This window comes from Hemitrygon akajei, chromosome 25, assembly GCF_048418815.1.
Source record: "Hemitrygon akajei chromosome 25, sHemAka1.3, whole genome shotgun sequence".
Classification (NCBI taxonomy): Eukaryota; Metazoa; Chordata; class Chondrichthyes; order Myliobatiformes; family Dasyatidae; genus Hemitrygon; species Hemitrygon akajei.
The window spans coordinates 7699643-7843821 of NC_133148.1; the positions used below are offsets into that span (position 1 = coordinate 7699643).

A 144179-nucleotide genomic window follows, 5' to 3' on the forward strand; every position below is an offset into this window, starting at 1 on the left:
ATTATGGCCAATCCCGGATCAAATACAACCCCATACACCTGCCCTTTCACCATATCCCTTGATGCCCTGACCAATCAGGAATCTATCAACTTTTGCTTTAAATATACCCACGGACTTGGCCTCCACCACAGTCTGTTGCAGAGAATTCCACAGATTCACCACTCCTTGGTGAAAAAAGTTCTTCCTTTTTTCTGTTCCAAAAGGTCACCCCTCAATTTTGAGCTGTGCCCTCTAGTTCTGGATTACCCCCACCAGAGGAAACATCTTCTCCACATCCACATTATCTAGTCCTTTCAACATTCGGTAGGTTTCAATGAGATTCCCCCGCATTCTTCTAAATTCCAATGAGTACAGTCCCAAAGCTGCCAAACAGTCCTCATATGTTAATTCCTTCATTCCCAGAATCATCCTCGTGAACCTCCTCTGGACTCTCTCCCATGGAAACACATCTTTTCTGAGATAAGGAACCCAAAACTGTTGACAATACTCCAACTGCAGCCTGACTAGTGTCTTATAAAGCTTCAGCATTATCTCCTTGCTTTTATATTCTATTCCCCTTGAAATTAATGCCTTCTTTACCACAAACTCAGCCTGTGAATTAACCTTCTGGGAATCTTGCACGAAGACTCCTCAGTCCCTTTGCATGTCTGATGTATGAATTTTCTCCCCATTTAGATAATAGTCTGCACTATTGTTCCTTTTACCAAAATGTATTAACATACATTTCCCAACACTGTATTCCATCTGCCACTTTCTTTTTGCCCATTCTACCAATTTGTCTAAGTCCTGCTGCATTTGCATTACTTCCTCAGTACTAACTACCCCTCGACCTATCTTCGTATCATCTGCAAACTTTACTACAAAGCCGTAAGTTCCATTATCTAAATAATTGACAAACAATGTGAAAAGTAGCGGTCCCATTACTGACCCCTGAGAAACACCACTACTCACTGGCAATCAATGGCTCTCTTTTATTCCCATTTGCTGGTTCCTACCTGTCAGCCATTTCTCTATCCATGCTGGTATCTCTCCTGTAATACCATAGCATTTTATCATCCTAAACAACCTCATGTGAAGCACCTTATCCAATGCCTTCTGAACATCTAAGTAAATGATATCCACTACCTCTCTTTGTCCACCCTGCTTGTTACTTCCTCAAATATTTCTAACAGATTTGTCAGGCAAGATTTACCTTTACAGAAACCATGCTAACTTTGACTTATTTTACCACTAGTATGCAAGTACCCCAAAATCTCATCTTTAAAATTGTACTCCAACACTTTTGCAACCACTTTTGCTAACTGGCCTATAATTTCCTCTCTTTTGCCTTCCTCCCTTCTTAAAGACTGGAGTGACATTTGCAATTTTCCAGTCCTCTGGGACCATGCCAGGATCAAGTGATTCTTAAAAGATCACAGCCAATGCATCCATTATCTCTGCAGCAACATCTCTCAGGACTCTAGGATGTAGTCCATCTGGTCCAGGTGACTCATCCACCTTAAGACCTATGAGTTTGCCTAGCATTTTTTCCCTTTGTAATAGCAATGGTACTCACTCCTGCTCCCTGACACAACCGCTGGTTCACTGCTAGTGTCTTCCACAGTGAAGACTGATGCAAAGTACCCATTAAATTCATCTGCCATTGCTTTGTCCCCCATTATTATATCACCAGCATCATTTCCCAGTGGTCCAATATCAACTCTCAGCTCCCTTTTACTCTTTACATAACTGAAAAAAAAACTTTTAGTATCCTGCTTTACATTATCAGCTAAACTGCCCTCATATTTGATCTTTTCCCTTCTAAAAGCATTTTAGTTGCCTTTTGTTGTATTTTAAAAGCTTCCCAGTCATCCAACTTCCCACTCACTTCTGCTACTTTATATGCCCTTTCATTGGCTTTTATGCAGTTCTTAACTTCCCTTGTCAGCCATGGTTGCTTACCCTTGCCACTTGAGAACAACTTCTTCTGTGGGACATATCTATCCTGCGCTTTGTGAACTATTCCCAGAAACTTCAGCCACCTCTGCTCTGCCGTCATCCCCACCAGTATCCTCCTCCAATCCACCCGGGCAAGCTCCTCTCTCAGTCCTTTGTAGTTCCCTTTGTTCCATTGTGATACTGATACAGGTGAGTTATGCTTCTCCCTCTCAAATTGCAGTATGAATTAAATCATATTATGACCATTGCCTCCTAAGAGTTCCTTTACATTAAAATGACTAATAAAATCTGGGTTATTACACAACACCCTATCTAAGATTTCCTTTCCCTGAGTAGGCTCAGGCACAAACTGCTCTAAAAAGCCATCTCGTAGGCATCTGACAAATTCCCTCTTGCGATTTAACACCAACCTGATTTTCTCAATCCCCTTGCATATTGAATTCCCCATTATAATTGTGACTTTGCCTTTATTACAAGCTTTTTCCAGCTCTCTTTGCAATCTCAACCCCACATCTTGGCTACTATTTGGAAGCCTATATATGATTCCCATAATGGTTTTTTACCCTTGCAGTTTTTAACTCCACCCACAAAGATTCAACATTCTCTGACCCTATGTCGCCTCTTGCTAAAGATATAGTTCCATCTCTTATCAATAGGGCCACACCACTGTCTATGTCTTCCTGCCTGTCTCTTCAATACAAAGTATTAATATTAAGTACTTTGATATTAAGTACACAACTTCTTTCAGTCACGACTCAATGATGCCCACAATGTTAAAACGACCAATCTCCACAAGATTGTGCACCTTATTCCAATATAGCAACTTCAGTCCTGCATTCTTCTCTCTTTTGAATTTTGTCTCTGTGGTACAATTTAACTCTGCTCTGTCTGCACTTATACCCGGTCATTGCTTGTCCTTCCTTACATTCAATCACAGCACGGAAACAGGCCCTTCCGGCCCTCCATTCATATTACACCCATCATCTACTTGTAAACCTGCTGGCTCATCTTCAGCTCTATCTGACATATAATATAAAACACAAAATAATGGACATAAGTATTTACCCCTTTCAAGTCAGTATTTAGTAGATGCACCTTTGTCAGCAATTACAGCCTTGAGTCTGTATGGACAAGTCTCTATCAGGTTTGCACATCTGAACACTGCAATTTTTCCCCATTCTTCTTTTCAAAACTTCTCAAGCTCTGTCAGATTGCATGGAGATTGTGAGTGAACAGCCCTTTTCAAGACCAGCCACAAATTCTCAATTGGATTGAGGTCTGGACTCTGACTTGGCCTCTCCAGGACATTAACTTTGTTATTTTTAAGCCATTCCTGTGTAGCTTTAGCTTTATTCTTCAGGTTATTGTCTTGCTGGAAAACAAATCTTCTCCCAAGTCACAGTTCTCTTGCAACTACATCAGGATTTTGTCCAGGATTTCCCTGTATTTTGCTGCACTTGTTTTATCCTCTACCTTCACAAGCCTTCCAGGGTCTGCTACATTGAAGCATCCTCACAGCATGATGCAGCCACCACCACACTTCATGGTAGGGATGGTGTGTTTTTGATGATGTGTGATGCCTGGCTTACACCAAACATAGCATTTAATCTAATGGCCAAAAAGCTCAATTTTGGTTTCCATCGGACCATAGAACCTTCTTCCAGCTGACTTCAGTCTCCCACATGTCTTCTGGCAAACTCTAGCTGAGATTTTATATGAGTTTTTTCCAACAGTGGCTTTCTCTTTGCCACTCTCCCATAAAGCTGTGACTGGTGAAGCACCTGGGCAACAGTTGTTGTATGCGCAGTCTCTCCCATCTCAGCCACTGAAGCTTGTAACTCAGCCAGAGTTGTCACAGGTCTCTTGGTGGCCTCCCTCACTAGTTCCCTTCTTGCACAGTCACTCAGTTTTTGAGGACAGCCTGCTCTAGGCTGATTTGCAGCTGCGCCATATTCTTTCCATTTCTTGATGACTGACAACTGTACTCCAAGGAATATTCATTGACTTGGATATTTTATTGTATTTATCTCCCGACTTGTACTTTTCAATAAGCTTTTTGAGGAGTTGCTTGGAGGTTGTCTTCATGGTGTAATTTTTGCCAGGATACTGACTCACCAGCAGTTGGACTTTTCAGTTAAATGTGCAGATTATTTTCTAAACAGGAAGAAAATCCAAAAATCTGAGATGCAGAGTTCTTGTGTGGAAGACCCTAAAGGTTCACTTGCAGGTGGAGTTGATGGTGAGGGAGGTAAATAGTTAGCATTCATTTCAAGAGGTCTAGAATACAAGAGCAGGGATGTATTGCTGAGGCTTTATAAGGCACTGGTGAGGCCTCACCTTGAGTATTGCATGCAGTTTTGGGCTCCTCATAGAACACTACAGCACAGTACAGGCCCTTTAGCCCTCCATGTTGTGCCGACCCATATAATCCTTAAAAAAAGTACTAAACCCACACTACCCCATAACCCTCCATTTTTCTTTCATCCATGTGCCTGTCCAAGAGGCTCTTAAACACCCCTAATGTTTTAGCCTCCACCACCATCCCTGGCAAGTCATTCCAGGCACTCACAACCCTCTGTGTAAAAAACTTACCCCTGATGTCTCCCCTAATCTTCCCTCCCTTAATTTTGTACATATGCCCTCTGGTGTTTGCTATTGGTGCCCTGGGAAACAGGTACTGACTATCCACCCTATCCATGCCTCTCATAATCTTGTAGATCTCTATCAAGTCCCCTCTCATTCTTCTACGCTCCAAAGAGAAAAGTCCCAGCTCTGCTAACCTTGCTTCATATGACTTGTTCTCCAAACCTGGCAACATCCTGGTAAATCTCCTCTGCACCCTCTCCATAGCTTCCACATCCTTCCTATAATGAGGTGACCAGAATTGAACACAGTACTCTAAGTGCGGTCTCACCAGAGATTTGTAGAGTTACACCATGACCTCTCTACTATTGAACTCAATCCCCCTGTTAATGAAGCCTAGTATCCCATAGGCCTTCTTAACTACCCTATCAACCTGTGCAGCGACCTTGAGGGATGTATGGATTTGAACCCCAAGGTCCCTTTGTTCATCCACACTCTTAAGTAACTGACCATTAATCCTGTACTCAGTCTTCTGGTTTGTCCTTCCAAAATGCATCACCTCACACTTGTCCGGATTGAACTCCATCTGCCATTTTTCTGCCCAACTCTGCAGCCTGTCTATATCATCCTGTAACCTTCAACCACCTACAGCTCCATCCACAACTCCTCCAATCTTCGCGTCATCTGCAAACTTACTCACCCATCCTTCCGCCTCTACATCCAGGTCATATATAAAAATCTCAAATAGCAGGAGTCCCAGGACAGATCCCTGTGGCACTCCACTAGTCACCGACCTCCAGGCAGAATACTTTCCTTCCACAACTACCCTCTGCTTTCTTCCTTTAAGCCAATTTTTTTATCCAAACAGCCAAGGTTCCACTTATCCCATGCCTCATGACTTTGTGGATGAGTCTCTCATGAGGGACCTTGTCAAATGCTTTGCTAAAGTCCATGTAGACCACATCCACTGCCCTACCCTCATCAATTTCTTTTGTTACCTCTTCAAAAAACTCAGTCAGGCTTGTGAGGCATGATCTTCCCTTCACAAAGCCATGTTAACTATCCATAAGTAGACTGTACTTCTCCAAATGCTCGTAAATCCTATCCTTAAGAATCTTTTCCAGTAGTTTGCATACCACTGACGTAAGACTCACTGGTCTATAGTTCCCAGGTTTCTCCCTATTACCTTTTTTAAACAAGGGAACTAGATTTGCCATTCTCCAGACCTCCGGTACTTCCCCTGCAGCCAAAGAGGATTCAAAGATCATAGCTAATGCTCCTGCGATCTCTTCTCAATTCCCACAACAACCTGGGGTGTATCATATCTGGTCCTGGGGATTTATCAATCTTAATGTTTTTAAGAAGATCTAGCACTTCTTCTTCCTTAATCTCCACATTGTCCAGCACACAGGCTCACTCTACTTCGACCTCATCCTGATCAAGATCCTTTTCACTTGTGAATACTGAAGCAAAGTATTCATTTAGGACCTCCCCAACCTCCTCCACCTCCAGGCACATATTGCCCTTTTTATCCTTTAGCGGTCCCACCTTAGTTCTTGTCATCCTCCTATTCATCTAAGAAAGATGTGCTGGCATTGGAGGAGGTTCAGAGGAGGTTCACAAGGATGATTCTGGGAATGAAATGGTTATCATACGAGGAACATTTGATGGTTCTGGGCCTGTACGTGCTGGATTCTGGAAGGATGGGGGGGATCCCATTGAAACCTTTTGAATATTGAAAGACCTAGATGGAGTAGACGTGGAAAGGATGTTTCTCATGGTGGGCGAGTCTAGTATAAGAGGCCACAGCTTCAAAATAAAGGGGCATCCATTTAAAACAGATGTGGAGAAATTTCTTTAGACATAGGGTGGTGAATTTGTGGAATTCGTTACCACAGACAGCTGTGGAGGCCAGGTTGTTGGGTGTATTTAAGGCAGAGATTGATAGGTTCTTGAATGGACGGCATCAAACATTACAGGGAGAAGGCCGGGGAGTGAGGCTGAGGAGGGGAAATAAAACGATCATCCTTGATTGAATGGCGGAGCAGACTCGAAGGGCCAAATGGCCTAATACTGCTCCTATGTCTTGTGGTTAGATATAGGTGTACTTTTACTACAATCAATTGAAACACCTTGACTGCATGTGGTGATTTCCATTTAACTAATTATGTGACTTCTAAAACTGATTGGCTGCACCAGTGATGATTTGGTATGTCATATTAAAGGAGATGAATACTTCTGCAATCTATTATTTTGTATTTTATATTTGTAATTAATTTAGATCACTTTGTAGAGATCTGTTTTCACTTTGACATGAAAGAGTCTTTTTCTGGTGAGCAGTGTCAAAACAACTCAAATTAAATCCACTGTGAATCAATGTTGTAAAACAATAAAACATGAAAACTTCCAAGGTGCTGAATACTTTTTATAGCCACTGTAAGTGACAACAAGGGTTCACTCCCAGATAAGCGGAATGCCTTTTATGTTTGCTTTGATCATTAGAACGAGGCAATTTCACAAACTCTCACAGTCCCTGATGACCCTGTGACTTCAGTCTCCTAGAATGATGTGAGAGCACCCTTCAGAAGGGTGAACCCACAGAAAGCAACAGGCCCAGATGGGGTATCTGGCCGAGTACTAAAAACCTGAGCTGATCAACTGGCTGGAATGTTCTTTAACCCTTCACTTCAGCTGTCTGATGTACTCCTCTGCTTCAGGAAGGCTTCAGTTCCAACAGTGCCTAGGAAGAAGGTGGTAAACTGCCTCAATAACTATCAGCCAGGAGCTCCTACATCCCCTGTGATGAAGTATTTCAAGAGGTTGGTGATGAAACATCAACCCCTGCCTCGGCAGCAACTTGGATCTGCTCCAGTTTGCCTACCATCACAACAGCAGATGCTTTTTCATTGGCTCTTCACTCAACCTGAGGACATCTGGACAGTGAAGGTGCATACATCAGGATGCTCTTCACTGACTACAGCTCTGCATTCAATGTCATCATCCACTCAAAACTAATCAATAAGCTCCAAGACCTTGACCTCAATGCTTCCTTGTGCAACTGGATCCTTGATTTCCTCACTTGCAGACCCCAATCAGTCTGGATTAGTAACAAAAGCTCCTCTGTAATCTCCATCAGCACAGGTGCACCATAAGGCTGTGTGCTTAGCCCCCTGCTCTACTTACTTTACACTTATGACTGTGAGACCAAGCGCAGCTCCAATGTCATATTGAAGTTTACTGATGACACCACCATTGTGGGCTGAATCAGGGGTGGTGACACATCAGCATATAGGAAGGAGATTGAAAATCTGGCTGAGTGATGCCACAACAATAATGTCTCACTCAATATCAGAATGATCAGGGAGCTGATTATTGAGTACAGGAGGAGGAAGCCAGGGGTCCACAAACCAGTCCTCATTGGGAGATCAGAAATGGAGAATGTCAGCAACTTCAAATTCCTTGGTGTTATCATTCACAGGATCTCTCCTGGGCCTTGCAAAGAAAGAATGGCAGCACTTCTACAGAAGTTTGTAAAGAATTGATGGGTCATGTAAAACTTTCACAAACTTCTATAGATGTGTGGTGGTTGCATCACGACCTGGTTAGGAAACACCAATGCCCTTGACTGGAGAAGCCTATGAAAGGTAGTGGATACTGCTCAGTCCATCGGGGTAAAGCCCTTCCCAGCACTGAGTACATCTACAGAGGGCTCTGTGGCAGTAAAGCAGCATCTTTCATCACTTATCCTCACTATCAAGACTACCTCACTGCTGCCATCAGGAAGAAGGTACAGGAGCCTCAGGACCTGCACTACTAGGTACAGAACGGTTACTACCTTCGACCATCAGGCTCTTGAACCAGAGAGGATACCTTCACTCATCTTCATTCACCACAACACTGAACTGTCCCCACAACCTATGGACTCACATTCAAGGACTCTTCATCTCAAATCTCGATATTTTTCCTTATTTATTCTTTTTTTTTCTTTTTGCATTTGCAGAGTTTGTTGTCTTTTGCACATTTGTTGTTTGTTCATCCTGTTGTGTGCAGATGTTCATAGATTCTATTGTGTTTTTGTATTTACTGTTGTGTTTCTGTCCTGTTGTGTTTGTTGTATTTACTGAATGCCCGCAAGAAAATAAATCTCAGGGTTGTGTATGGTGAGATATGTACTTTGATACTAAATTCACTTTCAACTTTGAACATCTACCTCTGGACTCACTGGAAGTTCTGTGCTAACTCTTCTTTATCCACCTCTAGAGTGCGTTCAAACTCACAATCTCTCTCTGCATTCTTTTGGTCTTCCAGTGTAAATTAGCCTTTCTGAGGCATTCATTAATCTTGTGGGACAACTTTAGGCATTGCCTTGCCCTCCAAATCAATTACTCTTTCTGAGGCCCTCATTATGTCTTGTGGGACACTTTTAGAAACTGCCTTACCTCACAAATGCCCCAAAATCCCTTTGTCTCATCTACATACTTCCTGATATTCATGGAGCAATACAGCATGGGTACAGACCCTTTAGACAAATGACTCCACAGAGGTCAGTAAGCTAGTTCCAATTTCCTACATTGCACCTATCCAAGTGTACTGGCCCAACTCAACTACGCCTGCGGTGTTAATTGTCTGAAGACTCAAACTTTATCACTTAAACTGACTATCTTTCAGTTACAACATGTGGTGTAAAGTATTCTTCATGTTGTCTACTTTTAACCTTCCCTTACAACTTTATCTGATACATGTTCAGGTAAGCCCTGAGCCTTCTCTGCACCACCAATACAGCTGTTGCGGAGAGCAACATCAGTCTGTAGTTCAAGAGGAGATCTGATCTCATTTTCAAGGACTCTTTCCAACTCATGTTCTCAGTACTGTGTTTACACTTAGTGGCCACTTTATTAGGTACAGTATGTATATGATTGTGGTCTTCTGCGGCTGTAGATTCAACATGTGTGTTCAGAGATGCTCTTCTGCACATCACTATTGTAACATGTGGTTACTGTCACCTTCCTATCAGTTTGAACCAGTCTGGCCATTCCCCTCTGACCCCTGTCATTAACAAAGCATTTCCTCCCACACAACTGCTGCTCGCTGCATTTTTTTTTGTTTTTCACAAAGTTCTTTGTTAACTCTAGAGAGTGCTGTGCATGAAAGTGCTAGATCAGCAGTTTCCGAGATACACAAACTACCCTGTCTGGCACCAACAATCATTCCACAGTCAAAGTCACTTTGATCACATTTCTTCCCAATTCTGATATTTGGTCTGAACAACAATTGAAGCTCTTGACCTTGTCCGCAAGTTTTTATGCATTGAGTTGCTGCCATATGATTGGCTGATTAGATATTTGCATTAATGAGGAGGAATACAGATTTACCCAATAAAGTGGCCACTGAGTGTACTTTCACAATTGGCCTTTTGCCATTGGTGTTTTTGTCATAATGGGATGTGAAACTGGACCCAAATGCAGGACGCAGGCACTGAAGTACTGGGGACAGGACGGGACAAGCTAAAGGATAGGACAAGGTGTGGAGACCGTGGCGTTCGTGGAGATGATCTTGGAGTTCAGAGATGACCGTGGAGCTCAGAGAGATCTTGGGGTCCAAGGTGGCCTCGAGGCTTGGCTAGAGGCTGGGGTCTCAAGGCTTGGCTAGAGGCTGGGGTTTCTGGGCGGGCCGCAGAACTCCTGGGCAAGATCCGGACCCCCCCAGGCAGGAGACAGGGGCATGGGCAGGTCGCGGGGCACAACCCATCGGAGGCGAGGGATAGGAAGGGGCAGAGCCCTCCGCTAGGCAATGGCAATCTGGCCTGGTTTACGCGACGGAGGCAGGGGATAGGAAGGGAGATCGGTCCAGGGTGACTTCAAGACTCACTGCAGCTGGAAGATTCGGGCGGGCTGGAAGCAGCCCAGTCTGTAGCTCACTCGCAGAACTCATCGTTAACGGTGGTGCTCCAAGCCGGGACGGACAGGATGACCCCCCAACTATACACAATCCCAGAGCCCCTTATATTCACAGCCAACCAATGGGTATCAGGTGCACCTCCTAGAGCCCAACCAAGCTAAGATGATCCTCAGGTGTGACTATTTGAGTTCAAGGCGAAACGAGGGGCAGTCGAAGGACCTGGAGTCCGGAGTCCGCTGACCGGATCCAGAACCGGAATGCAGACTTCGACCCAACCCTAACAGTAACCCCCTATCAAAGGGAGCCTCCAGGTGACCGAAGAGGATCTCTAGATCTAGAGAAGATTGGGGCGGGTGAGAGGGAAGTGTTCAGACAGGAGGGAACCCCAGGGTGACAGGAATAGACGACAGTGCCTGCGTTGCTGGGTCCATGACGGGGGAGTCGTTTGGTGATAATGGGATGTGAGACTAGACCCAAATGCAGGACGCAGGCACTGAAGTACTGGGGACAGGACGGGACAAGCTAAAGGATAGGACAAGGTGTGGAGACCGTGGTGTTCGTGGAGATGATCCTGGAGTTCAGAGATGACCGTGGAGTTCGGAGAGATCTTGGGGTCCAAGGTAGCCTCGAGGCTTGGCCCAAGGCTGGGGTCTCGAGGCTTGGCCCAAGGCTGGGGTCTCGAGGCTTGGCTAGATGCTGGGGTCTCGAGGCTGGAGTCTTGAGACTAGGAATGCTGGGAGTATAGCCCCCTGGGCAGGCCGCAGAACTCCTGGGCAGGACCTGGACCTCCGAAGCAGGACACAGGGGCCTGGGCAGGTCGCAGGGTACAACCCATCAGAGGCGAGGTATAGGAAGGGGCAGAGTCCTCCGCCGGGCTACGGCAATCTGGCCTGGCTTACCTGACGGAGGCAGGGGGTAGGAAGGGAGATCGGTCTGGGGTGACTTCAAGACTCACTGCGGCCAGACGACTTGGGTGAATTGAGTCAATTGAGTCAATAGCTCACTCACAGAACTCATCGTGAACGGGGGCGGGGCAGGACAGGACAGGACAGGACAGGACAACCCCCCCCCCCCCCCCCCCAAACTATACTCAATCCCAGAGCCCCTTATATTCACAGCCAACCGACAGGCATCAGGTGCACCTCCTAGAGCCCAACCAAGCTAAGATGATCCTCAGGTGTGACTGTGTTCAAGGCGAAATGAGGGGTGGTCAAAGGACCTGGAGTCCGGAGTCCGCGGACCGGATCCAGAACCGGAATGCGACTTTGGACCCGACCCTAACAGTTTTCCAGTCTTTCTCTGTTTATGAATAAAGACCATAAGATATTGGAGCAGAATTGGGCTGAAATGTCGACTGTGCTCTTTTCCTGGATGCTGGTTCCTCCAGCGTTTTGTGTGTGTTGCATCACCATCTGATTTGGAGGGGCCACTGCGCAGGATTGGAAAAAGCTGCAGAAAATTGCCAACTCTGCCAGTTCCATCATGGGTACTTGCTTCCCCAGCATCCAGGACATCTTCAAAAGGCAATGCCTCATAAAGCCAGTATCCATCATCACAGACCCTCATTACCCAGGACATGCCCTCTTCTCATTGCTACCACCAAGGAGGTGGTTCAGGAGCCTGAAGACACACACTCAACGTTTCAGGAACAGCTTCTTCCCCTCTGCCATTGGATATCTAAACGGACACGGAGCACAGAGTGACCACCCTCCACTGAACATCGATGGCTCCTCGGTAGAGATCATTAAGAACACCAAATTTCTTGGTGTTCACCTGGCAGAAAGTCTCACCTGGTCCCTCAACACCAGCTCCATAGCAAAGAAAGCCCAGCAGCGTCTCTACTTTCTGCGAAGGCTGAGGAAAGTCCATCTCCCATCCCCCCCCCATCCTCATCACATTCTACAGGGGTTGTATTGAGAGCATCCTCAGCAGCTGCATCACTGCCTGGTTCAGAAATTGCACCATCTCGGATCGCAAGACCCTGCAGCGGATAGTGAGGTCAGCTGAGAAGATCATCGGGGTCTCTCTTCCTGCCATTACAGACATTTACACTACACACTGCATCCACAAAGCAAACAGCATTATGAAGGACCACACACACCCCTCATACAAACTCTTCTCCCTCCTGCCATCTGGGAAAAGGCACCGAAGCATTCGGGTTCTCACGACCAGACTATGTAACAGCTTCTTCCCCCAAGCTATCAGACTCCTCAGTACCCAGAGCCTGGACTGACACCAATTTACTGCCCTCTACTGTGCCTATTGTCTTGCTTATTATTTATTGTAATGCCTGCACTGTTTTGTGCACTTTTTGCAGTCCTGGGTAGGTCTGTAGTCTAGTGTAGTTTTTTTTCTGTGTTGATTTTACGTAGTTCAGTGTAATTTTTGTACTGTTTCATGTAGCACCAGGGTCCTGAAAAACGTTGTCTCGTTTTTACTGTGTACTGTACCAGCAGTTATGGTCAGAATGACAATAAAAAGTGACTTGACTTGACATTGAAACATGGACACTATCTCAGTATTTTTCTCTCTTTTTGCACTACTTATTTAATGTATTTTATTTTTATACATACTACTTATTGTTATTTATAGATTTTATAGAACACTACGGCACAGTACAGGTGCTTCAGCCATTTTATCATTATATATTTCAACGTACAACTGCTGCACAACAACAAATTTCATGACAAGTGCCAGTGATACTAAACCTGATTCTGAGAAACATTCCTCCTCTCTGGCAACTGCAGTCACCATCTTGGCTACCTGGCACTGTTGAAATCTCTTCAACAAATGTCTCAGCCCAAAATTTTAACTATATTTCCCCCCAGAGATACTGCCTGAATTGCTGAGTTCCTCCACTAGTTTGTTTAGAGCTCTGGATTCCAGCATCAGCAGTCTTGAGTGAATCCAGAGTGAATCCTTATGGTAATTTATACAGGATCTGTTGTTTACTCAATTTGCAGCTGGGTGTTAAGAGGATGTGTCCATCGCCAGAGAGCATGGAAACAGCGTAGAGTTCGTAGGGTAGTTGGCCGCTATAAACCGCCCTGAATGTGTAAGTGAATGGCAGAACCTTGGCAAGATGATGAAAATGTAGGCTCTGCCTAACCTGCTGAGTTCCTCCACCATTCTGTGTGTTGCTCAAGATTTTATTCATTATGGTTTGAGGTATTTTGTGTGAAGAATGCCCTCCTTAAGGTGGGTTGATATAAGTATAAACCCCCCTTTTGTTATAGATTGATGGTATTGGTTTTCAGTAACAAATTTAATTGTTTGCATGTAAGGGACAATCTCAACTCAGCAAAGATATTGACACATGCCAGGGCAGATGCTGTGACCAAGGCTCTGCGGAAGTATTGTCCTTGCAAAGCTGCTCGATCTTGTCTGCTTCAAGTCTGAGGCTTTGCACTTTGGTACAACAAACGAGACACACAGTGAAGAGTAGGGCACTGAGGAGCGCAGTAGAACAAATGGATCTGGGAATACAGGTCCATAATTCCTTGAAAGTGGTGTCACGGGTAGATAGGGTCTTTTGGCACATTGGCCTTCATTCTGAGTACAGGAGTTGGGATGTTATCATGAAGTTGTACAAGATGTTGCTGAGGTCTAATTTGGAGTATTGTGTGCAGTCTTGGTCACCAACCTACAGGAAGGATATAAATAAAATTGAAAGAGTATTGAAAAAAATTTACAAGGTGTTGCTGGGACTTGAGGACTTGAGTTAGGGGGAAAGGTTGAATAGGTTAGGGCCTTATTCCTTGGAACACAGAAGAATGAGAGGAAGGGGAGATTTGAGAGAGGTATACAACATTATGAGGGGTATAGATAAGGTAAATGCAAACATGCTTTTTCCACTGAGGCTTGGTGAGACTAGAACTAGAGGTCATGGGTTAAGGGTGAAAGGTGAAATGTTTAAGCGGAACCTGAGAGGGAACTTCTTCACTCAGAGCAAACACGAGGAAATCTGCAGATGCTGGAAATTCAAACAACACACACAAAATGCTGGTGAAACACAGCAGGCCAGGCAGCATCTATAAGGAGAAGCACTGTCGACATTCGGGCCGAGACCCTTCGTCAAGACTAACTTAAGGGAAAGATAATAAGAGATTTGAAAGTAGTGGGGGGAGGGGGAAATGCGAAATTATAGGAGAAGACCAGAGGGGGTGGGATGAAGCTAAGAGCTGGAAAGGTGATTGGCGAAAGTGATACAGAGCTGGAGAAGGGAAAGGATCATGGGACGGGAGGCCTCGGGAGAAAGAAAGGGGGAGGGGGGAAGCACCAGAGGGAGATGGAGACCAGGCAGAGTGATGGGCAGAGAGAGAGAAAAAAACAAACAACTAAATATGTCAGGGATGGGGTAAGAGGGGGAGGAGGGGCATTAACGGAAGTTAGAAAAGTCAATGTTCATGCCATCAGGTTGGAGGCTACCCAGCCGGTAAATAAGGTGTTGTTCCTCCAACCTGAGTGTGGCTTCATCTTGACAGTAGGGGAGGCCATGGATAGACATATCAGAATGGGAATGGGACGTGGAATTAAAATGTGTGGCCACTGGGAGATCCTGCTTTCTCGGGCGGACCGAGCGTAGGTGTTCAGCGAAACGGTCTCCCAGTCTGCGTCGGGTCTCACCAATCTATAGAAGACCACACCGGGAGCACCGGACACAGTATACCACACCAGCCGACTCAACTGGAAGGACTGTCTGGGACCCTGAATAGTGGTGAGGGAGGAAGTGTAAGGGCAGGTGTAGCACTTGTTCCGTTTACAAGGATAAGTGCCAGGAGGGAGATCGGTGGGAAGGGATGGGGGGGACGAGTGGACAAGGGAGTCGCGTAGGGAGCGATCCCTGCGGAAAGCAGAAGGGGGGGGGGGAGGGAAAGATGTGCTTGGTAGTGGGATCCCATTGGAGGTGGCGGAAGTTACGGAGAATTATACGTTGGACCTGGAGGCTGGTGGGGTGGTAGGTGAGGACAAGGGGAACCCTATCCCGAGTGGGGTGACGGGCGGATGTGCGGGAAATGGGAGAGATGCGTTTGAGAGCAGAGTTGATGGTGGACGAGGGGAAGCCCCTTTCAACTCAGAGGGTTGTGGAATCAGTTACCAGCAGAAGTGGTAGATGCCGGTTCGATTTCAACATCTGAGGGAAGTTTGGATGTCCGTGGATGAGGGGTATGAAAGAAGCAGGTCAATGGGAATAGGCAGAATAAGAATTTGTTGAGACTAGATGGGCCAAAGAGCCTGTTTCTGTGCTATGATTCTGTCATGAGAAAGGGTGTTGCTCGTTGTGCATCCCTGGAGTTTATTTAACTCCTCTCTGCTTGCGCTTTTGGAACATGTACTGGTCTCGTCTGCAGTAAGTTAGCATGACATGTATGGGTTTAATGCATGTATGGGTTAATAGCCTTTAATACAGCGACTGAATCTTTGAATACATCTACACTGGTCTCCAGAAACTTATTCAGATATGCTGCTGCAAAGTACAACAAATAAAGGAATTTCCAAACACTTACATATACAGTACTCCAATGCCAAAACACCTGCATTGCCAAACCCTCCCTACCTCTGGAACTTCCCTTCGCCCCAGAATCTCCCAAAACTTCATCAAGATGGGTGCCTGAGATCAAAACGACCATATTTTATTTCCCTCCCTAGATACTGCCTGACTTGCTGAGTTCCTCCTGTATCTTGCGTGTCACTCCCTCACTTATCATGTCAGTGTGGCCCCACCTGCTCCCTCTCCGGTCACGACTGTTTCTGTAATCGTCCCGCACACACGAGCTGTTCGCTTTGAGTTAGGGTGAGGTCTCAGGACGGGATCTTGATACAGTGTGTGATGCTGCCACCCAGTGGGAAAGCAGAGATATATGCACCCCAGAGTCCCTGAGCAGATTCTAAGGGTGAAGCAGGTAGTGTATCACTTTAAGGACTGTGCTCTGTATATTGCAGTAATATTTAGCAGAGAAGCTTCCAGATGACTGTCTGTCTCTGTGGAATGAACACCACAGAACAGTTTTACTCTATAATTCTCCTACCACACAATCTCACTACTCTGCACTCCTCCACCTTGGAGCAGTTGGACAACAGCAAAACATACATCAGGCTGCTGTTTATCAATTACAGCTGGGCATTCAATACCATCATCCTGTCAGTATTAATCACCAACCTTCTAAAGTTGGGCTACTGGATCCTTGACAGTCACTACAGGTCAGTAATACCATCTCCTTCTCACTGACAATCAACACAGGATGTGTGCTTAGCACACTGATCTGAACACTCACAACTGTCTGACTAGCACTGCTGAAATGGTATCTATAAAGTCACAGAAGACTCAGATGGAGTACAAGAATAAGACTGGTTGAGTGGAGTCACAGTAATAACGTCACACTCTGGATCAGCAAGACCAAGGAATTGATTGTGGACTGAAGGAAGGGGAGGTAGGGAAAAAGCACGTTGAGGAGTCAGTTTCCTCAGAGAATCTATCCTGGGCCCAACTCATTAACACAATGGTATGCCAGCAGCTCTACTTCATCAGGAGTGTAACGAGATCTGTTATGTCACCAAAGACTTGTAAACTACAGAGTTTGCCTGGTGTAGAAGCTCCAATGCACGGGATCACAAGAGGCTGCAGAGGACTGTAGACTCAGCCATTTCAGTTAAAACCCTCTCCACCATAGAGGACATCCTCAAACGGCAGAGCCGCAAGGACCCTCCCCTCCTCGTTTCATTACTACCATGGGGGAGGAGGTGCAGGAGCCTGAGACCCACACTCAATGATTTAGCTTCTTTCCTACTGACATCAGATTTCTCAGCAGTCCATTAACCCGTGAACACTACCTCATTATTCCTTTATTTTGCACTGTTTATTTTGTAGTCAAGTAACATTATATCTTTGTACTGAAATGCTGCTGCAAAATGACAAATTTCACGTCTTAAGTCAGTAATAACAAATTTGATTCTGATTTTGGTTTAATGGTGCCCCTCCACCTCTGTCCAAACTCTCCTTATAACTACTACAGTACAGTCCAAACCAGGCAACATCCCAGCAAACTCTCCAAAGCCTTTACATCCTTCCATGGCAATCAGAATTGCACACAATATTCCAAAAGTGGCCTAAGCAATGTGTTATACGTCTGCAAAATGACTTCTTGACTTTTATACTTACTGCCCCAGCTGATGAAAGCAGGTAAGCCATAGGCCTTCTTCACCAGCTATCAAATTGTGTTACCACTGTGTGTGTGTATCAGACACATCATTCTTGAAAATGCTCCAAACACCGCATCATCACAGAATCAAAACTGATAATAAACTGGAAAGAATGCAAGGAAGATTTATGAGAACTTTGCCAGGATTTGAGGGTCTGGCTGGGCTTTATTGCTTGCAGCATCGGAGGCTGAGGTAACATTATAAAATCAGAAGGGACATAGATTGGGTGAATGCACACAATCTTTTTATCAGAGAGAAGGAAACTGAAAACTAAAGGGCATAGGATTAAGGTGAGAGGGGAAAGATTTAAAAGGAGCCTGAAGGCAACTTCTTCACTCATAAATGGATCAAACTGCCAGAGGAAGTGGCTGAGGCAGGTACAAAAACAACATTTAAAAGATATTTGGGTAAGTACATGAATAGGAAAGGTTTAAAGGTATATGGTCAAATGTGGTCAATGGGATTAGCTTGGATGGGCAACTTGGTCAGTATGGATTAGTGGGGCAGAAAGGCCTGGTTCCCTACAAGAGGGTTCAATTCAAGTTTAAGGAGGAAGTGGGCAAGTTCAGCTGTTGCAACAGTCATTGGCTACACTTGTGTAGCATGCTGTTCACATGGAGAGGCCAGGCGAGGAGGAGCAGAGTGAATCCCATCATTAACATGAGGATGGATGCAGAGCTGATATCAGGTACACTTCCTCTTTATCGATACTGCAGTTATTTCCTTTTTATGATTGCTAGCTGTTCTGAACATGTCATTATCTTGGGTGTGGTTATGAAGAAGGGAGGTATTGTTTTACATGCTGTAATGAGGGAACTTGTCTGATTAACCGCACACATCAAAGTCTACTATCATAACTGAAATTTTCTCCTCCCTTTCCACAAGCTCCTATTAATATAGTACTTTGTTTGTTAGTTTAATTAATGGGCAATCTTCCAGTAAGGGGGATTGAGAAAGACTGAGGGTTCTCAGGAGCTGTAAAGTAACCTTGGCAGGACATTATCAAGAATCCTGGAGAGACAGAGTGCCAAGAGAAACATTACTCTTCCTTTTGTTCCAAAGAGTTCACCTTTGGTATAGGAGAGTGAAGTCAGCTGGTTGGTGAAGCCGGTGCTGCACAGAGGCTGAAATATCCCACATGCTGAATTTAAAGTGAAAGTAACATGGCGATGGCTTCAGTCAGGAAAGTTGATGAATTCGATAGTGCTAATGAAGGCTGGAAGTCGAATATCGAAAGGATTGAACTGTATTGTAACGTGAACAACATGGAGGAGTAAATGAAAGCCCCTACACTTCTTAATTAATGGGCCCAAGAATGTAGTCTCTTACACAACCCCTGAAAAGCCAGCAAGCAAGACATTTGACAAAATTGTCACAATTTCACAAAATCACTTGGGCCATAAACTGCTGGTAATAGCCGAGAGCTAAGATTTTACAAAAAGAACCAGTCAAAAGGTGAAAGCATTTATGAGTACGTTGCAGATCTGTGCAAACTTTTCCCAGTGCTGTGACTTTAGAGATGGACTTTCTAATGCATTCAGGGACAGGTTTGTATGTGTCACGCATAGTCAAAGCACTCAAATGAGGCTACTATCCAAAAGAGACCTAACCTTAGAACGGGCATTGACCATTGCAATATCGTTAGAGACTGCAGCAGAACTACAAAAAAGGAGGTTAGAATGTGAAATGCACAAAATGTCCCTGAATGGAGCAAAAAGCTGAAATTGTGGCAAATTCTCCCATGATGCAAATAACTGTCGATTCAAAGAAAATGTCTGTAGAAAGTGTCACGACAAGGTCACATAGAGAGAATGTGCAAGGCAGACAAAAGCACAACCAAGTGAAAAGTCTCAAACACAAAAGTGAGGAAATGCATAAAGTTACCGGTTGTAAAACAGAATCAGACAACACTGAGTCTGACAAAGGTGAACTGTTTTGCCTAGAACCGCATAGTATAACTGAAGCAGATCACAAGATCATCTGGATCACAATAGATGTATCTGGTGTAAAACTGGAAGTGGTGCTGGATACAGTGTTAGGTTTGTCCATAATTCCAGAGGCTGACTACAACAGTTGTTTTACTAAGATAACATTAGAGAAGACCTCAGTGATGCTAAAGACCTACGCAGCAGAAAAAGTGTCTCCCAAAGGCAAACAGAAAGTAAATGTGATGAATGGAGGCCAAACATGTATTGAAAAGTGGAGAGCCAGCACTTTTTGGACGTGAATGGTTCAGACAAATCCAGCTAGACTGGAACTCAATCAAAGCGTCGGTGCGGGCAGCGGAGTGGGAGTAAGGAGTGCTCGTGATCGACATACGACTGGAGATCGGAGGATCAGCCATTGTAGGTAGGCCGAGACCCTCGGACCTACCTGGAGAGTACCTGAGGAGGAAGGTAAAGCTGTGCAAGTGCGGGTGATGTCAGCGGCGAGCGCGAGCTTTAAAAAAGCGGCCCACTTTCAGCCGCGGGCAGCGGAGTGCACAGGAGCAGAGTGCTGGGCTTTGGCTCAGCGGGCTTCGGCGCAAGAGGACTTCGACAAGAAGCCTGTTTTTCATTTATTCTGACTAATCTAGGATCAGGTAATGGGGGAGACAGTTAGAGCAGTGGTGTGCTCCGTATGCAGTATGTGGGAGGTCAGGGTCAACACAGTTGTCCCTGATGACCACACCTGCAATAGGTGCATCCAGCTGCAGCTCCTATCAAACCAAGTTAGGGAATTGGAGCAGGAGCTGGATGAACTACGGATCATTCGGGAGGCAGAGGCAGAGATAGATAAGAGTTATCGGGAGGCAGTCACACCGAAATGACAGGAGGTAGGCAAATGGGTGACAGTCAAGAGAGGCAGGGGGAACAGACAGAGAGAGAAGAGCACCCCTGTGGCCGTTCCCATCAAAAATAAGTATACCGTTTTGGATACTGTTGGTGGGGATGACCTACCAGGAACAAGCTGCAGTGGTCCTGTCTCTGGCACTGAGGTTGGATCCTTGACTAGGAAGGGGAGGAGGGAAGAGAAGAGAGCGGTATTGATAGGGGATTCTATAGTCAGGGGGGCGGATAGGAGATTTTGTGGGGAAGATCGGGAGTCTCGGATGGTATGTTGCTTCCCTGGTGCCGGGGTCCGAGACATCTCAGATCGGGTGCAGGTTATTCTCGAGAGGGAGGGCAAGAATCCAGATGTTGTGGTCCATGTAGGGACCAATGACGTGGGTAGGATGAGTGAGGGGGTCCTGCATAGGGAGTTCAGGGAGTTAGGTGCAAAGCTGAAGAGCAGGACCTCCAGGGTAACAATCTCAGGATTGCTACCTGTGCCACGTGTGAGTGAGGCAAGGAACAGAAGGATTATAAAGATTAATATGTGGCTGAGAGGATGGTGCAGGAGGGAGGGCTTCAGGTTTGTAGATAATTGGGCTTTGTTCCAGGGAAGGTGGGATCTGTTCCGAAGGGACGGTTTACACCTGAACTGGAGTGGTACTAACATTCTTGCAGGGAAGTTTGTTAGTGCTTCTTGGGGGGGGTTTAAACTAAATTTGCAGGGGGCAGGGATCCAGAATGTGAGAGAGGATAGTGAGAGGAAGAATAAAGGACAGGTGGGGACTACAGGGTTCCAGAATATTAAGTGTGTAGTAGAGGAAGGTGGGGCGGAACAAGTGATAAGGAGTACTCATGTACAGAGGGATGGTCTGACAGAACATGGAGTTAAATGTGTTGAAAGAATAAGTAAATTTAGGAAGGACAACAAAATTCTAGGGGCGTATAGCCCGATGGGAGTTCGGGGAGCTGGGTTAAGCACAATAGGCAGCGATTCAAACTGAGAGAGGAGAAATGGGCTAAAAATTCTATATCTGAATGCACGAAGTGTCAGAAATAAGGCGGATGAGCTTGAAGCCCAGGTGCGAATGGGTAACTATGATGTTGTTGGGATAACGGAGACATGGCTGCAGGGAGATCAGACCTGGGAAATGAATGTACAGGGGTATACGTGCTATCGTAGGGACAGAAATGTGGGCAGAGGGGGGTGGGGTGGCCCTGTTGGTGAGGAACGAGATTCAGTCCTTTGCAAGGGGGGAAATAGGGTCAGGAGAAGTAGAGTCTGTGTGGATAGAACTGAGGAACAGTAAGGGCAAAAGGACCCAAATGGGTGTTGTCTACAGGCCACCAAACAGTAGCATGGATATTGGGTGCAAGTTGAATCGGGAGTTAACATTGGCATGTGGCAAAGGTAATGTCGTAGTAGTTATGGGGGATTTCAACATGCAGGTGAACTGGGAGAATCAGGTTGGTGCTGGACCACAGGATAGGGAGTTTGTAGAGTGCCTACGGGATGCATTCTTGGAACAGCTTGTACGAGAGCCGACCAGGGACAAGACTATTCTGGATTTAGTGTTATGTAATGAACAGGATTTGATAAGCGATCTCGCAGTAAAGGAGCCATTAGGAGGTAGTGATCACAATATGATAAGCTTTTATCTGCAATTTGAGAAGGATAACGGCAGCTCGGAGGTGTCAGTGTTGCAGATGAACAGGGGAAACTATGGAGCCATGAGGGAGGAGCTGGCCAAAGTTGACTGGATGGATAGCCTAGCAGAAAAGACAGTGGAACAGCAACGGCAGGTATTCTTGGGAATAATGCACAAGGTGCAAAATCAGTTCATCCCCCAGAGAAGGAAGGATTCAAAGGGGGGAAAGGGGCCACAGTGGTTGATAAAGGAAGTCAGAGATTGCATAGCATTAAAAAAAAGGAAATATGACAGAGCTATGGTGAGTGGGAGGACAGATGATTGGGAAGTGTTTAAGGAACAACAGAACTTAACTAAAAAGACAATACGGGGAGAAAAAATGAGGTACGAACGCAAGCTAGCCAGGAATATAAAGGAAGATAGCAAAAGCTTTTTTAGGTATGTGAAGAGAAAGAAGATAGTTAAGAACAACTTTTGGCCCTTGAAGAATGAATTGGGTGAAATTGTTATGGGAAACAGAGAAATGGCAGAAGAATTTAATGAGTACTTTAGATCTGTTTTCACTAAGGAAGACACAAGCAATCTCCCAGATATATGGATGGGCCAAGGACATAGGGTAACAGAGGAAATGAAACAGATTGACATTCGGAAGGAAACGGTGATGAGAAGACTGATGGGACTGAAGGCTGACAAATCCCCAGGTCCAGATGGTCTGCACCCTAGGGTACTAAAGGAGGTGGCCCTGGAAATTGCGGATGCATTGGTAATCATTTTCCAATGTTCCTTAGATTCAGGATCAGTCCCTGAGGATTGGAGAATGGCTAATGTTATCCCACTTTTTAAGAAAGGAGGGAGGGAGAAAACAGAGAACTATTGACCTGTCAGCCTGACATCGGTGGTGGGGAAGATGCTAGAGTCCATTCTTAAAGATGAAATAGTGGCATATCTAGATAGCAGTGATAGGATTGGGCTGAGCCAGCATGGATTTACCAAGGGTAAATCATGCTTGACTAATCTGTTGGAGTTTTTCGAGGATGTAACCAGGAAGTTAGACGGGGGAAGATCCAGTGGATGTAGTGTACCTCGATTTTCAGAAGGCATTTGATAAGGTCCCACATAGAAGATTGGTGGGTAAAATCGAAGCTCAGGGCATCGGGGGGAAGGCATTGACATGGATAGAAAACTGGTTGGCAGATAGAAAACAAAGGGTAGTGGTGAATGGGTGTTTCTTGGAATGGCAGGTGGTGACTAGTGGGGTGCCACAGGGCTCGGTATTGGGACCACAGCTGTTTACCATTTACATTAACGATTTGGATGAAGGCATAGAAAATAACATCAGCAAATTTGCTGATGATACTAAGCTGGGTGGCAGGGTGACATGTGATGAGGATGTTAGGAGAATTCAGGGTGACTTGGATAGGCTGGGTGAGTGGGCAGATACTTGGCAGATGGCGTTTAATGTGAATAAGTGTGAGGTTATCCACTTTGGGAGTAAGTACAGGAAGGCAGATTATTATCTGAACGGTGTAGAGTTAGGTAAGGGAGAAATACAAAGAGATCTAGAAGTCCTTGTTCATCAGTCACTGAAGGTGAATGAGCAAGTGCAGCAGGCAGTGAAGAAGGCTAATGGAATGTTGGCCTTTATTACAAAGGGAATTGAGTACAAGAGCAAGGAAATCCTCTTGCGTTTGTACAGAGCCCTGGTGAGACCACACCTGGAGTATTGTGTACAGTTTTGGTCTCCAGGGTTAAGGAAGGACATCCTGGCTGTAGAGGAAGTGCAGCGTAGATTCACGAGGTTAATTCCTGGGATGTCTGGACTGTCTTACGCAGAGAGGTTAGAGAGACTGGGCTTGTACACGCTGGAATTAAGAAGATTGAGAGGGGATCTGATTGAAACATATAAGATTATTAAGGGATTGGACAAGATAGAGGCAGGAAATATGTTCCAGATGCTGGGAGAGTCCAGTACCAGAGGGCATGGTTTGAGAATAAGGGGTAGGTCATTTAGGACAGAGTTAAGGAAAAACTTCTTCTCCCAGAGAGTTGTGGGGGTCTGGAATGCACTGCCTCGGAAGGTAGTGGAGGCCAATTCTCTGGATGCTTTCAAGAAGGAGCTAGATAGGTATCTTATGGATAGGGGAATCAAGGGATATGGGGACAAGGCAGGAACCGGGTATTGATAGTAATTGATCAGCCATGATCTCAGAATGGCGGTGCAGGCTTGAAGGGCCGAATGGTCTACTTCTGCACCTATTGTCTATTGTCTATTGTGACATCAACAGGCAACGGCAGCCCGAATGGCAGCACTAACCAGAGACTGTCACGACTGCTTAATGCTAATGGGAAAGTGTTTGAGAAGGGTATTGGTAAACTCAAAGGCATGAAGGCCAGAATCGAACTGGATGAAACAGCGAACACTAAGAATTGATAAAGCGCATCCAGTGCCTTACACTACATCCTAAAGTGGATGCTGAACCACAGAGCCTGGAGGCGTACAGCATTCTCTCCAGGGTTGAGTGGAGTGATTGGGCCATGCCCATTGTCCCGGTGATCAAGAAAGGGAAGCCCGGAGCTGTTGGTGCTACGTACTGTGCATTACCCCCGCCATGAACAGAAGACACCTTTGCATTTTTGGCAGGCAGGGAGAGGTTTACAAAGATTGACTTGTCTCAAGCCTATCTGCAAATGGAGATTGAGGAGTCAAGCAGGAAGTTCCTCACAGTCAGCACTCACAAGGGACTGTTCTAGTATAATTGTCCCATCTTTGGTATCGCATCAGCCCCAGCAATTTGACAAAGAGCAATGGACCAAGTGATCCACGATATCCCAGGAACACAGTGTTACCTTGATGACATCATTGTGACAGGGATAATGATGAAGAGCACCTCCTAGACCTTGGTAAAGAACTTAACAGGTTGAGTGAATATAGTCTGTGCAAAGTGAGACAAATGGGAGTTTTCAAGAATGAAATCTCATACTGTGGGCATGTCATTAACAAGCGTGACTTACGTAAGTCACAAGAGAAGATTGAAGCAGTGCTACAGGAACCCAAACTGGAAAATGTGTCACAGCTCGGGTCATACTTGGGCCTTGTAAACTATTACCACTGGTTTGTCCCAAACATTGTTACAGTGCTGCATTGAACAGACAGGAGCAAAGTGTGAATGGTCAGAAAGATGTGAAAAACATTCAAGGAAACAAAGAGACTAATAACATTAGATGAACTGCTTACCCATTTTGACCCATCCCTGCCCGTCAGACTGGCGTGCGATGCGTCCCCTTATGGCATTGGAGCCATTTTGTCACACACTATGAAAGATGGATCCGAATGCCCAATTGCTTTTGCTTCAAGATCACTGACAAGTGCAGAATGCAGCTACGCACAGATCAACCGAGAGGCCTGTAGTCTATTATGAGGTATAAAGAAGTTCCACCACTACCTCTGTGGACAAAAGTTTATGCAGGTGACTGATCAATAGCCCATTGTGTCCATGTACAATCCCAGGAAGGGAGTTCCAGTGATGACTGCTACCCGGTTCCAATGTTGGGCACTATTCCTAGGAGCCCACTCTTATGACATAGAGTTCAAAGGTACCAAACACACAGCAACGCAACACACACAGAATGCTGGAGGAGCTCAGCAGACCAGGCAGCATCTATGGAAAAGAGTACAGTCGACGTTTCAGGCTGAGACTCTTCATTACTCAGCCCGAAATATCAACCAGCTCATGGTAACCCTTTGTCTCCAGAGTTTTCAGTGAGATGAGACCAGTGTTAAAGAACACTGATGTTTGGACCTCATGTTGTGGTTCCCTCTAAACTGCGCACCGGAGTGTTAGAAAATCACCAGGGTACAGCCAAGATGAAGAGTCTCGCTTGGAGCTGCATTTGGTGGCCAGGAATAGATTGAAAACTTGACCAAAAGCTGTTTGGAATGCCAAAAAGTTCAAACTGCACCCCCACAGGCACTGTTACAACCCATGAGAGTGGCCATGATGGAAAAGAGTACGTTCAAAGACTCCACGTTTCTGATTGATGTGGATGCTTATTCGAAGTGGCCAGAGGTTATACCGATAAAGTCAACCACCTCAGCAAAGACTGGCTCCGCCCTGACAACTGTCTTCACCAGAAATGGCTTAACAGACAAATTGTGAGTGACAACAGACTACAATGCATGTCAGAAGAGTTTAGATTGTTCATGAAGAAAAATGGCATCAGACATTTCAAGTCAGCTCCTCACCACCCAGCAATGACTGGGTTGGCTGAAAGGTTTATCCAAACCTTCAAGAAGTCCATTAAAGTGATGGACAAAGAGGACAATCCTCTGCAGCACAAGGCGGACAACTTCCTTTTTGTGTATCGGAGCTCTCTTCATGCGATGACCTGCAATGCTGTTCATGAGCAGGAATCAGAGATCTCATATAGACCTCCTGAAATCAGACCTATGGAGGGAAGTGGAGAATAAACAGTTCATCCAGTTGCCAAGTGAAGCAGCAAGGAGCTTCGAGATTGGACAGGAAGTCCTAGCATGTGATTACTGAGAAGACAAGTGGGCATCCAGTAGGATGGCTACAAGAACTGGACCACTGCTGTACACAGTGGGTGTTGGAGTTCAGACATGAAGATGTCATGTGGTCCAGATACCGGATACTCAACCGAAGAATGCATCCAACAAGATGGACACATTACAGTCACTGGACTTACCTCTCAGTGATGATCATGTCACTGACAGCAAAAATTGAGAACGTTGTCTTTGACAAGACACCTGCCAAACCTAATGCCACTCCACAGGTCCAGAGGTGTTATCCTGAAAGAAACAGCGCCACCCAATGGACTGAACTTTTAGAACTGTGAAGTTAGTTATAGACTTATTGTGAAAGCATGTTTATTTGGAATATGGGTTTATGAAAGAAAAATTGAATGTTTTGTACAAACGGTACATATACAGTTTTATAACAGTGCATTGCTTCTCCCTCTCCCTCTCTCTGCAATGTGAATACACCAGTTAAAGCCATCTCCCGTGTACATGCTCTTATTTAATTGACATGTAGTTGTGCAAAGACACAAGCATTGTGCTAACCACTACACTACTGTGGGACTTGCACATGTATATACGTGTGTTTATGACAATAAACGCCACTTCCACTTTGATGCACTTTGACTTTCAATGGAAGGTTCCTCATCTTGAAGCTACATTCCTCATTGAAGATTGAAAACATCTGACAGTGAAAACATCTCAACAAGTACCATTTCAGCTCCTTTTGGATTTTGTGTGTTTCAATAAGATCACCACTAATTGAGAACTCCAAGAACCTAACCTGTCTAGCCACTTTTGATAGGACAATCCTCTCATCCCAGGAATGATCCTACACCCTGTCCAATTAAAACAAAATTTCTCTATGTTACTACACACACCCAACTGCGCCAGCTTCCGGGCTTTAGACTCTTTGGAATATGGATAACTGGTGCGGCCCCTTTAAGGATTTGGGACCATCCCGCTAATTAGCAATCACGGTTTGGTCACCGAGAATTGTGTATTTACAGAGCACCCGAACTGAACCTCGGTGCTCAATTGTAAGCTATTTGGTGTTATTGTCTAGTGTTTGTTTTGTGCTCAGTTCTTGATCCAGTTTGATACCAGTCTGATTCTCCAGCGTTTGGCTCTAAACCAGCCTCATCAAGGTCTCTTGTCCAAGTATTTTTGAGCCAGTATGGATCCAGCAGGATATCAGAGTCTTTTGTCTGCTGTGGCCAGCCCCCAAGTGAGAGGATTTCCAGACAGAGCCTGCAGATAAACAACCTCCAGGGAGCCGTTTGTTAACTTTCACAAGAGTTGCTCAGGACAGCCAGTACATCTTCCATCCCTGAAGATGGTGGCCCAGGTTCTTGTTGCAGCTTCCTCATTCAATGCTCATTAGTGTTTGAACTCCAGCCGTCCTGGTTCCCTTCAGAACGTGGAAAGGTGGCCTTCATTATCTGAGTGAAAGGGCCCTGGCCTGGGCCACCTCACAGCGAAGGTCGGAGGCTTGCTCGGATTCGGAGGAGTTCATGGCCACCATAAGGAAGGTTTTCCATCACCCTGCTGGAGCCAGTCGAGCCTCACACCATCTGATGGAGATTCGACAGGGCAGACAGACAGTGGCCAACTATGCTATCATGTTTCAAACCTTAGCCGAAGAGAGCTGATGGAAAGGGGATGCCTTGGCCACCCGCCATGGATTCAGACATGAACTAAAGGATGCCCCCACCTTGGGAGAGCCACCAGAGGACTTAGAGGCTCTGATCCACCAGTCCACTCTCCTTGACAATCATCTGGCAGAGCAGAAGTGGGACTGCATCAAGAGGTCGATGAGGGCTAGCCCGAGCCTGGCCTCAACACATCGTAGTTCCCCCCACCGATCTCGAACCATGATCATCCCATCTCCTGCTCAGAATCCTGTCAAGCCCGTGCAAATCGGCCGCATGAGAATCTCTGCCAAGAAGAGGTTCTGGCATTGGAGTCAAGGCTGCTGCTGTTACAGTGGGGAAGCAGCTCACTTGCAGGCCGAATGTCTGAAGCTGCAGCTGTCAGGAGGACTGTAATGGCAGCAGCTACTACCCCCAGCCTCATAGATCTTGCAGATTTGGGTGTCACACTGAGGGCAGAGATCTCCTGGGGTGAGAACTGATAAGAGGGAAATGCTTTTTTGGACTCTGCGGCAGCTGGAAATTTCCTGCACTTTGGGACCACCCATTGGCTCAACAAGTCGCTGCAGGAGTTGACCCAGCCCATGCCCCCAGCTGTCCTGGACAGCCGTCTGCTAGGTTCCGGGCAGATCCAGCAACAGACGTTGGTCTTGTGGATGAGAATAGAGGATTATCCAAAGGAGATTAGTTTCTATATTACTGAGTCTTCTCACATACCCCTGATGCTCAGGCACCCTTGGCTGTCCCAGCATCACCCTTCCATAAATTAGAAGGAAGAGAGGATCATTGCATGATTGCTGCTAGAAGGTATGTTTCCGGCTTGGTGTTCTGAGCCGTTAACTCTCCCAAGACCAGCGGCCGGCAAAGAAGCAGACTTCTGCTCCGGGTAACCCAGTCCTGCCTTCAAGGGCAGACAGCCGGTCCCAGCCAACCGGCCCATGTGAGTTCAGGGGTGTACGGAACTAGATCTCTCGTTTAGGAGCAAACCAAGGAGGTGCCCAGTGTGGAACTCTAGCAGCTAAGACAAATGGCTCCAGTTGCTAGATCCCATCTAAAGAGAAGGCCCTTGGAGCTTAGTCCCAGGAGCACAAGGACTATTTGTCGCACCTCACTGCCAATGTCTGAGGAGATGGTCAAGGAATTGGACAGTGATTTGGCCTCTGTTTTCACTAAAAACTCTTGTGAACCTGTGGAGGAGACTCTATGATCTATTTGAATCACACCTGCTACCTAAGGAGCCACAGGAGTCATCCTTGGAGGAAGGTTCGGGGGTAATTGCAGCACCGAAGCGGGTAGAAATCCCTTCCATCTACAAGAATTTGGAAGAGGTCTTCAGCAAGGGGAAGGCCTGGACACTTCCACACGCCGACCTCACAACTGTGCAATAGATCTACACGTACAAACAAGCTGGAGGAACTCAGCAGGTCGGGCAGCATCCATTGAAACAAGCAGTCAACGTTTCGGGCCGAGACCCTTCGTCATGTGCAATAGATCTATTGCCTAGTACTTGTCCTCCGTGGGGTCGATTATAAATGCTCTCAGGCCCGGGAGAGAAGTGCAATGGAAGAGTATATAAAGGAGATTCTTGCCTCGGGATTCATTCAGTCTTTCACCTCTTCTTCATACAGGAGGGCAGGAGTGTGCGGCCTTGCATTGATTATAGAGAGCTGAGTCAAGAACTGTTACCCCTTCCACTCATGGACACTACCCTTGAGATTCTCCAATGGGCAAGAGTATTCTTGAAGCTAGACTTGCAAAGTGCATACAACCTGGTTCACACAAAGGAGGGTGATGAGCGGGAGACAGTGTTCAACTCACCATCAGGGAGCAATGAGTACCCGGTCATGACCTTTAGCCTTGTGAACACACCAGCAGTTTTAAACGACATGCCCTGAGATGCTCTCCATAAGTATGCCTTCGTCTACGTGGACAACATCCTAATCTTCTCGGTCCATGGAGGAGCACGTCGCTCACATCAGAGATATCCTAAAGAGGTTTCTTGATCATGGACTTTACGTCAAGCTGGAGAAGTATTTTATTGTATGCACAGACCACAAGAGCCTGGCTTATACTCAGGAGGCTCAGACACCGAATTCCAGGCAGGCCAGGTGGTCCCTTTTCTTTAACCACTTTAATTTCATCTTGACCTATCGACCAGGGTCAAAGAACCAGAAGCCAGATGCCTTGTGAGGTCAGTTCAAACCCATACAAGAGGAGCAGCCTACCATCATTTTGCCCCAAGGCAAGATGATAGCACCAATTTTTTGGGGGAAATCAACACACTTGTTCACAAGGCCCAGGTGCAAGGGGGTTTCCTCAGGGTGGCCCTCCGGGTCAACTGTTTGTTGCTAGTACCTCCTGTCTCAGGTTCTTCAATGGGGACCTGCGTCGAGAATGACTGCTCACCCAAGGATTCCCAGTGATAGAGTAAAGGGATAGGTAAATGTGGGTATAGACTAAGAACAATGATTAGCTAATGATCAATACTGTTGCTGGGCAAGTCAGAAAGAAACCCTACCCAGCAACAGCTGATGTTCTAGATATTGTTCTCTGAAAATGCTGGAACATCTCAAGGTATAACTAAATATGGGAAGGATAGTGTAGGGGACAGAACGTTTGAGAGAAAGGGGAAGGTGTCAATATAAGGAACTGATGTTGTATCAGGCTAGCTTCAGCAGAAAATAATTATCACTAACCAATGATGATTTTACATCTAATAGTATATTAGCATATGATCGAAACTATTCTAAAACTGTCTGATCATCACATACGCAGAAAATCTTACAATTATGCAAGTTAAATGTTATAAATTGTGAAGAATTGTGATTCGGGGGAGGGTAGTATCTGGACTGGCTCTTTGGGAGATCAGTCTGTAACCTCCCCCATAGCATGCTATGAATAAAGAGTAAAGTTTGATAAAGTATTGCTGGTGTTATTGCATTCATGGTACTTGCGCTCTTGCATCGGGTCAATCTGCCGTGACACCAGGACCCTCGAGTTCAGTAAGAGAAGATATTGGTGCCCTGGAATGGCGAGGGAGGTCCGTGCCTGATAAAGTAGCCAATGAGTGTATGTTAGTGGTCTTCAGCTGCTGCAGCCCATCCACTTGTTGTGCTTCAGAGACGCTCGTCTGCACAGCACTGTTGTACCACGTGGTTATTTGAGTTACTGTCACCTTCCTATCAATTGGCCATTCTCTTCTGACCTCTATCATTAACAAGATGTTTTCATCCACATAACTGACGCTCATTGGATGATGTTCTTGTTTGGCACCATTCTCTGTAAACTCTAAAGACTGTTGTGTGTGAAAATCCCAGGAGGATCCCAGAAACTGATCATCTTTCTGAGATACTCCGATCACCCCATCTGAAACTAACAATCATCCCACTGTCAATGTCACATTTCTTCCCCATACTGATGTTTGGTCTGAACAACAATTGAACCTCTTGACCATGTCTGCAAGCTTTTATGCACTGAGTTGCTGTCATATGATTGGCTGATTAGATATTTGCATTGGTGAGCAGGCGTAGAGCTATACCTGATAAAGTGGCCTCTCAATATATTTTTGTGTCATCAGCAATCTGGGTACCTTGCTTTCTGCCCCTCCTCCGTGTCAATAACAGAAATAATAACTAACCGATCCCTCGGGTATCCCACTGCATACATCGTCCAAACCTGAAAAAGACACAATTATTGCAATCACGAGGAAATCTGCAGATGCTGGAAATTCAAACAACACACACAAAATGCTGGTGGAACGCAGCAGGCCAGGCAGCATCTATAGGGAGAAACACTGTCGACATTTCAGGCCAAGACCCTTCTTCAGGACTAACTGAAAGGAAAGATAGTAAGAGATTTGAAGGTAGGAGGGGGAGGGGAAAATGCGAAATGATAGGAGAAGACCGGAGTGGGTTTGGTGGAGCTGAGAGCCAGAAAGGTGATTGGCAAAAGGGATACAGAGCTAGAGAAGGGAAAGGATCATGGGATGGGAGGCCTAGGGAGAAAGAAAGGGGAAGGGGAGCACCAGAGGTCAGTTTTCTAAGTGCAAACAATTTTCAATCTGTTAATGCTTCAGAACTTCGGTAGAAATGGGAAAGAGAAAGAACTATATGTCAGAGGACAGCCATTGGTTCTGGGCTCTGCTTCTCCTGGAATGTGTCAGTGCTCAGCGTGCTAGTGTCTCTGGTTCAGTGGGAAAGTGGTAATGGTGCCTGCACTGAGCGTACTATCCCTTCTGCCCTGGTCTATAACACCGTGCTCTGTCTGTGCTCCCTGTACTGATGCTGTGACAGTGATCTGGCGGCGTGACGATTTCTTGTTTGGTCGCATGGGGGCAGTGTAGCGGCCGTACTGCGTGATGATGCACTCCGGAGCAGGAAGGCTCAACCCGGAAGTCGGAAGGTGGTCGTTGGGTTTGCGGGTTGGTGAGTCCCGGAGTGAGTCTTAAACTGGAACTGGGTCACCGGGGCGCGTCTTAAATCGGGACTCGCTCGCCGGTCTGTTGTAGGTTAAGCCCAGGTCCTGTTTAAATGGGAACTCGCGAATAGAGCAGCCGGGAGGTGTGGCCATGGATTTGAGGCTGAGAGAGTCCAGGGTTGTTAAAGAGTTCAGAGGATTAGATATTGGAGTCACGGGGTAAGTGTGAGAGATGTTATGTCAACGTGTGAGTGCCTACAGTTGACTGGAGGATGATTGATCTGTGTGTAGGAGTCAGTTACGAATGGTTAAAGGGTGGGGGTCGGGGGTCAAAAGGTGTCACTGGTCTTACCGAGAAGAGTTTATTCGCCACTGCTCAGTTAAGCTGATGTGCGAAGGATAACAGTACCGGCTGTTAAAATCCCGGGTCAGTGAGTTAGAGGAACGGTGGTCAGATCACAGAGATCAGTGAGCTGTGAATTGGCGCTGGTGTTTCTAACATATCTCTTCCTTTGTGATTTAATCCAAGCATTGAGGATTTTTCTTGACTTTTGTGGAATTGACAATGCCAGGTGGACGTGACAGCCTTCCAGAGCTGGTTCAGCAGGTAAGCGGCTCACCGCCAGTTGATGCAGTCGGGCACAAAGGTTTGCACATTGCCCACGACCAATTCAAGTCTGACTTCAATTATCATTCAGGCAAACATGAATATAGCCAAACAAAACAGCATTCCTCTGGGTCCAAGGTGCAAAACACATTACCACACCACACATAGCACAAATGGCACATATGGTAACGATTTCAAAAAAACACACAGACACAAAGAAAACTAACATGGCCCAAGTCCCTGAGTGGCATGACTGTAGAATCGATGGTAAGTTGTCCTGGTCGAGTTTGTTCTTCCACTGAGAGAGCAGTTTTTCTCATTGAAGTACACTGCTGAACTTCTTACTAATACTAACCCAATAACAGTCTCTGCCTGCTAGAATGCCAACTTGTCTTCCTGTATTCCCTCTCTCTGCTACCGCCCCCCCTCCCGAGTGAATGCTGATGCAAAATGATTTTGCTTTCCCCTCGGAAGGTGGCACTGTGGAACTATCTGAACAGTGAGGATGAGGCAAGCAAACAGCTGCTGAAGACAGTGATCGGAGCACGGGTGGCACACTCGCTTTTACAGTACCTGACAGGACAGGATAAAATAGACTTGTACAAGGTAATGAATGCTGATATATTTCAAACTTCAAAGTCAGTTTCGTATCAAAGTAGATATATGTCACCATATCCAACCCTGAGAGCTGTTTTCTTGTGGGTATTCACAGTAAGTCCAAGAAACACAATAGAATCCATGAAAGACTGCACCCAACAGGACAGAAAACCAATGTGTAAAATACAACAAACTGTGCAAATACAAAACAGAGTAAAAATAACAAATAAATAAGCAATAAATATTGAGAACATGAGATGAAGAGTCCTTGAAAGTAAGTCCACAGGTTCAGTAATGGGGCAAATGAAGTTGAGTGGTTCAAGAGCCTGATGGCTATGGGCTTCCTGAACCTGGCGGTGTGGGTCCTGACACTCCTGTACCAGCAGCACTGAGAAGGAAGCATGGCCTGGATGCTGGGGTTCTTGATAATGGATGCAGCTTTCCTGTGACAGCACTCCATATAGATGTGATCAATGTTGTGAGGGGCTTTACTCATAATGGGCTGGACTGTATTCACTACTTTTAGTAGGATTTTCTTAATGACATTTGGCCCACGAGTCTATGTCAGCTCATGGAGCAGCATAATTTTTCCTGTAACCTATCTCCCCATATTCCCGTTAATACTACCACTCACCTATGCACTGGGGGTAATTAGCAAAGAGCCAGTCAACCTCCCAGCCTGTACATCTTTGGGATGTGGGGGGGAAACTGGAGCACCTGGGGGTGGGGGGAGATCAAAACTGTTACAGCAAGAACACACAAACTCCACAGACTAGCAGTGGCTCCTCTAATTGTGACACTACCGTTTTCCAGCTGATCCTTATTTTTTGTCTGCTGACAAATGCAGGTAAATGGGATCAACTTCAGTGGCAATCCTGGACAGCCTGGACCAGCTGGGCTGGAGGAACTGTTTCCATTGCTGTATGACTGTTGAGGTGCCCAGCCAGTAGTATCCAAAGGATGATGCATGGGACGTGTTATCTTGCTGGCACCTTCTAGGTCCTTGATATTGGAAAACATTCAGGTAACTTGCTACTTCCAGAAAATGACTGCATTCTGTTCCTCTCCACAGAGACAATGCATCCTCAGCATAGCAGAGTTTGTGAAGAGGAATCCCCGTGCATCACAGTCAGAACTGAACAAAGAGCTGAAGAAACAAGTACTGCTGTTTGCAGCAAGAGTGCGTGCCTTGCAGTGACTCCAATCGAATAGGAAAACCTCTGGATGGAGAGAAACATCCCCTTCAGCCTCACCTTGGCCACGTTGCCCACCCACGACTCATCCATCTCGACCTTTCCCACTGAACTGTGGGGTTGTGGTTCCGCCCGGCCTGAGCATCCCCAGATTAAGCTGTTTGTTACACTCTCTGATGTGTTTCCCAGTGCACTTCTGTTACCTGTGACATTCCCAATTGTTGTTGACGTTTGAAATAAAATCCCTGGGAATTTGTAGCCCGTTCATGTTGTGACCTTTTTGCCCATGTCCCAGAAGGGAACCTAAACTAATACTCCTTAATAGTTATATTAATGTACTAGTTCTACCACAAAGTGCAAATGTATCTTTCAAACAATGTTCTAAGATTAAATCTATAAACTTTGTCACAGTCATCTTCTTGTGATATTGAAAATATTTACATCATTTTCTAAATTTAACAATAGGAGAACTGAAGAGGTCCATTGTCAGGACTTGAGGCTACCTTGTGCCTTTGTCAGTCAGCTGGTAGTTAAAGGGGAATGCTTGGAGGCCGAGTTCCAAGTCCTGGTTGAATTGTTCTCTGAAGCTCTCCACTTAACATCCATACACTGATTCTCTACCCATCTGTACAGCACTTGTAGAAATTTCAGCAAGGTAAGGGTTAAAACAAGTGTGCTGACTGAACAGAATGCAGACTCTGCACCGTCTCAAGTTGAACAAAACCATGGAGAGTTGGACTCTCCTTTGTACAGCCTTTTCTCAGTGCAGAAGTTCCATAAGGCAAGGGTTAAGATGATCGACTGACAGACACGTACAGACATAATGCAACCACCCAGGCTGAACAGGACTCCTGAGAGACCACATCTCCTTTGTACAGCCTTTCAGACCCAAGGTCACCAAGCATACCAAGACAAGGTAAAGATGCATCACGAAAGATTATAGGTCATCTTGCCAATTTTCAAGTATTATTGACCTTTAACACATGGATTTAAGTTATTAACACCTGAAATATGTATTATGATAGGTTCTTACAGTAAATATGCAAACAATGGGATTCAGAAGTGCACATTGGATTAATATTATCCAGTCAATTTCTGTATAAAAATGGCATTTCTTTGTTCAGACTTCTGAATGGTATGGATGATAGGGGCTGAGCTGTTCTCCTTGTGCACAAGTGACTAAAGTGTAATTGAGGACTGTGTGAATTGTCAGTGTCCAGTTAACTGGCAACAGCACACTGACACCCAGAAAAATAATATTTTGGGGCTACCTCTCACCAAAAGTGGATAAGCATGTGGAAATTTACTATCTCCTTGGGTACACCAGCGTGGTTTTTGGCTGTTTGAGGAAAAGACTGAAGATGAAGATGTCAAAGCTGACACAAACTGATGGTGTTTCCACAGCAGTTTAGCACTGTTGAGAGCAGATACCTTAAGGCATGAGTAAATAACACCAATTCTGTCTCTGTAAAGTCTTCCAGATCCACTGTAAGGATAAGCAAAACATCCTCTCCCAGCAGTGAGGACCACATTGCAGCCTATTAATGATGAGCATAGTAATTGGGAAGTTACATTGCAGTTATATCAGATGTTGGTAAGGCTACATTTCAGAATCAAAATCATGTTTAATACCACTGGCAAATATCCTTAAATATTAAACACAAAATACTCTGCAGATACTGGCGTCAAAGCAACACGCTCAACATGCTGGAGGAACTCAGCAGGTAAGGCAGCATCCATGGAAACGAACAGTCAACATTTTGGGCCGAGACCCTTCGTCAGGATTGAAGAGGGAGCCCTAAAAGGAAGGTGGGGGGGGGGGGGGAGGGTAGGAAGGAGAAGGCTGGTAGGTGCCAGGTGAAAAACCAGTAAGGGGAAAGATCAAGGGGTAGGAGAGGGGATAAGCAGGAAAGGTAAAGAAGGAATGTAAGGGGAAAGCACTATGGGTAGTAGAAGGAGGAGGAACCATGAGGGAGGTGATAGGCAGCTGGAGGAGGAGGCGGGGGAAACTGGGATGTATGGACATATCTGAATGGAAATATGAAGCAGAGTTGAAGTGGGTGGCAACCGGAAGATCCACAACATCCTCTACTGCCATGATGAGGCCAAACTCAGGTTAGAGGAGCAACACCTCATATACCACCTGGGTAGTCTCCAGCCCCTTGGCATGAATATTGAATTCTCCAACTTCCGCTAATTCCCTTCCCCATCCCAGTTCTTTCCCTCTCCCTACCTTCCTTATAGGGCCCCTGCCTCCTCCCTTTTCAGTCCTGACGAAGGGTCTAGGCCCGAAACGTTGACTGCTCGTTTCTACGGATGCCGCCCGAACTGCTGAGTTCCTCCAGCATGTTGTGCGTATCCTTAAATATTGTTTTGCAGCAACGGTATATAATACTTATATAATACATAATATTAAAAACTAAATTGCAGTAAGAAATATAAGTACAGTGAATAAAATTAAGTAGTGCAAAACAAGAGGACAAAAAAGTGAGGTAGTGTTCATTACTCTTTTGGAAAATCTGACAGTGGAGGGAAAGAAGCATTGAGTGTGTGTCTTCAGGCTTGGTCACTTTATTACAGGAAAGAATATAAAATTAGAAAAAGTGTTGAAAAAATTCACCAAGATGTTGTCTGGGCCTGAGGGCCCCGAGTTACAAGGAAAGGTTGCGTAGCCTAGAATTTTGTTCCTTGGAAATTAGGAGAACAAGAGACATCTTATTCACTCAAAAGGGTGTGCATCAAATGATTTAGAATGTGGTATCAGAAATAGCAGTTGAGACAGGAATACAGTGACATTTAAAAACTGAGATACAGTAAGTACATGGCTGGGGGACCTGGACAGAAATGGGCAGATGACAACAGCTTGTTGGGCAACACAGTCAGCAATGATGAGATGGGCTGAAGGGCCTGTATGCCTGACAATTGCACTCCTAATGCCAGGCTTCTCAGGAGGATGTTCCATTCCATACTCATACTTATTCAGAAAGTCAGAAGGCATGGGATCCAGGGAAGTTTGGCCAGGTGGATTCAGAATTGGCCTGCCTGCAGAAAGCAGAGGGTCATGGTGGAGGGAGTACATTCGGATTGGAGGGTTGTGACTAGTGGTGTCCCACAAGGATCGGTTCTGGGACAAACTCCAAGGCAGAGTACAAAGTAAATGGCAGGATACTTGGTAGTGTAGAGGAGCAGAGGGATCTGGGGGTACATGTCCACAGATCCCTGAAAGTTGCCTCACAGGTAGATAGGGTAGTTAAGAAAGCTTATGGGGTGTTAGCTTTCATAAGTCGAGGGATAGAGTTTAAGAATCGCAGGGTAATGATGCAGCTCTATAAAACTCTGGTTAGGCCACACTTGGAGTACTGTGTCCAGTTCTGGTCACCTCACTATAGGAAGGATATGGAACCATTGGAAAGGGTACAGAGGAGATTTACCAGGATGCCGCTTCATTTAGAGAGTATGCATTATGATCAGAGATTAAGGGAGCTAGGGCTTTACTCTTTGGAGAGAAGGAGGATGAGAGGAGACATAATAGAGGTATACAAGATATTAAGAGGAATAGATAGAGTAGACAGCCAGCACCTCTTCCCCAGGGCACCACTGCTCAATACAAGAGGACATATGGAGCCAGTGATCATTAATGGAGAATGTGTGGAGCAGGTTAAGACCTACAAGTATCTGGGAGTACAGTTAGACGAGAAGCTAGACTGGACTGCCAACACAGATGCCTTGTGCAGGAAGGCACAGAGTCGAATGTACTTCCTTAGAAGGTTGGCGTCATTCAATGTCTGCAGTGAGATGCTGAAGATGTTCTATAGGTCAGTTGTGGAGAGCGCCCTCTTCTTTGTGGTGGCGTGTTGGGGAGGCAGCATTAAGAAGAGGGACGCCTCACGTCTTAATAAGCTGGTAAGGAAGGCGGGCTCTGTCGTGGGCAAAGTACTGGAGAGTATAACATCGGTAGCTGAGCGAAGGGCGCTGAGTAGGCTACGGTCAATTATGGAAAACCCTGAACATCCTCTACATAGCACCATCCAGAGACAGAGAAGCAGTTTCAGCGACAGGTTGCTATCGATGCAATGCTCCTCAGACAGGATGAAGAGGTCAATACTCCCCAATGCCATTAGGCTTTACAATTCAACCGCCAGGAGTAAGATATGTTAAAGTGCCGGGGTTAGGACTCAATGTATTTAAGTAAACTACTTAAGAACTTTTTAAAAGCTATTATTAATGCTTTTTGAGAGAGTGATTTAGATGCATATCATATTTTTACTGAGTTAAGTATTGTATGTAATTAGTTTTGCTACAACAAGTGTATGGGACATTGGAAAAAATGTTGAATTTCCCCATGGGGATGAATAAAGTATCTATCTATCTTTAAGGGGAAATTCAAGGGGGATATTAGAGAAAGGTTTTTTACTCAGAGAGTGGTTGGTGCGTGGAATGCACTGCCTGAGTCAGTGGTGGAGGCAGATACACTAGTGAAATTTAAGACAGGTATACGGAGGAATTTAAGGTGGAGTGTTATATGGGAGGCAGGGTTTGAGGGTCAGCGCAACATTGTGGGCCGAAGGGCCTGTACTCTGCTGTACTATTCTATGTTCTATGTACTCTAGTATGGGAAGATATTACTAGAAATCACTGGATGCCTCATGAATAGAATCAAGCCTTTGGAGCAGAATTAGGCCATTCAGCCCATCGAGTCTGCTCCTCCATTCCATCATGGCTGATTTATTTTCTCTCTCAACCTCATTCTCCTGCCTTCTTCCTGTAACCTTTCATGCCCTGACCAATCAAGAACCTATCAACGTCTGTTTTAAATATACCCAATGACTTGGCTTCCACAACCATCAATGGTAACAAATTCCACAAATTCACCACCCTCTGGCTAAAGAAATCCTCCTCATCTCCTCCTCAAGCCCAGTTGTGCAGATGAAGGGTCTGAACTGTCCATTTTCCTCCAGAGAAGCTGCCTGAGTCCCCCAGTACTTCAGAAATGGTGCCACACCAAAGCCCAATTCAAATGGCACCACCACACAAAATATCCCAAGCCTTCCACACCAACAAATTTCTCCTTCCCACTTGTGGAAGGGTCTGGGAATCCCTCGAGCAATTACATAAATGTAGTTAACCCTCTTTCTTTATCAGAACTGGCCATTTCAAGTTCAAATTTAACTGTCATTCAACCAGACACATGTACAGTATACAGCCAAACAAAATATTGTGCCTCTGGGGCCAAGGTGGAAAACACAGTACATACAGTCACACACAGCACATATAGCACATACAGTAACAAAATAATATTAGCACCAGTCCCTGAATGACATGGGCTAAAGACAGACAGTGTATGGCATGCTGTCTTAAAGCCGTATTTCTGCAAGAACAAGCACACAGCAGTTTCTCAACACATGTTGGGTCTGCCACTGGCGAAGGCAATCCAGCTTGTCTACCCGGGAGTGAACACTGGAGAGCAACATCAATGGAAAAGCTGGCCTATAGGAGCCGAACTTCAACTGAGCACAATTTACACCCCACCACACCTCTGTTCCCTCTCCATTGCTACAGGCTGGCTGTTGTACAGCCCCACAATTAGCAACACAAACACAAAGAAGCCTAATCTGTAACAGATATTCCAGCAGTGGGCCACAGAAGCCTCAAAAAGAAAAGGGTTAGCTTTATTTGGCACAGGTACATCAAAATATAAAATGAAATGTGTCATCAAACTCTGGCACTGTAAAACATTGTGTTATCTGCTGTGCTACTGTGCCATCTTTGAGCATATCCGATTGTCATTGCCAATCGTCCTTCCACCAGCCTTAAGCCCTACAGCCAACTTCCAGTCTCTTCCCTGGTTCTGTCCCAAATTGTTTCTTTCTCCACGGCTACTGCCCGACTTGCTAAGTGTTTTCCAGTACATTTTAAACAGAAATGCAGAATATTTTGATTTTCATCCTTTGGCTCGCCAGGAACAAATTACCTCAGCCTGCAGGATTGCCCCAGAGGAGCTGAGGAGGGCATGAGGAAGATGGCAAGCAGCACACAGTGTTGTGGCCCATTTCATGGTAAAGGTTAGCACAGTGCTTTACACCACCAGCAACCTGGGTTTGATTCCCACCGCTGCCTGAAAGGAGTTAGTATATTCTCGCTGTGACTGCGTGGGTTTCCTCTGGGTGCTCCAGTTCCTCCCACAGTCCAAATATGTACCGGCTGGATTGTAAACTGTCTCTTGATTAAGCTAGGGTTAAATGGGGGAGTTCCTGAGGACCTAATCCATGCTGTATCTCAGAGAGATAGGCATCCGTTAGTCTCGAGAGACCATGGATTTGCGCCTTGGAAAGTTTCCAGGGCGCAGGCCTGTCAGGGTTGTATGGGAGACCAGCAGTTGTCCATGCTGCAAGTCTCCCCTCTCCACACCACCGATGTTGTCCAAGGGAAGGACACTAGGACCCATACAGCTTGGCACCGGTGACGTCGCAGAGCAATGTGTGGTTAAGTGCCCTGCTCAAGGACACAACACACTGCCTTAACTGAGGCTCGAACTAGCGACCTTCAGATCACTAGACCAACACCTTAACCACTTGCCCACACGCCAAGCTGTATCTCAATAAATAAATAAAAATGCTGGAAATCCAGCAGCTCCTGCAGAGGGAGATTTGGAGTTAACATTCTTCAATTCAGTCTTTAGCTTCAGGTTCAATGGACCACCACATACTTTTTCCAATATTTAATGGGGATTGGTTACTACTTGCTCCATCCTCGCTCCCTCCCACATTTCCCCTCCTTACACTCATTTGTATTTAAATTGCCAAATTATCCACTTTAAACGAGCAAAACACTTTATTTGCACTGCAAACACTAAGTCATAGAAGGAATTGCACCTTTCTGTAATAGAACATAGAACACTACAGCACAGTACAGGTCCTTCAGCCCTCCATATAATCCTTAAAAAAAGTACTAAACCCACACTACCCCATAACCCTCCATTTTTCTTTCATCCATGTGCCTGTCCAAGAGGCTCTTAAATAGCCCTAATGTTTTAGCCTCCGCCACCATCCTGGCAAGTTATTCCAGGCACTCACAACCCTCTGTGTGTAAAAAAAAACTTACCCCTGATGTCTCCCCTAAACTTCCCTCCCTTACATATGCCCTCTGGTGTTTGCTGTTGGTGCCCTGGGAAACAGGTACTGACAACCTATCCTATCCATGCCTCTCATAATCTTGTAGACCTCTATCAAGTCCCCTCTCATTCTTCTATGCTCCACAGAGAAAAGTCCCAGCTTTGCTAACCTTGCTTCATGTGACTTGTTCCCAATCCAGGCAACATCCTGGTAAATCTCCTCTGCACACTCTCCATAGCTTCCACATCCTTCCTATAATGAGGTGACCAGAATTGAACACAATACTCTTAAGTGCGGTCTCACCAGAGATTTGTAGAGTTGCAACATGACCTCTCTACTCTTGAACTCAATCCCCCTGTTAATGAAGCCTAGCATCCCATAGGCCTTCTTAACTACCCTATCAATCTGCGCAGCGACCTCGAGGGATGTATGGATTTGAACCCCAAGGTCCCTTTGTTCATCCACACTCTTAAGTAACTGACCATTAATCCTGTACTCAGTCTTCTGGTTTGTCCTTCCAAAATGCATCACCTCATACTTGTCTGGATTGAACTCCATCTGCCATTTTTCTGCCCAACTCTGCAGCCTGCCTATATCATCTTGTAACCTTCGACCACCTACAGCTCCATCCACAACTCCTCCAATCTTCTGGTACTGTTTACAGCCTTTCCAGAACTCTAACCATACCAGTGTAGAACCTACTCCCTAACATCTTAGGATCACTGCAAGTTAATGGTCAACACACTCTGGTGTTGATGTAGACCGACTCTGAAGGTGTGACTGGATTTAGAAAACTGTAGATGACTTTTGTTGGCTCTGGTTCTTTCTAAATAACATTATGTGCTAACACATTACCTTGCTAGCTCCAAGTTGGCACAGATGCATTAGCATTAAGTATGAGTTAATCATGTCTGCTGCCGTGTTATTCGAACTTTAAAAAAACTAACACTAAACCCATTGGAAAGTCTACACAAATAACTATTAAGGCTAGGATGTGCTCCAGTTTGGAGGTGCAATTAACAATAAGGCATTGGACTGAGAATTTTCAGTATTCTTGGATTGAAGCAAAGCAGTTGCTAGATTATGGAAGGTATGTGTTGTTGTTGAACTGTATATTTTTGAGTAATGATGCTAGAGAAATGGATAATCTCAGGAACAGATGTAAAACTTGGGGGTTTAACAAGAACAATTGGAAGTATTGACTGGGTCCTAACAAGCTCTGATTTGTATTTTGTAAGGGACTTTTCTGTAACATAACCTCTCATGTTTCTGAAATGGTTAACTTCTCAGCTGTATGTAGCTAACACGATTTTTAAAGGGGGAAAAACTAAGAGGAGCGAAGATGGCGGGCAGGAGGCGGCGCTGTATTCGGAGGCCTAGCCGACGGACGGGAGGCGGCATTGTGGGCGGAGGCCGGACTGGCAGGCTGGCGGGTGGGCAGGGGTGTGAAGGGTGGCCGCTGTTTTGCGGCTCCGGCTGAAGATGGCGGCTGAGGGCGGGGGCAAGGAGTTGAACGAGATCAAGTCGCAGTTCCGGACCCGGGAGGGAGCCTACAAGCTGCTGAGCCTGTCGGAGTACAGTCGTCCGAACCGGGTGCCCCTGAGCGCCACTCAGGGCACCAATCCGGTGCGGGTTTCTATGGTAAACGTGCGGGACCAGAGCGGCAGCGGCGACCGCATCTGCTTCAATGTGGGCCGGGAGCTCTACCTCTACCTGTACCGAGGCCCCAGAAAGGTGAGGCTGGCGTAAGCCAGGAGATGGGTGGGAGCTCACCGACTCCCGAGAGCCGCTGATGGGGTAGGACCGGCTCTGATGCGAAAGGGCTTCCGCGAAACCAAGCCCCCATCCTCCGCCCTTCCCCGTACCGTTGTCTGGCAAGGGATTGGTGGTTAGGTCAGAGAGTAGGAGATGGGGGTCAAACACTGAAAAAGAATGGGGAGCCCAGTGCTGATGATGGGTTGCCCGGGTTAATGGATTGGTTCCTGCTCTGATGCAGGGCCTTGACCTCAAGACTACCCCTACAGATTTCCTGACCCACTGAGTCCCCAACACGTTTGCTCCAGAATCCCAGCGTGGTCTCTGATATGGATCGTAAGGATTTGGGGCAACAGGAGGTTACCACAACCTTGTCAAGGGCAGTTAGGTTCGGAAAGTAAATCCTGTTCAAGTTTATTATTATAGGCATACATATGTATAACCAGTCAAACGTGTAATGGGTATAAATCGTGAAAATTTGCTTATTGTAACAGCAGCAGAAGAGTACTTTATATTCGTTCCAGATCAATAAAGTGTTTTTGAAAATCAGTAGGTGGTGCAGTCCCAAGTTTGGGTGCTGACTGGTGTTGGTTTGGCGACCCTGCTTGCAGTGAACAACAGGTGGATGCATTGGCTAAGATGCAGGAGGTTAGGGTCTCATAACTGGATTTGAATTTGATAGGGCGGCTGTTGTTAGGATTGTGGAATTACTCAGTGAGTTTTAAGGAGGTATTAAGAAACAAAAGGCATGAAGGTGAAAGGAAGTGAAGGAAAATCTGGAGGAGGGGTAAGTACAGAAGAGTTTAAAAGCTATGGGGAGGGGAAGGTGTTATAAAATGCCTGGTTCAAGAGTTTCAGTTGTTAAAGATACCATTTGCAAAGTTTAATTGATTGGCTGGAAGTAAGAAATGTTCAAAATATGCTTTGAATAAACAGGTTATAGAGTTCATTAGTTTGAAATAAATTTGTTAAAACATAACCACACACTTCACTCCTTATTTACAATTTAAAGTTCCCAATTTGTCACAGATTGGGGTATACAAATTGGTTAAAAGTCCTAAAGTGGTGGCTGATTTATTGCTTGCACTGAGAATCAGCCCTGTCTTGACGATGTTCTGTGTTTCCCCAACAGGCAGCAGATCTAAGCAAACCCATTGACAAGCGGATATACAAAGGGACACAGCCCACCTGCCATGATTTTAACCAATTCACTGCCACGCCTGACAGCGTCTCACTTGTAGTTGGTTTCTCCGCGGGTCAAGTGCAGTACCTGGATCCGATCAAGAAGGAAACCAGCAAACTGTTTAATGAAGAGGTAGTGTAATTATACAGTTTCTGAGACTTATATTACAGTGCAGTTACTTTGATTTTGTTCTTAATCCCATTTGTCAGACAATATTGTTATCTATTAGAATCCTCCATACTTTTAATAGAAGTTGTTCTTGCAAGTTCCTCATAGAATTATTCAGACGTGGAATATTAGGCATCGTCTCATTTTGATGCCAGCGTTGAGCTGAGCCGGCAGCCTGATAGTTCATTCCTCAGTCCTGCTAATAAATCTGAACCCAAATCCACTACTAACTGTCCGCTCTCCCCCTCTGACCCACTGAGTTGCTCCACATATCCACCATCTGTGTCTGATATTTGCTCTGCCTGAGCCATAGAAGGGTGACTGTGTGCAATTTGTTAAATGTGCTACATGTCGTTAAGCATCAGGAAACTTGTAATTATATTTTCTTCCGAAATTTCAGAACTGCATGAGCTCTTCTGCTGAAATAAGGTGCAGCTCCTATGGGATGTAGAATGAGTGGTCAGCAGGGAAATGCTGGTGTGGGGGGATTGATCGCGAGTGGTCAGCAGGGAAATGCTGGTGTGGGGGGATTGATCGCGAGTGGTCAGCAGGGAAATGCTGGTGTGGGGGGATTGATCGCGAGTGGTCAGCAGGGAAATGTTGGTGAAAGGGGGATTGATCGTGAGTGGTCAGGGAAATGTTGGTGTGGGGGGATTGACCGTGAGTGGTCAGAACAGAAATGTTGGTGAAAGTCCTGTTACTTTCTTTAGCTTTTTCAAAGAATTAGCTACATATATATTAATGAGGACTGCAGTTGATGTAGGCTGCATAGATTTCTGGGCACGTTTTGTCATGTGGAAAGTTCGCCCGAAGTGTTTCAGCCTATGGGTTCCAATAGCGGATGGAATTTAAATCCCTACAAATTTGAGTGATGCATTTGGTTAGAGGGCGTTCTAATAATATATCGTAAATAGTACCCTATGAAGTAGGGAGGAAGATAGGGATATCGCTTTTCAGGCTCCATAGTTCCATGTTGGCAAGGCTCTGATGGATAAGGAGGTGAAGAAGACATAATGGATGCTGGCCTTCACTCGAACATATGAACACGGGTATCATGTTATAACTTAATATTAGTTAGGCCGCAGCTGAACTATTACCTACAGTTCTGGTGGCCGCACCATAGAAATACTGTGATTGGATTGGAGAGGGTACAAATGATACTTACCACAATGTTGCAGGCATGGAGTGTTTTGATTATAAGGAGAAACTGGAGCGGTGTTTTTTCCTTGGAGCAGAGGAGCTTGGAAGGGTCTTGATAGAGATAACAAAAACATTATAAAGAGGTTAATGAGAAATTTTTCCCTGTAATGGATATTAAAAACCAGGAGGTGTAGGTTTAAGCTGTGAGGTATAAGTAAGGGGGAATAGAGGGGATCGAAGAGGTGGGGTTAATCAGGGTTAGAATCTGGAACACACATTTAAAATGGCTACAGTGTAGCGAAGCTGTTAGTGCAACGTTATTACAGCTTGGGGCATTCCAAAGTTCGGAGTTCATTTCCAGCATCGTTCTGTAAGGAGTCTCTGTACATCGTCCCGTGGAATGGGTTTTGCCCAGGTCCTCCAGTTTCCTCCCACAGTCCAAAGGTTGGTCAATTGGTCATTGTAAATTGTTGTGTGATTAGGTTAGGGTTAATTGGGGTTGTGGGGTTGCTGGGGCAGTGTGACTCAAAGAGCTGACTCTGCACTGTATTGCTGAATAAAATAAATAAAAATGAAAATATGTCTAGACAAACACTTAATTCATCTGTGCAGAGAAGGTTATCAACAGACCAAGTGCTGGTAAATGTGCAGAGCCAAAGGGACTATGACACTTTTCTGGATCAAACTCAGCTTGGATCGCATTCTTAAACTCATCCAGCTCTGATCATTGGGGAGAGTTTGCCTACAGTACATTTGCTGTCTTTGGGGAATACAGATCATAATGTCTTGGGAATTTCTGTGGATAGTGACAATAAGACTAACAGCTACCCCATGGGAGATGTGTAGGGACCTCAGCTCTTTGGCAAGGCTAGTTTCCTTCCTCTTAAAGTTTCATGACATCTTTTTTTTCTTGATGCAGAGGTTTATTGACAAGACCAAAGTGACCTGCCTAAAGTGGATGCCTGAGTCTGAGAGCCTCTTCCTGGTCGCCCACACTAGCGGCAACCTTTACCTCTACAATGTGGACCATCCGTGTGGAACCACTGCTCCCCACTACCAGCCACTGAAGCAGGGACCTGGCTTTGCTGTATACACCTGCAAAAGCAAGTCGAGCCGGAACCCACTGCTGAAGTGGTCAGTGGGCGAGGGGGCGCTGCACGAGTTCGCCTTTGCCCCTGACGGCAAGCATGTGGCATGTGCCAGCCAAGATGGCAGCCTGCGGGTCTTCCATTTCGATTCCATGGAGCTGTATGGAGTGATGAAGAGCTACTTTGGGGGCTTGCTGTGCGTGTGCTGGAGTCCGGATGGCCGCTATATCGTGACAGGGGGTGAGGACGACCTCGTGACAGTCTGGTCCTTCTGGGACTGCCGGGTGATCGCACGAGGGCACGGTCACAAGTCCTGGGTCAGCGTGGTGGCTTTTGACCCTTACACAAGTAGCATGGATGAAGGCGACCTGCCCGAGTTCAGTGGGAGTGACGATGACTTTCAGGAGCATGCTCCACTTGCCCGCAATCGCACAAACAGCACTTTATCCAGACTCTCCAAGCACAATTCCACGGATGGACGGGCAGCCAGTGTGACCTACCGCTTTGGCTCTGTGGGCCAGGACACTCAGTTTTGCCTCTGGGATTTGACAGAAGACATCCTTTTTCCCCATAAGCCCCTCTCACGGGCTCGGACGCACACGAATGTGGTGAGCACCACAGTCCCTGGCTCCCTCAGTGGCGGAAGCCTCACCAGTGGTCTCTTACTGGAGGCTGGCACCGCCAACTCTATCCCGCACTCGCTCTCCCGCTCCAACAGCCTGCCGCACCCAGCAGTGACCAATGCCAACAGTAAGGCCCACACGGATGGGGGTATGCCCTTTAGTATCAGCAAGTTCGCCACGCTGGCTCATCATGAGCGCAAGGATAAGTGCACGGAGAAGGACCACAAACGTAACCACAGCATTGGACACGTCATCAGCAAGAGTAACGACAAGCTGCACATGGTCACAAGGAACAAAACTGATCCAGCAAAGAGTCTGGGTACCACCTTGTGCCCCCGTATGGATGAGGTGCCATTGCTAGAGCCTTTGGTCTGTAAAAAGATTGCACATGAGAGACTAACGGTGTTGATATTCTTGGAGGACTGCATAGTCACTGCCTGCCAAGAGGGCTTCATTTGCACATGGGCACGGCCAGGTAAAGTGGTGAGTATGGGAGGCACAGGGACAGATCAGAGACGTAATCTCTGTCACCTCCTCCTGCCTTAGAACCCCTCTGACATGTGTATGCACCAATACTGTTTGCTCATACAGCCCTGAATTTATTCACCCCACTGCTGGCAGGCATGCTTTCAGCTGCCAAGGACAAAAGGATGGAATCTCTTCGTGCTCCTCCTTTTTGAACACTGCTTAAAATCATTCCCCTTCACCAAGCTGAGTAACTCCTCACACAACAGTGTCGTATTTGCCTGGCAGACACCCGATGAGGTGCAGTGGAACATTTTGTTTCAACGAGTGACTATACTTCACAGGATGTTCTGAGATGGTGAAATGTGTAATTTCTTATATAAGTACAAGTTAGTGTAGATACTTAATTGGTCAATTCATTCCAGTTGCGAAGTGTGTATGAAAGCCCTATCAACGTTTAGAAAGAGATCTACAGAACCAAAGCAAAATTTTTGTAGATCTTTGGAACTTCCTTCACCTCCACCTGCCTTGGATCTCTGAGCTGCTGCAGTCTTGGCTCCACGATTGCTGGCCAGACCTTCACTTCACCCCGATACCCTCTATTAGACTCTTTTAATTACCTTTTGGTCCTATTATCCTCTTATGTGTCAGGTTTTGTCAGATGCTCTTGTGATGCACTTTGATGTGTTTCACTATGTTTAAGACACTATATGTTCAAGATTGTGCAGAAATATCTTGACAAAGGCAGTGGGTTGGGGAGAGGAGTTACTGTTCTGAGCTGTAATCTGCCCAGGTCTGTTTCCTCCTTGCACCTGATGCTTTGCTCAGGGATTTTTCTTTCCTGTGTATCTCTTGTGCTCTAGTCAATGGCTTAGTTGTGATCCAAATCCACAAAGCTGCCTTTGTCTCACAATACTACTTATATTTGATTTACAAAAGCCTACTAATTTCAGACATGAAGCCAACAGTTGATCTAATCTGTTCGTATTCTTTTGGACAGGAGCTATTAACTTTGCCATCTTTTGTCTGCAGAATATATCCTAACCTCCTGGTGTAGATTCCCCAATCAATAGATATAAGGTGTATAGGCACAGAATTTGGCCCATCGAGTCTGCTCCACCATTTCATCATGGCTGATCCAATTTTCCTCTCAGCCCCAATCTCCTGCCTTCTCCCATATCGCTTCAAGCCCTGACCAATCAAGAATCTATCAACCTCTGCCTTAAATATACATAAAGACTTGGACTCCACAGCTTCCTGTGGCAAAGAATTCCACAGATTCACTACTCTCTGGCTAAAGAAATTGCTCCTTAACTCTGTTCTGAAAGGGCGCCCCTCTATTCTGAGGTTGTGCTCTCTGGTCTTGGAGTCTCTCACCACAGGAAACATCCTCTCTACATCCATTCTATCAAGGTCCTTCACCATTCTATAGGTTTCAATGAGGTTCACCACCCCCCTCCATTCTTCTAAATTCTAGTGAATACAGAACCAAAGCCATCAAACACTCTTCATATGCCAAGGTATTCAATCCTAGAATCATTTTCATGTACCTCCTTTGAATCCTGTCCAGTTTCAGCACATCCTTTCTAAGATAAGGGGCCCAAAACTGCTCACAATACTCCAAGTCAGGGCTCAACAGTGCTTTATAAAGTCTCAACATTACATCCTTGCTTTTATATTCTAGTTCTCTTGAAATGAGTGCGAGTATCACATTTGCCTTCATCACAGATTCAACCTGCAAATGAACCTTTAGAGAATTCTGCACAAGGACTCCCAGTCCCTTTACACCTCAATTTTTTGTATTTACTCTCCATTTAGAAAATAGTCAACTCTTCCATTTCTTCCACCAAAGAGCCGTATACTTCCCGGCACTGTATTCCATCTACCACTTCTCCTAAACTGTCTAAATCCTTCTGTAGCCGCCTCTTCAAAACTACCTGCCCCTCCACCTCTCTTTCCTGTTGTCTGCAAACTTTGCAACAAAGCTATCAATCCATTATCCAAATCATTGACATATAACGTAAAAAGCATCGGTCCCAACACAGACCTCTGTGGAACAGCACTAGTCACTGGCAGCCAAACAGAAAAAGGCTCCCTTTATTCCCACTCTGCCTCTTGGCAATCAGCCACTGCTTTATTTATGCTAGAATCTTTCCTGTAATACCATGGGCTCATGTAGCTTGTTAAGCAACCTTGTGTGGCACCTTGTCAAAGGCCTTCTTAAAATCCAAGTACACAATATCAACTGATTCTCATTTGTCTATCCTGCTTGTTATCTCTTCAAAGAATTGCAACAGATTTGTCAGGCAAGATTTTCCCTTGAGGAAACCATGCAGGCTACAGCTATTTTGTACCTCCAAGTACCCTGAGTCCTCATCCTTAATAACCGACTCCAACATTTTCCCAACCACTGAAATCAGACTAACTGGCCTATAGTTTCTTTCTTCTGCCTCTCCCTTCTTGAAGAGTGGAGTGACATTTGAAATTTTCCAGTCTTCCAGAATCTAGTAATTCCTGAAAAATTTGTACTAATGCCTCCACAATCTCTTTAGCCACCTCTTTCAGATCTCTGGGTGTACACCATCTGGTCCAGGTGACTTATCCACCTTCAGACCTTTCAGTTTACCAAGAACCTTCTCTCTCGTTATGGTAGCTTCACACACCCCATGCCCCTGACACCTGGAACTTCCATTATACTGCTAGTGTCTTCCACAGTAAAGTCTGATACAAAATACGTAATTCAGTTCATCTGCCATTTGCTTGACCCCATTACTACCTCTCCAGCATCGTTTTCCAGCAGTCCGATATCCACTTTCACCTGTCTTTTACACTTTATGTATCTGAAAAATATTTTGGTATCCTCCTTAGAATACTTCTTCCTCTTAAGGATGTGTATATCCTGTGCCTTCTGAATTGCTTCCAGAAATTCCAGCCATTGCTGCTCTGCTGTCATCCCTACCAAGTGTTCTTTTCCAATTAATTCTGACCAACTCTTCTCTAATGCCTCAGTAAATCCCTCTACTCCACTGTAATACTGCTACATCTGACTTCAGTTTCTCCTTCTCAAATTTCAGAGTGAATTTGTTCTTTTAGATCAAATCCAGCACCAACCTGATTTACCCAATCTATCTGCATATTGAAATCACCCATGACTATTGTAAATTTGCCCTTTTGGTGTGCATTTTCTATCTCCCATTGTAATTTGTAAACCACATCCTTGCTACTGTTTGGTAGTTTGTATACAGCTCCCATCAGGGTCTTTTTACCCTTGCAGTCCCTTAGCTCAATGCACAATGATTCAACATCATCTGACCCTATATTACCTCTTTCTAATGACTTGATTTCATTTCTTTTACCAAAAGAGCAATGCTGCCCCTTTGCCTTCCTGCCTATCCCTTATTGAAATGTGGAGGAGGCATGAGAGACAAAATAGCCTACTTATATGTCTTCTTATATAATTTGACACCTTGAACATTAAGCTCCCAGCTATAATCTTCTTTCAGCCATGATTCAGTAATGACTCCAACATCATACATGCCAATCTGTAACTGTGCTATCTACCTTATTCTGTATACTGTGCGCATTCAAATATAACACCTTCAGTCCTATACAGTATTCACTCTTTTCAATGTTTGCTTTTTACATTGCAACTCATCATGTTGATAGTCTCTCCTCACTACACATTGCCTCTGTTTGTAAATCAACTACATCATCTTCAGCACTATCATCCACTTTTCCTACTTGCATTGAAATATATTCAGCTCAGGACATTACTGGCACCATGCCCAACCTTTTGATTCCTAACTTTGTCTGAGGTCTTACCAACATCTGCCTCCACCACCTCTTCACTAACTGTCCTGGCACTCTGGTTTCCTTCCCCCTACAACTCTAGTTGAAACCCCACCGTGCAGGCTAACAAACCTTCTCACTTGGAGCTTAGTGCCCCTCCAGTTCAGGTGAAAACTGTAAAGTCTGTACAGGTCCTACAATCTTTGGAAGTACTGATAAATATAGATCCAGTTTAATTAATTAAACCCCCTGTGTTACCAATTAAACCACCCTGTAACCTTCTAAATTGTTGGGAGTACAGCCCAAGTTCATAATAGTTCATCCATTTTAATTAAGAAGACATATAAGTGGGCTATTTGGTCTCTCATGCCTCCACATTTCAATAAGGTAAAGACTGACCTTTTAACTTATTTATCATTACTTTCCTGCCCACCTTGGTATCCAAGGTTCCTTTAATAGCTAAGTATCTACATGCCTGTGAAAACAACATTGTTTAACTTTGCAGTCAATTCTACTAAAAGTACGCTTCATTCTTTCAAAAAGACCTGCAATATCCTTCAGTAGATGCGATTATTCACCAGTATTTTTATAGCATTTCATCCAGAGGGGTAAAGATGTGAGTTGCAAGTGAATTCTTAGAAATTATTCATCTAACTCTCATCACTGCCCTTGCCAACTCTTGCCAGCCAACATCACAGTACCTGTCTGGTCAGGAAGTCTCTACTATCCTCAGAATGTGATGGGTAACCTAAGTATAATTAAATCAGGCCCTAGTTGGGAATGAAAGCTGCATCTTTGTGGGTAGTGTTGGTTAGAATTGGACACAATTCTCATTGAAGTTACTATCCTTGAGCCCCGTCTCATCCATGCCTGTATGCATCAGCCAACTCTCCTTACGATCTTTCTTAAAAATCAGTTCTTCCTCTGGCCTCTTTCCTAGATGCAGCACTTTTGAAATTCCTCCACATCCTATCTCTGGGTCATGAACTTTTAATTTTTCACCACTTAACCAACTCTTCCCCATCATTGCTCATTTCCCCAGCCTCCCTACCTTGTGACACTCTTCAGCAGGAGCAGCATTTCCCAATGCAGAACTGCAATGGCAATTTATGATACTCCTGAACATGTGGCTGATGTCATCTTCCTGTTTAGATCTCAATCCCATGAAGGGTTCATTAACCTTAACTACTGAAACAATTTAACAAGTTAGTGTATTGCCAAAGGTGGTACAGCTGGTAGAGGCAACCTGGGTTCTGTCTCTGATTTCCAGTGCTGTCTGTGGGGAGTTTGTACATTATCCCTGTGACGGGTACTCTAGCTTCCTCCCACATGCCCAAAACATGGCATTTGGTAGGTTAGTTGGCTGCTGCAAATTGGCCCTTGTGTTTAAGTGAAAGGTGGAATCTAGTTGGGGAGAATAGATGAGAACAAAGGACTAGTGTATGGATTGTTGATGGATGGTGTGGAGATGATGACAAAGGAATGGATGCAGTGGTAACAAAATCATTTAATACTAATTTATTTAGAGATACAGTGCAGAATAGGTCCTTCGAGCCGTGCCGTCCAGCATACCAACAACACTGATTTAATCCTAACCTAATCATGTGACAATTTACAATGATCAATTAAGCTACCCAGTCTTCGGATTGTGGAAGGAAACCGGAGCACGCATTCCACGAGGAGGACATACAGAGACTCCTTACAGAGGAAGCCCCCAGCTGTAATAGCGTCATGATAATCACTATGCTATCATGTGCTTTAGAGTTGTGATACTGTTATTCTTGCCTTGAATTAATATTCTTAATTACTACCTTGGGACAGCGACATCCCTAGCAAAGTAAAGAAAACGAAGTGGGATTGCCCACTTATTCCACTACCACGTGAGCTTTGCAGCGGCGCTTAGTGTAGTGGTTAGCGTAATGCTACTACAGTGTCAGCAACCCAGGTTCAATTCCTGCAGTGGCCTGTAAGGAGTTTGCATGATTCCTGATGAAGGGTCTTGGCCGAAAACGTTGGCTACTCTTTTCTCACGGATGCTGCCTGACCTGATGAGTTCTTCCAGCGTTGTGTACTTATTCTTTGATCCACAGCATCTGCAGTTGTATTTTTGTTTTGCATGTTCTATCCTTGATTGCCAGGGTTTCCTCCTGGTGCTCCTGTTTCCTCCTACATTCCATAGGTGTAGGGGTTAGTAGCTGAATTGGTCACATGGATATAACTGGGAGGCTTGGGCTCCCAGGAAGGGCCTGTTACCATGCTGGGTCTCTAAATAATAAAACCTCAGTTTGAAGGATACAGTTGTAGTTTTCACTAATTTTCATTCAAACTTTGTGGAAGCATTTGGGGCCATTGGGCTCTTCAATATGATGAGGGCATTTACTCCATAAATGAGCTCTGTCCCAAAAGGTGGTGGTTATTTCAAAGTTGGATACGGTGAGTAAATTAGAATTTCAAAGCTGAGCTCCCTTGGCAACCTCTGCTCAGTATTTTCCAGCTGGTTTTTGAGCATGAGCCAGGGGTGCAGTTCAGCTACCATACTACTGACCTGGGTAATTGTCTCGCAGGATTATATTAGCTACAAGTACAACACAAAAAATGCTGGAGGAATTGAGTAGGTCTGTTGAAATCTATGGAGAAGAATAAGCGACCATTGTTGCAGACATGATGGAGAGTCTCAGCCCAAAACATGGACTGTGTTTCTCTCCATAGGTGCTGCCCGACCTCAAGTTTCTCCAGCATTTTGAGTGTTGCTCTGGATTTCCAGTATCTGCAGAATCTCGTGTTTATGATTAACCACAACTGCTCTTTTTGTAAATGATCTTTGTGGCAAATGCCAATAATAATAGAACTGAGGCAGGCTTCAGTTCCAACTTACATTTAGTTTTACTCCCCTTTCTGCATCTCCATCCCCAGCCATTTAATTTCCTTTTCATGTAAGTAGATCTCTTCTGGGAGGGAAAAATAATCTGTCTTACTGTTTTATTTGGCAATTATTTTAAACCTGTACACTCTGATTTACTGTTTGTCAGTGGAAACCGTTCCTAGTTAGTTTGTTAAAGGAGGTTTCTTCAATTAACCTTTCAACACAACAGGGATTCTATTGTCATTTCATGGGTATGTTCTGGTCAGCATGGCAGAGAATTTTAACTTGCTTAGAAAAAACTTCCGGAGTTCCGGATTTATGTAGAGATGAGTTACAAAGCAAACATCCCCGTGCAATGATGTGCCAATTTTCTGAAGCTGTGTGATCCCTAATGTTGAGTGTGTATGAGGCTTGTCAAGAGATAATGCAGGAACACTCAGTTCCTTGAGCCACTTCAACTCATTGGAGTCCAAGTTCGTAAGTCCCTGGAAGTAGCTACACAGATTGATAGGGTAGTTAAGAAAGAATGCTTGCCTTTACTGATCAAGGTATTGAGTTCAGAAGTCAGGAAGTTATGTTGCAGCTTTATAAAACTCTAGTTATGCCACATCTTGAGTATTGCAGAAGAGGTTTACCAATATCCTGGATTAGAAGACATGTACTATTTCGAGAGGTTGGACAAACTTGGTTTGTTTTCTCTGGAGTGGCAGAGGCTGAGGTGAGATCTGATAGAGGTTTGCAACATTATAAGAGGCATGGATAGAGTAGACAGACAGTATATTTTTCCCAGAGTTTAAATATCTAATACCATGTAGCATGTGTTTCAGGTTAGGGGGTGTCATTTCAAAGGAGGTGTGAGGTGGCAAGTTCTTTACAGTGTGGTGGGTGCCTGGAGTGGTGGTAGAGGCAAATACATTAGGTATTTTAAAGATAGGCATATGAATGTGAGAAAAATGGAAGAATATGGATATTGTGTAAGCAGAGGGAATTAGTAAGTTTGCCCATTTGATTACTGATTTAATTGGGTCAGCACAACATTATGGATCAAAGGGCCTATTCCTGTGCTATCCTGTTCTATGTTCTATTTCCACCATGCAAGACTAATCTGGATTAATACTTGATGTTGTTCTAGGCCTTGGTAACCCTTCCTAATGATAACTAATCAACTTCCGTTTTCCCAATTTTAATGGAATCCTGGTTACCACAACTGAAATGGAAAGAAGAGTTCCAGATTTCAATCACTCATCATGAAGTGTTTTATGGAATAACTCTAATTTTAAGATTTCCACCCCTCCCTTCCATCCTCGTTATCTGTTGAGCTGTGGTAACCTCTATGTATTTTGTTCCAGGGTTTACTGTCGGCACAGAATCAAGCTAATTCACCGAGTGGCACTGTGGTGTAGTTGGAGTCTGCTTTGGAAGTGCATTCAATTGTGGTCTGCCAGGGCTTTGCCAGTATTTAGGCATTTGCCCGTTGACTGTTAGAGCTGCTGCTGCATCAGTGGTCCCAGTGGTTGGATAAGGAATACCCAAGCGAGTCAGTCATGAGCCGAAATGGACTCCTTTATTTATTAATATGCTCAACACTAAATCCTGTCCTGGATTTGAACCTCAAATCACTTCTAATTTATCAAACTGTACAGTTAAAATGTAACCCAGAGAGCAAAATCAGGAGCTTTATCAGTGTCTTACTACAGATAGATTATTATATATTGTGTACATAGACGAAGATTCACTGAAACTAACTGAGGATGGGTAGCCTGTGTAATTCTCAATGCAGTCTCGAATATGAGTACTGAGCAATACGTATCCCATGAATAGGATTTGATCGGAAACAAATTCCAGTTTTTGGAAATGTTCATCTCCGATTGGGTATGGAATAAACATAAGTAATAGAAGGCCTGACAGAGCAATATGCTTCTGCTACTGTCTGTGGAGTAAGCAATTTAGAGTTGGTCACTTTTTTTTATTTGCACTTGATCAAATTCTACATGACTGAATTGTGATGAGGTACACAGTGCCATTACCCCTGCCTATAAATATTGTACATGCAGTGATTTGCAAAAGATAACATATGACTGATTTCACCTTTATTAAAATATTTAAAATATGTTTCTAATACAGTAAGGTTGTAGTTGTCGATTTGTTCACCCGTTGAAATGAAAGCTGAGTGTAATGGGCTGGAAGAGAGACGATATGCACTTTCAGCAACATTAACGTTTTGTTGAAAATCAAAAACTTGGAGATGCTGGAAATCTGAAATAAAAACGCTATCACAGAGATGACATTTGTTCTCCCTACTGCTCCCCCTCACACCTGCAATGCTTCTTCACTCTGATGGAAAGTCAACTGTTTAAGTCCACACAGAATTTCACTTATCTTTCCATTACTATATGTTGTACTTATTTGGGACTGGGCAGAAGTGTCTTCTCTCAGAGAACTGAGTCTTTGAAATTGCTGAGATCAACTAAATGGATGCCAAGCAAATAGACTGTGGCACCCAGTGTCAACTGTGATCTCACCAAATATGGGACATGTGACCCCCCCCCGCCCCTTTGTTTCATGCCCTTATCAGGGGCCCCAGGCAAGTTCTTTATTTCCCAGGAAGGATTGCTTGCACATTGCTGTTCTTCAATTATGGCAGCAATTTAAGGATGTTGGTTTGAGGAACCTTTTGGAACTATCTTGAAAAATTGCATTAGGATGGACATGTACAGTGTTCCTAATCTGTTGTGGCATATCTCACCTTAAGCAGGACCACACTTAGTAATATAGGAACCTGCATTAGATTCACCAATGGTAAGAGCAATAGGGTTGTATTAGTGGGAGATTTGAATGTCCCCAGTATTAGCTGGACTACTCCGAATATTATGGGCCCAGAGGGAGTGGAGTTGGTGAAGTATGTCCAAGAAAGTTTCCTGAGGCAGTGTGGAGGGACCAACTTGGGAGGGTGCAATATCTTTTCTTGGGAACGAGGCTGGGCAAGTAACTGACGTGGCATTCAGGGAGCACCTTGGCTTTAATCACCATAACCCTATATATTTTAAGGTAAAATGAAGAACAACACAATATGTTGTGACAATCATTTAACCTTCTCCAAGATCTAACCCTTCCCCCCACATAGCCCTCCAGTTTTCTTTTATTCACATGTGTATCTAAGGATCTTAAAAGTCCCTAATGTATCTGCCTCTACCCACCATCCCCAGCAATGTGTTCCATGCACTTATCATTATGTGTATAAAAATTCCCTTTGACAACACCCATAATTTCTTCCAATCATCTTTAAAATATGTCCTCTCTTATTAGCCATTGCACCTTTGGGAAAAGGCATTAGACGTCCACTGGTAGTAGGTATTTCCGAATTACAGTTCCTACAGTAACAATAAGGTGGATAAATCCTCAGGGCTCTATGTGAGGCTAGAGAAGAAAATCCAGAGTCTGATTAGGAAAAGTTGGCATAACTGTGAAGACCAAGCCGTGCTTGATGAAACTTCTGAGTTTTTTGAAAAGGTAACAAGAAAGACTGATGAGGGTAGGGCAATGGATTTCAGGTAGGAAGCTGAGGGAGATGGTTGAAGGTTCCTCAATATGGAGGATGCTGATTATTGATGTACCACAGGGGTTAATGTTAGGTGGTGGTGTTGACAGTGAAGGTTACTGTAGATTATGAGACGGGAAGGGAAGAGGATCTTGATCAGATAAGTGGGCTGAGGAATGGCAAATTAATTTCAAGAGATAAGTGTGAGGTGATGCCCCTTGAAATAATAAGGCACTAAGGAATTGTACTGGAACAAAGGGACCGAAGAGTACGAGTGCACAGTTTGATGTCAAAGGTAGACTGTGGGGAAAGGTGTTTAGCACCCGGTCCTTAATCTATCTCAGGGCACTGAGTGTAACAGTTGGGACATCAATCGGGGCTTTGAGCAGTGTAAGAGTTTGAGACATCAGCCAGTGCATCGTAGTGCAACACTATTACTGACTGGGACTTCCCGGAGCTCAGGGTTCAATTCCGGCACTGTTCTGTAAGGAGTCTGTGTGCGTCGTTCCCGTGGAATGCTTGAGCTTTCTCTGGATCCTCCATTTTCTTCCCGCAGTCCAAAGATGTACGTACTTGGTAGGTTGGTTGGTCATTGTAATTGGGTTAGGGTTATCAAGTTTATTGGGAGTTGCTTTGGCTCTAAGGGCCAAAAGGGCCTAGTCAGCGCTGTATCACTAAATAAAGTGAAATTATGTTGCAGTTGTACTAGTCATTGGTGAGGCTGCACTTGGAGTATCCTGGTCACCGTGGTATAGCAAGTATGTGGTTAAACTGGAAAGAATGCAGTAGATGACTCATGGATGCTGCAGGAATAGCAGGCCTAAGTTTGGCTAAGGAAGTGTTTGAGGCAGAAAGCATACAGGGGTGGGACTAAGAGTGATTACGAGCTAAACATAGAAAATTGGGACTAGATGGGTGGGCACTTTGGTTAGTATGGCCTTGTTGGGCCAGCAGTCCCATACCCATGCTGTATTGCTCTATGACCTGTACCCTGGAATGAAAAACTACATCACATGGCAAAGCTGTCAGTAAGTTGCAAGATGAGCTGATGTTTGAAATAATAAAGGAATTCTATAAAATAGAAATTATTTCCACTTGGGGAAATCTGTGACCATAGAGTTTAAAATTATGCCTTTTGTAGCTAGACCATTTAGGATTGGAAAACATCAGAATTGGGCTCCTCAGTATTTGGATTGAGACAATTGAATTTTTCAAATTCATTTTCTAGCCATGGTGTAAAATAAGGAATATGAATCATTGTTTGATAAATATCATCAAGATATAGATCAACAAGATTAACTGAAAGTCTTCCTGTTGTATTAATCTTTCCCCACATTCCCTATCCAAAGTCTTTTTTCTCACCTCATCTGATTTATGCACCTTTTCATTTCTCCCCTTTCTTCCTCCATCTGTGTTGGAAGGAGCGACAGGAGAGTTACACTTTCACTTAGACCTTGGTTCAGACATATTCAGTGTATCTTGTGAGGCTCTCTGGATGGAAGCTGATTTTTTCTGTTCCGTACCTGGGACACCAGTTGAGAGAAAATCCAAACAAGCCTATGGTTGGTCAAAAAGAGGCAAAAGATGGATTTAATAGAAGAGGGGACAATACAACACAGGAACAGGCCTTTGGCCCATGCTGTTGTGTTCAACTAATTAAGCTAGTGATACCTAACCTTTTCTGTTTGCATATCATCCATATTCCTCCATTCTCTGCATATTCATCTGCCTTTCTAATAATCTCTTAAACATCTCTACCGTTTCTACCTCCACCACTCTATGTATATTGCCTTTGAAGTTTCCTCCCTTCACTTTAACTGCATGCCTTGAGTATTTGACATTTCAACTCTAAATACTTTATTTTTAAATATAGTCTGTTTCAAAACTTAAGCCCCTGTAGAATCAAGTCAAGCTGCTCTCCCATTGCCCAGGACTCTTGTTGCTGATCCTTCATATTTATTTGTTAATTGGGTCAATATGGTAGGGTAGCGGCTATTGTGATGCTATTACAGCTTGGAATGTTGGAGTTCAATTCCAAAGTAATCTGTAAGAAGTCTGTATGTCCCTCCCATGGAGCTTGTGGAATTCCACTACATCCAGTCTCCTCTCGTTCCAAAGACATACCGGTTGGTAGGTCACTGTAAATTATCCTGTGATTAGGCCAGGGTTAAGTAGGTGTGTTGCTGGATGGTGAGGCTAATTGAGCCAGAAGGGTCTGTTCTGCACTGTAAATAGCCTCTTTTGATCCAATAAGCCCGTGTTGCCCAATTATACCCATGTGACCAATTAACTTACTAAACTGTATGTTTTTGAAAGATGGGAGGAATCTGGCACATTTACGGTGAGAACATTTATCATTAGCTCCTTTCATTTTAATTTGATTATAAATACTAAAATTAAATATGGTGAGTATGCAGGTACATAAGAGATTAGTACCAATTTCATGCTCACAATCAGTAAGGAGTCTGTCTTCAGAAGCTGTATGGGAAACCCATTACAATTTCATGAGCAGCGTAGAATAATCACAGAGTGACAAATTTGTAATGTAAGCAAACCAGTAGCACCTGCAATTAAGGTGTGTTTTGGGTATCATAGAGACTAACCTCCAATTTGTGTGGCAGCTTTGTTTGTTTACTGTTCTCTGGGCATTTTGCATGAATGAACACGCAAGGTGGCCTTGATGTACTTTCTGAATCTTAAGACCCTTCCTGTGAGCAAATCCTCATTTGTCCCTGATGTTTAACATTTCTCCTGCATGTTTTGGCATCCAGCCACAGTTCTTACTATACATGCCAGCTCCCCAGATAATGCTTTAGATTTACAGATTTTAATTGAAGATCAGTCGGTCATTCAGTCAAATCACAACAGATGTCTTGTAACTCCAATATCTTTGAGTCCATATTCCCTTAGACCCTTGCCTAAAAGAAAGAACACCGACCATTTTCTAATGATTCCTAGCCTCAGCATTTCCTGGGAAGGAATATTCCAAATTTCTACAACAGTACTATCCTGTTACTGTTACTTGTTTTAATCGCTGGATCACACAATCAGTTAACACAAGTAAAAGATGCATTTAACCACAAGCAATGCTATTTCTTTGTGCGTCTATTTCTTTATTTAGAGATACAACACAGTAACAGGCCCTTTCAGCCTAACTAGCCTGTGCTCTCCAATTACACCCATGTGACCAATTAACCTAGTAACCCATATGACTTTGATATATGGGAGAAAACCAGAGCACCCAGAGGAAATCCATGGGGTCACGGGGAGAACTTCTTACAGATAGTGGGGAAACAACCCGCGACACTGGTGCTGTAATAGCGTTACAGTAGCCGCCATGCTACCATGCCATTCTTAACCTATATAGTTTCAGTACATTATGGAGCTTTGTTCTAGTACTGGAAGCCAGTGGCTAAAGGCGTTTCATAGGTAACAGTGCTGGAGGCCTCACTGTTATATGTGTATATGCGTAGGGAGTATGATTTGTAAGTTTGCAGAGATAACACAACAGTTGGAAGTATTAAAAGAAGCCAACAGGGGTAGTCAGCACAGTCCTGGGGAGGTACCAGACTGCTTGGAGGGAGTGTTTAAAAGTGAACAGGTCAGTCAGCACAATGTACATGCCACAGTCCCATGGAGACATTTCATTGTGTGTAATTAGGCACTTGACAAAGACTGATAAAAAGAAGTTAGGTTAAAGCGGAGCAGCCATTGTGTGAATGAGCCCGTGTTAGAGTGGGGAGTTGAGGCTTTGATTCATTAAGACTTTAGCAAGGAAAACTTAGGCTGTGTATATGTTTCTTTCATTATTCGTTCTTTATTTCTTACTACTTGTTTAGAGCAGTGGGGATACCAGACAGGACACTGGAATGTTCCTATTGTGGAGAGGAGGGGTGATCTTCAATGTCCCTGACCATTAGAACTGCGAGAAGTGAATCCAGCTGCAGCTTCTAACAGACTGTGTTAAGGAGCTGGAACTGGATGAACTCCGGATCATTCGGGAGGCTGAGAGGTTGATAGGCAAGGCATACACAGATTAAATTACACCCAAGGTACAGGACAACAGTAACTGGCAGACCATCTGGAGGGTAAAAGGGGTAGGCATCCAGTGCAGTGTATCCCTGTGGCCATTCTCCTCTTTGAACACTGTTGGGAGAAATGACCTAGCAAGTCTGGCTCTGTGGCTCAGAAGGGAAGTGGGGGGGCGCGAGACAAAAAACAAGCTGTGGTGATAGGAGATTCATTGGTTATGGGAACAGAAAGGAAGTTCTATAGACGATTCTCGGATGGTTTGCACCTCTTGGGTGACGGTGATTGAGTCCACAGCATTCTTAAGTGGGAGGGTGAGTAGCCAGAGGTTGTGGTCCACATCAGTACCAATGACATGGGTAAGAGGGAATGTCCTGCAAAGTGAGTTCAGGGAATTAGGTGCTAAGTTAAAGGGCAGGGCCTCCAGATTTGTGATCTCAGTCTTGTTACCCGTGCCACGTGCTAGTGAAACAAGAAATAGGAAGATCTTACAGTTTAACTCATGGCTAAGGAGTTGGTACAGGAGGGCCTCATATTTTTGGATCATTGGGCTCTCTTTCAGAGAAGGTGGGACCTGTACAAAGGGATGTTTGCACTGGAACTGGAAGGGGACTAATATCCTAGTGGGAAATTTGCTAGTACTGCATGGTTGGGGGAGGGAGGGGGTTAAACTAGAGTTGTAGTGGGATGGGAACCAGAGCACCAGAGAACATAGTGGAGTGGTTGTGGGGAAAGATGTTGTTATATCTAGATACATATTCAGGAATGAAAAGGCTGAGCATTGTGGGACTAATGCTCTAAACTGCATATATTCCACTGCAAGGAGTATTACAGGAAAGGTGGATGAGTTTAGGGCATGTGATATAGCAGGAGGGACACAGAGTCTATAGATGTGAAGCAATGCAGTAGCAAGGTCATGGGCCCTATACAGATTACAGTGGAGGAGGTGCTTGCTATTGAGGCAAATTAGACAATAGACAATAGGTGCAGAAGTAGACCATTCGGGCCTTCGAGCCTGCACCGCCATTTTGAGATCATGGCTGATCATCTATTATCTATACCCGGTTCCTGCCTTGTCCCCATATCCCTTGATTCCCCTATCCATAAGATACCACCCTATTAGGGTGGCCAAATCCCCAGGCCTGACAAAGTGTTCCCTCAAAATCTACGGGAGGCTAGTACAAAAATTGCAAGAGCTCTAGAAGAGGTATTTAAAACATCCTTAGCCACGGGTGAGGTGCCAGAGGATTGGAGAATAGCTAATGTTCTATTGTTTAAAAACTGCATTAAGAATAAACCAGGAAATTACAGGCCAGTGAGCCTGACATCAGCAGTATTCTAAAGGACCAGATATACAAGTACTTGGATAGACAGGGACTGATTAGGGATAATCACCATGGCTTTGTGCATGGTAGGTCATGTCTAACCAATCTTAAGAGTTTTTCAAGGAAAGGAAGTGGATGATATCTACATGGACTTTAGCAAGTCATTTGACAAGGTTCCACGTGTGAGGTTAGTCAGGAAAGTTCAGTTGCATGGCATTCAAGCTGAGGTAGTAAGTTGGATTAGACATGGCTTTGCAGAAGCCAGAGAGTGCTTGTAGATGGTTGCCTCTTTAACTGGCCTATGACTAGTGGTGTGCCAAAGGGATCAGTGCGGTGTCAACAATTTGCATAATAATTTTGTAAACTAGATCAACAAATCTGTCGATGACACAAAGATTGGGGATGTAGTGGACAGCAAGGAAGATTGTCAATAGGTGCAGTGGGATTTGGGTCGGCTGTGAAATGGGTGAAAAATGGCAGATGAAATTTAATGCAAACAAGTGTGAGGTGTTGCACTTCACGAGGCCCAACTAGGATAGGTCTTACACAGTGAGCGGTAGAGCACTGAGGAAGGTGTCAGAACAAATACATATCCATCATTCCTTGAAAGTGGTGTCACAGGTAGATGGTGTCATAAAGAAAGCTCTTGGCAAATTGGTGTTCATAAATCAATGTACAGCTATTAAGCACAAGAGTTGGGATGTTATGTTGAGATTGTAAAAGATTTTGGTGAGGCCTAATATAGGATCTTGTGTCCAGTTTTTGTCACCTAACTACAGGAAAGATGTAAATAAGATTGAAAAAGTGGAGAAAAAATTCACAAGGATGTCTCTGGGGCTTGAGGACCTGAGTTATAGGGAAAGGTTGCATAGGTTTGGACTTTATTCTCTACAATGTACATAGAAGATTGAAGGGAAATTTGATAGAGGGGTATAAATAGGATAATTGAAAGCAGGCTTTTTCCACTGAGGTTGGGTAAGACTAGAACTAGAGATCATGGGTTAAGGGTGAAAGGTGAAATGTTTAAGAACTTCTTCACTCTGATAGTGGTGAGTGTGTGGAACAAGCTACCTCTGGAGGTGATGGAGCAGGGTCAATTTCAACATTTAAGAGAATTTTGGATAGGTACTTGGATGGGAGGAGTATAGAGGGTCATCATCCTAGTGCTGGTCAATGGGACTAGGCAGATTAATGGTTCATTGCAGACTAGATGGACTAAAGGGTCTGTTTCTGTGCTATAGTGTTCTATGACTAATATTGATAGTTTGAATTGTCGTGGGCTACAGGATGATATTGATTAGTTTGGAAAGATGTGTAGTGCAATGAATACTGGAATTTGATCCTGATGAGGGTGAGGTGACACTTGTTGGGAGGATTAATAAATGTAGGACATGCACAGCGATTGCTAGGGTCTTGGGGTATCAAAGGGATATCCAAGTCCATGAATCCCTGAAAATCGTAGCTCAGATGGTAAGAAGGAAAATATAATACCCATCTTCAATGAAATATAACAACAGGGAGATTCTGGTACAAAGACCGATTAGGCCAAAGCTGAAGAAGGGTTACACACTATAGGAAGGACATGATTATACTGGAGAAGATGCAGAGGAGATTCATTTATTTGTTTCCTGGGATGCAATGCCTCAGTTATGCAGAAAGACTGGAGAGGTTGAGTTTGTTTTCCTTGGAGCAGAAGCAGCTGAGGAAAATTGAAGGTCACAATTAGGTAGAAAGCAGGATAGCAACACACACAAAAATGCTGTAAGAACTCAGCAAACCCGGCAGCATCTATGGAAATGAATAACAGTCAATATTTCGGGCCGAGACTAGGATGGCCTGACAGTTTGTTTCCATGCAAAACTTCTCATGATTTTGCATTTGGACCCCAAATATATTAGTTGATCTGTGAAATGGCAGCTCCAATGGAGTAGAAGGCATCCATTTTAACTTCCATGTCCACCTCATCTCTTGCTAACCAGAAGCTACTAGTAAGACTCTACTGTGCACTTACTGACAATCAATAGCAGATAAGTACATATTGATTCACTTTAAAGAGTGGATGAGGTTTCCTTTGGTCTCATGCTTGAGACTCAGAACAAAGCTAACCCTTATACTATATCTAAGCTTATTGTGAATCTGGCCAGTGGTGTAGCAGCATTCCCACTAGACTTCGAGGCGAACGGTCCTGAGTTTGAATCCAGCCGCCTCCTTGAATGCTTTCCATCCATGCCATATTGAGCGTCAAGCCTCATTAAAAAATGACAAAAATGCTAAAGAACACCTGATATGCCACAAGGTGTGGAAAGGAATAACAAACAAGCTGATTGCAAATGGCTTTTACCGTACCAGCTCAAACCAGGCTCTGCTATACTGTGGAAACATCAAGGCAACACACATAAAATGCTGGAGGAACTCAGCAGGCCAGGAAGTATCTATCGAAAATAGTACAGTTGATGTTTCAGGCCAAGATCCTTTGGCAGGACTGGAGAAAGAAAGTTGAATAGCTTTAAAAGGTGGGAGAGGGGAGAGGGAAACACAAGGTGACAGGTGAAACCTGAAGGTAAAGGGATGAAGTAAAGAGCTGGGAAGTTGATTGGTGAAAGAGACACAGGGATAGAGAAGGGGGAGTCTGATATAAGAGGACAGAAAGCCATGGAAGAAATAAAAGGAGCATCAGAGGGCGGTGATGGGCAGGCAAGGAGATAAGGTGAGAGAGGGAAAAGGGAATGGGGAATAGTGAAGTGGGAGGGCATTACCGTAAGTTTGAGAAATTAATGTCCATGCCATCAGGTTGGAGGCTACTCATAAGGTGTTGTTCCTCCAACCTGAATGTGGTCTCATCACACTGTGGAGGCCATGAACAGACATTGGAATGGGAATTGAAAGCGGAATTAAAATGGATGGCTACTGGGAGATCCTGCTTTTTCTGGCGGAGGTGCTCGGCAAAGCGGTCTCCCAATCCACGTCAGGTCTCACCAATATACAGGAGGCCACACCTGGAAGGACTGTTTGGGGGCCTGAATGAGAGGAGGTATAGCTCTTGTTCCACCTGCAAGGATAAGTGCCAGGAGGGAGATCAGTGGGGAGAGACAAATGGACAAGGGAGTCATGTAGAACTCCCTGTGGAAAGCAGAAAGTGGGAAAGATGGAAAGATCTCCAGCCCTATTATCTATTTCACCAAACAACTTCCCAGCTCTTTACTTCACCCCCCCCCCCACCCCACTTTCAGGTTTCACCTATCACCTTGTGTTTGTTTCTCGCTCTCCTCCTCCCGCCTTTTAAATCTACTCCTGAGCTTTTTATCTCCAGTCCTGCTGAAGGGTCTCAGCCCGAAACGTCAACTCTACTCTTTTCAATAGATGCTGCCTGGCCTGCTGAGTTCCTCCAGCATTTTGCATGTGTTGCTTGGATTTCCAGCATCTGAAGATTTTCTCTTGTTTACAATGGAATTACATGATAAGTTGAAGGAAAAATATAAGGTTTGTTTATTTATTTATTGTAATATAGCACAGTATTTGTCTTTTTTGAGATTCAGCACGGAACAGGCCCTTTGAGTCACGCCGCCAAGCAACCCCTGATTTAACCTTAACCTAATCATGGAACAATTTACAATGACCAATTAACCTACCAACTGGTATGTCTTTGGACTGTTGAGAGGATACCAGAGTGCACAGAGAAAACCCACACATTCCAAGGAGAGGATGTACAGATTCCTTACAGGTGACCCGGATTTGAACTCAAATGCCCTAACTGCTATGTTATTGTAGCACGTAGATAGTAATTTCTTTGGTTACTAAGGTAGTTATTCCCATTTCCTAAAAACATCTAAGGTTCTCAGCAAATTCAGCTCAGCTTTCAGCCCATGGGTTTATCTAGAAAATTATAGAAATGTTGCATTTTGTAATGTTCTAAATGGAATTAAAACTTTCCTATCTGTTTCAGTAAATAAAAATAATGAAGTAACAAAAGGGAGTTGTGGGCCATGGGGTGGCAAAGACAAAGGAAGATTGTGAAAGATGGGAGACATGAATTAGAGGGCAGCAAGTAGGTGTAAAGTTGGAAACTCTCTGCAATGCTTTTCTACATTAAAAATGGTATTTAAATAGAAATTGATAGCCAATTTTTACTTTGATTAAAGTGAATACTACACAGATCACAAGACTGGATTTCCAAGTAATAGGTAAGATGCCACTGTTTCTGAAGCCTTTGCTCGTGTGATAGTTCTACAGAGAATAATTTTGTTTTGAGATTGTTTTTGGTCTGCCTGTCGATTCTTACCCTGTATTTGCCCAATAGGGCAGGTGGGGCTCATCAGCCTTGGACAGCCGCCTGCTTAGGAGAAGGAAAACTCTGATTGTAAACCTCCGTTGCCTCCATGGGAAGGGCTTCAGGAATAAACCTCCGAGGAAGAAATCTGGAGCCAGGGTCCCTAAGGTAGTTTAATGTTGTTTACAACTTCACTCTGACAAGCTCTACAAAGACACTGGTGCCAACCTGTACTGGTCCTTCCCTTGGACTACACCAGTGATGTGGAGAAGGGAAACTCACTGCATGGGCATCAGCCGGTTCTCCAGGCTTGCACCCTGGAGAGGACACAGTCCGCCAGAGGTGCAAACCCATGATCCCCTGGGATCGGTGGCTGCCTCCTACTATTTGCCCAATTATTAATGCAACTGATCAGATGTTCAGTTCCTTTGTAATGTGGAATTTGACCTCAATCTTCAAACTGTGATAATGCAGGTACTGTACTACACTACCTCCTACTGGGGAAAAGGTGAAGGGTTGTACTGTACTAATTTATCTGTAAATGACCCCGATCCCTTCCCAGCCAATACACAGAAACACTACCACTCACCAACATCTGAGCTGAGTTAGAAGTAACAATTTATCTGTTGTCTTCTAACCACTCAGCTTCTCAGATACTCCCAGAGAAATTTTATTTTGTGATACAGCACAGTAACAGGCCCTTCCAGCCCAACGAGTCCATGCTGTCCACTCACACCCATGTGACTAATTAACCTGCTAACCTGTACATCTTTGGAATGTGGGAGGAGACCAGCGCATCTGGAGGAAACCCACACGGTCACAGGGAGAACGTACAGTTAATGAATCAAATTTCAATTTACACACGTTATCCTTCTGTGATAACACCAAAGCCCCAGCATCCACTAAAGTCTTCCATTTCTCATGTCAGTCGTGGCAGGTGACACTCTCACCCACTGAGTTCAAATTTTGTGGTCTCAAGATCAATTCTACTGACTTAACCTTGAGATCTTTACGCCATTGAATGTGCGATCACAGAAACCTCGGGGTCCTTATGCCATTGAATGGGCTATCACAGAAAAGTCTGGATCCTTATTCTGTTGAAGGTGTGTCATTTAAATATGATGAAAAAATAAAGCTTTAATATCCCTCTCAGGCAGAGATAAAATCCCATAGTACAACTTTAACGTGCTTAGTCAAGGACTTTTGCCCAAGACTAAATTAGCTAGATTTTATGCTACCATTGAATATTGTGGGACCTTGCTTAGCTTTTGTGTCCTACAGTTCACTGGTGACCAGATTTCAATAAAATATCTACTTATTAGCAATAATTAGAATATGTGATTATAAGATCAGAAAATTTTACTGCTCATTCTATTGGCTTAACTTTCCCAACACCTGCAAATGCAGTCCATCTCCCAATGTGTACATATTAAACACAGGCTGCCCAACTTTAAATATATGCCCTTCCCTCCAATCCCTTTTGCTCACATCTTATCTCTACTTTGCCCATCCCATTTCCCCCAGCTTTCCCTCTTTACCCACTTTCTCCTTATTATACACCCCAGCCTTCTCCCAATTTCCTGATAGTTCCTCCCCCCATCAGCCAGTTCCTCTCCCAACTCGCAATTCTCCCCGCAAAAGTTCTGATGCAGGGTTTCGACCAGAAAACTCCAGCAATTTCTTTTCACCCCACAGTTCTGCGTGACCAGCTGAGTTCTTCCACCAGATTTTTCACTCCAGATTCCAGCACCTGTAGTCTCTTGTGCCTCTCATTTCTCCCCTTTTATTCCACTCACCCCTAGTCCCATTCTTTTCTTTCCTTCTATCTGACCCTCTGCCTTCTGCAAACATCTGACAGATGTCTATACATGTAGAATGGAAAGCACTGACTGGCACAGGAAGGCAAGAGGCTACAGCGAGTAGACTCATACAATCCAAAGATCAGAGGTGCTGGCCCTGGAGAGAGTACCAAGGTGCTTAACAAGAATGATCCTAGACTGAAAGGCTTAATGTCTGAGAGATATTTGATGATCTGGGCCTGTACTTGGCATTCAGAAGGATAAGAGGCATCTCATTTAAACCTACTGAACACTGAAAAGCCTGGATAGGAGAAGAGAGCTCAGAATTCAATGGCACAGCCATCTAAGCGACATCCCTTTAGAAATGATATGAGAAATTTCTTCAGCCAGACAGCAGTGAATCCATGGAATTTGTTACTTAGGGCAAGTTTCATAGTGTATTTAAGGCAGTTGTGATGGGTTAATTGGTAAGAGGGTTAGAAGGCAGTAAAATGGGGTTGGAAAAAAAATCAGCCACGATTGAATGGGTGACTGGACTCAATGGTCTAAATCTGCTCTTGTATATTATGATTAGTGACATTTAGAAGTGATGTCTCAAGAGGTCATTGTCAGCAACCCTCATCTCTTGCCAAAGCTGCCACCAGGCAGCAGCTTCCTCAAGCTTTAGAACAATTCCTTCACCATATGAACCAACCTGAGGAACCTAACACTACTTCAGACCATATTTCATTTCCACTCCCTCAATCTTGCACTAGTGTTACATTTATTTTGCACACATATAGTATGTATAATTTGACTTAAATTTACATTTAACTGACATTTGTAATGCACTGTACTACATAACAGAAAGCTAATTTCCATGGCTTTATATTATGTATGTATGTCTATAGACAATAAACTAACCTCCACAAATTACCTCTCCATTTGCCACCTTTTTTGTTCCCTCTCTCTAGCCTCTCCTGCTAATCGTTCCATTAACCTGTTTAATGTTTATCCCTGCAACCCTCTCCGTCCCATCCTCCTTCACCAATTATACCCCTACCTATTCCCGCCCCTTTACTCAACGCGGCGTCATGATTGGACGGTGGGAAACAGAGGCTGACAGAAGATCAGCCAATCAGCGTCGAGATCTGAGTTGTGGTGGAATATTCCAGAAACGGCGGTGCTGCGCCAGAGCAACGGCACAAGGGTTTAAACCGGCACTGGGAGCGGCCGAACATCGTCTCCACTAGCTTCAATCTTGCGGCCTTTCACAGGACACCAAGCCAATTTTGAAGCCGAGGGCAGCAACCGACGGTCGGAGCAGGAGGTCCATCCCACGCGGTGTCGAACTGTGACTGGCGGAGATGGAGGCGAACACATATCAAGTGGTATCGTCGGCGGTGGTGAACCTGCGGATTAGCAGCCCCCTAACTTCGTTTATCTCGGAGAAACGGTTCAACCGTGGCATTACCGTGTCCGAATTCAAGGTAAGAAACTGGTCTGGCCGCGCACTGAGGTGAAAGGCCCGGCGAGTGGGCGTGGTTTGGGGAAGCGGCGAAACCGGTGGCGGGAGGCGCCGTGACTACCTGTGGGCGGGGTCTACGGGCGCGTGATTGCACGTGGTTATCTGTGGGCGGGGTCTACGGGGGCGTGATTGCACGTGACTATCTGTGGGCGGGGTCTACGGGGGCGTGACTATCTGTGGGCGGGGTCTACGGGGGCGTGACTATCTGTGGGCGGGGTCTACGAGGGCGTGACTATCTGTGGGCGGGGTCTACGGGGGCGTGACTATCTGTGGGCGGGGTCTACGGGGGCGTGACTATCTGTGGGCGGGGTCTACGAGGGCGTGACTATCTGTGGGCGGGGTCTACGGGGGCGTGACTAACTGTGGGCGGGGTCTACGGGGGCGTGACTATCTGTGGGCGGGGTGGTCGACGTTTCAGGCCGGGACCCTCCGTCAGGACATCGGGCGGAATGGGAATTGTCACATGTACCGGGGAACAATGAAAATTTCTTTGATGTTGTTAATACAGATGCATTCGATATTCAGATAATACGAAGTAAAACAATAGCAGAACGTAGAATCAAGTGGAACAGCTACTGATAAAGTGCAGTGCTGCTATAAAATAAAGTGCGAGATCATAATGCGAGGTCAAGAATCCATTTTATACTAGGAACCACTCAGTATCCTTATAAAGGCAGAGAAGAAAGTATCTTTGAGCCTAGAGGACGTCATCCTATCATATCAACCTCTGCTTTAAATATACCAATTAACTTGTCTCCACAGCTGTCAGTGAGTGAATTCCACAGATTCACCACCTTTTGGCAAAATCTCATCTCTATTCCAAAGGGATGTCCATCTATTGTGAAGCTGTGCCCTCTGATTCTAGACTCCTCTCTTTGTCGGCCTTTCAATATTTGATAGGTTTTAATTAAATTTCACCCCCCACAGTACTTCTAAACTCTAGCGAGTACAGGCCCAGAGTCATCAAATGCTCCTGGTGTAAACCTTTTCATTCCTGAGATAATTCTCGTGAATCTCCTCTGGGCCAGCACATCCTCTCTTACTTAGGGAGTCCAAAACTGCTCACAGTACTCCCAAGTGAGGTGTCAACAGTGCTGTCTAAAGCCTCAACATTAAGTCTGTGCTTTTATATTCTAGTCCTCTCAAAGTGAATGCTAACATTGCATTTGCCTTCCTCACCATCGACAGAACCAGTAAGTTAACATTTTGGGAATCCTGCACGAGGAATCACAAATCCATTGGCACCTTCAATTTCTGAATTTACTCTCCATTAAGAAAATTCAGATTCAGATTCCGATTCAGTTTATTGTCATTTAGAAACCACAAATGCAATGCAGTTAAAAAATGAGACAACGTTCCCCCAGAATAATATCACAAAAGCATGTGACAAAACAGACTGCACCAGAAAATCCACGTAACGTTTGGCAATCCCCAATCCAGAGTCCGGAGAGGCTGCTGCGTATTAATATTGTGCTACCGTCTAGCGCGTTCCCCGGAAAGGAGCTCCAAAATAGTCTAAACCACAGGCCCCTCAGTTAACGGTAGCGGTCCATCACATAAAAAGGTTGGGAACCCCTGGTCTAAACCCTTATTCCTTCTACCAAAATACATGACCTTGCATTTCCCGACACTATTCCTTCTGCCACTTCTTTGCCTATTCTCTTAATCTGTCCTGCAGATTTCCTTCCTCAACACTACCTGCCCCTCCAACTACCTTTGTATCATCCACAAACTTGGCCACAAAGCCATCAATTCCATCATCGAAATCATTGATATATAATGTGAAAAGAAACAGTCTCAACATAGAACCCTGAGGAACACCACTAGCCACCAGAAGCCAAGCAGAAAAGGCTCCCTTTTTCACACTCTTTTCCTCCTGCCAATCTGAACTGACTGGTCTACAACTGAGGAAATCCAGGGTCCAATGGCACATGGAAATATTGAGGCCAAGGTCTTGGAACTTATTAGTTTTGGGGGGGGATGATGACGTTGAGTACTGAGCTGTAGTCAATAAAGAGCATCCTGATTTATGCATCTTTGCTGTCCAGATGTTTCTGGGTTGAGTGAAGAGCCAGTGAGATGGCATCTGCTGTAGACCTGTTGCTCCTGTAGGCAAGATGGAGCCTGCCTGAAACAGGTGGTTACAACACACTGCTGGAGCAAGAGGTTAAAGATCTCAGTGAACACACCAGCCAGGTGATCTGCATAGGTATTTAGTACATGGCCAGGAACCCATCCAGGCCAGATGTTTTTCATGGGTTCACCCTCCTGAAGCTCGTCAGCTTCAGGGACTGAAATCGTAGGATCATACTTGATGTTCCTCCATGTTTTGACAGTCAAAGCGTAGAAAGCATTGAGCTTATCTGTCTTTCGCTGTCTCCTATGTCATTTGATTCAACTTTTTAAGAGGTAATAGTATTCAAGCCCTGGCACAACTGTCAAGCATCCTTCATTAATTCAAGTTTGGTCTGGAATTTTCACTTTGCATGTGAGAAGGCTTTCAGGAGATTGTCCCTGGGACCTCTTGTAGCTTTCTTTGTTACCAGACTTGAATGCTTCTGATCCGAGTCTCGGCAGATTTTGGACCTCATGGTTCATCCAGGGCTTCTGATTGGTTAAAATTATTATTTAGTGGGGACACACTCGTCTACAACAGTTTTAATAAAGTCTGTTTAATAAACCATGGTGTATTCATTCAGATATCTAGATAAGTGCTTGAATGTGGCCCAGTCCACTGATGTGAAGAAATCGTCAGCTGCTCCTCTGCCTCCTGTCTTAATCTCTGGAGTTCTGCTCTTTAGCTTCTGCCTGTATGCAGGTAGGAGAAGCCAAGCAAACTGGGGACTGAGCAAGGAACAATAGGCATTCCTTATCTTAGTATAACAGTGGTTTAGGATGTTGGGATATCTGGTGCTTCAGGCTATATGGTTTGAAGTCTCTCTGATTTGAAGTACATCGGGATGGACTGTTTGGTGATGGCATCATGCTGTATCACGGGTGCTTGATTATAGTTGGCCTCTGGTTCTACGTAAACTCTGGTCAGGATTCCAGCAGCCCAGTCAGCAGCAGGAGTAGGCCACAGCGACGAGGCTTATTGCAGGTCTGCAACGCTTGTTTAAAAGTACAGAAGGGACAAGTGGGGCAGCCATTGTTGGGAGTAGGCCAGTGGTGAGAATTGGCTCTTGGTAAGTTTCTGTTTTTTTTCCCTCTTACTGTGCCGTTGTGTGTTCTTCATGCCAAATGTTGCAGTCCTGGGAGACCCAGAGTCTCTTAGGGAACTGCATCTGCATGAAGTGCCTCCAGCTGCAGCTCCACGAAGACCTTATGGGAGAGTGAGGAGAACATCAATCAAAGTTACTGGGAAGTAATCATCCCTAAGTTGCAGGAGGCAAGTAGCTGGGTAACTGTCAGGAGAAATGAAAGTGTGGATACACAGGTAGCGCCATTAGTTCCCCTCAATAACTGTTTTGGATACTGTTGTGTTCCCCAGGGGAATGCCACAGAAACCAGGTTACTGGCGCTGAGCGTGGGTCCATGGTGCAGAAGAGAATGAAGAAGCTGAGGCAAGCGGTTGTGATAGGAGACTCAATAGTCAGGGAACAAATAGGAAATACCGTGGATGTGAATGGGACACCCGAATGGTATGTTGCCTCCCCGGTGCCAGGGTCAGGGACGTTTTGGATCGTGTCCATAGCATTTTGGAGGGGGAGGGGGAGGGGGAGTGGCCACATTGATACATACTGGTATAGGAAGGAAAATCAAAGAGGTCATGAAAAGTGAATTTGGAGAGCTAGGCAAAAAGCTGGGAATCAGGACCTCCAGGGTAGTAATTTCTGGATTGCTGCCTGTGCCACATGCCATAGAGAGTAATAACAGTGTGATTTGGCAGATTAATGCATGGCTGAGAACCTGGGGTAGGGCTTCAAGTTCTTGTATCATATGACCTGCACAAAAGTGACAGGTTACAGCTGAACCCGAGGGGGACTAATATCCTTGCAGGCAGGTTTGTTAGAGCTGTTGGGGTGAGTTTAAACTAATTTTGCAGGGGGGTGGGAATTGGAGTAAGCGTGCAGTCAGACTGTCAGGATGGCAGGCAGATGATGGACAAAACTGCAGCCAACAGGGTATCAGTGCAACAGGGATGCAGAATCTAAAAGGGTAGCAAATACAGTACTCAGTGTTATATCTGAATGCACGGAGTATAAGAAATAAGGTGGATGATCCTGTTATAATATTACTGATTGTCAGGTATGATGCGAATTGTGGCTGAAGAATGGTTGTACAGGTAGTCCCCGAGTTACGAACGTCCGACTTACGGACAACTCGTACTTACGAACCGAGGAAGGAGAATGACACTGTTGAGTGTTTAACTTTGTATTTGGCTTAAATTTTTCTTAGTAAGATTCACCCTGACCCTGCCCCCCCCGGTTCCGGTTGGCTGGTGGCGCAGTGAGATCAATGCTGGGCTGGAGAACAGAATTTCCCGGGTTCGATCCATTGATAGACCGTTCCCGTGCTGGGTTGATGTTGATCCAGTGACTCCCGTACCATCCATGCTTGGGTAATGTCGAGCTTGCAACTCAACCTCGTAAAAAAAAAACACTGCCACCTCCAGTTTAAATTCCCACACAGAATATTGTGGATGATCAAATACCCAAACCCAGCACAGCCCCCACTTGTCCCATTTAGCCTGTCTCAATGCGGTGGTCCTTAGGACCCAGCGGACCTTGGGAGCCACCGCCTGCAGTGTTTCTGTTCCATTGACAGGAAGCAATCGCGATTGAAAATAAAGTGTAAATAATAAAGCATTTGAAAAGAGTTGAAACACCATCGGTCATTGGAAAAGCATTAGGTTACAGTCGGTCAACAATTGGAACAATTTTAAAGGATAACGGATAAAGTGAGATAATGGAGCATGTGAAAGGTGCTGCCCGGATGAAAGCTACAATTATTACTAAGCAACGCAGTGGTTTAATTATTGGAATACATACGTTTCTTAAGTGTTTTATATGTATAGAAAGGTAAAACATATACTATATACTAAGACAAACGTTTGACTAACTGACACTAAATAATTCTGGATGTACTTGTTCCGACTTCCGTACAAATCCAACTTAAAGATGGACTCAGGAACGGAACTCGTATGTAACCCGGGGACTGCCTGTAGTTGGAAGCTGAATGTCCAAGGTTACACTTCGTATCAGAGGGATAGGAAGGTAGGTGGGGAGGGGGGTGTGGCTGTGCTGGTAAAGAATGGCATCAAATCAATGGAAAGACATAGGATCAAAAGATGTTGAATCCTTGTGGACTGCGTTAAGAAACTGCAAGGGTAAAAAGATCCTAATGGCAGTTATATACAGGGCTCCCAACAGTAGCTGGGATGTGGACCACAGATCACAAAGGGAAATGGAAAAAGCATGATAGTCCTGGGAGATTTGAACATAGAGGTCGATTGGAAAATAAGGTTGGTAATGGATCTCGAGAGTGAGTTTTTTGAATGCCTAGTGACTTTTTAGAGCAGTTTGTCATTGAGCCTACTAGGGGATCAGCTATACTGGATTGGGTGTTATATAATGAACTGTAAATTGATTAGGAAGTTTAAGGTAAAAGAGCCCTTAGGAGACAGTAATCACAATATGACTTGAGTTCATTTTGAAATTTGATAGGAGAAAGTAAAGTCTGACGTAGCAGTATCTTAGTGGAGTAAGGGAAACTACACTGGTATGAGAGAGGAGTTTGCCTAAGTAAATTGAAAGAGATGCTGGTAAATTGGAAGCAGAGCGGCAATGATGTGAGTTTCTGGGCAAAATGAGGAAGGTGCAGGATAGATACCTTCCAAAAAATGAAAAAATACTCAAATGGCAAAATAGTACAGCCATGGCTGGCAAGGGAAGTCAAAGCTAATGTAAAAGCAAAAGAGAGGGCATACAACAAAGCAAAAATTAGCAGGTAGATAGAGGATTGGGAAGCTTTTTTAAAAACCTACAGAGAACAATGAAAAGAATTATTAGGAGGGAAAAGATGAAATGTGAAAGCAAGCTGACAAACAGTATCAAAGTGGATAGTAGAAGGTTTTTTCAAGTATGTTTTTAAAAAAAGAGGTAAGAGTAGATATAGGATTGTTAGAAAATGAGGCCAGAGAAATAATAATGGGAGCAAGGAGATGGCAGATGAACTAAATGAGTATTTTGCATCAGTTTTTACTGTGGAAGACACTAGCAGTGTGCCAGATGTTGAAGTGTGTGAGGGAAGAGAAGTGAGTGCCGTTACTATTACAAGGGACAAGGTGATCAAAAAGCTGAAAGACCTAAATGTACATTAGTCACCTGGACTACATGAACTGCATCCTAGGGTTCTGAAAGAGGTAGCAGAGGAGATTGTGGAGGCATTGGTAATGATCTTTCAAAAATCATTTGATTCTGGCATGGTGCCAGAGGGCTGGAAAATTGCAGATGTCACTCCACTCTTTAAGAAAGGAGAAAGGCACAGAAAGGAAATTGTAGACCAGTTAGCCATCCTCAATCATTGGTAAGATGTTGGAGTCGGTTGTTAAAGGATGAGGTTATGGAGTATTTGGTGACACAGGACAAGATAGGACAAAGTTGATATGTTTTCCTTAAGGGCAAGTCTTGCCTGACAAACCTGTTGGAATTCTTTGAGGAGATTACAAGTAGGATAGATAAAGGCGATGCAGTGGATGTTGTTTATTTCGACTTTCAGAAGGCCTTTGACAAGCTGCCACACATGAGGCTGCTTACCAAGTTAAGGGCCGATGGTGTTACAGGAAAGTTACTGGCATGGTTGGAGCATTGGCTGATTGGTAGGAGACAGTGACTAGGAATAAAAAGATCTTTTAGTGGTGTTCTGCAGGGGTCGGTGTTGGAATCACTTTTTATGCTTTATATCAATGATTTAGATGCAGGAGTAGATGGGTTTGTTGCCAGGGATGATACAAAGATTGGTGGAGGGTCAAGTAGTGCTGAGGAAACAGACTGCAGAAGAACTTAGACAGATTAGGAGAATGGACAAGAAAGTGGCAAATAAAATACGGTGTTGGAAAATGCATGTTCATGTACAATCAGAAGAAATCAGTGTACAGGCTACTTTCTAAATAGGGAGAAAATCGAAAAATCTGAGATGGAAAGGGACTTGGGAGTCCTTGTTAAGAATGCCCTAAAGGTTAACTTTAACTTGCAGGTTGAGTCTGTGGGGAGGAAGGCAAATGCAATGTTAGCATTAATTTCAAGAGTTCTAGAATAGAAAAGCAGGGATGTGATGCCAGGGCTTTATAAGGCACCTTGAGTATTGTGACAACACACACAAAATGCTGGTGGAACACAGCAGGCCAGGCAGCATCTATAAGGAGAAGCACTGTCGATATTTTGGGCCGAGACTCTTCGTCAGGACTAACTGAAAGGAAAGATAGTAAGAGATTTGAAAGTAGTGGGGGGAGGGGGAAATGCGAAATGATAGGAGAAGACCGGAGGGGGTGGGATGAATCCAAGAGCTGGGAAGGTGATTGGCGAAAGTGATACAGAGCTGGAGAAGGGAAAGGATCATGGGACGGGAGGCCTCAGGAGAAAGAAAGGGGGGGGGGAGAAGCACCAGAGGGAGATGGAGAACAGGCAAACAACTAAATATGACAGGGATGGGGTAAGAAGGGGAGGTGGGGCATTAACGAAGTTAGAGAAGTCAATGTTCATGTCATCAGGTTGGAGGCTACCCAGCCGGTATATAAGGTGTTGTTCCTCCAACCTGAGTTTGGATTCATTTTGACAGTAGAGGAGGCCGTGGATAGACATATCAGAGTGGGAATGGGACGTGGAATTAAAATCTGTGGCCACTGGGAGATCGTACTTTCTCTGGCGGACCAAGCGTAGGTGTTCAGCGAAACAGTCTCCCAGTCTGTGTTTTGGGCTCCTCATCAAAGAAAAGATGTGATGCTGTTGGAGAAGGTTCAGAGGAATATTCTAGGAATGAAAGGGTGATCGTGTGAGGAATGTTTGATAGCTCTGCATCTGTACTTGCTGGAATTTAGAAGGATGAGAGGGGAATCTCATTGAAACCTTTCGAATGTTGAAAGGCCTAGACAGTAGATGTGGATAGGATGTTTCCCATGTTGGGGGAATCTTAAGACAAGAGGTCACAACCTCAGGATAGAGGGGTGTTCATTTAAAACTGAGATGTGGAGAAATTTCTTTAGTCAGTGGGTGGTGAATTTCTGGAATTTGTTACCATAGGCAGCTATGGATGCCTAGTCATTGGTGTACTCGGGCAGAGCTTGATAGGTTATTGCTTGGAAACGGCATCAAAGGTTACGGGGAGAAGGCTGGAGAGGGAAAAAGGATCAGCCATGATTGAATTGCAGAACAGACTTGATGGGTCAAATAGCTTAACTTTTTGTCTTGTGTACAACTCCTGAGATGAATAGAACAGATGGCATTTTACCATGTTCATTGTTGGGGAACACGAGTCTGATAAAACCATCACGTCAGAGTGCCAATGAGTGTTTATCACGCCTTTCCTTTTGCCTTTCCTGAATCAGCAGTTTGATCCATTCTGTAAATCAAGAAGCCTTTGAATTTTGATTGCTGTATTTGGCGTGCCCAGGGAAAGCCACGTTTCAATCAAACATACAATGGAACAGACCGTCAGTTTTCTTCGTTACAGCAGTCTTGCCCTTGGGTCCTCATTCTTTTTTTCCCGCAACTGCACATCTGCCAACAAGACGTTGAGTAGAGGAGGCCTCAACTCTTTGCATTTCAGCCTGGCTTGGAGTGTTATCTATTTCCCCCCCCCCCCCCCCCCCCCCCCCCCCCCCCACCTTGCTTTCAGCCATGGCAATGAGCCTTCAATCTCTTAAATATACTGTCTAGTCTGCCAAGTCTTCAGTCATTCGTGAGATCTGAAGATCATTCAGTCGATTTAAAAATGCATTGCTTACAGGGAAGTTACATGCAGAAGATTGCAGTAAGAGTAGATCAAAAAAAAGGTATATTTAAAAGAATTTTTGGAACAATTTTCTGCAGCCCACAGAATGTCGCCAGTGATTACTGGCACCATTTTGTAACTAGGTGCCGATGCATTTTGTAGACAAATTTTCAAATAGATCAGTATTTAGAGTTGGATACTCAACCAGCCACAGTATGGTAGAATCCGTAAGGGAGTGGATGTGGTATGTTTGGAATTTTGGAAGGCCTTTTGGTAAACTCCCACATAAGAGGATAATGTGTAAGATTATATCACATTAGATGGTGATATTTTGTACATGGTTTCTGGATTGGTTGACAGGTAAGAAATAGAAATTGTTTTTCTAGAAAGTGACAGACAGTGGCTAATTGGTTATCAAACAGATTATTGTTTGTTAATGATCAAATTGACTTGCCCAGGTTGAACAAGTAAGAAGTATATGGCATATACAGCATAATATGTACAAAATGCAAAGTTATGCGTTCTAGCAAAAAAACAAAAGGCAGATTATTATTTAAATAGTGATAAATTAGGAAGTGTTCTTGTACCAAATGGACCTGCATGTTACTTAAAGCAAATATATACTGTGGGTTTGTGAAGGCAAAAGATATCTTGACATCCATTACAAGATGTTTTGAGTACAAGAATCAGAATGTCTTGCTAACACTTTAAACCTAACACTTTAACACCAGCCTTGGTGAGACCACACGTGGAATACAGGTGTCCCCCGCTTTACGAATGTTCACTATACACCACCTCACTGTTACAAAAGACCTACATTAGTAACCTGTTTTCGCATTACAAAGACAATTTTTGCTTTTACGGAAATTTTTCCCATATAAATTAAAGGTTCTTTGCTTTACGCCATTTCGGCTTAAGAAATGTTTCATAGGAACACTACCTTTGTAAAGGGGGGCGGGGTACCTGTATTGTACTGTTTTGCTCTCAGTAGCTAAGAAGGAATGTATTGAAGACTGATTCCTGGGATGTCAAGAATGCCATCTGAGAAGAGATTAATTACCAGGGCTACGTTTACTACAACTTGGGTGAATGAGGAAGATTTCATTGAAACACAAAAAAAATTGTGACATTGTACATATCTATGGAGGCATTAGTAAATGATCTTTCTAGAATCGATTGAATCTGGCATGGTTCTGGAGGATTGGAAAATTGCAAATGCCACTTCACTCTTCAAGGGAGAGAAACAGAAGATAGGCCAGTGGTTGGAAGGTGGAGTTGATTGTTAAGGATGTGATTTCGGGATACTTGGAGGCTCAAGATAAAATAGGCCAAACTCAGCATGGTTTCCTTAAGGGAAAATCTTTCCTGACAAATCTGTTGGAATTCTTTGTGGAAATGACAAGCAGAATAGACAAAGGTGAATTGGTGGATGTTGTGCACATGGATTTTCAGAAGGCCTTTGACAAGATACCACACATGGGGCTACTTATCAAGCTATTACGGGCAAGATACTAGCATGGATGGAGCATGGCTAATTGGCAGGAGGCAAAGAGTTAGAATAAAGGGAGCCATAGTGATTGGAAGCTCAAAAAAACAAGACGTGGTGTCTGATAGGGATCAGCATTGGGGCATAGGTTTCATTTTCTCTATAATGTTGCTTGGATTTTTGAATGGACCTTTAATGGATGTTACAGAGGGATTTTTTTATGTCAGTCAACAAAAGTTCCCCAATTTTTGAAAAGTGTTTAATGGTTTTTGACTTTAAGATATTTGTTTTTTTATTGAGGAAAAAAATGTTTGAGTTGTTAAGTGAAAGGATAGAATTGGAAAATGAGTTTTAATAAAGACAAATAAGAGTTCCTCCTATTTGAACAAAATAGATTGAATTTCTTCTCCCATGGTCCACTCTCCTCTCCTGTCAGATTCCTTCTTCACTAGTCCTTTACATAGCATGGTGCTTTGAATAAGAAATGATTGTCTAAGTTTGTTGCCCTAAACTCTGTAATTTGCCTTGAACGTTCTAAAATGTATCTTCCTTGTTATCTTTAGGAAACGTTAAACAGTCGATGTTTCAGGCTGAGGCACTTCATCAGGACTTTTGTGTGCTTGCTTTGCAGATTTTCTTGTGTTTGTGTCTCCCGTGTTATCTTGGCTAGTTCATGACTTTTCTGTTTCTTGCTGTTAAGTGAAGATGAGACAGGAGTGTAGGCTGACAGTTGGAAAGGGATGCCGCGCATGTAGTCACATATTTAGAAAGCAGAAGGCTGTTAAGTTGCATTGAGGAGATTTGAGTGAAATTGGTTCAACAGGTGAAAACTTGTTACTATTATTCTACAAGAAGAAAATATACCAATTTTAAATTAAAAATTGAAGACTCTATCTTTGCCCACACTGTTTAAATTCTAGGTAAAGATTGATGTGCTTACTTTCTATTATTTTTAATTGATCATTTTTATAACAGTGTAAACTAGAACTGATTGTGGGTTCTCCTGCCTCATCCATGGAGCTGGAGTTATTCAATGCAGATGACAAATTCATTGGCTTGCTGGACCAAGATGATGCATTGCTTGGATCTTATCCTGTAGATGATCACTGTCGGATACATGTGAGTACAATGAAATTATTTCATAAAGTTCCATGAACGTAGCTCATCCAACTGTTTAGATTGTAATTTGAATTTACTTCTAAAAGTCTTCATTATTTTACACTGTGTCTTATTACATGGGCGATCATGGTCTATGATCATGATTGTTCTTGGCAAATTTTTCTACAGAAGTGGTTTGCCATTGCCACCTTCTAAGCAATGTCTTTACAAAATGAGTGACCCCAGCCAATATCAATAATCTTCAGAGATTGTCTGCCTGGCGTCGGTTCATCACATAACCAGGACTTGTGATGTGCACCACCTGCTCCCGTAGCCTCACATGACCCTGATTAGGGACCTAAGCAGGTGCCCAAGGGTGACCTGCAGGCTAACAGAGGAAAGGAGCACCTTGCACATCCTTAAATAGAGACATATCTCCACCCTGCCACCCATATTTCTAACAAAATTATTAATCTCAGTGCTTATTAATATTTTAAAATTACCTTGGATACGTTCTAATGTAGCTGTAACAGCTCAGGTTCTGTGGGCTGCGTAAGTCTAGGGAAGGCAATCTCTGGTCCTGCCAAACGGTTGAGATTGAGATGCGAGTCCACCCTGAAAACTCTGTTTGTGTGGATACTGCGTGATGTGTTACTCTGTTACAAATCAGGCAGTGCACTGCATACAATTAAACGATTTAGCTTTGTAATCTTAATTTGACTAAAGGGTTAGTGAAGAAAAAGCGAAAAGAAAAGGGCCCATATTTATGAAATATTCTAATGAGCACAAGTTTTCCCCTTCTCCGATTCTCCTTCAGTCTCCTGGCCTTCGTCGGATGGTGGTTCCGCTCCGGCATCTTCTTTCTTCATCTCCCGCCGAACAAAGACCCAGATCATCCTGGTGTCAGGCACACGGCATGAAAACACCCTCCCATCGTTGGACGGCTCACATTCCGAAGCACCCGTTATCTCTAACCATGACCCAAACACTGCTTCTACAGAAAGCCTGTTACATGAGAAGTGAAACCTTTCACAGGGTGTTACATAGGTTCATCTTTTTGGATATGGCTAAACCAATGACCAGTGTTTGTTTGCGTTCTCAGTGCTACTTGATGATCAGGAAGCTGTCTGAAAACAACTGTTTTCTGCAGGAGATTACTGAATAGTACTTGTTGCAGTTTGCAGAATTCATAAAGCTTTGTAAATCTTGAGTAACACAAGACTTCCAATGTGTCAATGTATAGTTTTTATTACTACTTGTGACTATGTGGATTTGTACTTGGTGATCTGGTTTCCTCCCACATCCCAAAAACATGTTGGTATGACTGGAAAATTAGACCCAAGTTGCAAAAGGATTGACGGGAAGTTTCTGGTTGGCAGTCAGTGACTAGTGGTATTCCATGGGGGTCAGTGTTGGGACCACTTCTTTTCATGTTATATATCAATGAAGAAATTGGTGGCTTTGTAGCCACATTTGCGGATGATACAAAGATAGGTGGAGGGGCAGGTAGTGTTGAGGAAGCAGGGTGTTTGCAGAGGAATGAATCCATGTACTATTTTGTAAATGGAGAAAAAAATTCAAAGGGACTAGGGAGTCCTCGTGCAGTATTCCCAAAAGGTTAGCTTGCAGGTTGAGTCAGTGGTAAGGAAAGCAAATGCAATGTTAGCATTCATTTTGTAATGCATTGGAGAGGGTTCAAAGCAACGAAAATTATTCAAGGATTGAAAGGCTTATCATATGAGGAGCATTTGATGGCCCTGGGCCTTTAATCACTGGGATTCAGAGGAATTGGGGGGGGGGGGGGGGGGGCTCATTGAAATCTATTGAAAGGCCTAGCTAGAGTGGATATGGATAGGATGTTTCCTATAATGGGGGAGTCTAGGTCCAGAGGCACAGCCTCCAAATAGAGGAACATCCATTTAGACCAGAGATTAGGAAATGTTTCTTTAGCCAAAGTGTGGTGAATCTGTGGGACTCATTGCCATAGACAGCTGTGGAGGCCAGGTTATTGAGTACCATATATTTAAAGCAGAGTTTGAGAGGTTTTTGGTTAATCAGGGCATCAAAGGTTACAGGGAGAAAGAGGGAGAATGGGCAGGGGCCAAGTACCCTTCAGTTAATGATAAGGGTCCATGGCATAATGAAAGGTTGGGAACCCCAGGATATTCACTTGTTAACACTGGTAAATAGATCCTGCTATTTGTCTGTAAATTGATCTCACTCTGTCCCAATTACTATACCCTATTCCTTTGTTTCTGCTTCATCGTAATTATCTGAGATAGATAATAACAATTACTTTACAGCTGCTAACAACGATGTGTGATTCCCTCCTTGAGTTGGAACCTGATGCCTTAAGAAATGATTGGTATCCTTTTGGATATTAAGGGAAACAATGGTTATTGGATCAGATCAAGAGAATGCCATCGAGGTGATAAGTTCTGCTGTGAACTTACTGAATACTTCCTCTGCCTCTTGTATTAATTTATATTGGGTAGTTTTACTTCCACAGTCTGCTGAGGCAATACACAATACTAGGGTAAGTCAGCAAAGTCAAGATGTGAAAGGTTAATGGTCCAGGCAGCACTTCTAGAGAGAAAGGGACAGTTGAACGTTTCAGGTCTTGACTTTGCTGAGTTACTCCAGTATTTTATATGCTGCTCCAGAGTCCAGTATCTGAAGTCTCTTGTGACTCCAATCTAATGGTAGCATAGTGGGTAGTGCGAGGCTATTACAGTTGGAGTTCAGTTCCAGCATCCTCTGTCAGGAAGTTTGTACATCCTCAGGGTGGTGCTGTGCTTTGGGCTGGAGGGACCTGTTCTACACTGTATCTCTAAATAAAACTGTGCACAGTACCATCTGTGTGAGGAAAATATTTGTCTACACTCTAAAGTTCTTCTGAAGGTGCTACTTTCCTGCACTGACCCCATATCCTGTGATTCTCATAATATTTTAAAATGTATTTATATTTCTAGTGATTTAGCCAGCTTGGGTAGAGAATTCTTAACAATTAAATGTACTCTAGGTAAAGAAAGTTCTAACCTTCAATGGCTGGTAAATTAGTTGATCTGTAAAATAATAAACTAATTTACAACATTTTCATTGAGGTAGAAAGGAAAGCAACAGAGTTGAGAATAAAGAATTACAGTCCAGCGTGCAGTGCATAGAGACAGTAATTGTAGGTGACAATGTGAATTTGTTTTATTTTCACTTCCAGTCTTTAAGATCATAAGACATAGGAGTAGAATTAGGCCATTCAGTCCATCAATTCTGCTCCACCATCCCATCATGGCTGAACCCAGATCCCACTGAACTCCATACATTTGCCTTCTCAACTTCCGCCAATATACCCACGGACTTGGCCTCCACCGCAGTCTGTGGCAGAGCATTCCACAGCTTCACTACTCTCTAGCTTAAAAAAAATTCCTCCTTACCTCTGTTCTAAAAGGTCGCCCCTCAATTTTGAGGCTGTGCACTCTAGTTCTGGATACCCCCCCCACCATAGCATACATCCTCTCCACATCCACCTTATCTAGTCTTTTCAACATTTGGTAAGTTTCAATGAAATCTTGTGTCGTCGTCCCCCCCCCACCACATTCTTCTAAATTCCAGTGAGTATAGGCCGAAAGCTGCCAAACCCTCATTGTATGTTAGCCCTTTCATACCCAGAATTATCCTTGTGACCCTCTTTTTAATCCTTTCTGAGATATGGGGCCCAAAACTGATGACAATACTCTTAAGTGCAGCCTGACTAGTGTCTTGTAAAACCTCAGCATTATCTCTTTTCTTTTATATTCTATTCCCCTTTAAGTAAATGCCAACATTGCATTGCATTTGCCGCCTTTACCACAGACTCAACCTGTAAATTAACTTTCTGGGAGTCTTGCACAAGGACTCTTCAGTCCCTGTGCACCTCTGATGTTTGAACCTTCTCCCCATTTAGATAATAGTCTGCACTATTGTTCCTTCTACCAAAATGTATTATCGTACATTTACCAACACTATTCCATCTGCCACTTTTTTTGCCCATTCTTCTAATTTTTTAAGTCCTACTACAATCACCGTGTTTCCTCAGCACTACCTACCCCTCCACCTATCTTTGTAGCATCTGCAAACTTTGCCACAAAGCCATCAATTCCATTATCCAAATCATTGATAAACAATGTGAAAAGTTACAGACCCAATACTGACCCCTAAGGAACACTACTGGTCACTGGCAGCCATCTAGAAAAGGCCCCATTTATTCCCACTAGCTGCCTCCTGTCTGTCAGTGGTAGATTAAGGTTAAGTCTATGTTATCATACTAAGGAAACATTCAATAGTCTTAGAACAGTAGGGTAGAAGCTGTACCAGCCTGTTGTTGGGTGCTTTTAGACTTTTGTATCTGCCCAATAGAGAGGGGAGAAGAGAGGATGCCTGACCTGCTTCTTTTGAGGCTGCGATCCATGCCTTTAGACAACTTGGCTAGAAGAAACATCAATTGCACTTGTATCTGGTCAACTTTTTTTTTAAAATAAGGTTCCTTTCACCTCTTGCTTTGCTAACTAATTTCTGGTGTGAACCTGTCTGCTTAATCTCTCCTTGTAAACAAACCTTGCAAACCAGGAAGTATCATTAACTGGACTCCCTCTATCATAATTAATAGTCTGCCCAGTTTAAAAAAGAGCTGAGATTTGCAAAGACTTGTGGAATTTGTGTAACAGGAGGTACGATAAATATTTTATGTTATGCTGGGGTATTTATTTCTGGGAATAGTAGGGAAATAAATCAGAAGCTAATTATTCTACTCCCCATAAAGATTCAATAAATCAATCACAAGCTATGCTTGTTTTGACAGACTTAGAAGCAAGCTAGAACTTACAAGTCATTCCTCCATTGGCCATTGTTTCCAGATGCAGCAACTTGGATGCCCAAGAGACTTGTTTTCATATTTTAAATAGCTTGTTTATTTCACACTTATTCCCAAATGTGTGTGCTAAATGCAATGACCCATCTTTGAAAGAGTTCTCCTCATGTGTTCCCTCCATGTTGTTGCACCAAATGAAATATTTACTCTGACAAATTAAATGAAATTCTTGTCGCAGAGATTCCTTTATGAGACCTGCAAAATCCTTCCTTAGCCAGGGAAATCAGACATGTTTCGAATATTCAAGATGTGATCTCAGCAGAATGTCTTTTGCATTCAAATTGCTTTTTTTAATGTCGCAACTTTTGGGGTTGGATAAAATCATACTGAAGTGAATTCTTTTGGGCTGTCAACTAAAATGCAGTTAACTGATGTTAAATGTTAATTCTATATTTAAATCCATTAAAATGATTGGTGGGGTATTATCAGATTCAGTGTACACAGGAAGTATGTTTTGGGACAAAACTGAAGCAGTGTAGTTGATAAAATTTTGTTTGGGTTCTGGGGCAGGTTGCCACAATGCAGGATAGTTATTGCTACTTTTCTTAAAGTTAACTAGGATGATTGTTTCAAATCTGTGTTTTCTAGGTAATGGACAAAAGTGGAGTGAAAATGGGAGAATATGAGGATGTTTCTAAAGTTATTAAATATGAAATTTCAAATGAAGCATATGAAAAGAGAACAGGTAAGACACTGAATAAAATCATGTTCTGGTTAATTTTGACAAGTTTCTTTCCCATTGGAAAATAATGAATTTGAAGGTATTTCGCACGTTAAATTAACTGAATATTTTGCTATCATCTTTGATTTTATTTCTGTAACTATTACTTGGTTAGATAGCCAATGTTGTACTACATTGGTATTGAACAATACACTGAAATTCACAGAAGATATAGATGTAATGCAATAGAATTTGGATGTAACATCCATTCTTTTTGACCATGTTGTTGACACCCCTGTTGTCCTTAAGTTAAGATTTGCTGCAAACTAAACATGATGCCTTGTTGGATGGGATGGGATTTATGTCAGTTCTTTTAATCTTTTCATTATCTTTTTCTTACATGGGTATTACTCTCAAAGAAAAAGTGTATACTTCATTAAATGGAATATTATTCTCAATGTACAGTACTGTGTGAAAGTCTTAAGGACATGTATATAGCTAGGGTGCCTAAGACTTTTGCACAGTACTATATTTATCAATATGGAGCAGAGAGCGAGTTTGTAAATCTGGTGGATCAAAGGGTGTTGGGAATGACGAGGATGTGGACTGGTGACAGAGGATGAGTGCCAGTTGTGAGGGTTGTTGTGGGTGCAGACACACCGAGCCCTGAGATATCAGGCAAGATGTTTTGATTCCAGACGATTGGTTTATTGATCATTACAGAATGTCTCTCTTGTGCTTTCTGCTTCCTTCCCTTTTCCCCAAATATGATTCCCTTTTCCCTGCCCCCTTCCCATTCTCAATCCACAATAGACCCATATCTGAATCAGATTTATCATCACTCATGGATTTTATGAAGTTTGTTTTATTTGTTGTAGCAGTACAGTGCAATACATAAAGTTACCGTAGATTCCGGATTTTAAGCCGCTACTTTTTTCCCACATTTTGAACAGCTTTGAACTTTGCGGCCAATAATCCAGAGCGGCTAATACATTATTTTTTTCATGCCGCCAAAAACATTTTGCCTCGTAACAGTAGACCAATAAAATTGATGAGTAGTTCACAGAGGTCCAATGAAATTGTACGATAAATCAAGCGCACTTTCACAATTAAATTATTGTAAATCAGTCATTTGTACTCACCCACATCAACATGGAAAACACTCGAAGCATTGTGCTACCTACCCTACTTAGTTTAAACTATATTTGTTTTCTGTACTACATCGCGGGATGCTATGACGTCACACCCGGTTTCGCGGCGTCTTGTGGGAAAATGCCGGTTTGCGATGAAACGGAAAGGAGGGGGGGAGCGGATTACGCGAGCGGCTTTGGATCCGAGCGAAATCTGCTTTTAAATGCCGTTTGCGATGAAACGGAAAGGAGGGGGGGAGCGGATTACGCGAGCGGCTTTGGATCTGAGCGAACTCTGCTTTTAAGTTAAAGGTATCAATAACTTTTCCTGGTAGGCTGCAGTATATATATTTTTTACCAGTCGTTAGGAGATATTGGAATGTTGTTCAGTAAAGAAGTATACGCAACGTATATTTAAAAGTAGCCGCGTACGGGCACGGTTCGAAAAAAAGCATTTGCAATATGTATTTGTTTTTGTTACCATATGGATTTAATTAAAAGTTAAAAAAATCCTCACGTGTAATATCTTTCTGTGTAAATATCTCATATTACAACGTGGGACACCTGCGGCCGAAAATCCGGTGCGGCCTAAAATCCGGTGCGGCCTTTACATTTAAAAAAATGATTTTATTTCTAAAATTAGTGCCAGCGGCTTAAAATCAGGTGCGCTCTGTAGTCCGGAATCTACGGTACTACAGTACTGTACAAAAGTCTTAGGCACCTGAGCTATGTATATAGAACCATAGAACACTACAACACAGAAAACAGGCCATTTGGCCCTTCTAGTCTGTGCCGAAACTTTATTACGTTAGTCCCATTGACCTGCACTCAGTCCATATGCACCTAAGACTTTTGCACATATAGATGTAGCTTAAGCACTCCTAGGCAAAACAAAAAAAATCACACAAAGTCAGAAAGCTTTTTTGCTTAACTTGTATACGAGTCTGACTTGCTTCTGTGACTTTGATTATTTTTTGTTTTGCCTGGGAGTGGTTTACGTGTTATTTATTGCTTCTAGCCATTCAGATAATTAACATGTTAAGTTACATCTACAATAGAAGTGGTTTTAACTGAAAGTACTTCTGGCTGCCTAGTAACAATGACTTATTTTTATTTCAGATTCAGCTCGTTTATTTATGAAACGCAACAAGCTGGGCTTGCATAATGAGGAGCAGCGAGCAAAAGAAGAGTTGGAGATGGAGCAGAGACAACAAGAGGAGAAAGCTTTGGCAGATGGCATCCTAGTAGGTTCAAGGTGTGAGGTTATAATATCAGGACAGCCAACCAAACGAGGCACAGTGATGTATGTTGGTAAGTTGGCTGTGAAAAGAAAGTTTATACAGAGGATAATATAGTCCAAGAACATATTGGGTGAACATAATGCAATAGTAATTGAACCAGATCAGTTGAATCAGGACTGAAAATATTGGCATCACTTGGGCAGTCTGGCCTCTCACCATCAGAGATATTCTCTTTGTCCTATCCAGCAGTCCCTAGCCTCTCAGCAACTTAAAGTCAGTTCTTTTTTTCATTTCCGAGTCTCTGATTTGTAATGTTCCTCTTTTCGTGAAAACTGCAACCTGCTGAGTGTTTCCTGCATTTTTAGACCAGCAACATCTACAGTTTTTTCATGAAGTACAATTGTTAAGTCTGTGATTTGAGCTAAGTATAAATTACTTGATGTAAATTAGAAAGTTACAGACACTAATTAAATATATCTGTAGCAAGCCTAAAGTAGATCAGACTCCTTTACATCCATGCAGTTTTGCTTCCACCTTGAATTAAAATTTTATTTAGCCAACCATTGCATCAAGCTCAAACACAGAGTGGTAAGATTTGAGCTAGCATCAGGAGGTAGTACAAGTTATGCTGGCCGTTTATTGTATTTGCAGCAGATTTATTCTTTATGGGCCTCAGTTATGTTGTACTTCTGATAAATGCTGCATATTTCTACAGATCATTCATTTAAGTAGGCTAAAAAATATACCTCACATAAAATAGTGAATTAGATCTGCTTGTTGGTTCCAGTGGAATTTTTTTTCTAATAACATAACAAGAATCCACAGGCCTGTTAAATTAGTTACTGTCAATTAGAAACCTAGTGGGAGTGATTTTTGGATTTTGGCTGAACTTCCATCTAATTCTAGTCTTGCTGTTTCAGGTCAAACAGAATTTAAACCTGGATACTGGATTGGATTGAAATATGATGAACCTTTAGGAAAGCATGATGGCAGGTAAAGTCTGTCCTGTGAATCCCAAGACCTCAGCACTTGGTGATTTTGAATGAAAGAAAAATATAATTGCAAATGTTCTTTCACTGTTCCTCATCAATGATTTTGTTTGTTCTGCAGTGTAAATGGAAAAAGATACTTTGAATGTCAGTCCAAGTATGGAGCATTTGTGAAGCCACAGTCTGTAACAGTGGGTGATTATCCAGAGGAAGACTATGGCCTGAATGATGAAATATGATTACTAATCATTCTATATCTTGAAGGCATTGCACAGTGGACTTGTATCCTGATAATCCTGAATTCAATGATTCCTTGTTACAGTTGCATTCAAGTTGCTGGAGTTCCTGAATAGGTTGGGACTATGCACTTATTTGGCTAACATGCTCTGCACGTTGTTTGCCTCATGATGAAATAGAGATGTCCATTCATTTTTACATTTGCAACATTTCTAGTTAGCAACTGACACTAGATATTTAAAATCCAGACAGAATTTGCAAAACACATTAGCTTGATCAAAAGGCTAATTGACACTTAATCGACACTTAGACTCTTTGTAAAATTGCAGTGTAAAATTATTGGTCCAGATGTAAGCAATATTGCACTTGACCATAATTAGGGCTGAACAATGCCCATCATTACTATGGGTCATGGGTTCCCAACATGGGGTCCACAGACCCCTTGGATAATGGTATAGGATTCTACGGCTTAAAAAGGATTGAGAACCCCTGACATAGATACTTCTGTGAAGCAAAGAGTTATCTTCTTTCGGGTTCTATCTTTTTATACTTGTGTATTTTGTGATTCTGTTTACTGTGGTAGATACCAGTTGAAGAAAATGATCTATTGATTGCCAAAGTACATTTAGATAATACTGCCATAAACTGTGGTGATTATCACTGAAAGTTGGCAAATTAGTTCAGTTGTTACTCAATTTTACTTTAATTTATTGTTGGGAGACGTAGGTACAAAGTATTTGCAATCTTTCATCAGTTCTGCCTTGCTTCCATACTGAGCTAAGGTGTTTATGCAGAGAACAGTGTTGCATCAGCTGTGTAAAACGTGCTTCATTATTTTACTTCCTAGGAGTTTATAACATAGATCTTTAAAGTTTGTTCTCTTGCCAAACATTCTTTTCTTACCGTTTAAAAGATGAGCTAGTGACTTCTTCCACATTGCTCAAATATTTTTTCGGCCAAGGTGTGGGTGTGCAAGTAAGATTTCAATTTCTTGATATTGAAAGGAAAGGTTTTTTTTGCCTTAACATGTACTACTGGTTGTTATTGCTGCTGGAAAAGGTTAATCTCTATTGCACAGACTCACTCCATACTTCTCATGCATACTTTTTTTAAGGTTTCTTACTGATTTGTTACCTTATTAGCACGTTTTGAACACATTTGACATTTGGCTGCACTACCAAGGTATTTCTTGCAACAAGATTTCAACACGTGTACATCAATGTTTTCTGCTCTGTAAAACAAAGTGGTGTAATAAAGCATCTTTACCTATGGCGGTGTTTCATTGCAGTTGGGTCTTGGTTGTTGATTTGACCGTGTATTTCAATTTCATTTCCAAAGATAGTGCTTTATACAACTGCAAAATGGGTACTGTAATAAATCTTGACCAATGATTCCAGTGCATCTAAATGGTTCTTATCATGTACAGCAAAATAGTTCTTTCCCTGAGGAAGAGAATAACCATAGCAACAGCATGAAGGGATGTAGATATAGTAGCAACATTAGCATTTACTGGGTAGAGAATCAGTACTTATTGACCCTCGTGTCTCTGTGCAGGCCTTTCTGCTTTAAGTGTTTGATTTTTGTTGATTCAAAAATCGATCTTCATCTTCTTCTATAGCTACCTCTGCCAGAGGTAGAACGGGGAAACAACATCCCAATCTTTACTCTGTGCTCTTTTTTTTAAAAAGAACTGTTTAGTTTCATTACAATTATTTCTCATTCTTGTTAAATAGAGTACAAGTTCAAGTTTAATTGTCATTCAACTGTACAGGAATACTAGCCAAATGAAACAGCATTTGTCTGGGGCCATGGTACCAACTGTCACATACAGCACATATAATTATGATAGTAGAGAAACATAATTGAAATACAGGCATTCCCTGAGTTATGAACGTCCGACTTACGAACTGAGGAAGGAGAACGCCATTCGCCAATTTAAGTCGAATCACGACGCTGTCCACCATTTTAAGTCATTGCCGTTGACACTGTGTTGAGTGTGTAACTTTGTATTTGGCTTAAATTTTTCTTAGCAAGATTCACCCTGAACCTTTTTCCAGTTAGCACCACCCCAGCATGTCCCTTTTAACCAGTCTCAGTGCGGTGGACTTGAGGACCTGGCGGAGCTCGGGACCCGCTGTCCGCAGTGTTTCTGTTCCGTTGACGGAAAACGATCACAATTGAAAATAAAGTGGAAATAATAAAGCGATTGGAAAGAGGTGATACGCCATCGGTCATTGAAAAAGCGTTCGGCTACAGTCGGTCAATGATCGGTACAATTTTAAAGGATGAAGTGTTTATTTATAAACTGTTTCTTGCACTCCGGGTGGTATTGGGCCGAGGGCGCTGTATTCGGTAGTTGTCTCGGCACGCTGTGCTGCCGTGATGGAGAGTCTCAGCCCGGAATGCCGACTCTTTATTCCTCTCCATAAATGCTGTTTGACCAGCTGGGAGGGCCGCGAGTGTGGTCAAACGGCGGTCCGAGACTGCTGTCGGGGCACACTGATTTCGAAGCATCGGAAATGGTTAGAGGGCGCTAAGCTAGGAGGACTCGGAGTAGTTAGAGGGCGCTGAGCTTGGAGGTCCCGGAGTAGATAGAGGGCGCTGAGCTTGGAGGTCCCGGAGTAGATAGAGGGCGCTGAGCTTGGAGGACCCGGAGTAGTTAGAGGGCGCTGAGCTTGGAGGTCCCGGAGTAGTTAGAGGGCGCTGAGCTTGGAGGACCCGGAGTAGTAAGAGGGCGCTGAGCTTGGAGGACCCGGAGTAGATAGAGGGCGCTGAGCTCGGGGGACTCCGAGTAGATAGAGGGCGCTGAGCTCGGGGGACTCCGAGTAGTTAGCGCTGAGCTTTGAGGAGTGAGAAATGAAGAAATGCTGAAGAAACTGAGCAAGCCAGGCAGCATCGATAGAAAAGAGTAAACAGTCGACGTTTCGGGTTGAGACCCTTCATCAGAACTCATGAAGGGTCTAGGCCCGAAATATAGAATGTTTACTCTTATCCTCCAGAATTAAGTGGGTGTTGCTTTGGATTTCCAGACTGCAGATTTTCTCGTGGAAGAAGCTACGCCTGAATGACTGCGAGTCATTCAGCGCCTGAATGAGGGCGCTGCGCTCGGAGGACCGGGAGTGGTTAGAGGGCGCTGCGGTCGGAGGACCGGGAGTGGTTGGAGATCCTTGCTCTCGGAGGACCGGGAGTGGTTGGAGAGCCTTGCTCTCGGAGGACCGGGAGTGGTTGGAGAGCCTTGCTCTCTGAGGACCGGGAGTGGTTGGAGAGCCTTGCTCTCGGAGGACCGGGAGTGGTTGGAGAGCCTTGCTCTCTGAGGACCGGGAGTGGTTGGAGAGCCTTGCTCTCGGAGGACCGGGAGTGGTTGGAGGGTGCAGCGCTTGGAGGACCGGGAGTGGTTGGAGGACGCTGCGCTCGGAGGACCGGGAGTGGTTGGAGAGCCTTGCTCTCGGAGGACCGGGAGTGGTTGGAGGGTGCAGCGCTTGGAGGACCGGGAGTGGTTGGAGATCCTTGCTCTCGGAGGACCGGGAGTGGTTGGAAGGCGCTGCGCTCGGAGGACCGGGAGTGGTTGGAAAGCCTTGCTCTCGGAGGACCGGGAGTGGTTGGAGAGCCTTGCTCTCGGAGGACCGGGAGTGGTTGGAAAGCCTTGCTCTCGGAGGACCAGGAGTGGTTGGAGAGCCTTGCTCTCTGAGGACCGGGAGTGGTTGGAGAGCCTTGCTCTCTGAGGACCGGGAGTGGTTGGAGAGCTTTGCTCTCGGAGGACCGGGAGTGGTTGGAGGGTGCAGCGCTTGGAGGACCGGGAGTGGTTGGAGGGTGCAGCGCTTGGAGGACCGGGAGTGGTTGGAGAGCCTTGCTCTCGGAGGACCGGGAGTGGTTGGAGGACGCTGCGCTCGGAGGACCGGGAGTGGTTGGAGAGCCTTGCTCTCGGAGGACCGGGAGTGGTTGGAGGGTGCAGCGCTTGGAGGACCGGGAGTGGTTGGAGATCCTTGCTCTCGGAGGACCGGGAGTGGTTGGAAGGCGCTGCGCTCGGAGGACCGGGAGTGGTTGGAAAGCCTTGCTCTCGGAGGACCGGGAGTGGTTGGAGAGCCTTGCTCTCGGAGGACCGGGAGTGGTTGGAGAGCCTTGCTCTCGGAGGACCAGGAGTGGTTGGAGAGCCTTGCTCTCTGAGGACCGGGAGTGGTTGGAGAGCCTTGCTCTCTGAGGACCGGGAGTGGTTGGAGAGCTTTGCTCTCGGAGGACCGGGAGTGGTTGGAGAGCCTTGCTCTCGGAGGACCGGGAGTGGTTGGAGGGTGCAGCGCTTGGAGGACCGGGAGTGGTTGGAGAGCCTTGCTCTCGGAGGACCGGGAGTGGTTGGAGAGCCTTGCTCTCGGAGGACCGGGAGTGGTTGGAGGGCGCTGCGCTCGGAGGACCGGGAGTGGTTGGAGAGCCTTGCTCTCGGAGGACCGGGAGTGGTTGGAGGGCGCTGCGCTCGGAGGACCGGGAGTGGTTGGAGAGCCTTGCTCTCTGAGGACCGGGAGTGGTTGGAGAGCTTTGCTCTCGGAGGACCGGGAGTGGTTGGAGAGCCTTGCTCTCGGAGGACCGGGAGTGGTTGGAGGGTGCAGCGCTTGGAGGACCGGGAGTGGTTGGAGGGTGCAGCGCTTGGAGGACCGGGAGTGGTTGGAGAGCCTTGCTCTCGGAGGACCGGGAGTGGTTGGAGGGTGCAGTGCTTGGAGGACCGGGAGTGGTTGGAGATCCTTGTTCTCGGAGGACCGGGAGTGGTTGGAGGGCGCTGCGCTTGGAGGACCGGGAGTGGTTGGAGGGCGCTGCGCTTGGAGGACCGGGAGAGGTTGGAGGGCGCTGCGCTTGGAGGACCGGGAGTGGTTGGGGAGCCTTGCTCTCGGAGGACCGGGAGTGGTTGGAGGGCGCTGCGCTCGGAGGACCGGGAGTGGTTGGAGAGCCTTGCTCTTGGAGGACCGGGAGTGGTTGGAGGGCGCTGCGCTCGGAGGACCAGGAGTGGTTGGAGAGCCTTGCTCTCGGAGGACCGGGAGTGGTTGGAGAGCTTTGCTCTCGGAGGACCGGGAGTGGTTGGAGAGCCTTGCTCTCGGAGGACCGGGAGTGGTTGGAGGGCGCTGCGCTTGGAGGACCGGGAGTGGTTGGAGGGCGCTGCGCTTGGAGGACCGGGAGTGGTTGGAGGGCGCTGCGCTTGGAGGACCGGGAGTGGTTGGAGAGCCTTGCTCTCGGAGGACCGGGAGTGGTTGGAGGGCGCTGCGCTCGGAGGACCGGGAGTGGTTGGAGAGCCTTGCTCTTGGAGGACCGGGAGTGGTTGGAGGGCGCTGCGCTCGGAGGACCGGGAGTGGTTGGAGAGCCTTGCTCTCGGAGGACCGGGAGTGGTTGGAGGGCGCTGCGCTCGGAGGACCGGGAGTGGTTGGAGAGCCTTGCTCTCGGAGGACCGGGAGTGGTTGGAGGGCGCTGCGCTTGGAGGACCGGGAGTGGTTGGAGGGTGCAGCGCTTGGAGGACTGGGGGAGCCGGCGTAACTTGACTTAGCCCTGATAGAAGCGAGGTTCTCTGGGAAGGTTGGTAAAAGGTGGAGGGTGTTTGCGCAGTTAATCCACATAATTACTGGGCATATGCGTGTTGCGGTTCGTTCTCGGTTTATTGGCCGGTAGCTGAAACACGAGCAGCCGCTGATGGAGTTGGATGGGCGGGCAGCCGGTTTTGGTTGCTACTGGTCCCGGGGCCGGTAACTGGTGGGGTCCTGAGGGAAATAAAACTCAATGAGAGCAACGAAAACACGGAGTTCAAAGTAAATTTACTATCAAATTATGTATATACTACCGTGAGATTCATTTACTTGCAGATGAAATTAGACTTCAGGTTGTAGTATTAGTTCAGAGTTCTTAGTGAAATTATCCACACTGGTTCAAGAGCCTGATGGTTGAAGTGTAATGATTTCCTGAAGCTGGTGGTGTGGGTCCTGATGACAGTGGCGAAAAGAGAACATGTACTGGATAGTGGGAGCCTTTCATGATGGGTGCTGCTCTCATGTGTTAGTGGCCCATGTAAATGTGCTCAGTGGTGGGGAGGGTTTTTACCTGTGTGAACTGGGCTGTATTTACCTCTTTTGATCATAGAACAGAACAGGACTTCGACATACGGTATAGTGCTGACTTTTTAACTTACTGCAAGTTCACTTTAAGTCTCCCCTTCCTCATAACCCTCCAATTTTTCTTATATCCGTGTGTCTCTAATGCCTCTACCACCGTCCCCTGACATCATGTTCCATGAACCCAGCATTCTCTGGTGTAGAATACCCACCTCTGACATCCAACCTATACCTTCCACCAATCATTAAAATTGTGACCCCCTTGTATTAGCCATTTCTGCCTTGGGAAAAGGCACTGACTGTCCAACTTAATAAGATGATAATGCATCTTATAATCTTACAGTGGCATGCAAAAGTTTGGGCACCCCGGTCAAAATTTCTGTTACTGTGAATAGCTAAGCGAGTAAAAAATGACCATTATTTCCAAAAGGCATAACGTTAAAGATGACATATTTTTAATATTTTAAGCCAGATTACTTTTTTAATTACATCTTTTACAGTTTCAAAATAACAAAAAAGGAAAAGGGTCGGAAGCAAAAGTTTGGGCACCCTGCATGGTCATTACTTAGTAATACCCCCTTTGGCAAGTATAATAACTTGTAAACACTTTCTGTAGCCAGTTAAGAGTTTTTCAATTCTTATTTAGGGGATTTTCGCCCATTCTTCCTTGCAAAAGGCACTTGGGCTGTCTTGCATGCACTGCTCTTTTGAGGTCTATCCACAGATTTTCAATGATCTTTAGGTTGGGGGACTGTGAAGGCAATGGCAAAACTTCAAAACCTTCTTTCTGCTTCCGCCTCTGGAGGTAGTCCATTGCGGATTTTGAGGTGCATTTAGGATCATTATCCTGTTGTAGAAGCCATCCTCTTTTCAGTAGTAAGGTGAAAAGTAAAAGTGGCAGGCAGGCAAATCCAGGGCAAAAAGCAAAAAGGGCCACTTTTCAACATAATTGTATAAGGGCTAAGAGTGTTGTAAAAACAAGCCTGAAGGCTTTGTGTGTCAATGCGAGGAGCATTCGTAACAAGGTGGATGAATTGAATGTGAAGATAGTTATTAATGAATATGATATAGTTGGGATCACAGAGACATGGCTCCAGGGTGACCAAGGATGTGAGCTCAACATCCAGGGATATTCAATATTCAGGAGGGATAGACAGGAAAGAAAAGGAGGTGGGGTAGCATTGCTGGTTAGAGAGGAGATTAACGCAATAGAAAGGAAGGACATTAGCCTGGAGGATGTGGAATCGATATGGGTACAGCTGCATAACACTAAGGGGCAGAAAACGCTGGTGGGAATTGTGTACAGGCCACCTAACAGTAGTAGTGAGGTTGGGGATGGCATTAAACAGGAAATTAGAAATGCGTGCAATAAAGGAACAGTAGTTATAATGGGTGACTTCAATCTACATATAGATTGGGTGAACCAAATTGGTAAGAGTGCTGAGGAAGAGGATTTCTTGGAATGTATGCGGGATGGTTTTCTGAACCAACATGTCGAGGAACCAACTAGAGAGCAGGCCATTCTAGACTGGGTATTGAGCAACAAGGAAGGGTTAGTTAGCAATCTTGTGGTGCAAGGCCCCTTGGGTAAGAGTGACCATAATATGGTGGAATTCTTCATTAAGATGAAGAGTGACATAGTTAATTCAGAAACAAAGGTTCTGAACTTAAAGAAGGGTAACTTTGAAGGTACGAGACGTGAATTAGCTAAGATAGACTGGCAAATGATACTTAAAGGGTTGACGATGGATATGCAATGGCAAGCATTTAAAGATCGCATGGATGAACTACAACAATTGTTCATCCCAGTTTGGCAAAAGAATAAACCAGGGAAGGTAGTGCACCTGTGGCTGACAAGGGAAATTAGGGATAGTATCAAGTCCAAAGAAGAAACATATAAATTAGCAAAAAAAAAGCGGCACGCCTGAGGACTGGGAGAAATTCAGAGACCAGCAGAGGAGGACAAAGGGCTTAATTAGGAAAGGGAAAAAAGATTATGAGAGAAAGCTGGCAGGGAACATAAAAACTAACTGTAAAAGCTTTTATAGATAAGTGAAAAGAAAAAGATTGGTCAAGACAAATGTAGGTCCTTTACAGTCAGAAACAGGTGAATTGATCATAGGGAACAAAGACATGGCAGACCAATTGAATAACTACTTTGGTTCTGTCTTCACTAAGGAGGACATAAATAATCTTCGGGAAATAGTAAGGGACCGAGGGTCTAGTGAGGTGGAGGAACAGAGGGAAATACATGTTAGTAGGGAAGTGGTGTTAGGTAAATTGAAGGGTTTAAAGGTAGATAAATCCCCAGGGCCAGATGGTCTGCATCCCAGAGTGCTTAAGGAAGTAGCCCAAGAAATAGTGGATGCATTAGTGATAATTTTTCAAAACTCCTTAGATTCTGGATTAGTTCCTGAGGATTGGAGGGTGGCTAATGTAACCCCACTTTTTAAAAAAGGAGGGAGAGAGAAACCAGGGAATTATAGACCGGTTAGTCTGACATCGGTGGTGGGGAAAATGCTAGAGTTGGTTATCAAAGATGTGATAACAGCACATTTGGAAAGAGGTGAAATCATCGGACAAAGTCAGCATGGATTTCTGAAAGGAAAATCATGTCCGACGAATCTTATAGAACTTTTTGAAGATATAACTAGTAGAGTGGATAGGGGAGAGCCAGTGGATGTGGTATGTTTAGATTTTCAAAAGGCTTTTGACAAGGTCCCACACAGGAGATTAGTGTGCAAACTTAAAGCACACGGTATTGGGGGTATGGTATTGATGTGGATAGAGAATTGGTTGGCAGACAGGAAGCAAAGAGTGGGAGTAAACGGAACCTTTTCAGAATGGCAGGCAGTGACTAGTGGGGTACTGCAAGGCTCAGTGCTGGGACCCCAGTTGTTTACAATATATATTAATGATTTAGACGAGGGAATTAAATGCAGCATCTCCAAGTTTGCGGATGACACGAAGCTGGGCGGCGGTGTTAGCTGTGAGGAGGATGCTAAGAGGATGCAGGGTGACTTGGATAGGTTAGGTGAGTGGGCAAATTCATGACAGATGCAATTTAATGTGGATAAATGTGAGGTTATCCACTTTGGTTGCAAGAACAGGAAAACAGATTATTATCTGAACAGTGGCCAATTAGGAAAAGGGGAGGTGCAACGAGACCTGGGTGTCATTGTACACCAGTCATTGAAGGTGGGCATGCAGGTACAGCAGGCGGTGAAAAAGGCAAATGGTATGTTGGCATTCATTGCAAAAGGATTTGAGTACAGGAGCAGGGAGGTTCTACTGCAGTTGTACAAGGCCTTGGTGAGACCGCACCTAGAGTATTGTGTGCAGTTTTGGTCCCCTAATCTGAGGAAAGACATTCTTGCCATAGAGGGAGTACAAAGAAGGTTCACCAGATTGATTCCTGGGATAGCAGGACTTTCATATGAAGAAAGACTGGATCGACTAGGCTTATACTCACTAGAATTTAGAAGATTGAGGGGGAATCTTATTGAAACGTATAAAATTCTAAAGGGATTGGACAGGCTAGATGCAGGAAGATTGTTTCCAATGTTGGGTAAGTCCAGAACGAGGGGTCACAGTTTAAGGATAAAGGGGAAGCCTTTTAGGACCGAGATGAGGAAAAACTTCTTCACACAGAGAGTGGTGAATCTGTGGAATTCTCTGCCACAGGAAACAGTTGAGGCCGGTTCATTGGCTATATTTAAGAGAAAGTTAGATATGGCCCTTGTGGCTAAAGGTTCAGGGGGTATGGAGAGAAAGCAGGTACAGGGTTCTGAGTTGGATGATCAGCCATGATCATACTGAATGGCGGTGCAGGCTCAAAGGGCCGAATAGCCTACTCCTGCACCTATTTTCTATGTTTCATATAACCATGCCTGGACCATATAACCATATAACAATTACAGCACGGAAACAGGCCATCTCGGCCCTTCTAGTCCGTGCCGAACGCTTACTTTCACCTAGTCACACTGGCCCGCCCTCAGCCCATAACCCTCCATTCCTTTCCTGTCCATATACCTATCCAATTTTTTCTTTAAATGACAATATCGAACCTGCCTCTACCACTTATACTGGAAGCTCGTTCCACACAGCTACCACACTCTGAGTAAAGAAGTTCCCCCTCGTGTCACCCATAAACTTTTGCCCCTTAACTCTCAACTCATGTCCTCTTGTTTGAATCTCCCCTACTCTCAATGGAAAAAGCCTATCCACGTCAACTCGATCTATCCCCCTCATTATTGTAAATACCTCTATCAAGTCCCCCCTCAACCTTCTACGCTCCAAAGAATAAAGACCTAACTTGTTCAACCTTTCTCTGTAATTTAGGTGCTGAAACCCAGGTAAGCATTCTAGTAAATCTTCTCTGTACTCTCTCTATTTTATTGACATCTTTCCTATAATTCGGTGACCGGAACTGTACACAATACTCCAAATTTGGCCTCACCAATGCCTTGTACAATTTTAACATTACATCCCAACTGCTATACTCAATGCTCTGATTTATAAAGGCCAGCATACCAAAAGCTTTCTTCACCACCCTGTCCACATGAGATTCCACCTTCAGGGAACTATGTACCATTATTCCAAGATCACTCTGTTCTACTGTATTCTTCAATGCCCTACTATTTACCATGTATGTCCTAGTTTGATTAGTCATACCAAAATGTAGCACCTCACACTTATCAGCATTAAACTCCATCTGCCATCTTTCAGCCAACTCTTTTAACTGGCCTAAATCTCTCTTTGCAAGCTTTGAAAACCTACTTCATTATCCACAACGCCACTTATCTTAGCATCATCTGCATACTTACTAATCCAATTTACCACCCCATCATCCAGATCATTAATGTATATGATAAACAACATTGGAGCCAGTACAGATCCCTGAGGCACACCACTAGTCAACGGCCTCCAACCTGACAAACAGTTATCCACCACTACTCACTGGCATTTCCCATCCAGCCACTGTTGAATCCATTTTACTACTTCAATATTAATACTTAACAATTGAACCTTCCTAACTAACCTTCTGTGTGGAACCTTGTCAAAGGCCTTACTGAAGTCCATATAGACAACATCCACTGCTTTACCCTCGTCAACTTTCCTCGTAACCTCTTCAAAAAATTCAGTAAGATTTGTCAAACATGACCTTCCACCTTCCCTGTTGACTGTTCCTAATCAGACCCTGTCTATCCAGATAATTATATATACCATCTCTAAGAATACTTTCCATTAATTTACCCACCACTGACATCAAACTTACAGGCCGATAATTGCTAGGTTTACTCTTAGAACTCTTTTTAAACAATGGAACCATATGAGCAATATGCCATCCCCGTTTCTAATGACATTTGAAATATTTCTGTCAGAGTTCCTACTATTTCTACACTAACTTCCCTCAAGGTCCTAGGGAATATCCTGTCAGGACCCAGAGACTTATCCACTTTCATATTTCTTTAAAAGTGCCAGTACTTCCTCTTCTTTAATCTTCATAGTTTCCATAACCACCCTACTTGTTTCCATTAAGCAATTCAATATCCTTTTCCTCAGTGAATACCGAAGAAAAGAAATTGTTCAAAATCTTCCCCATCTCTTTTGGCTGCACACATAGCTGTCCACTCTGATTCTCTAAGGGACCAATTTTATCCCTCACTATCCTTTTGCTATTAATATAACTGCAGAAACCCTTTGGATTTATTTTCACCTTACTTGCCAAAGGAACCTCGTATCTTCTTTTAGTTTTTCTAATTTCTTTCTTAGGATTCTTTTTACATTCTTTATATTCCTCGAACACCTCATTTACTCCATGCTGCCTATATTTATTGTAGATCTCTCTCTTTTTCCGAACCAAGTTTCCAATATCCTTTGAAAACCATGGCTCTCTCAAACTTTTAACCTTTCCTTTCAACCTAACAGGAACATAAAGATTCTGTACCCTCAAAATTTCACCTTTAAATGGCCTCCATTTCTCTACTACATCCTTCCCATAAAACAAATTGTCCCAATCCACTCCTTCTAAATCCTTTCGCATCTCCTCAAAGTTAGCCTTACTCCAATCAAAAATCTCAACCCTGGGTCCAGTCCTATCCTTCTCCGTAATTACATTGAAACTAATGGCATTGTGATCACTGGACCCGAAGTGCTCCCCAACACATACCTCCGTCACCTGACCTATCTCATTCCCTAGCAGGAGATCCAACACTGCCCCTTCACTAGTTGGTACTTCTATGTATTGCTGCAAAAAACTATCCTGCACACATTTTACAAACTCCAAACCATCCAGCCCTTTTACAGAATGGGCTTCCCAGTCTATGTGTGGAAAATTAAAATCTCCCACAATCACAACCTTACTACAAATATCTGCTATCTCCTTACAAATTTGCTCCTCCAATTCTCGCTCCCCATTAGGTGGTCTATAATACACCCCTATAAGTGTTACTATTTATTACCCTCAATTCCACCCAAATAGTCTCCCTAGACAAGCCCTCTAATCTATCCTGCCAAAGCACTGCTGTAATATTTTCTCTGACAAGCAATGCAACACCTCCCCCTCTTGCCTGTCCGATTGTATCACACCTGAAGCAATGAAATCCAGGAATAATTAGTTGCCAATCACACCCCTCCTGCAACCATGTTTCACTAATAGCTACAACATCATATTTCCAGGTATCAATCCATGCTCTAAGCTCAATCACCTTTCTTACAATGCTCCTAGCATTAAAATAAATGCATTTAAGAAATTCTCCACCTCTTACTCTCTGTTTATCCCTGACAGTGCAAACAACTTTACTATCTTCTTTTTCTTCCTTCTCCCCTACATCTTCAGTCTGAGCACTCCCCTTCTCTATCACCTGCCTATCCTCCCTCACACACTGTCTACAAGCTTTCTGTATTTGTGAACTAACCTCCTCTCTCCTAGTCTCTTCAATTTGATTCCCACCCCCAACCATTCTAGTTTAAAGTCTCCCCAGTAGCCTTAGCAAATCTCCCCGCCAGGATATTAGCCCCCCTAGGATTCAAGTGCAACTTCTCCTTTTTGTACAGGTCACACCTGCCCCAAAAGAGGTTCCAATGATCCAGAAACTTGAATCCCTGCCCCTTGCTCCAATCCCTCAGCCACACATTTATCCTCCACCTCATTCCTTTCCTACCCTCACTGTTGCATGGCACAGGCAGTAATCCCGAGATTACTACGTTTGCAGTCCTTCTTCTCAACTCCCTTCCTAACTTCCTATATTCTCCTTTCAGGACCTCTTCCCTTTTCCTACCTACGTCATTACGTCATTTTACCTACCTACGTCATTATATGTACCACGACCTCTGGCTCCTCACCCTCCCACTTCAGGATACCTTGGATGCGATCAGAAACATCCCGGACCCTGGCGCCAGGGAGGCAAACTACCATCTGGGTCTCCTGACTGCGTCCACAGAATGGCCTATCTGACCCCCTAACTATCGTCCCCTATTACTACAGTCCCTACCTTCCTTTCCCTACCCTTCTGAGCTACAAGGCCAGACTCTGTGCCAGAGGCACGCTCTCTTAACTGTGACCCACTTGTCTGCCTCCCATGGCCCTGGTGTGACCACCTGCCTGTAACTCCTCTCTATCAACTCCTCACTCTCCCTACCAGATGAAGGTCATCGAGCTGCAGCTCCAGTTCCCTAACACAGTCCCTTAGGAGCAGCAGCTCGGCGCATCTGGCGCAAATATGGACATCCGGGAGGCTAGGAGACTCCAGGACCTCCCACATCCAACACCAAGAACAACAAGCTGCCCTCACACTCATAATTCCCCCTTTCCTCAAAGAATAGGAAAAATTGAAAACTAAACCTACCTTGCCTCGCCCGTTTCTGCCTAAGCCTGTTGAGCCAAAGCCCTTAAGCCTTCACTCCGCTGCCTGCTGTATATAAGGCTGTGTTCCTTTTAAATGTTCCGCACTTCACTGCCCGACGTCACACGCCTGCGCAGTCCCGCCTCTCTTAACCTCGATGAGAAGAAAAAAATCAAAATGGCTCCCACAGCACTCCCATTCTGATTCTCAGGCTTCCTTCTCCAAATTCAGCTTTTTTTACAGACGGTGTGATGTATGCTTCCACAATTTGCTGGTATTGAATTTAATTCATTCTTCCCTCTACCAGTGAAATGTTCCCCGTGCCACTGGCTGCAACACAAGCCCAAAGCATGATTGATCCACCCCCTTGCTTAACAGTTGGAGAGGTGTCCTTTTCATGAAATTCTGCACTTCTCTCTCCAAACATACCTTTGCTCATGGTGACCAAAAAGTTCTATTTTAACTTCATCAGTCCACAGGACTTGTTTCCAAAATGCATTAGGCTTGTTTAGATGTTCCTTTGCAAACTTCTGATGCTGAATTTTGTGGTGAGGACACAGGAAAGGTTTTCTTCTGATGAAGGTCATATTTGTGCAGGTGTTGCTGAACAGTAGAACAGTGCACCACCACTCCAGAGTCTGCTAAATCTTCCTGAAGGTCTTTTGCGGTCAAACAGGGGTTTTGATTTGCCTCTCTAGCAATCCAACAAGCGGTTCTCTCAGAAAGTTTTCTTGGTCTTCCAGACTTCAACTTGACCTCCACCGTTCCTGTTAACTGCCATTTCTTAATTACATTACAAACTGAGGAAACAGGTTACCTGAAAACGCTTTGCTATCTTCTTATAGCCTTCTCCTGCTTTGTGGGCATCATTTATTTTAATTTTCAGAGTGGTAGGCAGCTGCTTAGAGGAGCCCATGGCTGCTGATTGTTGGGACAAGGTTTGAGGAGTCAAGCTTTGAAATTTGCATCACCTGGCCTTTCTTAATGATGACTGTGAACAAGCCATAGCCCTAACAAGCTAATTAAGGTCTGAGATCTTGGTAGAAGTTACCTGAGAGCTCAATTATCTTGGGATGCCCAAACGTTTGCATGGTGCTCCTTTCCTTTTCTTCACACTAAAATTGTACAAAACAAAAATAATACACTAATCTTGCTTAAAATGTTGAAAAGAATGTTTCATCTTTAACTTTATGACTTTTGGAGATCAGTTTACCTTCTACTCACTTAACTATTCACAGTAACAGAAATTTTGTCCAAGGGTGCCCAAACTTTTGCATGCCACTGTATTCACCTCCTTCGCTCGGAAGAGAAAGCCCATCCTTTCCTCATAAAGCATGTCTCTAATCCAGGCATTAATCTGGTAAATCTCCTCAGCACCTTCTCTAAAGCTTCTACACCCCATACCGAGGCAACCAGAACTGCAGACAATACTATAAGTGTGCTCTAACCAGAGTTTTATAGATTTGCAGCATTACCTCATGGCTCTTGAATTCAGTCCTCCGACTAATGAAGCCAACACATTATATGACCTTTAACCACCCTATCAACTTGCATGGCAACTTTGAGGACTCTGGATGTAGACCCCCAAGATCCTCCAATTGCTAAAAATCCTGCTGCTTAACCCTGTAATCTGCCTTCCTGTTTGACTTTCCAAAGTGAATCCCTTCACACTTTTCTAGATTGAACTCCATCTATTTCTTAGCCCAGCTCTGCATCCTGTCAATGTCCCATTGTAACCCTTAACAACCTTTTGCACTAACCGCAACACCACCATCTGCAAATATACCAGCCCACTCTTCCACTCCGCCATCTAAGTCATTACTAAAACTCTCCAAGAACATAGCTCCTAGAATAGATCCCTGCGAAACGCAACTGGTCTGGGACCTACACTCCCATTTACAACCAGTCTGCACCTTCTGTGGGCAAGCCAGTTGTGAATCCACACAGCCAATTTTCCCTGGATCCCATGCATCCTAACTTTCTGTGTGTGCCTACCATGGGGAACCTTTGTTATATGCCTTACTAAAATCTACGTACACCATATCAACTGCAGCACCTTCAGCAATGTGTTTTGTCACTTCCTCGAATAAGTTCCTGGGCATTGGTGTTGCAATGGAACGTGGTGCAGCCAGACAGGGTACTCTCACAACTATGTGTTGCTTTGGATTTCCAGCTCTACACATTTTCTCATGTTTAGGATACTCTCCACAGTGTATCTATAGGAGTTTGTCAGAGTTTTTGGTGACATGCCAAATCTATGCAAACCTCTAAGAAAGTAGAGGAGCTGTTGTACCTTTTTGATGTTGGCCCTTAGACTCAGTGGCACTTAATTAGGTACATCTGCTTAATGATGCAACTAATCAGCCAATCACGTGGCAGCAACTCAATGCCTAAAAGCCTGCAGATGTGGTCAAGAGGTTCAGCATTTATTCAAACATCAGAATGGGGAAGAAATGTGATCTAAGTGACTTTGACCACCCAATGGTCAAAGGTGCCAGACAGAGTGATTTGAGTATCTCAGAAAATGACGATCTCCTAGGATGTTTACAGAGATTGGTGTGATGAAACATCCAGAGGCACACAATGCTTCATTGACTGGTCCCCTTTGTGTAATCTCTTTAAATTTGTGTCATCTTCTTTATTATTGATGGCTCCTATGATCGTAGTACTTACGTTCTTTTCTCTCCTTACTCCTTTTCCTCCACCAAACAACTTCCGTATCTCCAATTGGTAGCTCTCATTTAAGCTCACCAACCTGAAATATTTATTATTTTCCCCTCTTTTTATGGACCTGACCAGCTGCTATCATTTCAGAGGAACTGTCCTGACTCCAACACGCATGGCCCATTACAAAGGAAGCACGGCAGTGCCTCTACTTCCTTAGAAGTTTGCAAAGATTCGGCATGGAATCTAAAACTTTGATAAACTTCAATAGATGTGTGGTGGAGAGTATATGTCATGGCCTGGTATGGAAGCACCAAAACCTTTGAATGTCAAATCCTACAAAAAGGAGCGGAAACGACACAGCCCAGTCTGTCACGGATAGAGCCCTCAATTCTGGGGTACTAAATTAAGGGTGATCTCAAAGTGGGAGCTCTGAATATCATAAGCATATCTACATGGAGCGCTGTTGCAGGAAAGCAGCATCCTACCACCCAGGCCATGCTCTCTTCTCGTTGCTGCCATCACAAAGAAGGTACAGAGATTCAGGACCCAAACCAGCAGCTTCAGGAACAGTTATTACCCCTCAGCCATCAGGCTCTTGAACCAGAGGGGATAACTTCACTCACCCCGTCACTGAACTGATCTCACAGCCTATGGGCTCACTTTCAAGGACTCTTCATCTCATGTTCTCAATATTACTTGCTAATTATTATTTATGTTTGTATTTGCACAGTTTGTTGTCTTTTGCACATTGGTTGTTTGTTCTGTTGAGTGTGGTCTATTGATTCTATTGTGTTCTTCAATTTATTGAGTATGGCACAAGAAAATGAATCTTGGGGTTGTATATGGTGAGATATATGTGGTTGGTTGGCATCCATTTGTCTCAAAGGATAATGGGTGATGATCATTATCACAAGCCTAGGCAGAAGGTATCCTGAGATGCCCAGTCATCAAGATTTTCCTCTCGGCCTCACTGGTGTAGTCCAAAGGAAAGCTTATGGAGCAATACGTTTGGCACTAGCTTGGCTACAGGAGCTGCCGGAAGGATGTTCAATGACGTCCAGCCGCCTTAGAGGCTCCACTCGAGATTTGCTGTCTGGGTTTACTCCCGTATCCTTCATCTCTCCCAAAGATACCCACAAGGCAGTTGTTGGAAAAAGAGAGAGAGAGAGCTACCGCTTCTACCTCTTCCAACGATTCTGAGTGAGGCACAGAGAGATCTGTATTTACTGACAATTACCTTTATTGTTCAAACAAATACGTGAATTCATACACTAAGTACCTTGTGCGCACACCTCTGCTAAGTATCCCTGACTCTCCTGGATAGTCAAAGAATAGCAAAGCTATTACCCGGGCGAAGGAATTTACGCTGGCCAGGCGCTCCTTGTTCCTCGTGGTCCCGATTCACTCTCCACGTGCTTCACGCAGGGTTCTTCTCGCTTGTATCTGCGATGGTTATTCTTCAAAGTTAGCGCCACCGGCACCCACAAAGCATCCACTTTTATATCCATTGCTTATCAATTCAAATGTCACATTCCCGTATCTTTAGCCGCAGGTCATGTGTCTGGCCTTTAACACCTGGTCATTGGCTCTGGTCCAAAGCAGCATCCATCTATTATCCTCTTCCCATCAAGGGACAGTTGCTGACTCATGGCTCTTTGTTCTCAGTCAGCAATGAGCTTGAATCACCTCAGGCATTCACAATCCTGCATGTTATAGCCAACCAAAGAACACCTCACAAATAACTCCTTATTTGGAAATGACCAGTCCAGCAGATTACCTGAAGAGTCTTTGTGCCTTCTTTAAAACACTAATCAAGTCCAGCATGTCAAGCTCACAAAATGGAGAATCGAGTGTCTTCACAAAATGGCAGCCTCCATCCCCCAAGCACATGGCAAGAACAAAGACTGCTTCCACTGTCCTTGATTCATTTGAATTCACTGATTTGAAGATTGTCATTCTTTCTGGCCAACATATCCCTCCTCTTGATCCAAAGATTTATCTTAGGATCACTATCCTCCTCTATTCTATTGACCATCCACTGGATTGCCATGGATCCCCAGCAGGTGTACTGCACTTACATTATAACTTTTACTTACTAAATTCATACAATTTTTATACTGGCCATCTTTTTTTCAGTAGTGCAAAATCATTCCCCTCTACCTTTTGCATAATTTCAGCCTTCCATCTTCTGAGTTGATACACATTAAATAATACAATCATCAGTGTACGAAAATTAATATTACTGCAGCATGTGAGATTACCCTCACCCATGGATGTATTTGAACATTTGATCCCCAATTCCAAAATTTATCCCAAAAGTCTAAGTCATTCAACATTTCATTTGCCTTCTCAGCATGTGTCTTAATAATTTTTGAATGTTCAGACCACTGATGAATTATTTCCTTTGCCTCCTCCACCACGCGTGTCCAGTCTGCAGTCAAATGAGGAATCGGTGGCAACTCAGTTACAACATAGTCCCACAAATATCGATCTGTATCAGTTCGTTGGATTGAAAGACTTTCCTCCACTACCTTCTCCACTGCTGGTTTAGGCAAAGTTTGTCCTCCAATAGTCAAATTTAAAGTCACATCCTCAATTGCAACATTGTGACTTTCCAAAGGACACTCTTTCCATCCCTTGGTATAACTCATAGCTGATGTTGCTATAGATAGATAGATAGATAGATACTTTATTCATCCCCATGGGGAAATTCAACTTTTTTCCAATGTCCCATACACTTGTTGTAGCAAAACTAATTACATACAATACTTAACTCAGTAAAAAATATGATATGCATCTAAATCACTATCTCAAAAAGCATTAATAATAGCTTTTAAAAAGTTCTTAAGTCCTGGCGGTAGAATTGTAAAGCCTAATGGCATTGGGGAGTATTGACCTCTTCATCCTGTCTGAGGAGCATTGCATCGATAGTAACCTGTCGCTGAAACTGCTTCTCTGTCTCTGGATGGTGCTATGTAGAGGATGTTCAGAGTTATCCATAATTGACCGTAGCCTACTCAGCGCCCTTCGCTCAGCTACCAATGTTAAACTCTCCAGTACTTTGCCCACGACAGAGCCCGCCTTCCTTACCAGCTTATTAAGACGTGAGGCGTCCCTCTTCTTAATGCTTCCTCCCCAACACGCCACCACAAAGAAGAGGGCGCTCTCCACAACTGACCTATAGAACATCTTCAGCATCTCACTACAGACATTGAATGACGCCAACCTTCTTAGGAAGTACAGTCGACTCTGTGCCTTCCTGCACAAGGCATCTGTGTTGGCAGTCCAGTCTAGCTTCTCGTCTAACTGTACTCCCAGATACTTGTAGGTCTTAACCTGCTCCACACATTCTCCATTAATGATCACTGGCTCCATATGAGGCCTAGATCTCCTAAAGTCCACCACCATCTCCTTGGTCTTGGATAATATACTATGTTTGTCCCACCAGTGCATACTGCAGAAAAGAATCATTACCCACAGGCAAAATAGACAATGAGCAATTTTCATAAGTATTAAATCCCCAATCCACAAGTTTTTGTCTAGTCATCTCTTCTGGACAAGCTCAGTGATTTCCCCCCTCATTGACATTTCGATAAATCTATTCCTTTTCTGATACCATTCATAACAATAGCATGTTTTGGTGGGTTGCTTAAGGATATCCAAGTATTCTCATGATATTTACCTACATTGTGAACCCTTTTCAAGGAGTAAGTTAAATTATTTCCATGATGGAGAATGTGGAATACTGCACCCACATAAAACCTCCCTTTATCATCATCACAAGTACCCAGTACCTTATGGAATATTTAATGTTTTATCCACACACATCAAACCATCTACCCCAGCATAATACAAATTTGAGTCTTCCATTTCTTCCACATGCGCCTGTATTACCCGTATCCGTTGAGAAAAGTTTCTTTCGATCACCGAATAGTCTTCATATAACGATGTTGTTGTTGACAAGTTCATCGGCAGTAATGTTTCGGAAGCACAACCAATTATGACCCCAGTCATGGTGAATTCCATCACCATAAACTGCATTATTCTCTTCATATTGAACTAAATCTGTAAATACACAAAGGATAATATCTGCTCTTATTTCCAGTTTCAATCTTGAATTACTTTAAATCCATGTTTTCTATCTGGTTTTCCAACCCATGCAATCTAGGCTCCCAATCATCTTTGGACTCAAGTCATCCATCTTTTCTCACCCAATTTTGTTTTAAGACATGGGAGGCAGCAACCAATGTATTTCTCCTCCTTATTTTATTTACACATCTCACCTGTTTTTCAAACTAAGAAAATGGAAAAACTCCTCCTTGGTCAGATCTGTTGCCATCTTCTTGGAATAACTGTTTCAAATTCAGATCTTCCAAATCAGAACTATTGTGTACATCAATTGTCAAGTCTCCAAAATTGGGACTATCATGTACATCAATTGTTAGATGTCAATGATGATAATTTTCCTGTTTCTCCCCCACCAATTTCAACTGGTTGATATGGTATCATCCACTTTTATCTGGAAAAGTTAGCACCCTGTATACTGATGGACTTGCTTTGTCTATGATTTCATAGGGCCTTGCAAACCTTGGATTTTAAAATGAAGTGGGTTGGTGTATTCTAATCATCACTCTTTGTCCTGGGCTTAATTCTATGGGACTGACTTTTGAGTCAAAGTAGGCTTTACTGTGCTGCTGCTTCTTTCCTATTTGATGAGCTGCCACATAATTGGCCTCTTTCACTGTCTCTACCAACTGTTGTACCCACTTTTCTGACACAATCCCATCTATTTCAGGTTCTGACAAATCTAACCCTAACAACTCCTCTAACCCTTTCATGTTTCTTCCAGTCATGAGTTTATAAGCATTAGAAACATAGAAAATAGGTGCAGGAGTAGGCCATTCAGCCTTTCGAGCCTGCACCGCCATTCAGTATGATCATGGCTGATCATCCAACTCAGAACCCTGTACCTGCTTCCTCTCCATACCCCCTGATCCCTTTAGCCACAAGGGCCATATCTAACTTCCTCTTAAATATAGCCAATGAACCGGCCTCAACTGTTTCCTGTGGCAGAGAATTCCACAGGTTCACCACTCTCTGTGTGAAGAGGTTTTTCCTCATCTCGATCCTAAAAGGCTTCCCCTTTATCCTTAAACTGTTTTCTGGACTTCCCCAACATCGGAAACAATCTTCCTGCATCTAGCCTGTCCAAACCCTTTAGAATTTTATACGTTTCAATAAGATCCCCCCTCAATCTTCTAAATTCCAGTGAGTATAAGCCTAGTCGATCCAGTCTTTCTTCATATGAAAGTCCTGCCATCCCAGGAATCAATCTGGTGAACCTTCTCTGTACTCCCTCTGTGGCAAGAATGTCGTTCCTCAGATTAGGGGACCAAAACTGCACACAATATTCTCACCAAGGCCTTGTACAACTGCAGTAGAACCTCCCTGCTCCTGTACTCAAATCCTTTTGCTATGAATGTCAACATACCATTTGCCTTTTTGACTGCCTGCTGTACCTCCATGCCCACCTTCAATGACTGGTGTACAATGACACCCAGGTCTCGTTGCATTTCCCCTTTTTCTAATTGTCCACCGTTCAGATAATAATCTGTTTTCCTATTCTTGCAACCAAAGTGGATAACCTCACATTTATCCACATTAAATTGCATCTGCCATGAATTTGTCCACTCACCTAACCTATCTAAGTTACCCTGCATCCTCTTAGCATCCTCCTCACAGCTAACACCGCCGCCTAGCTTCGTGTCATCCGCAAACTTGGAGATGCTGCATTTAATTCCCTCGTCTAAATCATTAATATATATTGTAAACAACTGGAGTCCCAGCACTGAGCCTTGCGGCACCCCACTAGTCACTGCCTGCCATTCTGTAAAGGTCCCGTTTACTCCCACTCTTTGCTTCCTGTCTGCCAACCAATTCTCTATCCACATCAATACCATACCCCCAATACCGCGTGCTTTAAGTTTGCACACTAATCTCCTGTGTGGGACCTTGTCAAAAGCCTTTTGAAAATCTAAATATACCACATCCACTGGCTCTCCCCTATCCACTCTACTAGTTACATCTTCAAAAAGTTCTGTAAGATTCGTCAGACATGATTTTCCTTTCAGAAATCCATGCTGACTTTTTCCGATGATTCACCTCTTTCCAAATGTGCTGTTATCACATCTTTGATAACCGACTCTTAGCATTTTCCCCACCACCGATGTCAGACTAACCGGTCTATAATTCCCCGCTTTCTCTCGCCCTCCTTTTTTAAAAAGTGGGGTTACATTAGCCACCCTCCAATCTTCAGGAACTAATCCAGAATCTAAGGAGTTTTGAAAAATTATCACTAATGCATCCACTATTTCTTGGGCTACTTCCTTAAGCACTCTGGGATGCAGACCATCTGGCCCTGGGGATTTATCTACCTTTAAACCCTTCAATTTACCTAACACCACTTCCCTACTAACATGTATTTCCCTCTGTTCCTCCACCTCACTAGACCCTCGGTCCCTTACTATTTCCCGAAGATTATTTATGTCCTCCTTAGTGAAGACTGAACCAAAGTAGTTATTCAATTGGTCTGCCATGGCTTTGTTCCCTATGATCAATTCACCTGTTTCTGACTGTAGAGGACCTATATTTGTCTTGACCAACCTTTCTTTTCACATATCTGTAAAAGCTTTTACAGTCAGTTTTTATGTTCCCTGCCTGCTTTCTCTCATAATATTTTTTCCCTTTCCTAATTAAGCCCTTTGTCCTCCTCTGCTGGTCTCTGAATTTCTCCCAGTCCTCAGGTGTGCCGCTTTTTTTTGCTAATTTATATGTTTCTTCTTTGGACTTGATACTATCCCTAATTTCCCTTGTCAGCCACAGGTGCACTACCTTCCCTGGCTTATTCTTTTGCCAAACTGGGATGAACAATTGTTGTAGTTCATCCATGCGATCTTTAAATGCTTGCCATTGCATATCCACCGTCAACCCTTTAAGTATCATTTGCTAGTCTATCTTAGCTATTTCACGTCTCATACCTTCAAAGTTACCCTTCTTTAAGTTCAGAACCTTTGTTTCTGAATTAACTATGTCACTCTCCATCTTAATGAAGAATTCCACCATATTATGGTCACTCTTACCCAAGGGGCCTTGCACCACAAGATTGCTAACTAACCCTTCCTCATTGCTCAATACCCAGTCTAGAATGGCCTGCTCTCTAGTTGGTTCCTCGACATGTTGGTTCAGAAAACCATCCCGCATACATTCCAAGAAATCCTCTTCCTCAGCACCCTTACCAATTTGGTTCACCCAATCTATATGTAGATTGAAGTCACCCATTATAACTACTGTTCCTTTATTGCACGCATTTCTAATTTCCTGTTTAATGCCATCCCCAACCTCACTACTGCTGTTAGGTGGCCTGTACGCAACTCCCACCAGCGTTTTCTGCCCCTTAGTGTTATGCAGCTCTACCCATATCAATAACACATCCTCCAGGCTAATGTCCTTCCATTCTATTGCGTTAATCTCCTCTCTAACCAGCAATGCTACCCCATCTCCTTTTCTTTCCTGTCTATCCCTTCTGAATATTGAATATCCCTGGATGTTGAGCTCCCATCCTTGGACACCCTGGAGCCATGTCTCTGTGATCACAACTATATCATATTCATTAATAACTATCTGCACATTCAATTCATCCACCTTGTTACGAATGCTCCTCGCATTGACACACAAAGCCTTCAGGCTTGTTTTTACAACACTCTTAGCCCTTATACAATTATGTTGAAAAGTGGCTCTTTTTGCTTTTTGCCCTGGATTTGCCTGCCTGTCACTTTTACTTTTCACCTTACTACTTTTTACTTCTACCCTCATTTCACACCCCTCTGTCTCTCTGCACTTGTTCCCATCCCCCTGCCACATTAGTTTAAAGCCTCCTGAAGAGCAGTAGCAAACGCTCCCCCTAGGACATCGGTTCCAGTCCAGCCCAGGTGCAGACCGTCCTGTTTATACTGGTCCCACCTCCCCCAGAACTGGTTCCAATGCCCCAGAAATTTGAATCCCTCCCCCTTGCACCATTTTTCAAGCCACGTATTCATCTGAAATATCCTCCTATTTCTACTCTGACTAGCACGTGGCACTGGTAGTAATCCAGAGATTATTACCTTTGTGGTCCTACTTTTTAGTTTATCTCCTAACTCCCTAAATTCACCTTGTAGGACCTCATCCCGTTTTTTACCTATATCGTCGATACCTATGTGCACCACGACCACTGGCTGTTCACCCTCCCATCCATTGCAGCCGCTCAGAGACATCCTTGACCCTTGCACCAGGGAGGCAACATACCATCCTGGAGTCTCGTTTGCGGCCGCAGAAACACCTATCTATTCCCCTTACAATCGAATCCCCTATCACTGTAGCTCTCCCACTCCTTTTCCTTCCCTCCTGTGCCACAGAGCCACCTATGGTGCAATGAACTCGGCTTAGCGGGTTTATTTGGCCTTTGGTGTCTCCTTTTCCCATGCTCTACTCATTTTCCTCAGTATCGATGCCTCATTATGTGTAGGGTCAGTGGGATCAAACATTTCTAATACCTTTTTAGATTCATCGGTAGAGTGAGCCTCCAATGTCCTTAACCATCTATTTAAGGGCTCTGGTCCTAAATGGTCTCGATCTACTGTTGTTCCATATACTCCTTGGAACACCGTCCATAAACGGGACGCAAACACCGTGGGGTGTTCACCTCTCCTCTGGTAACATTTGGCTAGCGCCTCTACAGGATCGCCTCTGTTAATACCCATAACCGTCAATATTGCCGTCTTTAATTCCTCATTTGTGCCCCCACCTTGTTGTTGTATATTTGGATGTAAACACATAATAATCAATTTCCTTTCCTCGGCGTCATCTAGATAGTGTATTATTCTCTGATGATTAGTGGCTTGAAACAGTTCCCGAGGATCATCTCTGAACCCACAAATTCTGATATCTTTGGCAATATCTCTGAGCTGCTGTACTCCAAACGGAGTAGTGTATGTTATATTCTGGTTTTGATTTCCTGCCCCAGCTCCCCTCTCTCGAATAGTAACTACGGGGGCTAGTGGTGCCGTTGGCACCGGCGATTCCTTAGTAATGTATGTGGGCAGGGGATCTTCAGGAAAAAGCGCTTTGTCATTATCAAGACCATATCTAGTCACATCATCGGCTAAACCGTTCCAATCTATATCGACATATTCACTCTCTTCCCCTCTTTCAGATCCAAAAGCGCATATTATTCCCCTCTGTGCAGAAAGTTGGTCCTGCAGCTTTTGTATCTGCTTTAAACACTTTGTATGGTCACTAGTATTACTTCTCTTTTCAGAAACTGATTTCTGTATCACATTTATAGCTGTTTTTAAATCACTGCACTGTTTCTTTAATTCTTCTGCTTGGCTCTTGGCTAAATTAGCTTCCTTTTCCAGTTTACTCTGTTCTTTAACAAGTTTCTCGCATTTCAGCTGAAACCGATTCATATGCACCAAATCCATACTTCTTTGTCCCTGTAAATCTGTAAAATTTCCCTTGAGGATTTGTAACTCCTTTCTGAGCATTCTGTTTTCGTTTTCTAACTCCTCTCGGATTCTTTTGTTTTCGTCTGCTAACTTATCTCTCTCAGCGTTGGCTTTTTCCCGATTTCCTATTAATTCCTCAATGAGGCAGGCAACTGCTACTGGCTTCAGTAGTCGCTTAAATTCCTTGTCCGACAATTTCCCTTGGGCAATTCTAAACAACACTTTGCCGCCTTTACCGCTGGTGTGTCCAGCACACTCCCCGTATTGTGGCCATTTCCCCAATACGTACTTCTGGAGGAATTCCCTCCAATCAAAACTATCCAAGTCCTTCGGACTTGCAGATTTCCCTAAATTCTTCATCCTGGGTCACTACCAACCAGTTACCCAGCCCCGATTTCTCTGTTTCTCACCCACGTGGTCCAGCTCGAGTCTCGTGCTGACTCAACAAGAGATTTAACCTTGAGCCCACACAGGGACGCCAATTCTGTTGGAAAAAGAGAGAGAGCTACCGCTTCTACCTCTTACAACGATTCTGAGTGAGGCACAGAGAGATCTGTATTTACTGACAATTACCTTTATTGTTCAAACTAACAAATACGTGAATTCATACAATAAATACCTTGTGCGCACACCTGCTATGTATCCCTGACTCTCCTGGATAGTCAAAGAATAGCAAAGCTATTACCCGGGCAGAGGAATTTACGCTGGCCAAGCGCTCCTTTTTCCTCGTGGTCCCGATTCACTCTCCACGTGCTTCACGCAGGGTTCTTCTTGCTTGTATCTGCGATGGTTATTCTTTGAAGTTAGCGCCACCGGCACACACAAAGCATCCACTTTTATATCCATTGCTTATCAATTCAAATGTTGCATTCCCGTGTCATTGGCCGCAGGTCATGTGTCTGGCCTTTAACACCTGGTCATTGGCTCTGGTCCAAGCAGCCTCCATCTATTATCCTCTTCCCATCAAGGGACAGTTGCTGAATCGCCAATGAGCTTGAATCGCCTCAGGCATTCACAATCCTGCATGTTATAGCCAACCAAAGAACACCTCACAAACAACTCCTTATCTGGAAATGACCTCCAGTCCAGCAGATTACCTGAAGAGTCTTTGTGCCTTCTTTAAAACACTAATCAAGTCCAGCATGTCAAGCTCACAAAATGGAGAATCGAGTGTCTTCACAAAATGGCAGCCTCCATCCCCCAAGCACACGGCAAAAACAAAGACTGCTTCCACTGTCCTTGATTCATTTGAATTCACTGATTTGAAGATTGTCATTCTTTCTGGCCAACACAGTGGAGCTATTCACCCATAGCTGAGGATCTGGTTTACGAGCATCAGGGTGTGTCCACACACCGGTGGACCTGCGTGCTAAATACAGGGGCCAGATCTCCTCCCCGTCCTCGGTAGTTCAGCCCGAGTCCGAAAGGAATGCAGTTTCCGTTGTCGCTGGCGAGGAGGCACTACGTGAGGCTTGCTGTTGGAGAGACTTACACACTCAGCTCTCCTTTTCGCAAAACTGCTGGCCAGCGGTGGAAGCTGAAAGTGAGAGCAACACGCACTACCCACACAACAATCATTTTGACACCGACATACATGTATTTTGACAATAAATTTACTTTATATCCAGCATTTTCTGTGTTAATTTTTGCTAATGGTCAGCCATTAAAAAGAATGAAGTATTCTGATAATGATTTAATTGACCCAACTAATTTTTTTCCTTCTGAACTCTTAATTATTTGGAATTAAATCAATGTGATTTGAGTGTGTTAATTTGGCATTTGGATCCACTTTGTTGAACAAGAATAATTTAAAAAACTATACTTGGTGAACATTTTATTTTGATTGTAAGTGACTGACAGAAGGCTTCATAACCTAATTTCTGTGTTTCTCATAGATCCAGATTAATTCAGACTGATTTGACATCATGGTTAGACACAGCAAATTACAGAAACAGGTGTTAAAACTTTACAAGCAATTCCTTCGAGCTGCTAAAGATAAACCTGGCTCTTTGCCTCTGATTCGGGATGAATTTCATAAAAACTCCCAAATATCCAGAACGGACGTGATGCACATCGAATACCTGCTGAGGAGAGGACAGAGGCAGCTGGAACTTTTAAGGGAGTCAAATACCAAACAAGTTACAGCTTTTATTAAATTCAATCCATCAAACAACCACGTGGCACAAAAGAGTTGACATCTTAGTTTTAAAGACTGACTGAAGTTGGTTAATACTATCTTTATGAAGTACGTCTGCAGTGATTGTAACTTGGTTAAGTGTTAGTGCAAGATATGCACTTAATTCAAGAGCCAGATGCTATGGTCTTTGATATATATATATACATTTGTATACCAACTTTCATGACCACACCCCACCCTATGAAGCAATTTTGACTATAATTATGGCTGTACTGTAGTAAACTGTAGGTGCATATTTTAAAATAAGTTGAAACAAATACACCTACAGTCTGCTAAAGTGCAGCTGTAATTGCAGTTAAAATTGCCTCATAGGGTGGGGTGTGGTCATGAAAGCTGGTTATAAATATATACTACAGGTGCTCAAATGTATTCCATCTGCACTATCAGTCCTAATGCAGGATCTTGACCTTAAATGTCGACTATCCCTGTGCTTCTACAAATGCTGCTTGACCCACTGGATTCTTCAATTTGAATTGTTGTGTTTTTGTTGTTTAAATGTAGATCTTAAACTTTCATTCACAAAATCATGAGTAGTGAAGATTTTACACTACATTATTTCCTTCAATAAGAAATTTCTTCAAAATAAACTTTATTCTTTGAAGAGATTTCAGAGACTTCCATATGATCTGTCCTCATTCTAAGATGTGTGGTTAAAATCTGGATTTGGTTCCTAACCTTAATGTTCTGCACTGAATCATGAAGTTTGCTGTTTCTAACAGGACAGGTGTTGACAGGTAAGCAGAACAAGAGAGGTAACCAAAATGAATGGAACAGTGGTGAGCAGGATTGGCCAATGTTCTTAAGCATATGCCGTAAAATTTGTTATTTTGTGGCAGTGGTACATTGCAAAACATAATAATAAAAGCTATATTTTACGATAAGCATTTTTAAAAAATTAAATAAGTAGGGCAAAAAGAGAGGGAAAATAGTGAGGTAGTGTTCAAGGGCTCATTGTACATTCAGGGATCTGATGGTGGAGAGGAAGAAGCTGTTCCTGAAATGTTGAGTGTATGCTTTCAGACTTGCGTACCTTTTTCTTGATGGTAGCAATGAGAAGGTGGCAAATCCTGGGTGATGGATTAATGATGAATGCTGCCTTCTTGAGGCATCTCGTCTTGAACGTGTCCAGGATATCTTACCAACAGAGTCACACCACTGTCTATGCCTTCCTACCTGTTCTCAATACAAAGTAGTATATCCTTTGTTGCTAAGCTCCCAGCTATGACCTTTCAGCCACAAATCAGTGATGCCCACGACTTCATACAGACCAATCTCTGATTGTGCCAGGAGTTCATCCACATTATTTCAAATACTACATCCATTTAAATACAGCACCTTCAGTCCTGCATTCTCCACCTTTTTGAATTTTGCCTCTGTGGTACAATTTAACTCTTTTCTCTGTCTGCATTTGCATCCAATCATTGGCTTGTCCTTCCTTACATTCATGTTACACCCGTCACCTGCTTGTAAACCTGCTGGTTCAATCTCAGCTCTATCACACTGGTTGCCAACCCCCTTCCATATTAATTTAAACCACTCCCAACAGCTCCAGCAAACCCACCTGCAGGGATATTCCTGCAGTGATCCTCCTCAGACTCCAGTGCAGCCCGTCCCTGTTGTACAGGTCACACTGACCCAGAAGATGTCTGAATCCCTGCCCCCGTTCCAATGTCTGCAATGGCCTTGCTTGTGATAGATCCAATGTAGTTTACAATGATGTGATTTCTAAGAGTCAAGATTGTTTAATGTCATTTCCAGGAGACAAGTGTAAAGGAGAACGGAATAATTAGATATATAGAAAACCTACAGCACAATACAGGCCCTTCAGCCCACAAAGTTGTGCTGAACATGTCCCAACCGTAGAAATTACTAGGCTTACCCATAACCCTCTATTTTTCTAAGCTCCATCCAAAAGACCCTATCGTATCCACCTCCACCACCGTTACCAGCAGCCCATTCCATGCACTCACCACTATCTGAGTAAAAAACTTAACCCTGACATCTCCTCTGTACCTACTCCCCAGCACCTTAAATCTGTGTCCTCTTATGGCAACCATTTCAGCCCTGGGAAAAAGCCTCTGACTATCCACATGATCAATGCCTCTCATCATCTTATATACCTCTATCAGGTCACCCCTCATCCTCCATCGCTCCAAGGAGAAAAGGCTGAGTTCACTCAACCTATTCTCATAAGGCATGTTCCCCAATCCAGGCAACATTGTAAATCTCCTTTGCACCCTTTCTATGGCTTCCACATCCTTCCTGTCGTGAGGCAATCAGAACTGAGCACAGTACTCCAAGTGGGGTCTGACGAGGGTCCTATATAGCTGCAACATTACCTTTCGGCTCCTAAATTCAACCCCACGATTGATGAAGGCCAATACACCATACGCCTTCTTAACCATAGAGTCAACCTGCACAGCTGCTTTGAGCGTCCTATAGATTCGGACCCCAAGATCCCTCTGATCCTCTACACTGCCAAGAGTTTTACCATTAATACCACATTCTGCCATCATATTTGACGTACCAAAATGAACCACCTCACACTTAATCTGGTTTGAACTCCATATGCTACTTCTTAGCCCAGTTTTGCATCCTATCAATGTCCCGCTGTAACCTGACAGCCCTCCAAATGATCCACAACACCTCCAACCTTTGTGTCATCAGCAAACTTGCTAGCCCATCCCATTTTCTCATCCAGGTCATTTATAAAAATCATGAAGAGCAAGGGTCCCAGAACAAATCCCTGAGGCACTCCACTGGTCACCGACCTCCATGCAGAATATGACCCATCCACAACCACTCTTTGCCTTCTGTGGGCAAGCCAGTTCTGGGTCCACTAAGCAATGTGGATCCCATGCCTCCTTACTTTCTCAGTAAGCCAGGTACCTTGTTCCAGACCTGATGCAACACCAAAAAAACCACTAAGATAAACAATGCAATAATTTAACAAAAACATTATAAATACATAAGATTGCTTATAAATGTAGATTAATTGTAGATCCATAAAGTGATGGTAGGCAAAGGAGTGTGTACATAAGGTGACAGGAACTGATAAAGTAGTGCTGGTGCGGTGGGTTAATAGGTGGAGCTGTTGATCAGCCTTACTGTTTGGGGGGAAACAACTGTTTTTGAGTCTGGTGGATGTTACGTAGCCTTCTCCCTGATGAGAGTGGGACAACAGTCCATGAGCGAGGTGGCCCTATTTCTGGCACCTTTCTCTATATCCTTGATGATGGGTAGGCTGCTGCCAATGATGTGTTGGGTGGCTTTGACTACCCGTTGTAGGGCCTTCCTGTCTGCTGCAGTGCAGTTTCCATTCCATGCAGTGATACAACACTCTGTACTGCCCTCTGTATAATGACATGATGTGCATAGTCCAGCTCTTTTGAGCCTCTTCAGAAAGTAAAGACATTGATAAGCTTTCCTGATTGTAGGATCAAAACATTTGTCATTTATGAATTATGGTGGCATGCATATGAGGCGATCGGTAAATGATGGCAAGGAACACATAAATGGTGGTAGAAAGGGGAAAAAAAATACCCACCTGATAGCTCAATATTTTTTTTCCTTCACCTAAAAATTGGCTTTATTTGTCATACATGAAGCATAGAGTAAAATACATCACTTTTGTGTCAACAACGAACACAACCCGGAGGTGTGTTGGAGGCAGACCATAAGTCTCACCATACTTCTAGCATCAACTTAGTACACCACAACTTACTGAACTTAACGCATATGTCTTTTTGAAAAATATGAATGGAAACCAAAGCACCCAGATGAAACCCACGTAGTCACGGAGAGAACATACAGAGGGGGGAATTGAACCCCAATCTTCTGACCATTATGGTACTGATGGTTCAAATATTGCTTGCCATTTCAGCCATGACTGAATATTGACTAATAACTTATGGCAATGTGACAGAATGTTGATTTTGGAGAAGGCGCAATTGAAGTGTAAGGGAACTTGGTAGTACTGGTTCAGGATTGCTTTAAGTATAATTTGAATGTTGAGTCAAAAGTAAAAAGGCAAATGCAATGTTAGCATTCATTTCAAGAAGACTAACAGGAGGGTGGGAACCGGTATGACAGAGCTGAGGATGAGCCAGCAGGGTTACAGATGAGTGTAACATGAACGTAAGGAAGGACAAATCAATGATTGGATACAAATGCAGACTGAGCAAAGAGGTAAACTGTACATAGAAATGTGGAAAACCTACAGCACAATACAGGCCCTTCAGCCCACAAAGCTGTGCCGAACGTGTCCTTACCTTAGAAATTACCTAGGGTTACCCATAGCCCTCTATTTTTCTAAGCTCCGTGTACCTATCCAGGAGTCTCTTAAAAGACCCTATCGTTTCCACCTCTACCACCGTTGCCGGCAGCCCATTCCACACACTCACCATTCTCAGTGTAAAAAAACTTACTCCTGTCATCTCCTCTGTACCTACTTCCAAGTATCTTAAAACTGTGCCCTCTCGTGCCCTGGGAAAAAGCCTCTGACTATCCACATGATCAACGTTTCTCATCATCTTGTACACCTCAGAAGCATAATTCAAAAGGGCACAGAATGCAAGACTGAAGATGCTGTGTTTACATGAATGTAGCATTCAGAATAAGGTGGACAAACTCTTGGTGCAATTAGAGATGTGGGCATCACTGAGTTGTGGCTGAAAGAAACCCATAGTTGGGAGCTTGACATCAAAGGAGATATTTTGTATTAAAAGGACCGGCAGGAAGGCACAGGCAGTGGTGTGGTTCTGTTGGTAAGAGATGGAATTACATCTACAGTGTCAGAGAATCTTGAATCTTTGTGGGTGTAGTGAAGAAACTGCAAGGGTGAAAAAACCATTATGGGAATATATGGGAACCAGTACATAGGCCTCAAATAGTGGCCAAGATGTGGGGTTGAGATTGCAAACGGAGCTGGAAAAGGCATGTAATAAGGGTAATGTCACAATTGAAGTGAGGGACTTCAAAAGGCAAGGGGATTGGGAAAATCAGGATTGCAAGAGAGGGTATTTGTTAAATGCCGATGAGATGGCTTTTTAGAGCAGCTTGTGCTTGAGCCTACTCAGGGAAAGGCTGTCTAAGAATGGGTGATGTGTAATAACCCAGGTCTTATCAGGGAGCTTAATGTAAAGGAACCCTTAGGAGCCAGTGATCATAATATGATTGAATTCATACTGCAGTTGGAGAGGGAGGAGTATTATTCACGTGTATCAGAATCACAAAGGGAATAACAGAAGCATGAGAGAGGAGCTTGCCCAGGTGGATTGGTGGAGGATACTGGCAGGGACTGCGGCAGAGCAGAGATGGCTGAAGTTTCTGGGAATAGTTCACAAGGTGCAGGGTAGATCTGTCCCATAGAAGAAGAAGTTCTCAAATGGCAGGGGTAGGCAACTGTGGCTGATAAGGGAAGTTAAGAACTGCATAAAAGCCAAGGAAAGGGCATATAATGTAGCAAAAGTAAGTGGGATGGTGGATGATTGGGAAGCTTTTAAAATCTATTAAAAGGTAACTAAAAAAACTATAAGACAGGAAAAGATGAAATGCAAACTTGCATTTATTAAGCCGGATACCAAAAGTTTTTTCAGTTATATGAAGAGTAAAAAGGAAGTGAGAGTTGATATTGGATCACTGGAAAATGATGCTGGAGAGGTAGTAATGGAGGCAAAGAAATGGCAGATGAACTTTCTGGGTACTTTGCATCAGTCTTCACTGTGGAAAATACTAGCATTGTGCCAGAGGTCCGTGAGGGTCTGGGAGCAGGAGTGAATGCCATTGATATTACAAAGGAAAAAGTGCTAGGCAAACTGAAAGGTCTAAGGTGGATAAGTCACCTGGACCAGATGGACTACATCCCAGAGTTGTGATAGAGGTTGCTGAAAAGAAAGCAGATGCATTGGTCATAATCTTTCAAGAATCACTTGATTTTGGCATGGTCGCGGAGAACTGGAAAATTGCAAATGTCACTCCACTCTTTAAGAAGGAAGGAAGGAAGGCAAAAGAAAGAAAATTTTTGGCCAGTTAGCCTAACCTCAGAGATTGGGAAAGTGTTGGAGTCTATTATCAAAGGTGAGCTTTCAGGGTACTTGGAGACTAGTGATAAAGTCTGTTAGAGTTCTTCGAGGAAGCAGCACGCAGGGTGGTCAAAGGAGAGGCAGTGGATGTCAGTTACTTGGATTTTCAGAAAGCATTTGATAAGGTGCCACACATGAGGCTGTTTAACAAGATAAAATCCTATGGCGTTATAGGAAAGGTTCCAGCATGGATAGAGGAATGGCTGACAGGCAGGAAGCTGCAAGTAGGAATAAAGGGGGCTTTTCTGGTTGGTTCGAGTGGTATTCCTCAGGGGTCAGTATTTTGACCACTATTTTTCACACTGTTTGTCAATGATTTCGATAATGGAACTTATGACTTCGTGGTAAAGTTTGCAGATGATACGAAGATAGGTCGAGGGGTAGGTAGTACTGAGGAAGCAATGCAATTGCAGAAGGACAGACAAATTGGAAGAATAGTCAAAAAATGGCAGGGGGAATACAGTATTGGGAAATGCACAATAATGCATTTTGGTAAAAGGAACAATAGTGCTGACTATTATCTAACTGGGGAGAATGTTCAAACATCAGAGGTGCAGAGGGACTTAGCAGTCCTCATGCAAGACTTCCAGAAGGTTTATCTACAGGTTGAGTCTGTGGTAAAGAAGGCAAATGCAACATTGGCATTTATTTGCCAACTAGAGAGCAGGCCATTCTAGATTGGGTATTGAGCAATGAGGAAGGGTTAGTTAGCAATCTTGTCGTGCGAGGCCCCTTGGGTAAGAGTGACCATAATATGGTGGAATTCTTCATTAAGATGGAGAGTGACATAGTTAATTCAGAAACAAAGGTTCTGAACTTAAAGAAGGGTAACTTTGAAGGTATGAGACGTGAAATAGCTAAGATAGACTAGCAAATGATACTTAAAGGGTTGACGGTGGATATGCAATGGCAAGCATTTAAAGATCACATGGATGAACTACAACAATTGTTCATCCCAGTTTGGCAAAAGAATAAACCAGGGAAGGTAGTGCACCTGTGGCTGACAAGGGAAATTAGGGATAGTATCAAGTCCAAAGAAGAAACATATAAATTAGCAAAAAAAAGCGGCACACCTGAGGACTGGGAGAAATTCAGAGACCAGCAGAGGAGGACAAAGGGCTTAATTAGGAAAGGGAAAAAATATTATGAGAGAAAGTGAGCAGGGAACATAAAAACTGACTGTAAAAGCTTTTATAGAAACGTGAAAAGAAAAAGATTGGTCAAGACAAATGTAGGTCCTCTACAGTCAGAAACAGGTGAATTGATCATAGGGAACTAAGACATGGCAGACCAATTGAATAACTACTTTGGTTCTGTCTTCACTAAGGAGGACATAAATAATCTTCCAGAAATAGTAAGGGACCGAGGGTCTAGTGAGATGGAGGAACTGAGGGAAATACATGTTAGTAGGGAAGTGGTGTTAGGTAAATTGAAGGGTTTAAAGGTAGATAAATCCCCAGGGCCAGATGGTCTGCATCCCAGAGTGCTTAAGGAAGTAGCCCAAGAAATAGTGGATGCATTAGTGATAATTTTTCAAAACTCCTTAGATTCTGGATTAGTTCCTGAGGATTGGAGGGTGGCTAATGTAACCCCACTTTTTACAAAAAGAGGGAGAGAAAAACCGGGGAATTATAGACCGGTGAGTCTGACATCGGTGGTGGGGAAAATGCTAGAGTCAGTTATCAAGGATGTGATAACAGCACATTTGGAAAGAGGTGAAATCATCGGACAAAGTCAGCATGGATTTCTGAAAGGAAAATCATGTCTGATGAATCTTATAGAATTTTTTGAAGATATAACTAGTAGAGTGGATAGGGGAGAGCCAGTGGATGTGGTATATTTAGATTTTCAAAAGGCTTTTGACAAGGTCCCACACAGGAGATTAGTGTGCAGACTTAAAGCACGCAGTATTAGGGGTAAGGTATTGATGTGGATAAAGAATTGTTTGGCAGACAAGAAGCAAAGAGTGGGAGTAAACGGTACCTTTTCAGAATGGCAGGCAGTGACTAGAGGGGTACCACAAGGCTCAGTGCTAGGACCCAGGTTGTTAACAATATATATTAATGATTTAGATGAGGGAATTAAATGCAGCATCTCCAAGTTTGCGGATGACACGAAGCTGGGTGGCGGTGTTAGCTGTGAGGCGGATGCTAAGAGGATGCAGGGTGACTTGGATAGGTTAGGTGAGTGGGCAAATTCATGGCAGATGCAATTTAATGTGGATAAATGTGAGGTTATCCACTTTGGTTGCAAGAACAGGGAAACAGATTATTATCTGAACAGTGGCCGATTAGGAAAAGGGGAGATGCAACGAGACCTGGGTGTCATTGTACACCAGTCATTGAAGGTGGGCATGCAGGTACAGCAGGCGGTGAAAAAGGCAAATGGTATGTTGGCATTCATAGCAAAAGGATTTGAGTACAGGAGCAGGGAGGTTCTACTACAGTTGTACAAGGCCTTGGTGAGAATATTGTGTGCAGTTTTGGTCCCCTAATCTGAGGAAAGACATTCTTGCCACAGAGGGAGTACAGAGAAGGTTCACCAGATTGATTCCTGGGATGGCAGGACTTTCATATGAAGAAAGACTGGATCGACTAGGCTTATACTCACTGGAATTTAGAAGATTGAGGGGGGATCTTATTGAAACGTATAAAATTCTAAAGGGTTTGTACAGGCTAGATGCAGGAAGATTGTTTCCAATGTTGGGGAAGTCCAGAACACAGTTTAAGGATAAAGGGGAAGCCTTTTAGGACCGAGATGAGGAAAAACTTCTTCACACAGAGAGTGGTGAATCTGTGGAATTCTCTGCCACAGGAAACAGTTGAGGCCAGTTCATTGGCTATATTTAAGAGGAAGTTAGACATGGCCCTTGTGGCTAAAGGGATCGGGGGTATGGAGAGAAAGCAGCTACAGGGCTCTGAGTTGGATGATCAGCCATGATCATACTGAATGGCAGTGCAGGCTTGAAGGGCTGAATGGCCTACTCCTGCACCTATTTTCTGTGTTTTAATTTCAAGGGGAATAGAATATAAAAGCAGGGAAATAATGCTGAACCTTTGTAAGGCACTGGTCAGGCTACATTTAGAGTACTGTCAAAAGTTTTGGGCTCCATATCTCAGAAAGGGTGTTGTCATTGGAGAGAGTTTCAGAAGAAGTTCACGATGATAATTCTGGGAATGAAGGGGTTAACATATGAGGAGCGTTTGGCAGCTTTGGACCTGTACTCACTGGAATTTAGAAGAATGCGTGGGGATCTCATTGAAACCTACTGAATGTTGAAAGGACTAGATAAGGTAGATGTGGGAATGTTTCCTCTGGTGGAAATATCCAGAACTAGAGGGCACAGCCTCAAAACTGAGGGGCAACCTTTTGAACAGAGGTAAGGAGGAGATTTTTATTCAGAGAGTAGTGAATCTGTGAAATGTTCTGCCACAGACTGTGGTGGAGGCCGAGTCCGTGGGTATAGTTAGAACGGAAGTTTCCTGATCGGTCAGTGCATCAAAGGATATGGTGAGAAGGCAGGTGTATGGGGTTGAATGGGATCCGGGATCAGCCATGATGGAATGGCAGAGCAGACTTGATGGGCTGAATGGCCTAATTCTGCTCTTAAGTCTTATGGTCTAAAAGCAAGGATGTAACCTGAGGCATAATACGGTGTTAGTCAGACCACATTTGGAATATTGTGAGAAATTTTGCACCCCGTATCCAAGGACAGATGTTGAAAAGGATTGAAAGGAGGTTCACAAGGACGATCCCAGGAGCGTACACAGAGGGTTTAGTGTTTCTGGGTCTGTACCTGATGGAATTCAGAAGGATGGAAGTGGATCTCATTGAAACCTAACGAATACTGAAAGGCCAGGATAACATGGATGTGGAGAGGATGTTGCCATCAGGAGCAGAGTCCAGGATCAAAGGGTGCAACCTCAGAATAAGGGGGTGTCCCTTTAAAACTGAGATGACAAGGAATTTCTTGAGCCAGATGGTAGTGAATCTGTGAAATTTGTTACCACAGTGGGCTACGGGCATCAAGTCATTGGGTATATTTAAGACAGAGATCGATTGGTTTTTGATTGGTTAAGGGGAGAGGTGTGAGAATGGGGTTGAAAAAATATCAACCATGATTGAATGATGGAATAGACTCAGTGGGCCAAATGGCCTAATTATGCTCCTATTCATTATGATCTTAATGAAGGCAAATGATTTATATTTCATTGTTACTTGATTGAATGCTTTGGATTTTATGAGTAGGGGCATTAAAAACAACACAGGGCAGAGGGAGTTTGTGGGCACTGTAAGAAATAGAACTACTTCAGACATTTTTAAGAATTTCACCTAGCCCATAATAGGCCGAGAGGAAGCTGTCTCATTATTTCCCTCTCCTCTCTATACTGGATTTCTCTCCTCTCCACTCAGTCCTGATGCAGGATTGAAACGCTGATAATCCCTTCCCCCCACAGATGCTGCTCGACCCACTGAGTTTGTTTATTATTGCAGATTCCAGCATCTGCAGTCTCGTGTGTCCTGTTCTTTTATTTATCTGACTCAATCCCACGTGATGCCTGGAATTAGCTCAGCAGGTTTGGACTGGATCCAGCATTGCGTCACATTCCACATCTGCAACCACTGAGGAATGTGTCCAGGGGTTGACTGTGCCTGAACACATACTATAGAAGGCAAACTCAGCAAGCCCATGGTATTTCATCTGCTTCATCGAAGACTTAGCAAGTTAGTAATTCCAAAACCTCTAAACACCAAGTAGCATTCCAGAATTCTGTAATTGGACAGAGTGACGCATAGTTACTTTTTATTAACCAGGGCGTGCATTGGCCACAATTGATGAGGGCTGTGCATTATTCACTATTAATCCAAGTGTGCTTTGCTCACCATTAGTGAGGGGTACGCACTGTTCACCATTAGAGCGTAATAAAGACACACAAAATGCTGGGGGAACTCATCAGGCCAGGCAGCACCAATGGAGAAGAGTAAAGAGTCAACATTTCTAGCCAATATCCTTCATCAAGACTTTAATGGGGGGGTGTGCATTATTCATCACGAGAGTGCATTCTCGCTTTGATCGTCAAAACATGGAGGAACATCAAGAACTCCCACAGATCCTGATGATCCTACGATTTCAGTCCCTGAAGCTGACGAGCTTCAGGAGGTTGAACCCATGAAAAACATCTGGCCTGGATGGGTTCCTGGCCATGTACTAAATACCTATGCAGATCAACTGGCTGGTGTGTTCACTGAGATCTTTAACCTCTTGCTCCAGCAGTGTGTTGTAACCACCTGTTTCAGGCAGGCTCCACCTTGCTTTCAAGAGCAACAGGTCTACAGCAGATACCATCTCACTGGCTAAGTCTAAACCTTGTCCATTCTCCTAATCTGTCTAAGTCCTTCTGCAGTCTGTTTCCTCAGCACTACTTGACCCTCCACCAATCTTTGTATCATCCCTGGCAACAAACCCATCTATTCCTGCATCTAAATCATTGACATACAGCATAAAAAGAAGTGATTCCAACATCGACTGGAGGAACTCATCAGGCCAGGCAGCACCAATGGAGAAGAATAAACAGTCAACGTTTCAGGCCGACATCCTTCATCAAGACTTTAATGAGCAGTGTGCGTTATTCACCATGAGAGTGCATTCTCACTGTCAGTCAGGGTGAGCTGCTTGAGTAACGCAGGGGAGGGGAGTAAACAGTGAATTGGAGAACTGTGCTAACTAATTGTGAGTAACAGGTGCTTGATTAATGGAGCCTGAAGCAATGCTGAGTAATGCACACTCTGATAAATGGTAATCTGTGACTCACCGCCCCCTTTCACCAAACCCTTCCACCCCCCACCCCCACCCCAGGAACGTTTTCAGGGGTTGAACCTAGAAGGCAAATTCTACAAAGTTCTACTCAGCCCATTACTATCTCTTCTTTTTATTGCAGACTCCACTAACTTACAGCCTCCACATGTCCAAACACAGGCAGAGTTGTGAATGCACTAAACACCATATCTGCTCACAGTGAATCAATGATCAATTGCTTAACATTAATCACAGCTAATAACTGATTTATTAATCAGGAGGTATTCATTGTTCACCATTACTCTGTTAGTTATTGATCTATTAATCATTGCTGTTCATCGTTTTACATTCATCAGATCTGTCATTTGGTCACCATTATTTTTTCGATATCTGGAATCATAGGCAGAATTAGGTTTAATATCACTGGCCGTGAAATTTGTTGTTATGTGGCAGCAGTACATTGCAATATTAATGAAAACTATAAATTACAATAAGAAATGTATATAAAAATAAAGTTAAATAAGTAGTGTGTAAATAGATGAAAAAAATATTGAAGTAGTGTTCATAGGTTTATTGTTCTTTCAGAAATCCAATAATGGAGGGGAAGAAGCTGTTCCTTAAACATTGAGTATGTGTCTTCAAGCTCCTACTTGATGGTAGCAATGAGAAGAGGGCATGTCCTGGGTGATGGGGGTCCATAATGATGGATACCACCTTTTTGAGACATCACCTTTTGAAGACGTTCTGGATGTTGGGGAGGTTAGTGCCCATGATGGAGCTGGTTGAGCTTACAACTTTCTGCAGATTTTCCAATCTTGTGCAGTGGCCCCTCCACACCAAACAGTGATGCAATCAGTTAGAATGCTCAGATTTATATAGATGTACATCTGTAGGAATTTGAGAGTGACTTTGGTGACATACCAATTCTCCTCAAATAGCTGCTGCCTCTTTTTAATTGCATTAATATGTTGGGAGCAGCATAGATCCTCAGAGATGTTGACACCCAGAAACTAGAAACTGCTCACCCTTTCCACTTCTGATCCCTTGATGAGGATAGGTGTGTATTCCCTCAACTTCCCCTTCCTGAAGTCCACAATCTATTTTGGTCTTACTGACATTGAGTGCAAGGTTGTTTCTGTGACACCACTCGACCAGCTGATCTATTGCTCCTCGTCACCGTCTGAAATTCTGCCAGCAATAGTTATGTCATTGGCAAATTTATAGATGGTGTCTGAGCTGTGCCTAGCCACACAAACATGGATGTAGAGAGAGCAGAGCAGTCGGCTAAACATGCACCATTGTTGATTATCAGCAAGAAAGAGGTGGTATTTCTAATCTGCATAGATTGTGGTCTCCCTGTGAGGAAGTAAAGGATCCGGCTGCAGAAGGAGGTACAGAGGCCCAGGTTTTGGAGCTTGTTGGTTAGAATGTGTAGAACACTGAAATGTAATCAATAAACAATAGGTATTACTATTGTCCAGGTCGAGTGGAGAGCCAGTGAGATTGCTTCTGCTGTAGACCTATTATGGCAATAGGCAAATTGCAGTGGGTTCAGGCATGAGTTGATTCTAACTTTGACCTACCTCTCAAAACACTTTATCACAGCAGATGTGAGTGCCACTGGGCAAACGATGTTGAGATGGCTCACCCTTTTCTTCTTGGGCTCTGGTATGATTGTCTCCCTTTGAAGCAGGTGGCAACCTCCGACGGCAGCAGTGAGAGACTGACGATGCCCTTGAACACCCCCGCCAGGTGGTTGGCGCAGGTTTTCAGAGTCCTACCAGGTACACCATCAGGGCCTGACGCCTTGAAAGTTGTTCTCATGTCGACCTCCAAGACAGAGATCACAGGGTCACCAGGATCCACACAGGGAATAGTTTTGTTCTCCCTTTTAAAGCGAGCATAAAAGGTGTTGAGCTCATCTGGTGGTGAAGGATCATTACCATTCATGATGTTGGGTTTCACTTTGTAGGAAGTAATGGCCTGTAAACCCTGCCTGAGCTGATGTGCATCTGATTCAGTCTCTACCTATATTGGAGTTGTTTTCTCACTCTTAAAATAGTCTTCTACTGGTTGTACCTGAACTCCTTGTATATGAGGGGTGATTGATAAGTTCGTGGCCTAGGGTATAAGGAGGCAATTGTAGAAAACCTAGCACATTTATTTTTCAACATAGTCCCCTCCTACATTTACACACTTAGATAGATAGATAGATACTTTATTCATCCCCATGGGGAAATTCAACATTTTTTCCAATGTCCCATACACTTATTGTAGCAAAACTAATTACATACAATACTTAACTCAGTAAAAATATGATATGCATCTAAAATCACCCTCTCAAAAAGCATTAATAATAGCTTTTAAAAAAGTTCTTAAGTAGTTTACTTAAATACATTGAGTCCTAACCCCGGCACTTTAACATATCTTACTCCTGGCGGTTGAATTGTAAAGCCGAATGGCATTGGGGAGTATTGATCTCTTCATCCTGTCTGAGGAGCATTGCATCGATAGTAACCTGTCGCTGAAACTGCTTCTCTGTCTCTGGATGGTGCTATGTAGAGGATGTTCAGAGTTTTCCATAACTGACCGTAGCCTACTCAGCGCCCTTCGCTCTGCTACCGATGTTATACTCTCCAGTACTTTGCCAACGACAGAGCCCGCCTTCCTTACCAGCTTATTAAGACGTGAGGCGTCCCTCTTCTTAATGCTGCCTCCCCAACACGCCACCACAAAGAAGAGGGCGCTCTCCACAACTGACCTATAGAACATCTTCAGCATCTCACTACAAACATTGAATGACGCCAACCTTCTAAGGAAGTACAGTCGACTCTGTGCCTTCCTGCACAAGGCATCTGTGTTGGCAGTCCAGTCTAGCTTCTCGTCTAACTGTACTCCCAGATACTTGTAGGTCTTAACCTGGTCTTAACTTAGTCCAGCGGTCGTGGAGCATATGGATCTTGGACCTCCAGAAAGTGTCCACAGCAGGGGTGATTGATAAGTTTGTGGTCTAAGGTAGAAGGAGATGAGTTATTAACTTCAAACATTCTGCATAATCACTCAAAGAGCTGTATAACTAATCTCCTTCTACCATAGGCCACAAACTTATCAATCACCCATGCCGTGGACACTTTCTGGTGGTCCAAGATCCATATGCTCCACGACCGCTGGACTTGGTGTGTAAATGTAGGAGGGGACTATGTTGAAAAATAAATGTGCTAGGTTTTCTAAAATTGACTCCTTCTACCTTAGGCCATGAACTTATCAATCACCCCTTGTAGTTCTAGATCACCAATCTTGAATGTCACAGATCTAGCCCTCAACAGACTATAAATCTCCTGGTTCATCTATGACTTTTGGTTTGGGTATGTCCGGAATGTTCTTGAAGACAAGCATTCATCCACTCAGGTCCTGATGAAGTCAATGACAACTGTGGCGTATTCATTCAGGCTCGAAGATGAATCCTTGAATATTGTCCTGTCCACTGACTCAAAGCAATTCTGTGAGCACCCCTCCACCTCCCTTGGCTATGCTTTCTTGGTCCTCACCACTGGTGCTACAGTCTCTTGTCCATGCCTATACTCTGGGAGTAGAAGTTCAGCCAGGTGATCGGACTTTCCAAAGTGTGGATGAGAGATGGAACATGGTGGTATAACAGTGAGAGTTAGTTCTTCTGGTTTCACAGGTGGTAATTGTTCAGAGTCTTTTTCAATCTGGCCTGGTTGAAATGATAGGCAAGGCATCTGGGTGTGCAGCTTTGTGCTCAGTTTCCCCAATGCCTGCCTGACGTTGGCCTGATGTGGAATGTACACTGTAACCAGGATGATGGCAGAAAACTCCCTTGGCAGATAAAAAGGATGAAATATCACTGGATGTTCCAGGTTGGATGAGCAGGACTTTGAGAGAACCACTATGAGTTAATCATAAAGCATACTCCACCTCCTCTACCTTTAAAAGACTGAGCTGTTTTGTCTTTGTAGAGAATGGTGAATCCATCTGAAATGGTGGGGAAGAGCCATGTTTCCTTGAAGTAAAGTACACAGCAGTCAGAGATGTCTCTCTGGAGCAGCAATCTTGCTCTGAGATCTTCAGATTTATTTTGAGAGACTGTACATTCATCAGCAGGACAGTCAGGACTGGAAGTCTAAGGCCTCTGGATTTCAAACGTACCAGAAGTGTAGCGTCCCAGCTTCTGTGTTGTTAAAGGGGAACTGCACTTGAGACAGGAGTCTTGCCATCTGAGGTTCATTAATTTTGAGTACTAATAGATGTTTTAAACATCTTAAGATGACATTGCTTACTGAATCCATGGCTGTGCCAGGATTTCAGCTGTAGTGGTCCTAAATGTGAATTTTTAATGATTCCAATTGGAGCTACATGCATACAGTCACTAATAAATGGTGCCATTGTAGGCTTAATTTTTTTTTCAATAGCTGGACACCTCTGGCAAGGCCACTATTTGTTGCCCTACATAATTGCCCCTGAGGGGTTGGGGTGAGTAGGTTTCTTGAGCCCCCACAATCCTTCTGTTGAAGGGATTTCCAGAATTGTTGAGGAGGGAGTACTAGGACCCAGACTGGTGATATATTTGCAAGTCAGGGAACCTGTAGTACTTAATAGTAAAATCTACAGCTTCAGGGAATTCTCCATCCATTTGTGATATTGGTTCAGCTTGTTTGTTTCATTTTCCCTCTGGAGTGGAGGACATGCTCTGCATTTCACAACTCCCACATACCGTAGTTTTGTATAGTTTATATTCTCACACTAACTGCTTTCTTTCACTCACTGACCTGATAATCTTGTTTACAACTTACCTCAGACTCACCCCAGTGTTACTGTATCAGAAACACGCCCACCCCTCAACGACCACCTTCCCTGCAGTTTAATAATCTCCCAATTCTGACAAAGGATCTTTGACACAAAATATTAACTCTGTTTCTGTTCCCACACATCAAAGTGCAAAGTAAATTTATCATCAATGTACATAAATGTCACCATATACAACCCAGATATTCATTTTCTTGTGTGTATTCACAGAAAATACAACAAGTACAGTGGAATCAATGGCAGGCTGCACCCAGCAGGATGGACAAAAAGCAGTGTGCAAAAATCATCAAACTGTGTAGATACTAAAGTGAAAAAATATAATAATAAAAAATAAGCAAGAAATATCAAGAATGTGAATGAAGAGTCCTTGAAAGTGAGTCCATTGGTTGTGGAACAAGTGAAGTTGAGTAAATTAATCCCCTCTGGTTCAAGAGCCTGATGGTTGAGGGGTAATAACTGTTCCTGAAGCTCCTGTGCCTTCTTCCTGAGGCAGCAGTGAGAAGAGGGCAAGGCCTGGGTGGTGATGGTCCCTGATGAAGCAAGCAGCTTTCCTGTGACATCGCTCTGTGTAGATGTGCTCAGTGATGAAGAGGCCTTACTTTTGATGGACTGAGCTATATCCATTTCTTTTTGTAGGATTTTCCATTCAAGGGCATTGGTGTTTCCATACCTGTCAATGTACTCTCCACCACACATCTATAGAAGTTTGCCAAAGTTTTAGATGTCATGACGAATCTTCACAAACTCATAAGGAAATAGAGGTTCTGCCGTGCTTTCTTTGTAATTGATCTTGCGTCCTGGACAGGTCCTCTGAAATAATAACACTGAGTTTAAAGTTGAGTTTAAAGGTCCCTCTCCACCTTTGATGAGGACTGGTTCCTGATATTGAGGATAGGTGGTCTGACTCTCTTGTTGGACATTGTCATTTCCTGGCACTCCTGTGGCACACATTGGCAGCACGGCTGGCATAATGCTCTTACAGAGCTGGCAATCCGGGTTCAATTCCACCCCAGTTTGTATGTTCTCCTCGTGAACATGTGGGGTTCCTCCACGTGTTTCGCATGCTCCTTTAAACCAACCAAGTCCTGGTTTCCCACTACATTCCCTAGAACATTTATTATTTATTATACTCTATAATAAAACTTTTTATGCATCTAAAAATTGAATAGACAGTGTATTGGAATACAAAGAGCAGTTACCTCCTGTAATCAGAAAAGTCTACCAGTCCAGCACCAGCAAAGTCCTGAAGGTGCTGGATTATCAGAGGTTAATTGTCGCATATGGTACAGAGCAGATTCAGAATCAGGTCTATTATCCCTGACTTATGCTGTGAAAGTTATTGATTTATGACAGCCATACGGTGCAAGACATAAAAAATTACAGTACTATGAGTTCTGACAAATAAATAATGCGAAAGAGGAATAGCAGGATAGGGTTCATGAACTGTTCAGAAATCTGACAGTGGCAGGAAGAAACTGCTCCTAAGATGTTAAATGTGGGTCTTGATGGTAGCACTGAGAAGAAGGCTTGTCTCAGGTGGCGAATGGCCTTAATGATGGATGTCTCTTCCGACTCTAGAAGATGTTCTCAGTGGTGGGTGAGGATGGTTGTGCCAGTGATGGAGCTGGTTGAGTCTACAACCCTCTGCAGCCTCTTTTGAGTGCATTGGGACCTCCATACCAGGCAGTGAATACACTCAACTGTACAGCCGTAGAAATGTGCTAGAACCTGTAGTGACATACCAAATCTTCTCAACTCCTAATGAAATATAGCATCTGGCCTGCCTTTTTCATGATTTTATCAATGGGCCCAGGACAGACTCTGAGGTATTGAAGCCCAGAGCCTGAAGTTTATATATACGATCGTTCACCCAGGAGATCGTGAACAAGTTATGCCTTTGGTTTAGTATTGTGTGATGAAAGGGTGAATTATTAATCACGTACTTCAGGAGAATGATCTAATAGGGCTTTACCTAATACTAAGATGAATTAATTTAGTTAAATCAGAAACTGAGGCTGTAAATCCAAGCTGTCATACTCTCTCTTTACCTTCTTAGAGTGATAGAACAATGTCTAACATTCTTTTTCCACTCTGCCTTCAACAAAATGTTTATTTTCCAGCCTTTGTCACTCTGCAAGTATGTCTTGCCATTGTTACATTGTATTCCTCCTGTCCCTGGTCTGCCTTCCTGTGAATGCTGTGTACATTCATAAGAAGGGCCTTTACTCTTGCTGACAGATATCGATACCCATTTCTGTAACCTGCATTAATCACTTTGCTCTTTTTCTTTAAAATTCCTATCTTACTTTCCTCTTTTTACTTCAAAGCTACATTAGCACTGTAAACCCAGTTCACTCTCAGCTCAGTGATGCCCCCCAAGTTCAGCTGTCTGCTTTCAGGAAACTGAGAAGACCACACCAAGAAAAGGTTGTGGAGACTGAGAACACTTCACACTTCTCTTTCTGCTCAGAAACTGTGATAACGAATTCCAGTCTGAGAGTCAGGAAGGTGCCCATACATGCAACAGAATATTTCTTTCTCCAGTGGTTGGGGGTGGGGAATGAGGAGGAATGATGAGGGCTGGTGAATCTGAAATTCATTGCCACAGGCGGTTGTGGAGGCCAGGTCATTGTGTATATTTAAGGTTGATAGATATTTGATTGGTCAGGGCATGAAAGGATATAGGGGGATAGCAGGAGATTGGGGCTGAGAGGAAAATGATCAGCCATGATGAAGTGGCAGAGCAGACTTGATGGGCCAAATGGCCTGATTCTGCTCCTATATCTTATTATAGAATAAATTGACAGCTAGTCTTTGCTCTGGGAGTGCGTGACAGGACAAGGTAGAGGGAACTTAAAATAAGCTGCTGGAGGAACTCAGAAAGTCAAGCAGCATCCTTGGAGGCAGAGAAATAGCCAATATTTTAAGTGAGAAGGTATTTGTGAGGTCAGCAGCTGAATGGAATTAAATGAGATGGGGGAAGGAAGGTTGGACATGAGTTTGGACATCGCTTGGAGGACCTAGAAGGGGTGCAGCCTTTCCCTGGTGTATCGTAAGGGCTCCACAAAATGTGGCTGCATTACCCTACCTTCAGTGGGTAATATTGAGGAGTAAATCACTTTGGGGTTGAGATGAGGAAGGACAGGTTATGGGTAGATATATATGTGGATGGAATTAGGCTGTTGGAGTGAAGGTGGATGAGATTAGGAGTGTTGGAGTGAAAGTATATGGGATCAGGGATGTTGGAGATGAAGGTGGATAAATTTGGAGATGTTGGGAGTGGATGGAGATGGGGTGATGGAAATTAAAGTGAATGGGATTAGAGGTGTTGGCATGAAGGTGTTCAGAAACATTGAGGGAAGATGGGATTAGAGGTGAATATGTTTGGAGTTGTTGGGGTGGATAGGGATTGGGCCAGGTTGGTAGTGTTGGAGGTGAAGGTAGATAGGATTAGGTGTTTTGGAGATAGGGTTTGGGCTGGGTTTGTAATGCTGGGGGTGAAGGTAGGTGTGTTTGGAAATGGGGTGAATGGGATTAGAGGTGTTGGAGATAGGGATTGGGCTTATTTAGCTGTGGTAGGTGTTGCTCGATGGCTTTCGAGATATTGGAGTGGATGGGATAGAGGGTGTGTGGGCTAGAGATGGAGCTGGGGTGGTAGTGCTTAGGTGAAGGTGGATGGGATTAGTTGGTGTTGCAGTGGGTGGGTCTGGAAATATTGGAGTACAGCTATTAGAGATAGGGATTGAGTTTTGTAGGGGTGAAGGATGATGGGTTTAGAGATGTTGGGTACGTGAATGGTGCTGAGGACAAAAATCTAGTAGGCAGCAGTCATCATTGAGCTCACACACACACACACACCCACACACTCACTCACACAGAAACACACACACACTCATACACAGTCACAGATACACTCTCTCTCACACACACACACATACACACACTCGCATATAACATATAACAATCACAGCACGGAAACAGGCCATCTCGGCCCTCCTAGTCCGTGCCGAACTCTTAATCTCACCTAGTCCCACCTACCCGCACTCAGCCCATAACCCTCCACTCCTTTCCTGTCCATATACCTATCCAATTTTACCTTAAATGACACAACTGAACTGGCCTCTACTACTTCTACACAGATGCACACACACAGTCACAGATACACTCTCTCACACACACACAAGAATTGATTGCTATCTCTTCCCAGCACAGGAGAATAGACAATCTCCACTTTTGTGCTAGCACAGTAAAATTAACTCTCAACATGTTTACTGTAATCTGTCAGCACATTCCAGTCTGGGCTTACTCATGTGCTGGGAGTGTGGGAATAGATTGATTCACACTGCTTGAAATTGAGACACACAGATGAATCAGACAGATGAAATGTTGAGAGATCTGTAAACCAGTTCCATGCAGTACTGATAAGCCTTACTTTCCAGAGAAGTGACAAACTTGAAGGTTCAAGACAGACTTTGTGCCGCTATGATCTGTAGATTGTGTGGTGACTGATGACGTAGCCCGAGACTTCCCCAGATGGGCAGGAGCTGCCTGAGGAGTGATTATTGCCCTTTAGTTAAGGTATAACTGTTTTGATTACATTTCAAAGAAACTCATTTTAAGTTAAAGATTAGCTTTATTTGAAACACCAAAGCATAGAGTAAAATACATTGTTTGCAACAAAGGTTTGTGCTGAGGGCAGCCTGCAGTGTTGCCACACTTCGGACAATATACCACGCCTACCTAACCCTACGCCTTTGCAAAGTGGCAGAAAACCCACACGGTTAGAGGAGAATGTGCAAACTCCTGGCAGTGGCAGGAATAGAACCCTGATCTTACAGCTGGTGCTGTAAAGCACTGCAAGAACTGCTGTGCCACCCCACACCAAGACAAATACAGGAGACTTCAGTCTTACCTGTAGCCTTGAATCTTGTCATCTGGAAAACTAAATTGAATGTGTTTGAATGCCTGAGTTCAGAACTTGCAGCATTACAGCACACATGCCAGGCTCAATTACATGAACATCACATTTAGAGATAGTTACCTTCCAGCTACAGGAATGCAGTTTGACAGAAATGATGGCCACAGGTACTGGTGTGGAAGTTGTAGTAAGGCCAGAGTTAAAGTCAACATGCAGGTGATGATCACTCCAGCAGTGTGTAGTCAAACCCTGACAAAGGAGGTCAGACTGCTGGAGCCAAATTTGCCTACTGTGCAGATAGGTGAGAATGTCAGTGGTAGTGTGTAATCAACCTAAGAATACAGCTTCCCTTTGCACAGTAGGGGGTGTCAAAGACAGATGAGATGGGGATAACAGAAGGATGTGAAATACACCACTTACCTTAACTTCAAAATATCATCCTTGTCAGCTTTAAGTTTTACTCAACTTTATGAATGGTGATTGATCTTGCAAGTGAGGAATTCAATTTGTTAAATGGCAAACATCCACAACTGATAAGCCAATTCTGTTTGAAAATAGCAGTTTTCTGGCCTGGCCTCAGAATGGTTTAGGATGACAGGGGCCTCGTGCACAAGTAAACAAGAGTGCATACATTCAGTGATGACTGGCAGCCATGGAAGTTTCAAACACCTTACTGTAGAGAGATTTTTTGGGGGAGATAAATGTTCTGGGGAGTAAAGTCAAGCAGACTCCCAGCACTAGGTGGTTTAGCTACACTGGAGGCTGGAGAAACAAAAGCAAGAGTGATCGAGAAAGGCAGCTGCTTTTGTGGCCAGCAATGTGATTTCAGCAGGCTACATTACTATATTAAATAAGGAGTCCACTGCTGCAACTCAGTTCCACCCCAGCATTGTGTAGAGGCTCAAACCATTCCCTGACTGCACAGCACCGAGGCCAGAGTGGATTGAGATGGAGTTTGGAACTCTTGGTATTTGGAAGAGCACAATTTTGATCCTCATCACCTGGGAGGATCAGGTAACTTATCAAAGCCAACACATCCTACCCACATTGGGCAGCACAAGGACTTTTAAAAAGTTTGTATTAGGCAAAGCAAGATATTGTGTACTTTTCAGTTATCAATTAGCACTGATAAAGCAGTGTACAACAGCTATAACTATCCCTGGTCTCCTTATGCCAAGGTTAGTCTGTACTGAAATACAAAACTATTTTGCAATCAGTTTGAAAGATGGATGGTGTACTTGCCATCTAGGCTCATCCCATGCAAAAGTACATTTGAGATAGTCAAACAGAAGAGAGAATGCAGAATCCTACTGCAGCTAGAATGTGCATTCTAGGTAGACACCAAGTCCTGAATGATTAACCATACTGGTGTAAACAGATTAAAGTTTAAGGAAATACAACACATTAACTAGGAGCAAAATTTCTGTTTTATTTTGAAATCAGTTATAAGGCACTGGAACCATTATAATTGATATATTCAGAACACGTTTCTTTATAAAGGATAAATTATCTAAAAATATAGTACTATATTATTAAATATACAACATTCCAAAATCTTCAATAAATAATTTAAATATAATCTATATTGTACATTAGGCAGCTTAGAAAAAGGTTGAAAACACTTGGTACAAGGTTAATGCATTGTACTATAGGGTACCCGATTACCAGTTTGAGCCAGGACAGGTTGAACTACCACAAACTCAAGACGCTTCCCCCCAGGAAGCATGTGGTAGTAGTTCTGCTACATCGGGGCCATTGGCCCCACCGCCCATATGGACGCTTCCCGATTAAGGTCTAGCGTCCATGGTTAA

The 144179-nt window shown here is 43.9% G+C and overlaps 4 protein-coding genes across 14 annotated transcripts in view; 3 read left to right on the top strand and 1 right to left on the bottom strand.

Annotated features, from left to right (window-relative positions):
* Window positions 1-43610: 43610 nt before the first annotated feature.
* LOC140716357 (WD repeat-containing protein 20-like) lies at window positions 43611-71448 on the top strand. Of its 10 annotated transcripts, none has more exons than XM_073029010.1 (6): window positions 43611-43926; window positions 45080-45262; window positions 47358-48624; window positions 68298-68339; window positions 68456-68593; window positions 71320-71448. In XM_073029010.1, the coding sequence occupies exons 1-5, from the start codon at window positions 43675-43677 to the stop codon at window positions 68494-68496; spliced, it is 1785 nt and encodes a 594-aa protein (XP_072885111.1). In that variant the 5' UTR covers window positions 43611-43674; the 3' UTR covers window positions 68497-68593; window positions 71320-71448. The 10 variants fall into 10 exon arrangements, with proteins under 10 accessions (XP_072885111.1, XP_072885112.1, XP_072885118.1 ...); XM_073029011.1 differs by lacking the exon at window positions 71320-71448 and adding an exon at window positions 71178-71313; XM_073029017.1 differs by lacking the exon at window positions 71320-71448 and adding an exon at window positions 67689-67879 and having other exon boundaries at window positions 47358-48632; window positions 68456-68547.
* tbcb (tubulin folding cofactor B) lies at window positions 71369-93678 on the top strand. Its single transcript, XM_073029020.1, has 6 exons — window positions 71369-71693; window positions 83124-83267; window positions 88738-88834; window positions 91060-91251; window positions 92102-92174; window positions 92292-93678. Exons 1-6 carry the CDS (start codon window positions 71571-71573, stop codon window positions 92407-92409), a joined length of 747 nt encoding a protein of 248 aa, XP_072885121.1. The 5' UTR covers window positions 71369-71570; the 3' UTR covers window positions 92410-93678.
* A 4142-nt stretch (window positions 93679-97820) lies between these two features.
* On the top strand, window positions 97821-121348 carry sdhaf1 (succinate dehydrogenase complex assembly factor 1). 2 transcript variants are annotated; one of them, XM_073029021.1, is made up of 2 exons: window positions 97821-97957; window positions 120442-121348. In XM_073029021.1, exon 2 carries the CDS (start codon window positions 120472-120474, stop codon window positions 120739-120741), a length of 270 nt encoding a protein of 89 aa, XP_072885122.1. In that variant the 5' UTR covers window positions 97821-97957; window positions 120442-120471; the 3' UTR covers window positions 120742-121348. The 2 variants fall into 2 exon arrangements, with proteins under 2 accessions (XP_072885122.1, XP_072885124.1); XM_073029023.1 differs by having other exon boundaries at window positions 97827-97968.
* A 22429-nt stretch (window positions 121349-143777) lies between these two features.
* LOC140716361 (mRNA decay activator protein ZFP36-like) overlaps window positions 143778-144179 on the bottom strand; it is a 2030-nt gene continuing 1628 nt past the window's right edge. The window contains exon 2 of the mRNA XM_073029024.1: window positions 143778-144179. This exon is cut by the window's right edge and continues 1079 nt beyond it. The gene's annotated coding sequence lies outside the window, so the exon portion shown is untranslated.

Bases quoted from the DNA above. Each gene is read 5' to 3' on its own strand.
- LOC140716357 (XM_073029010.1), top strand. From the start codon at position 43,675: ATGGCGGCTGAGGGCGGGGGCAAGGAGTTGAACGAGATCAAGTCGCAG. The intron at 48,625-68,297 runs GTAAAGTGGTGA...CTTTGATTAAAG, and splicing joins TTGCACATGGGCACGGCCAG to TGAATACTACACAGATCACA. The intron at 68,340-68,455 runs GTAAGATGCCAC...TTTGCCCAATAG, and splicing joins ACTGGATTTCCAAGTAATAG to GGCAGGTGGGGCTCATCAGC.
- tbcb (XM_073029020.1), top strand. From the start codon at position 71,571: ATGGAGGCGAACACATATCAAGTGGTATCGTCGGCGGTGGTGAACCTG. The intron at 88,835-91,059 runs GTAAGACACTGA...TTTTTATTTCAG, and splicing joins AGCATATGAAAAGAGAACAG to ATTCAGCTCGTTTATTTATG. The intron at 91,252-92,101 runs GTAAGTTGGCTG...TTGCTGTTTCAG, and splicing joins AGGCACAGTGATGTATGTTG to GTCAAACAGAATTTAAACCT.
- sdhaf1 (XM_073029021.1), top strand. From the start codon at position 120,472: ATGGTTAGACACAGCAAATTACAGAAACAGGTGTTAAAACTTTACAAG.